Genomic DNA, 121,896 nt, shown 5'->3' with positions numbered 1-121,896 from the left:
CATTTGGTTTGTAATCAGGCAACAGTAAATAATGCGCAGCTGCCGGTTGCAACAACAAGAACAACAAGCAAAGCAACAAAAACATGAATTTGCAATACGCATAGCAATGTCAAATAAATTCCAGCAGTAAGCAATTTCGACTGTGGGGCAGGCGCAGGATATTAACTGACTACCACACTGACAGGCCCAGGCTGTTGAAATGCTAGAAAATCACACGTAAAATGAAAATAGCAGTAAACTGCCGCAGAAACTGCGAGAGGCGTGGTAAATTTGTGATACGAGCTTAAAGCAACGTGCGCCATCATCTAATTGGCGTTTCATGTCAACTGCGTTATACTAGAGACTAGAGCAGCGCAGCTCATTTTCACCGAGGGCTGTGTGGAAATGTGTAAGAGTCATGGGCGACTCGGTACTACTGTATATGAGGCATGGGAATTTTAAACTCGACAAAGGCGTCAACATTTACGCCAGACTGCCATTTGGTTTGTGTGTGCCTCTTCTCGTTGTCAGGCGACTCAACAGCACCCAAGAGTCAAAAGTCATACTGCCAGTAGGCCACTGATTGCACATTTTGCTTGAAGCTCCCCATCGCACCACACTGCGCAGCATACGCCGCTAGCTCGTTAAGAAATGATTTCAGCATTTTTTCTTCACTTCCTTCAAGTTGTAGGCAAGCTCACATTTTCCTTAATTTTAAGTCTAAGCCAGCAGTAAATAAAATACTGTTATTACTCACTGAAGAAAAAAACTTTATTATGGCTACTATATAAATGCTAAGCTTGTTAGGAACTGCAAGCAAAGTGCTCAGACCTTATGGAAATAACTGGACATAACTTTAAGCCTTTAAAGGTCACAAGCATACATGCCTACACCTACATATGTTTATGCCTGTGTGTGTGTGTGTGTTATGTCAGCAACAATTAAGGCAACTTTTACACTTCAGCTTTCATTAGACTCGTTGACTGTTTGCTCAACTTGCTTTAAAGCCAATTGGCTTTTACCGCCAGCGTTTTTCTATGCAAGTCTTAACAGATATGCGAAACTAGAAACCAGCAGCGTTGGCTGCCATTCAATTTTGACTGCAGCAGTGCGCGCAGTGAACTGCAGCTCATCGTTAGCTCATCGTAATTAGACAGCTGTGATTTTGTTTTTGGCTTGATTGAAGTGTGGCATTGGCCACTGGCCATTAACGATTTCGCTCCCTCTCTGAATGTTTCCAGCTCAATGCAATAGTTCATCGATTACGGACGCCAAACGCAAACTTTGGCAAACTGCATAGATTTGCATTTTTGCGACGTAAATCTAAATGCATATGAATGAAATATGCATGATGCGCCTAATCTTGATTAAAAATATTTAAATAATATATATATGTTTGTAATTTAGTGTGTATGCTGTAGTCTCTGTTGGGAGCTTTGGTTTACCTATTGTTACCTGTGTTGATGCTGCAACATAATGTTGCATGGTCTATGGTGTTATAGTCGCCAGGGCTAAATGCTAAATGTAAATGCTGCTGGGTCAGCATTGCAGTTGTTTACGGAACACTGAATTGACGGAGAGAGGCAGCCGTAACACTTGGCATTTGCCTAATGCAAATTTCATGTCGCAGTGACAACTTTTTTCTGTAGCCTGCTTAAAATTCAATACACATTGCCTATGAGGGGTATAAAAAATAGAGTTAAGCTTTTTAATTGTATATATGTATTTCATGGCATTCGAGATTAATTCAACTATTTTAGTTTTTCACCTCCCACGACTTTGATTGATGCCCAACTGGTCAACGCTTGCGTAGTGCTGCTAATTTGATCATGATTGATTGACGAGCAAATGTATTTTCTTTTTCGATTGATTCCGAGCAGATTTAAGTGTATACAACTAAAAATAAAACACACTTTGGTATTCAATTAACTTAATAAACTTTTAGCTTAATTGCAAAGTGCATAATGAATGCGATTTAATTAAACTGCAATCATTTAAGCTACTCAATATTTTATTCAGTTTTATCAATTATGTCAAGTTTGAGTCGTTAGAAGGAAAAGTGTTTGTTTTTGTCCTAGTGTTGTCCAAAAGTTCACAATGAGTGATATAATTAAATAATTAAACAGATTGAGCGACGGGCGAGCTTCAGCTATTTTTGGAACTGTAACAAAGATAATTCTTTAATGTTAATCATTAATGCGTGAATCAATAACGACTGAGTAAAATAAAAAAAAGAACGTTCATAGCTGGTGAAATTACTGCTTACTAGGCAACCACCTCTACTTACTTTATTATCATATCGATTTTTGTATGAAATGTCCAGAAATAGGGTCAAACGCCACCACATGCTTAATATTGAAATGAAACCCCATCTTAGGACTTTTTCAACGGGTGCGTAACACGAACTAGTAAAATACAGAGGTCCCCATGCAACGGCTACGTACATATCCATACTTGGGGTTGTGATATGAGTACACAAAATTAAACTCAGTGACTAATAATTGTAATTGTGACACACGATTTGTTAGTGTTATCTTTAATATGTTTTTTTTTTTATTTTTATTATTATTCATATTAATTAGTTTCTTCGAAAATTTGAAATCGTTGTCGACCCAAAAATTGAATTAATTAGGAACTATGAATGCCAGCTCTAACGCTTGAATTCGTGTGTGAGTGTGACAAGTGTGAATAATTGCACCTACGGAATTTGTCAAAGGTCGTGGCACAGGTTAGAGAAGCTTTTGCTAGCGGAAGCCACAAAAGCCCCACGCATCATTAATAATTCAAGCCAACGACTTCCAGCGATTGCCACGTTGCTCACATTACTCTTAACGGTAATTATCAAATGACGTCATACTTCCGCTCTGCATGCGTGGTGGCGCTTTGATAACATCTGGCTTGATCTGAATAGGTTTAACTGAAAACAAGTGGACGCATTAAGGTGGGGGGCAACCAACTTTTATATACACTTTGACTAGGGCACAGCAACACATACACACAAAGCAGCTAAAGCGTCACAGCTCGATTTCGTAGCGTCAGCAGCGATGATGACAACTGGGGTCTGCCACGCCTCCTTTTCCCTGTTACATACATTTGCAAAAGTTCATTATACCCTTTTTGCATTCTTTACAAAAATGTCAAAGTGTATAAAAATGCTACCACGTGCAAGCTTCCAAGCCGAGTAATAAAGAGTTCGTTCATTTTATGCAAATGTCTACCAAATGCTGTCAAATTTAAATGTCGGCAAAATAAATACAAAGATAAAATGTTAAAAGGCAAACATGCGTGAGCGAAATTTTCCAACATTTCTTAGCTTTGAACTCAACTCGTGTTTAATAAATAATAAATTTGCTGCTGCTGCAATTGCAATCTTAACAACATGCTCACTGTGTGGATGCAAGTCAAGCGGCAATGCTGCACTTTAAGTCTCCCACCCTCGGGCTTGGCTATTGCTGCGTTGATGACTTTGTCAGTGGCAAGCATATGTTGCAGATGCAAAGCTGCTATCATCACTCAGAGACGCACACACCAACACTTCGATGCGAAATGCGCAACAAGGCAAATAGTCAAGGCAAACAAATTATGAAAAATATATAAGCGCATTACCGGCCATGCCACGACTGTCATATACCCTATAATTTATGCCATAGCTAGCGCCATAGCAACTTTATGCCCTTGGCAATAGGCTCAAGGCTAGGGTATAAAAAGCAACTAAGAAATGAGAGCAGCAAAAGTGCAGATGTCGACGTTAATGTGGCAACAGCTTTACTGCCGAAAAGCTCGCACCAACAAAAAGAGAGCACGAAAATAAAAACTCACACACAGAAGCAAACATTCAAATTTATACACACAGACACATACGTATTATGCGCTCGCTTGCATATGTATGTGTGCAACAATTTTTAAGGCCTTTTTATGTGCCGCAATTGCAGTGAAGGTCATGCAATGAAAATGACGTCACAAGCCCAGGCACTGGCAATTGGAAACATGCACTTGATGTTGGCCAACACCATTGCTGCTGTTGCTCCTGCTTCTGCTGCTGCTGCTGCTGCTGCTGCTGGCGTTGTGGCACTTCCTTGCTGGCTTGCTGCTTGCTGGCCGTAAGCGTTAATGGAATTTACAATAAATCCTACTGCCACGAGCCCTGCGCTGTGTGGTGGTCCACATAAGAGCATTGTTAATTACAGGATAATTTCTTATGCTGTGCCTAACAAATGGCACCACTTGAGCGGCGTTTTAAGCCACTGCTTATGCGTTAAAATAGAGAAAGCAAGCAAATAAAAAGCAATCGATAGCCAACGAAGGTCTTGTAATTGTTGCATGACAAATTGCACAATGTTTGATTGTTAAAGGATGTGCAAAGATTGCAAAACAGGTTGAGTTATAAGTCATATAAATGGTCAGCGGGTTAAAATAGTCTCAAATACTATTCAGATTACTGAGTATTTAAGAGACTATATTGAAAATCTTATCTAATTACTAGCAATAGCATAACATATATATATATATATATATATATATATATATATAGCAGAACATATTCTGGAAGAAAAAAATAACCAAGCTGACACGATCAGAGCAATTTGAATTTAAAATATAACTTATGCTATTATTGTTAAGGAAATTAAATTTTCCATGTTAGCTGGGCTTTGCTACGTGGCTTTTTGCAAGTATTGCATTTTTGTACATTTGTTCTGTTTTGTTTTGTATTTTTTTTCGTAATATTTTGTTTTATATTGTGCGCTGGCAACGAGCCAAGTAATGTTTATGATGCAGCACGAACCAGTGTCCAATTAAAGTTGCGCTGTTGCTTTCACTTACGTACGTCCTCGTCGCATGGACTTGCCGCGGCATTTTCATTATAGCCATTATTGTTTGTGGTCGTTGTGTCGTTGCAGTTGAGTTTACAGCTTCTTCTGTAGTTGTTGTGGAAATTAGCAAAGCTGCTGCTGCCTTTGCTCTTAAACAGTCGCTGCTTATTTAGTGGCCAAAAACGTAATAACGCGCATACGCCTCGTTGCCTGCGGTGCACTACACTACACATAACTCGCTTCTTGGAATTAAGTTATTATGTCGAATAGAAAAATCTACTAAAAAAACAGCACACACACACACACACATACACAGCTTAAGGCGATGGCCAAGTCGTAAGCCCGACCACATGCGCTTCGAAAACAGTGCATGCTGTTGTTGTTGCTTTTTATCAAGTCTCTGGGACTGTGGCAGTGCACTTGGGGCGATACGCTTTTAATGCACTTCCTGTACACGCGCGCCGTTGTTGATGACCTGCCCAAGCATGCAAGGTAATGCGAGGTTAGGGGCAAGCCGCAAATGCCACGCAAAAGCAAACAGCTGAGCTACTCTCCCAAGCTGTGCCACTAAGCAAAAAGAAAAAATTAAAAAGAGTGCAGCAAGTGTGTGTATGTCTGTGTGTATCACAGTCGTGTAGGTAAGCGAGCTCATTTCGTGTCACAGATTCATGTTTATTTAGCGCTTGAAGAGTGCTCTTTCTTTCAGCAGCAGACCCGAATGCCGCTCGAGGCGATTTCCTGTAAAATTTGCAGCACGTTGAATATGAATATGCAGCAAAGGCATCATCAACATAAGCGTAACGACATAAGCATTCATATGTTACTTTAATCGTGTACGCCGCATGGCAAATTCAAATTCCGACAAGCATTTACCATAAAGTTCTAGATAAATTCGTCTTTAACTGGCAGTCTCAACTCTACTATGCATCTCTCTCTCTCCTTCTCTCACTCTGTGTGTGAGTGTGTGTGTGTGTGTGTGTGTGTGTGTATGTATGTCAATTGGTAAGCTGCAACGGCATGCACTTTGATGTCAAAAGCCAATGCAATCTGGCAGAGATAAATCGTTGCCATTAGGCAACCAAATGTAACTATAATGCTGCGATAAGTTACACTTGAAATCATTGGCAAGTATATAAAGTTATAGCTTAGTTCATGCTCGAAACGTATTTGTGAATACAAATTTGTGCAGCCCAACTTTGGGCGCATACATTGTTAACATCAAATCGTACACGTAAACGGAATGCGTGATTCATAATTAGCCGCTTATTAAATTTGCAGAAAGCGAAAACTTTGCAACGCGCCTGGCCCGATTGCTAAGCGTGCTGGCAGTTGTCAAAAAGTTTTTATGGTTGATCAAAGTTGACTTTAGGCGTTAGCAAAGAGGCATCAACGCTGCCGCAAATAAACATTCAAAGAACTGACCAATAAGCACAACATAAAACAACTTTAGTGCACTACATTAAATAAAACTGAGAGCTGGGTTGCAGTCTTTCTTTGGCAAACTAATTAATATTCTTGTTAAAGCCAAAGTTTGCAAACGCAGCAGCTTTAGAAAAACACAAAGATTCAACTAGCCTATTGCATAATAAATATGCCAAGGCCGCCTTCAAAATTAAACCAAAAATTTATTAAATAAACTACGCTAAGTAAATCGATAGTACACAACTGAGCTGACATGTTGAACTGCACTGAAACCGCACCTAAAACTAAACAAAATATTTTTATTGAAAAGGAGTGCCAGCAACAAATTTTGACTAACAAAAGGAGCTGTGCGTTTTTATAAATGTTAAAGTGTTTACCAAAGGCAGCGAGTCGAGGGTGTAGCCTGTGCTTGTCATCGTCGACGTTTTAGTGTGTAAAGCTGGAACCTAGTATCAAAACCTTGAGAGGCACCACGCTGCATTTGTGTGTGTGCGTGTTCATTCAGGCGAAGGACATTTAACAAGGTGCGAATATTGACTGTCAATGACGTAAGCTCAGCATGATGCTGTCGTGTATATCGTATTTGTATTATTTTGTTACTCAACTTGGCCAGCTAAAGAGCATGTAAACACATGTAGTTGAGACCACATTGCGCACACACATACATTTATACATATTGTGTGTGTGTTTTAAAAGCGAACAACGCACAAATATTTAATGAAGTTGACACCTAAACATTTGCACTTACAGTTGAGTGTAAATGTGTGTTCCTGGCGTTGGCGTCTCAGTTGCAGGCTTAGTTACACTGACAGCATAAAATATTATGCCGCGCATGCCACAGGCCACATGCCACATGCCACATGCCACAAGTTGTCAATTACTTGGCATAAATAATTAAAGCTTTACCACACAAAAATTATTGCCATCAATTAGTGTTATAACTTATGATGACAGCATAGAATATATTTGCAGACTTTAAATTCAGTTGATTATTATTTCTTTTCATGCCATGCAACATTTATGAGAAATGAAATTAAAGCACGTGTGAGGTAAATAAGAAAACAAAGGCGTTAAACAATGCGTTAAATTTTCATTTATATGCCAGCACTTACAGTTATTCGGCTGATACATATAAAAAAAACAAAGCTCTTTTGTGTGCCGACACGTTGTCGATACTAATTCAATAAACAATAAAAACACATCCTGGCAAACCCACACACACACTCGCATAGACAATTCCAGGCTCTCTGTCTGCTGCTGACTTTAGTTGTATTGGCTTTAACGCTTGTTAAAAATTGACTTGCAAATTGAGGGCAGACTCAAGGGGAATCAGCGGCGACAAGCAAACGATTGTATATATTACAAATTGACTTTGTTTATAAAATGTAAAATTTAAAACTTTAATTAAATTTCATAAATAAATAAAATATAAATAGTTTCTACAAAAAAATGAAATGAATTTAAAACGTAAAACAAAATGAAATCGAAATAAATACAAAATTAAAGCTGATTACATTAACGACAATTAAATAAAAAAATGTATAAAATTAAAGTTTTGTTAGTGTATCTCTGAATTCGTTATCACGATGTGCTTGTGCTTTTCAAATTTGCATTTACTGCTTGCTTGCGCATATTGAAATTGCCATAAATCGTGTCGACTTCTTATTTTTTTGTGCGAAGACAAATGCAAAAGTAAGCCACAGTTTATTGACAAGCTTATTATGCTACAAGCATTGGCCAATGCCAATTTTACATACATGCATATGTATGTAAGTGGGCGGGTGGGCGGTCCACCCAGTTGTAGTTGTGTTTGCTTTCATTGTTATTGGTATTGTTAATGGTGGACAAACGTTATCAGTTACAAGCACCGTTGACTTTTGTTGCCGGAAGACGCAGAGAAACAAGCAAAAACATAGTACATTTATTCAATTATTTTAGAACAAAAGAAAAAGTTGCAAATCGGTTGAAATATGTTGCTAGCCTAACACTTTAACTCAAGGCTTAAAATAACTAAGCCAAACCACAGCAAAGTTACAAGTGCAGATTGGCCAACTATTTCTTGGCCATTAGCTATAATATGCATCTTTTTTTGCTAAATATTTGCACAAGCAAAAATGTGAGCCCCAAGAATTTGGCGTTGGGCCAAGCATTGTCCTGTTTACCTGTCGTCCAGTTTGACTTGTGTGCGCCCAGCGGCAATTTGAAGCCTAATATTAGCAAATAATTTGCGCCGGGTTAGTTGAAATCCAACCAGCGTAAGCTGCTGCTGCTGCAGCGCGCATAGTCACAATAATTAAACCTTCCGAGCAATAATTCAGGTTAAAGTTACATTGCATCTGAATCCCGACATTACAAACAATTACCTCTTGACAGCACAGCAAACAAGACTCTGCAGCTAATTAGGGACAGTTAAAGCTGCAATTAACTAATTTTCGCGTAACAAGCAGTAGCGCCGTTTAATTATTTAAGGGTATATTTTATAGCATGCAATGCTGGCTGCATTACGAAAAGTCAAAGGCAAATTGCTTGCATTGAATTTCAGTTGAAAAAAAGTGAACGAATTGTATTGAAAATTTTAATAATTCCTAAGTAATTTTTCCGATCGTGAAATTTCCGGCATAGGTCTTAAACATTACCAAGCGATTTTGCGATTTATTTCACATTTTAAATGTTTTTTAATTGCCTAATATGTTTTTTTTTTGCGATTTGCGAGGGAGGGAGGAGGAAATAAGAAAATAAAATAAAAGGGACCGACTGATAGCATGAAACCCTTTGTATTTATACAAAATTAGATAACGCCCAAGCCAGTCAAGTGTAAATGTTTAATTTATATACAGCCTCTAACACACAAATTAAAAATGAATCCAACGTTAGTTGCTACTGCTCGCCAGCGAGAGTCTTTTATACATGTTTCGTACAGGGTCTGAAAACCAAAAGCTGCCGGCTGAGAATTTGTAGCATTTTTCAACTCAATATACATACATGCGAGTTGCTCTGAGTGCGTATGCAGCCACGCCCACGCCCACGCCCACGCATACTACTACGTTGCACATATTCATGTTAAGCAATGTTAAAAGTTCTCTGCACCACTTAGCCGTAAATTTGCTTGAAGAAAGAAACTCAGAGCTTTCGTTGGCCAATTTCGTAATTAAAGTATAATTTATTTATTCGTGCGTGGTACAGAAGAGTTGCAAGCAGCTGAGAATTGTTTAATTTGAATTAAGTTCAATTGAAGAAAAAGCAAAACTATTAAGCCTCTGATTCATTAGAGACTTTCATTGCTAATGGAGAGTCTAATACAACAAAAACTATTTAAACAAGTTGATTTGAAAAATTTCGTTAAAGCATTGTTACGTTCCTTTTTATATTGTAGTTTATGGTTTTAAAATATACACATTAAGCCGAATATAAAACAAAATTATATAGAAAGCCCGTGCATGAATTTAGCCTGTGGTCCCTAAACAAACAGAGTAGAGCACAAGCATTTTATTTATTTACGTGCAACATTTTACACATATCAAATAGAAATACACGTGGTGCTCTTGTATTATGCACCATGAGAAATACATACATATCTTCCTTGGCTAATACGGCTAAAATAAAAGTAATAAATGGCCTGAACGTGACTTGGCATTTGTGTGCCTGTCATTTGAGCCCAACTTTCTCTATCTCTCTCTCTCTCTCTTAATGCTTGTATCATGGGAGCTATTTTAAGTTTTAAAATCTGCCTGACATTTAATAGCGTAGAGCAAGAGTCTGAGTGAGCATTTGATTGCTCTTACTCAAGTGGTCTGCTTTGAGCCACGATTGCATTTTATTATGATGGTTAACACAAGACTTGTCTCAAGTTCCACGCTGAGTTCCAGGAATATACATATGCTCTAATTCTAAGTATTGTATTTTTGTTAGAAACTCAACAATATTGTAGATGGTCTTAAACCAGTTTAAGCAACCTAAACGTCATGTCACAACTTTACCACATGCAAAATAATTCACTATGATTATATTAATTAATCATTATTTCCCTGCACATCGCTCTAATTCGAAAACTAATAATAACATTCCAATTCGTTGCGATTAACTTTCCCCGCAACACTGACAAATTGCTAAACTTTGGCCAACTAAGTATGTACATAGAAGCTGAGCAAGTTTGCCAAGTTTACTGTATGCCGCTTAGCAGCTTAATGAATGCCATCGATTGATTTCAGCCCCAAATGAGCTGAAATAAACAAACTATTAACCGCTTGCACATTGGGGTAGTACCAAGATCTAACGTTATTTCAGATTACGCAATTCCACATCGTTTATCTTTTAGCAGTGGAACTTTTTATCTACCCAATAGCAATGACCTTTGGAGTATATTGAGGATATGAATATATTTCACAATTTCATGCAACTTTTAATACATTTCGACAAGTAATAGGTACAAGTATTAAAAACACAATCTGAAGCTGTCGATTAATTTTATATCTTATCGAAATAAAGGAAACTCTTGTGAAATTTCATTTATGTAGCTACATCGTTACTCTTCATATGAGAGTGAGTACAATTTGCATGATATCTTATCTTTTGCAATTCTAACCGGATAACAGGTTTTAAAATTGCTTATCAATATCAATAGAACAAAATAAATATTTTCTAATTGCTATCAACGTCATTCTCCAAGCACATATAAATATTTAAATAGTTATCTAAGTTGACTAACACACTCAGTCAGATAATCTGTCAATAAGTCAACAAAATTCACTACTACCATAGCATAGCATAGTTATTCCCAATCGAATTTACTTTATATACATACCTATTAATTATTTTTTCCAATTTATTATATTGAATGATAATATTTACTAAATGTCTTCTAAGCTTTATAGTCTGACGTAACGCAACTGTTTTTAGCTGAGGTATTTCGTTTGCCTAGCTTTACAAGCATGTGTTTGCTTAAATATATTTATGTTTTTTTTTGACGGCAAGCATGAGTAGTATTATTATTAGACAGCTTGCAAAAACTGGCTTGTTTGCTATCAGCAGTATAGGGCAATCAACTGAGTACCTTATAAATTCAATAAACAGAGAGAGCTTTCAAGCTCTATGCTCTTTTGAACACCTAAGCATGACTGTCAAAATTGCATCAACAGCTCACTAGCTCAGCTGATCATAGCCGACAGCAGGTAAAGAGCGCAAACGAGCAGATAATGAGCTTTCATTCAAAATAAATCTCTGCTTTTGCTTCCAGGGTGGATTGCAATATAGAGCGCTGTGCAATGGGTACTGAAGGTCATCATGAGTAGATTCTGTTTAGGTTTGCAGTTCATGTCAATCACACTTAACACTAATTTTATAATTGGGGACTGCTATCTCTGAAAGCTTTGCTATAAAAGCTAGCTGTATTTGGTATAAATACAAGTTTTTGGCGGTCTACCCTTTAGTTTGAATTTATACTTAGAGCTTAGCTAGGTGAATATGGCAACAAGTGAGGAATGCTGTAATGCGGATGAGTTGGAAGCACCAGCGTGGATAAACACTGAATTTTTTCAAAATGTGCTGGCTCAGCATCTAAATGAACCCGATATAGAGGTTAAAAAGCTGACAATATCTCCAGCGAGTGTGAAGGGCGATCATTATGCCAGCGTCATGTTCCGGACAACGTTGGAGTACACTACACGGCTGGGGTCTTTCTCGAAGTCGCTTATTATAAAGACATTACCTGAACAGGAGGGTCATAAAAAGGAACTGCTGGGCGATTCGCATATATTTGCCACCGAAATCGCCATGTATACAAAAATACTGCCAATGTTTGAACAGATATTACGTCAAGCCGGCGATGAGACAACACTCTGTACATCCTGCATATACTACAGCCTAGAGCCGCGCAATGTGATGATCTTTGAAGATCTGGTTTCCCAGGGATTTTCCGTTGTACGTGGTAGACCTGCGAACTTGGCTGAGCTAAAGGCAGCTCTGGGAAAACTCGCCAAGTGGCATGCAGTTAGTTTCAAGCTGCTTAAGGAACAGCCTGAATTGTTTGATGAACTCAAATATGATGTGTCGACGTTACCTAACTTCATGGAGCAAGAGGTTATGACTAAGTCGTTGCCAAATTTCATCCAAATGCTGGGTGAGGTTGATGGCTTAGAGCAGTATCAAAAATATTTTGAGCCGCTCCGCGACAATTTAAACCAACGCTGGCTGAACGTATTACGTGAATATCGTGAAAGCCGTAAGCCAGATGGTTACTACGTGCTCTGCCATGGTGACTTTCATTTGCGAAATATGATGTTTAAGGATCTGGAATGCATGCTACTCGACTTTCAAATGTCCTATGTCTCCTCAATGGCAAATGATGTTATCTACGCCATATATATGTTATTCAGTTTTGAACAGCGCCGCGATAATTGCGATGAACTTATTAACTACTACTTTGAAACCTTGTTGAAAACATTGACAAAAATTGGATATGAAGGACATGCACCATGTCTGGCAACGTTTCGTAAGCAGCTTTTCGAAAAGAGGCACAACAGTAAGTTTAGATTTATTAAAAAAAGTTGTAGAGCTTTAAGTTAATTGAGCCTTGTTCTTTAGGTATATTCTTACTCGTTACATTCCTACCTTTTATTACGTACATGCGCAATGGTGGCGATGTAGCAGATCTGGTGGAGGACACAGAAAAATCCAAGGACCTATTATATGAAAAGGAGTACAGGAGAGAGCTTGAATATCAATTGCCTCGCATGGTAGCGCTGGGGTTCTTTGAGGAAGCATAGCATATTGTTATGGAAAAACGTTTGGTTGTGAATGATAATAATTTGTTTTTAATGAAGTCTAAAATACACTCTTATAATTGCTAATAATTATTAAATAACTATTATCTACTAAATATATTTCCTTTTTTTTTTAATGCAACACACGTATTCAATTTGATATAATTATAATTTATCATAGCTTACATGTATAACAGATTATAATTTAGACTGAAATACTGGCAAAGAGCAAAGGTATAAAGTACGTGCTAAGATAAAAAACTTGTATTGTTTCTGACTTCTAAAACAGCGATTGTTACTTAATGAGAACGACGTAACACCCTACGCCTTGCATAATAATTTGTTTTTTTTAATTATAATTGCTAATGATAGCCTACAACAGCTTTATATATACATTTGTACATATAACTATGAATTTTCCGTATGTCAGAACTTATCTCTTAATAAGGCACCCTTCTCTCTCGTTCTCTATTGCTCTATTTCTCTCTCTCTCGCTCTCGCTCTCGCTCTCTCTCTCTCTCTCTCTCTCTCATTCTCTCTCTCTCTCTCTCTCTCTCTCTCTCTCTATCTTTCTTTCTCGCATTTTACTTTAATAATACAAACACAAACAAATATAACAATTCTGTTGATTAGAATTGTGTTTCTGCTAATAAGAGCTTAAAATAGTCAAATATCAAGGCTGACACACTTATCTTGTTCAAATAGTATGAATGCTACTAGCGCAGACAAGTCACATTGAACAAAATGACTGACATTGTAATTGACTTTTTCATGATCAGATTTTATAATTATTACAAATTATTGTTAAGCTTACATACGACAATTATAAAACAAATTCCACTATTCAAAAATGTATTGATCTAAAATTTAAATGGTTTCATGTTTTTATCTAAATTGAATTTTATAAACTTATTTCAAGTAACCTAATTTTTCAAATCGTGGCAATATAATCTTTGCTTCTTCTATAAAGTCTTTTGAAAAGTACAACTTTTGGCGCACTTCCTCATTCGTAATGGCAGCCGTTAACGCTGATGCATTTGTTCTCATGGCGCAAATTAAGGGGAAAAATGTTGAAAATAAAAATAAATCTGCAAAGATCAAAATTAAATGCGATTCAAAAATGTTTACCAACTAGAAGCTCACCATATTCTTTATGTCGTCCCATTTGTGCCCAAAGCTCGTCCAATTTTGGAAGCTCACCCTTGTAGTCAATTTTTTGAAGAGTTTTGACAAATACGCTGAAGTAAAAATTAATCAATTCCTTGTAATTATTATGACGGTCGTTCGGACCCATTAACATATAAATGGAGTAGATCAAGTCCATGGTTATAGGACACATGTTGCTTATTTGAAAGTCCACCAGCATGCAATCTTCCAGGTTACCATTGCGGTGCTTAAAAAGCATATTGCGAGCATGGTAGTCGCCATGACTCAGCACATAATAACAATTAGCTTGACGGTTCTCCCTATACTCCTCCAATGTTTTCCTTGTCTGCTCCAGGTACGTGCTTTCAATGCTTTTAAAGTATGGTATATATTTTGTTAGCTCAGGCACTGATTCCAAAAATTTTAAAAATTGTCGCATGCCATCTTTAACAAAGGGATCATCTATAATATTTGGCATGCTAAACATACCATGCTTAAATTCTTTTAAAGAATCTGGTTGCTAAAAGTATTGAGAGCAAGATTAAATATGAAGCAAATTGATAAAATACTCATGCCTACCTCTTGTTGCACATATAAACTAACTGCATGCCATTTAGCAAGCTTCGAATATGCCGCTTTGAGTTCATCCATAGATACATCACGATCTCTGATGACACTGTATCCCTGCGGCACTAAATCCTCAAAGATCAGCAGCTTCTGCGGCTCTAGGCTGTAGTACAAGCACGGCACACAAAGTGTAGTCTCGTCGCCTGCCTTACGCAGTATCTCCTCGAATTTGGGCAGAATTTTACTATACATACCAATCTCAGTTTCAAATACATAAGAATTTCCCAACATCTCTTTCTTGTGACCTTCTTGCTCTGGCATTGTTTTGCATATCAATGCTTTGGAGAACGTCCCCTTCTGGGTCGTGTAATCAATGATGCCTCGAAACATAACACTCGCATAATGATCCCCCTTTGCACTTGCCGGAGAAATTTTGATGTCATTGACCTTCAGCTCTGGCGCTTTTTCATAGCTGGAGAGAACTTCCGTAAATAATTGCGCATTTAGCCACGTTGGTGGCTCCAATTCATCATCATTGTATTCAATATTAGCCTTAGACTCCATTTTGCTTACACTTGTCAATTAGCGATCTGTCCGTACCCGCCCGTAGATAGAAGTTAACTAAAATACTTGGACTGAACGCCACTATTTAAATGCTTATTTTACGAGCTTTCAAAGCTCACACTTGTGAAATCAAAACAAAAGCGTAAACAGAAAGCTTATTGCAAGTACTTGAAAACTAAAAGCTGATCAGTAAAAAACAAACAAGATTATTGAATAGTTATTTACTTTATCTTTGATTATTTTTAAAGAGCTAGTCACAAAATGTCTACTACTTTTCATTTAAGTAGCCCAGCTTTTCATATCGAGGCAGCAGCACCTTAGCATAGTTAATAAATTCATCCGTGAAGTACAGGCTTTGGCGTATATCTTCGTTTTGCAGTATATCAGCCGGGTCAACAGTATTTGTTCTCACGCCACATAGCATTGGCAAAAATGTTGTAAGCAGAAAGTATTCTAAAAAATAAAACAAATATACATACATGTTTATGAAAAAATGATTAAATTTTAACATGTTTTACAATTTACCATAATACTTATGCTGCGCAACTTGTTCCCAAATTGTATCCAAGCTTGGAAGAACACGCCTAAAACCAATTTTTTTCAAAGTCTCAATTAATTCTGAGTAGTAAAACTTAAACAATTCCTTGTAACTGTTACGGCACTCATTGGGACCCATTAGCAGATACACAGAGTAGATCAAATCGATTGTTATGGGACACAGGTTGCATATTTGAAAATCTACCAACATGCAATCTTCCAATTGTTGATTGGTTTTGTTGTGTTTAAACAACATGTTCCTTAGGTGAAAGTCGCCATGACTAAGAACATAGTACCCACCAGCTTGACGATTTACTCGATATTCCTCCAATACTTTACTAAAGCGATCGATGTAAATAGTCTCAATACTTTCAAAGTATGATTTATATTTTGCCAGCTCTGGCGTTTTATCCAAAAAATGTATAAATAAACGCATGCCGCTCTTCATAAATTGATCCTCTAGAAGATTTGGCATTGCCATGAGTCCATAACTATACTCTTTTAGAAAATCTGGATTCTGGAGACAAATAACCTTTTTATATTTACTTTACAAAAAGAGACAATTTAAGAGAGCATTCACCTCATCTTGAAGTTTGAAACTAGCTGCATGCCATTTGGCAAGCTTCGAATATGCCGCTTTGAGCTCATCTATGGTCGCAGAACGATCTCTAATGACTGTATAACCATCTGGTAATAAATCTTCAAAGATCAACACTTTTCGTGGCTCCAAACTGTGGTAGAGGCAAGCCACAGAGAGCCTAGTCTCGTCGCCTACCTTCCTCAAGATCTCTTCAAACATCGGCAATACCTTAGTATACATACCGACTTCGGTCTCAAAAATTTTGCAATTTCCAAGCATACCCTTTTTGTGACCCTCTTCTTCAGGCATTGTTTTGATTATCAACGATTTGGTGAATGTGCCATTCTGTGTTGTATAATCTATTTTAGCACGAAACATAACGCTTGCATAGTGATCCCCTTTGGCAGTTGCTGGAGACATCTTTACATCGATGACCTTCAGCTCTGGGTCTTTTTCATATTTGGCTAGAACCTCCGCAAAGAACTGTGCATTCAGCCATTTAGGTGCATAAAGCTCATCAGCATTAAAGCTTTCAATATTTGTTGTTATCTCCATTTTAAGTGTAATTATTTAATTAACTATCGCAACAAGTCAGCTGCACATCAAACACTGAGGTGTCTCTTTTCATTTCACAATTATTTTAACAGTTGGAAAGCTTGAAAAGCTCGTGATGTACATTGATATATTTTTCTCTCTTGCGAAATACATTTATTTCATTGAGGCTAAATCTCAATCAATTCTCGCAAATATAGAATTCAGATGTTGAGGAATTAGTATTTCGCTGACAAAAAGAATTTATTTATTTATTAATTGTGTAAGGCTAAATTCAAACCCATATTTCGCTCATTTTTTAATGTAAATACTCGTATCTAATCAAAAACCACTATACTTCAAGTGCATATACTATTTCCTATATTTACTTTTTACTTACCTAATAAATATACACCCATTTCAGAAATTAGTTAACATAACTTAATTATGAGTATTATTTGTATGTACGTTAAATTTAAATTTGTACACCTCAGTCCGTATTAATATCATATATATAATTATAAATATAATTATAAATATACATTTCCATCGACCTGCACAACTATTATTAGAGCCTAATAAGGTTTGAAATTTTAACTTAAATATTGGACAGCATGAGTTTTTTTTGTCATAACGTGGTCAAAGACCACCCGATTTAAGATTCTAGAGAAGAGTTTGTTTTTCTCGTATTGAATCTACAAAGAAAGTTGTATCATATCATTTTGGATTTCACAACAGTAATTTATTGTCGGTCGTTAGTCAAATTTATTTGGCTTATATACAACCTTTTAAACTACAAAAGCTGTTAGTATACATATTTAAATAAAAGTCTTAATAACAGCACTGTTCTGTTTTAAAGACATATAATTTTATTTGTTAACAATAAGTAAATATGTGTGTGTTATACACTTGTGTTTTCCAAATTTCTAAAGCTGCTAACAACATAAAGCAACCATAATAAAGCTTTTAAAAGCAAGTTGGCAGTTCCCAATAGCACAGCTGTTTTTTTTAAAGAGTAACAAAAAATACGTAAACAAAACATTTTGCGAAATAAATGGATGCAAGTGTGACGTTGGAAAGGAAGCTGCAGGGATTTCAGTTAGTAGCCCAGGAAAAGGTGAGTTAAGGCAGCTTAACTAAGCTATGAATTACAAATATTATATTCCTCTACAGTTGCAGGCCATACTATGCTCAATACCGGGTAAAAAGGAGCTCATTTTGGAGCCAGAGCTAATTAAGCCGCTGGAACATGTTTGCACCGCTTCATGGCTAAAGTAGTTGCTAAAGATATGTATGCACAATATTAATGGTAAATATTCTAGGCTCAAAGGCATACAACGCATTTACAAGTATGATGTCAAACAGCGATTGCCACGATCCGCGGATCAGGTGCACATTTATATGATACGCAGTCAGCTGAGCACTTACCAATCGCTGCTGCGTCAAATGCAGCCACTGGCTATGGAAACACCTCATGAGTCGACCGACATGGCCCTGCAATTGTTTCACATTATCTGTGTACCCAGCTGCTACGCCTACTTTCATATGCTGCTCGAACAAGCTGGTCTCTGGGGACTGGTGCAGCTGCATCACTACAATTGGGACTTTATATACCTTGATCGTGGTGTGCTTAGCCTGGAGCTGCCCAATGTAAGAGTACAGTAAAGTAACAGGAATGGTTTTAAGCTCATATATTTGTACTTCCAGCTGTATGAGTGTCTTTATCTGCAAAACAACACCTCAGGGCTGCCAGCTGTGGCACAGAGTCTGCGGCTGTTGCAAATGCTCTGCGGCAAGCCCACAGTAATGCTGAGTTTTGGCAGCTACTCGACGCAATTGGTGCAACTCTTGCAGGCTTTGGGATCTGTGCCGGAACCCAGCACTGCCGCTGACTTTGGCGCTTGGATTATTATAGATAGAGATAGGGACTACGCCTCTTCCCTGTTGACACCTGCTATTTATGCTGGGTTGCTTTTGGAAGTATTCCAGCTTCGCGCCGGCGAAATATTGATTGACAATGCCCAAAACAAAATAGAAAGCCAAAAACTGAAACTCCTGCAGGGGAAGATCCCAGGTGTAACGCCCAAAGGCAAAACAAGCGTCATAAGACTCAATTCAGCATGCGACGAGATATATGGAGACATCCGTTATAAGCACTTTGCACAGGCAAGCAGCTTAGTGCATGCCCAAGTCAAGGCGCTGGGACTTGAACTTCAGAAACTCAACGACTTGCAGCTGGAAGAAATGCACGATTATGTGGCACGTAAATTACCTAAACTAACTGAGCTGAAGGCCAAGGTTTTGCTGCATCTAAGTGCCTCGGAGATTGTTATACAGATGCTAGGCAACTATCGCCGCTTACAAGCGCTGGAAGAGGACATACTCAATAATGTCTCTCGCAAGCGCCTATTGACTGAAATCGATGAGCTACTGACCACCGATGGACAACGCTATAATACGCTGCGTCTGTTTTGCTTGATGCACTTGTGTGTGGGCGTTGTGCCCGAGGAACTACAAAGTTTTGCACGCAATTACTGCAACTTGTTTGGGCACCGGAATTTAGGCGTCTTTCAGCAGCTGGCCCAGGCGGGCTTGTTACCCATGTTGTTGTCCGACCGCAAAACTAGCACAAAGTTGCTCGCCAATTTGCCGCTTCCCAAATTTCAACAAACCGAATTTCAGGCAAATGCCAATCGACTCAAGCTACTCACATCCAGTGAGGATGCGGCTGAAGCGAATGCAGCATCAAATCCTCAGTTGGTACTAAGCAAATCTTGTCCTAGCTTTGTATTCAATGGCATGTATATACCGTTGGCGGCACAGTTATGCTCCATAATGCTCAACACAAACAACGCCGAGCAATTAGCCAACAAATTGGCTATGATTGAGGGCTTGCAGTTGTCTGTAGCTGGACAAGCGTATACTCCCAAGTCGTATGCGTCGCAGTTCAAAGCTGCAACAACCATCGTGCCCAGCGATGTTTTTCCATTGCGCCAACGTAATTTGTTTGTGTTTGTGATTGGCGGTGCCAACTACGCAGAGATAGCTGCCTGTGATTTTGTGGCCAAGCTTTCTGGCGCCCAAATAACTGTTGCCTCCGATTCAATCTTAGCAGGCAGTGATCTAATCGCTGCCGCCTTCAACAACTGAATCTTGTTATTTTGTAACAAACTTTGTATGTTTATATATTTGAAATACACTATAAAGATAGACGTTAAAGCACTCATCGCTCGTTACCCGTCATGCCAGGCACACGATACAAAAACTCGCCATCATCATCATAGTATGCATCCTCTACGCGATATGTTGCGCCAGCTTTATACAGCTTCCGTGGTATTACGATGCGTTCCTTTACTCGACTCATTTCATACTTGCGCTGATCTTCAGCGCTGACCACAATTTCGCTGCGCTCAAATTTTTGGACATAACTAGGCAACGGGCCAGTGCCATTGGGATTGGGCAGCGGCTGCTCAAGATGCTCTTGGACCAGATGTGAGTCCTTTAACTCCTGCAGACGCATCTTTCGCTTGTCCTTTACTTTTGACAGTAAAAATGTTTCATTTTCAGCAGGTGCAAGGGATAGGCTGTCCTGTTGTTTTGGCTCCAAAGCAATCTGTTTATTAGCTGGATTTCCCAGCAAAGCTCGAAACTCGTTTGCTCGCGGCACTGGCAACTCTGGCCTTATTGCCCATTTTTCTGGCATTAGCTGTTCCAGATCTTGTCGTTCTCGTTGCGCAAACTTTTGTAGATGCTGCCACAACTCTGGCGGCACTTCGGCACAGTCCCCAGCTCGTAGTTGCGCCCAATTATGCATGACATTGGCATCATGGGCAAGTATGCGTTTAGTGCTGCGTGGTCGCCACTTGGCACGCAGCACCTTCTGTACAATATCGGGTGTAGCTGGAAAACTCTCCGCAAGTCGCTCTAAGCTCCACTCTTCAGCATCGCGTTCGTGCAGCAGACGCATTTGCTCCTTTTCAGCATAGAGCAACAAATTGGGTAATTTCGCATCCCTAAAGTATTTATGTTTTATCATGAACTGGCGTACACGATCTTTTTGGTTTTGGCGCTCTGCTTCGTATTGTTGGTCTGTTTGATGAGTGGACATAAAATCTGCTTCATTGTCAGCATAATCTTCGCTTACGTCGAGTCTTTGCTGCTGTAGATGCTCCAGTTGATAGCCGAGGCCTGGATTGGAACGTCTCGGTACGCGCGCTAGCAGACCCCATTGTGTTGTATAAAAGCTACGAAATATTAAACGTGCACTCATTATTGCATTATTTAACAATTGTTATTTCTTTTGACTGCGAGCAGCTGTTACGCTTTGGGTAGACACGCGAGTATCGAAATCGGTTATCGATTGTTTTCTCTATAAACAACAACCCTATTTACTAAATAGTACGACTTGTTTACGACTGAAAAAATAAATAATAAAAAAAAACATTAATTAATAAAAGTAATAAATCATGTCTACACCTAGCAATGAGGCCGGAGGAGGTAATTTAATGGATGAATTCGAGGAAGCCTTTCAAGCGTGTTTGCTGTCGCTTACCAAGCAAGAGCCGAATTCCGGCACCAACAAAGAAGAAATTGAGTTGGAGGTGCAAAAGACAACAAACCGCTTCATTGATGTAGCACGTCAAATGGAAGCATTCTTTTTGCAAAAACGATTTCTCGTCTCCACGCTTAAGCCCTATATGCTCATCAAGGATGAGAATCAAGATTTGAGCATTGAAATACAGCGCAAGGAGGCGTTGTTGCAAAAGCACTACAATCGTCTGGAAGAGTGGAAGGCGGGTCTGGCGGATAATCAGCAAGGCATGGGCGTACACAACCGTCCAGCTCCGCCCAATATGCAGCCCATGCCTGGTCCTGGGCCAAGACCCGGCATGATGGGTGGTATGCCACCGGGCGGCATGCCGCCAGGACAACAGCATCTAATGCAGGCGCAGCAAATGCAGCAACTTCGAATGATGGGAAAACTGCCGCACAAGTAATAAACTTTATATATATATTAAACTCTAGAAATAAGCTGCTTTCAATAAAATATTTTATCATATTCTGTGCCATTTATTGTTATTTTGCTGGATGTGTACTTCGATTTTTATTATTTATTTTTTTTGTAGATCTTTGCAAAAGATCGCGTATAGTAGCTAATAAATCTAGACATACATACATATATAACTCATTATATGTTTCTGTAAATCGTTAATGGTATCTAGTGTTATTTCTAAAAGTATTAGGAAAGTGTAAAACATATTTCGGCTTAAGACCTTTTTATAAACTTATGGTTGGGCTATATTTATGTGTTTTTATTTTTTAGCTGAAGACGAAACCAAGGGGTTGACTTCAATGTTAATAAGACATCAATTAACTATAAATAATTCCAAATGATAAAAAGACATTAATCGATATGCGCGCAGTAGCTCTAGGCAAGGCGCGTCTATAAATTGTAATCCTTTCAATTTTCCTGTCAGTCACTGTGTGCGCACTGTTCATCAAACATACGTCATATATCTCCCCGGTATACATTTAAATATGTCAGATCTAATCAATTTCATATACCTTGTCCGCCTCGAATCCCTGCGCACTCACACTAGGTACAGCCGCGCCCGCAGCAGCCGTCTGTCCAGTTGAAGCTTGATTATAGCCGGCTGCCGATGGATTTTGGTTGGCATACAGCAAAGGATTCATGTACATGCCGCTGGGATGCACAATGTGCGTATGCAGCTGTAGCAGATCCTTATACATGGTGGGATCACCATTGTTCATCTCATTGTACAACTGCTGCAAATAGCTGGGCACCAGCTGTATGACCTGGTTTTGAGTGAGCTCTGGATGATCTTTGGAGATTTTCATGTTAAGCAACTGCAGGAGTATGTCCGAACGGAAGCCAAAGATCTTATTCGAAGTTACACTGCCAGAGGCATTGCCAAATTGACTGGCAACCTGCGTGCCAAAAGCATTGCGGTCATAGCTCATATACTGCGAGGCCTGCACAGCGCGCGTTTTTTCTGCCTCGTACTCGGCCCAAGCGGACTTGCGTTCCTCCTCAGTTAGATTCTCATGCTCCTCTTGCTCCAGCAATGAATCATGCTCATGATATTTAAATATAAGCTTCTCATGCTCGGTAAGCAGCTCGGCAAAAAGGCGATCTTTGGGCAGCAGCGGCATCTCGCGCTCAACGCTTGGCTTCAGCTCATATGTATACAATTCCATCAAATCTGTTTGATTATAATGCCTAGAGATCTGTTGCTCATCGATGACGCGCTTGGCAGTCGCCTGCTTTGCCACCTGACGCTCATAAACCTTTTGTTCCATGGTGCCCATGGCAATGAGTCGATATATGTAGCAAGGCTTCACCTGGCCAAAGCGATATACTCTAAAGATGCTCTGTGTATCATGCGAAGGATTCCAAGAGACATCAAATATAACCACACGATTGGCTGCCACCAGATTAATGCCCAAACCGCCAGCGCGTGTCGAGATGAGAAAGAGACGCGCACGTAAGTTGGTGGCATTGTTGAACTTCTTGCACATCGCCTCGCGCTGCTCGACACTGCAAGAGCCATCCAAGCGAAAGTAGTCCTCACCAGGACTCCAACACCCTTTAAAGTTGCCCACGTCGCCTGAGAAAATAAAAGACAAAAATGTAGTGCCAAGTTGTTGGTTTGATTTAATAGCTTACCCTCAAACTCGTAGCCCTTGGTGTTGCTATCGACAAGCGAGAGAAAATGCTCTATGACGTCCAGAGATTGCAGCGACTGCGAGAAGACCAACAGCTTATCGCCAATGGCCTCACACTGTTGCAACAGCCGCAAGAGCATAAGCAACTTGGGGGAATGATTAACATTGTTGAGCTCTCTTTCCTCTACAAACGGCTTCCACCATTCAGATGGATCATCTTTCTGCACAGCTGCAGCACCGGCCAAGTACTCCACATCGGAATCGCTGTCTACTAAGCCAGAGCGCACGCCATTGCGTGTCTTGCGACTCTTTGCTTTGCTGCCGCCTGCGGCATTTGTGTTTACCAACGTAAGGCTAGCATCGGACTTGAACGATTCGCCGCTTTCGGATGAATTGGACATTGCCTCTTCCTCGTCAGATTCATCGCATATAAAACCCTCTATATCTGAGTCATCATTGCTTAACAAACGCTTGGCAATTACGTTGTCGCTATTCACGCGCAAGTTCATTGGATGCGTCCAGATGCGTCGCAAGTCCTGAAAGTCCTGAAACAACCGTGCACCCTTGCCGCATATATCCGAGCTACCTTGATCACGATGCGTAGTCATGTAATAACCATAAAGCTGCTGCTGCAACTCCGACAACGTAGTGTACACCACATACTCATGCTTTGGTGGCAAATAGGGAGCCAACACGGAATAGTCACGACGCTGTATGCAACCTTCAAGCAACTTGTGCAATATGTGCGAGCGATGCTTCATCAGACGCAAGTCACGCTCTGTGGAGTCTGTATACTGACCATTGCTAATCGGATTTACAAAGCGATTCATATACTCCTTGTATGTGCCCAGCAGATTTGGCTTAACAAACTGTATCATGCAATAGTCTGGAAAAATAAAATAAAATGTTGTTTAGAAATATTTTAAATACAAATTAAACTCTCGTTAACCCGTGGCGTGGTTTATGATAAACTCACATTCTTTGAGATTATTCTGCAGTGGCGTGCCCGTGAGCACAATGCGTCGCTTGGTGCGCATACGAGTGACCGCCTTGCTAATGGAGGTCTTCTCGTTTTTCAACAAATGTCCTTCATCGCAGACAACCATATCCGGTCCGGGATCCACTAGCGCCTGTTGCAATTGTTCTCGCTGCTTTTTACGCAAACCCTTGGCCTTTTCATTGGCCAAAATACGATACATATCATAGCCAAGTATGCAGACGCCACCCTCCTCATACCATTCGTTTAGCTTGAAGATACGCGTTGGTTTGTCCTTGTAACGTGAAATGTCATATATTTCAATATCCTTGCGATGTGCAAAGCCCATCCAATGCACAAACTCTCGTGCCCAATTGTTAACAGTGCTGAGCGGTGAAATAACCAGGACACGCTCCACGCCAGTGCGTCGTGAATTGGTCAACAGCGTGTGGGAGAGTGTTACAACCTGTAGGGTCTTGCCCAGACCCATGCAATGAGCCAATATGCAGCCGGAGCCTGGACTTTTTTCGCTCTCCTTGAGAGTTTCAAAGCAAGCCTCCCACATGAACCGGACACCCGCCACCTGATGGGGCTTTAGCTTCTTAAGCAAGCCCTTGTCCACCTGCAGCAGCGCCTTTTTTGATTTCTCATCAAAGTCCAATATGAGCTCGCTTATCTCCACACTCTCCGATTTGACAAAGATGCGATTGTAAAGCTTTTGTCGCTCCTCAATACGTTTACGTCGATCATCCTCCTCTTTGGCCGCTTCCTTGGTGCTCAGATCCAAATCCTTAGTCTTGATAATTTTCCGTATATGCTTGCGCTTATTTTTGTTCTTCTCATCATCGCCATCATCGCTATCGCCACTGGAATCCTTTTTAATACGTCGTCGCTTCTTTTTCTTTTTATCATCTGGCTCAAAATCGGAAGAATCGTTCCCAGAGACAGAGTCTTTCTTGCCGGCAAAGCTGCGACGCTTGCGCTGCGGCATTATCTCACTGTCACTGCTCTGGCCAGCTGCTTCCTCGTCGGATTGCTTCTGTCCTTCATCTTCATCTTCCGCTTCCTGCTCTTCGGCTTGTTCTGCCTTGTAATCAGAATCGTCGCTATTGCTGTCACTTTCGCTTGCATTTTGCTGTCGCCGCCGCTTCGAGGTGCTTGCTTGCTCTGTATCTGAATCACTGCTCATGATGCGCTTTGTGTTAACGGTTTTTCTCGATTTATCAGTAGGAGCTGGTGCTGCTGTTGCTGCTACTTTAGGCAACTTAACACGCTTCACGCGAACCACACAGTGCCTAAGCTTTGGCGTTGATCTCTTTTGCTGTCCCTCTTCCTTGTCACTGTCTTGCAGCAGCTGGTGGAGTTGACTTTGTTTGGTACGATGTGCTCTCTTGGCGTTTCCTTCACTTGTCGCTTTGCTTGAGAGAGACGACGAAGTTGAGACAGTACGCGTTACACGTAAACGTAAACGTCGCGCTGCGGGATTTACAAGAACCACTTCATCCGCAGATTCGTACTCGCTTTCGCTTAGCTCGATAATGGAAACGTTTTTGTTGCGAGTGCTGCGCGCTGGCAGAACAGAGACGCTAGGTCTTCTTGATTTCTCGCTGTTGTTGTTGATGCTGCTGTTGTTATTGTGGATGCTTGCGTTTTTTGCCAATATTGATGTATTGATACTTGGCTGCGCCAGCAATTTTTCCAGCGGCACAATGCTTATCTTAAATTCTGGCTTGATTGTAACGGTAGTTTGCTCTTCGCAGCTGCTGCCGGCGTCGTTTAGCGTATTAGCTACTACTGCTTTATTTCCGTTAATACCATTGCTTTGGTTGCTTGTGCTGTTGCTGCTCGCTTCATTTGTTTTTGTTGAGTTGTTCTCTTTGACATCGTCGCTCGTTTCGTTTGTCTCTGCTTGCTTGGTTTGTCTTGTTGTTGTGCTTTTTGGGTTCTCGTCGTTGCTGTTGCTGTTGTCGCTGCCGACGCTGGGGTCGCAGTCGACGTCGACGTCCGCTTGATTGATCAAAGAAGTTGCAGCTAATGTCTCCCGAGATTCCGACTTTTCCTCTCCCATAGGTAACAGAGTATTGTTGCTCCTCTTCGTTGCGTTGCAATTTCAAACAAAACTAAAACCAAAAAAGAACTAAATTATTCTCTGCTTTTTGTTGCCATTTTCTCTTTGCAAAGAAAAAATTCTTCTTCACGTTCACCCCGCTCGCGCTTTCGGCTTTTTGTTGCACTCTGATTTTTCTCAATTTACTACATTAAAATCGATATTGTTTATGCCATGCGTTCAATCTAACACTGCATTACACATTTTTCTTTGATAACTTTATATTCTTTTATTTTAAATTAGTTATTTTCTCAACATTCCACCGCCGCGCTTTTTGGCACAGACGCGCACACACAAACACACACACACACAAACACCTGAGTACATACACATGCGAATCGCAACTCACCTATTGCAAATTTGTATTGTATGCATTTTAACAGCCGTTCGGATCTACCTTATAGATGAATTATAAATAATTAATGCTTAAATCAATCACAATCAATAGCACTTGAGAAAAAAGAGTATTTGCAGCGCGCATCACACACACATACATATATGCAAATCGCGACTCTCCTATAGCGAGAGCGGTGACCCTCAAACTGCTGTACAATGACTCTCAAACTGGCGCAGTGTGTCTAAAACCGAGGAGTGGATTCACCAGTGCTGCTGGGCATTTTTTATGAAAACAGGCTAGATTGGCTAACATTAAAAAAATAAGTTTAAACTTATGTTAAAACAAAGTAATGAGATGAGCAATATCTTTAACTCATACATGATCGATTTACTACTACACAAAATTTTGATAACACTTTCCTTACTAAATTAATGAAACAAATTATTGCTGATTAGCTTATAAATATGATGAGATGAGAAATTATGATATTGTTGCACACCAAAGAACGGAAAGGATACACCAACACATCAAATGTTGGTTAAATTCTCATGTTTCTGCATAATAATGCTGATAATGATTGTATAAGTATTGATAAAGTTTATACAAAAGCAACCCGTTACAATGCCCTATGTTTTGCAATTATTTGTAATCTGTCTTGAAATTAAATTATTAATTATTATTAAGCGTATTTATTTTTAGTTTATTTTAATCAACTGAAATATCTGAGGAGATACGAATATGTAAATGCATATAAGCTAAAAACACGTAATGATCGATTATAAACTCACAAAGTAGTTTTGCTATACTTATATCAGTTGAATTTGATCGATTTTCCTCCTTCAATATCAATAACTTGCTTGTGTACAGTTAGAAAATCCGCTAACATTAATATCTGACAACAATATACTGTAAGGCTTTTCAAAAAGGCTAAATATAATTGATAAATTTAGCTGGCAACGCTGCGAATGGGAAAAATCACGTAATCGTTCACACTACAGTTACTCGAATCGAATGGGCTAAATTGTTGCTCGATAAGTCGATACAAACATGCTGTCTGCGAGCCGAAGAAGAAAAGCAATAAAAAAGAGGAAAACAAGCAGCAAATATGTTATATGAAAATTATAAATTAGTGTAGAGAAAAAATTTACCTAGTGTAAGAAGAGAAGTGACGCTGCATGCGCTAATTGAGTGAAAACTTAAAAAAAACTCAAGTAGCAATGAACAACAACAATAACAACAGGCTATATGCGGACTCCGAGGAGGACGAGCTCGAGTTAAGCGAATCTTATAACATCAACGAGAATGCCAATGGTCGGCTGAGCTGCAGTAGCAGTGCCAGTGACGGCAGCAGCAGCAAATCAGGCAGCAGCTCTAGCAGTCAATCAAGCGACGAGGACGATGACGAAGATGCATCAGATCAGGATATGAACACGGATTCAAATTCCGATGATGCCATTACAACACAATCCGATGAGCTGGAGCTGGCTCAGCTTAATGCATGTCACACCTTCCGATTGCCGCGTGGTCTCTGCGAAAGTGCAAGCATCTTCCACGAATTCTTCTCGGTGGAAACCTGGCAAATGTTGCCGCAGAATCTGCAGGCACTACTGCAGCCACTTCTTCCCAATTATGCTCCAATGCTGACACCCACGCAGGCTGTAGCAGAGCAGCAGCGTACATTACTACAGTTATTTAATGGAGGCTTGCAGAGGTTTGGCGAATCACCGCTGCTACGGTTACAGCGGCAGCTGGAAGAGGGCAGCCTGCGTCCAGATGTGTTGCAGCTACGCCTTAGCATAGAGCGCTCCCAGCGACGCGAGCGTCGCTTCCAACAAGCGGAGCGTCTCAGTCGACTAGCCAAAGAACTGTTTCTCTCACGCGAGCAAATGTTGCAGCAGGCTTACAACACGTCGCCGCCTTCAGAAAGCGAAAATGATGCCGTCAAGGCGCTGCCTGTCTGTCGGAAGCGCAAGTTGCCCACACTACAACGTGAAAATAAATTCTGTATGGAACGTGCGCGTAAACGCTATTGCCGCGAGCTTGCTGCACTATGTTGCGAGTTGCAACTGCAACCAGGTGACATAAGCGCAGACGAGGAAGACGAGGCAGTGTCTCTTATGCCAGGAGAGTGGCAGCTTAAAACAGATGCAGCTTTTTCCATGCGCGGGTCCAACGCAGCGGATAAAAAATGCATTTATAGCACGTTCTTCAAGCGACGCCAGGACCTGGATGATGAGCAAGTGTTGCGTGGCATGCAAATGGATAAGTTGCAAACACTTAACGACAAGAATTTCAAAAAATATTTACGAGACTACAAGCGACGGAAACTGCAATACGCCGTAAGCAAAATACCTATACCATGCCTGCCTAAACAATTAACGTATATTATATTTTTAGGAATTGCCAGATTTTGATACAGTGGACATACGCTTGCGAGATATTTGCACTCGTGCGCAGTTTGTGGGCAGCTTTAAGCCTGGACGTAAGCCCAAGGCGCTTACGGCGCGTCTCAATCACAGCGCCAATGAGCCACCGGCGTTGGTGCCAATTGGTGGCCCAGCTACAGTAAAACTGGAGACCAAGAGCGAGTTGTTAACGGATGAGCCACAGCAATTGTATGGCCGCGATGGACTTGCGATAGAAGGCGAAGAGGAGGAACAAGTGGAAGTTGAAATGCCTGCAAGCAGACCAATAACAATTCTTACGCAGCTGCCCAAACTGGAGCCCATTGCAGCGCGTGCTTCGCCGAAAGCTTTCATTAAGGCCACAACTGGCGCACACATCACAGGTAGTCCCACACGCGAGCTATTGGTGGGCGTGGCAGCTGCCACACGTGCACATGCCTGTTTTTTCTCGCTGTTGCGCGACTTGTTTGTCTCCACGCCGCAGCATCGTTTGACTTATGCTGAGTTGCAAGCACAGCTAATCAAGTGGCGCACCGAGCAAAGCCTAACGCCGGATTGGATACGTCAATTACCAGCAGATTGTACGCAATTACTGCAGTCCGCTGTCGGTTTTTTGTCAGGTGACTTTACAAAACTGCCGCAGGAATATGTGCCTTACATAGAGCATAAAACGCAGCTGGGCATTTATCAATGGATTGGCGCTGGACGGGACTCAGATGCGCGTCTGCAAGCGCTCTGCCAGTTCTGGCTGCAGCGCCGCAAGGAAGATATAGTGTTGCTGCAGCCCATGCAACAGCAACAGCCCGTTGTAGACGTTACGCCCACGCCGCCGCCACGTTGCCCCACCAGCTGGACAGTGCGAGTGGCCACACAGTCGGAAATGCTGGAGTTTCAGCGTCAGGAGCGTCTGCGTTTTGAGCAGCCCCAACGTCCCTTTACGTACCGCATGCATGGCTACGAGAGCGTTGTGGGTCCGGTCAAGGGTATCTATAGTCAGAGTATGCCGCTCAACAAAGCACGCGGACATGCTGTCATGGTAGATGAACGTCCGCCGTTTGTAACCATCTTGACGCTGGTCCGTGATGCCACTGCCCGTCTGCCCAATGGCGAGGGCACGCGGGCTGAGATTTCGGAGCTGTTGAAATGCTCGCAATACATCAATCGTCTAGCAGCGGAAAACGTGCTGCAGACCATTGTGAGCGGTGCCTTGGATCGCATGCATGGCGGCGTTGATCCTTGCGTGCGTTACGATGCGCGTCGCAAAATTTGGATCTATTTGCATCGCAATCGCAGTGAGTCTGACTTTGAGCGCATGCATCGCCAGAATCAGACGCTTGTGAAGCAGAAGCAGCAGCAGCGTAAGCAGAACAAGCCAAAGAAGGATGACAGCGTTGAGGTTATATCGGATCAACTGTTAACGCCGTCGCCGCCGGCTTTAGTGGCCGCCAGTGCTGGCGCTCCGCCAGTGCTGAAGCAGCAGACGCTTCAGCTCAAATGCCCGCCTGTACCGCCGCTTAAATATAATATACCGCCTGCCACACCAGTTGCTGCCCCACAACCGCAATTGCTTGCTGCCACACAAAAGTCGCTGCTGAAATCAACGCAGCGCAGTGGTATTGTTACCATAGCATCAACAGGAGCATCGCCTAAGCTGCAACAGCAGCAACAACAACAACAGCAATTAACGCATACCACGCCCATTTTGGTGTCCACACCCACGGGACTGCAAACGGTGCATGTGGCAGCAACGCCTAACAAAAAGGTGACTATTAAAAAGCCCATGCTCTTCAACTGCGCAACGCCTGAGCAACCGCAACAACAACCGTTAGAGCAGAAGGTATCGCCAGTGCGTCAGCAAATGCCCAAAAATATTATAAGATTGCTACCAGCAGGAGCAGCGCACAGTGTTGCAACTGCAGCAGCAACAAATGTTATTACTACAGCAGCTGTTACGATGGCCAACAAGCCGGCAGTTTTGCAAGTGCCACATAAAACTGCTACAGGAGCTGTGCAAATTTTAGGACCACGCATGCTAGCCCAGACAACTGTGCGTCCATTGCAGCAAAAAATCGGTGCGGTGTCCATAGTTAGCCAGAGGCCGGCGACTAGCATTGCCACTAGTACAGGCACGGGCACCATTGTTAAAATGTCGCCACAAGCATTTGCCACCCTGCAGCAGCAGCAGCTCAAGCAGAAGCAGGCAGCTAATTCCACACAGCAGACAGCGCAGCAACCACAGCAGCAACAACGCATTCTTGTGGGAAACACTGCCATTTCGTCGAACAAAAATATAGTATTTCAGGCGCTGCCCAAGGCAGCAACAAAAATACTCAATGCCAGCAACAGCAGCCAAGTCAAGCCGCTGGCCACTGCGAATCTCTCGCCGCAGCAGCAACAACGGATTGTACTGCAGAGCTTCAAGCAGCCGTTGGTGAGCTCCAGCGCCGCTGCACAAACCCAAACGACAACGCGTATTATACGTACCACACCCGCAACAACTGTCACGGCCACGCCTACAGCAAACAATCAGATCATAACCCTGGATTGTTTGTTGCAAAAGTCAACGCCTGGAAAACTATTAACCACAACCGCTGGAAATAATATTATTCAGCTGGGAAATGCCAGTGGCACCGGAAATATTATTACATTGGCATCAAGTGGGCAGCAGCAGAAACCGCTGCCAGCAGGAGCAACACGCATTGTGACCGCCGGTAGTCAAGTCAGCATGGTGCCCAAGATTATAGGAAAGACTACTGTGGTGCCCGGTAAACCGTTAATGCTGCAAGCCAAGACACTCAAGTTGAGCACTAACAACACTGTAGCGCAGAACACAGCAACCACAGCAACCGTAGCAGCAAAGAGCACCGGCCAGAATATTGTCATCGGCGGGCAAACGGTCAAACTGCAGGGCGCGGTAAGTTATGGAACTTTAACAAAGTTTATATATTTATTTATTCTACTTTTGCTTACAGTTTGCTGCCCATAAAGCCGGTGGGGGCACCATGCAAACTGTTATTATGGGCAATCAATTGCTGCGCTTAGCTACCAGCACCAGCAACACAACAGCCAGCAACAGCAGCAATACGACCAACAGCATTGTAAGCGCGCCGAAGACATTGCTCATTGGGGGCAGCACACAAGCCTTGCGTCTGGGAAAAAATATATTGCTAGCTACCAGCGGCACCAGCAGCAGCAGCAACAACAACAATGCTACAACAACAACCACGGCGAGCGCAACAACGCCTGGCAATAATCTTGTATTTGCCGTGCAAGGCAATGGAGGCCAGTTGTTTTTCTCACCTGGACTCCAAGGTGTGAACTTAAAACCATTGTCCAATATGAAAGTAATACCCATGTCTGCGGCCACAACTATAACCACTGCCAGTGGCGCGAAGCTTTCAAATGTTACGGATACCGTCACGGTGGCTGGCAAGGCATTGAACGCCAAGCTGTTGCCCACAGCTGTGATTAAGACAGCGAGCGGTGGGCATGGCAATTAAGCGAAGCAAGCAACAGAGGCTTGTTAATTACTTTGTTTAACGCAACAATTGTTTGGATTTAATATTAACAACATAATGCTAACATTTATAGTTTTAGTTAAGGTTTAACAGTTTTCTTAAGCAAAAAGTGAGTACCCATAATTTTTTGCGAATTGTACAATTAAAATAAATAGACAAAAAATATCATTGTAAAAAAACAAACACAGAAATATATACACAACTGTTAATTCGCGAATCGGCTGTATTCGAAATCGAAATAAAAGTTTATTGAATTCATAATTCAGTAGTTTAAGCCTTATTATCAGCGAGACAAAACTAAACTATAGTTGAGTAAAACATAGAAAACTTAACTTTAAAAAAAAATGGTGAGAAAACCTTGTTTACTTTATTAGAATGGCGCCTTGGTGTGAAGCTTTATATGGCGATTGAGTTTGATTTTTAAATTAAAGGATTTACCGCAAATATGACACTTGTACATTGTCTTGGAGTCAGTAGGATGCCCTGGGCTGTTGGAATGTAAACAATCTGCCTCAGTCAATGGGCAAACTGTTGGCTCATTAATCTGCAATGATAAGTTTTCTGCTTGGTATAACTGTTCAAGCAAATTCTCAAGTTTTTCGTCGCTGAGTGTGGAATGTGGACTATCTACCTCAGGGACCGTCAACGGGCTAACTACTAGCTTGTTAATAGACATTGGTGTGTTCTCTGATTGGTATGACTGTTGACCCGGTTCAAACTGTGGCGCTGCTAACTCCATTTGCTTTGGCATTTTATGTGTGGCTAGTACATGTGCTTCTAATTTGTCCGAATTGTCAAATATACTATCGCAAAAGGCACACTCTAATTGTATTATTTCTGGCGAGGGCGTTTGCGGTATTTCCACTGGCTGCAGAGTTACCAATGTACGTGCCAGCTCCTCCTCGTTTTCTGCAATATAAGCATATACATAAAGATATTTTATTTGCTTTTAAAGACTTTTTTAAACCTACCACGTATATGTCGGTTGAAATGCGCTTGCAGTTGCTTATTCAATATTTCTGTTGAGGTTTACAATTATATCAGTTTAAATTTATATATTTTTTAGCACACACTTACGCTTGCCACAAAAATCACATTTTGTGCGTGAATGCACGGCCAACTTGTGCTCATTGAGTGTGTCCCTGGAATTGCAAAAGAATCCACAAATTGGGCACTTGAGATGATTTTGTAGTCTATGCCACTTTATGTGATATCTGATGCGCGACTCAGGCACGTTTGTGAACTTTTTGCCGCAGATATGGCACTCACAATTCTTTAGCAGATGTATGTTGTTCATATGTTCGGTGTGCTGCTCCAGTGTTTTTGAGCCCTGCCCACATAATTTGCAGTATATACTGGTATCCACTTTAGGCGCGGGCAGGGACGGGCTGTCGTTAATTTCTACGTCATCTTCATAAGTAAACTTATAAATTTTCTTGTTCGCCTTTTCTTGTATTATTGGTTGCAGTTTGTCTACATTTTGTACCAAAAAGGCTGCCTCTGGCCGATTAATTAGCAACGCCGGTGATGGATGGCTTGGCATATCGAGCGGAACGCGCGCGGTATGCTCTTCTTTAATAGGCACATGTGGTATATCAAAAGGAGCCCAAACATTCTGGCTACCGTCATCTTCACCGCTTTCTTCGTCACTGTCCAAATAAACGAAACCGCAGAAACTCTGCTCCTTGGGCATATCTATTTCCTTTTTTATAAATGTTGCTTGATCATAATGCACCTGGGCCTCCAAACAGCACCGCTTAAATTTGAGCAACCTTTTAAATTCTGATGTACAAGCCGAGCAGATTTGCTGGGATCGTCCGTCGTCTGGATTTACCTATCATAGAGTAAATGTCAAAAAGAAAAGCCAAGCATAATTGTAAAAGTAGTATACCCCAAGGTTCCATTCATTCATCTGTTGTACTACTTCTGACATCTCACAACCATTTATTCCATCGACGGCTCCTAATTCAGAAGCTTGAAATATTGGCGTCATGTGTGTTGTATTGTACATGTAGTAAATGCCGCAAGTACGACAGACTTCCATGTTTTGTTCGGCATCCTCTATGAGCTCGAGATTTTGAAAATTCATTGTAGAGCGATACAATACCAATCCGGTCAAATACTGGCTTGAAAATTTTGCATTTAATAGCAAGTGTTTTGTTTTTTTTTTGCTGTTAAAATAATTTTAAGACGGTTATGGATGACAGTGTGTTTTCTCAGTAAATAAAGCTTGAGCTGATTAAATTACAGAGATTGTTTTTGGTCAGAACGTTAAAAATTTGAATTGTAAATCAATTAGGCGCTTAAAAAGTTTAATAAATCAGAAAGACTGGTTAACATAATAAACATTATTCTCCCTGGATTTATATACATTTACCAACACTATTTTCTTACAGATATTTTATACCCGTGACAAGTAGCAGCTTATTCACAATAACTAAATTGTAACAAAAACAACAAACTCACAAAAAAAAAACAGCAAGAAAATAAATACAAATCATTGCGCAGTTTAAGCTTAAGATTCTTATCATAGCCGCTGATAAACTTGGACTTGGACTTGACGTGAAGTGAAACGTCTTAATTATGAATTTAACGGAGCAAAATCCGTACGGCAATGGCTTGCTCTATGTTGGATTTAACCAGGACCAAGGTATGCGATAATGCACACATGCATTTATGTGTTCATACATATGTATATACAAATGTAGTACATTTAGTTAACTTGCATGTGTATTAAGGAATATATGTATAATTGTGTGTCAGTTTACTTTGTTGTTTACGTATTTATAAGCACGAATCTTTATCGTGCCCAAATAATACTATATTTACTTTATGATTCATTTCTAATTTAACATTTACATTGCAGGATGTTTTGCTTGCGCCACCGACACTGGTTTTCGGGTATACAACTGTGATCCACTGAAGGAAAAGGAGCGGCAATATTTTCCCGAAGGTGAGTAGTGTTAATTTATTTCCCATGCCCTTAAAAAATAATTTCATTTTACATTGTGATATGCGGTTTCAGGTGGTCTCAGCCATGTAGAAATGCTGTTTCGCTGCAATTACCTGGCGCTGGTTGGCGGTGGTATAAGGCCTCTTTATCCGCCCAATAAAGTAATTGTATGGGATGATTTAAAAAAATCGCCAGCCATATCACTGGACTTCAATCAGCCAGTGCGAGCAGTACGTCTAAGACGTGATCGTATTGTCGTTGTACTGGAGGGTGTTATCAAGGTGTACACATTCACACAACAGCCGCAGCAACTGCATGTATTTGAGACCAGCGCCAATCCTAATGGCTTGTGTGTATTGTGTCCGCACAGCAATAAAAGTCTACTCGCATTCCCTGGTCGACGCACTGGCCATGTACAAATCGTTGATCTTGCCAATACAGAGCGTGCGCCGTTGGAGGTGATTGCTCACGAGGCGGCAGTCAGTTGCATTGCACTTAATTTGCAGGGCACACGCTTGGCAACTGCTGGCGAGAAGGGCACTCTTATACGCATTTTCGATACGGATAATGGCAAGAAAGTGTCGGAGCTAAGGCGCGGTAGCAATCATGCAAACATATTTTGCATCAATTTTAATCATCAGTCGACAATGATTGTTGTTGCCTCGGACCATGGAACAATACATGTCTTCAATTTAGAAGACAACAAGCCGCGAGAGTCATCGCTGCCGATAATACCCAAGTATTTCTCAAGTCAATGGAGTTTTGTGAAATTCTCCATACCGCAGGGACCTCGTTGCATTTGTGCCTTTGGTGCCGACTCCAATTCGGTTGTGGGTGAGTGCAGCAATATGAATACAAAAACTATCGCATTAAAACAAAAATCTTGCATCGGTTTTAGCTGTGTGCGCGGATGGACACTACTATAAATTCCTATTTAATAACAAAGGCGAATGCAGTCGCGACGTGTGCACCCAGTTTTTAGAGCTGCAGGATGATGAAACTTAGATGATTTACAAACGCAATTGGGGCGCTTGTTATGCATCTAAAATTAATAATTATTAATTAATAATTATTTACATTAACATACATACATATATATATATACATGTGTTATACAACATTATAGCTAAGCATGCTTTAAACGTACGTTACGTTGGACTTGGGTTAAACTCTACATAACATTACACATTACAACAAGAACGAATTAAAGTTGGGCGCATCCAACTTCTTAATACATTTTGACTAGGGCCTCTCACATATATACACACTTAAAAGCTTATGCGTCAGTGCACATATTGTCAGCAGCAAAGTTTAACTGCTACGTCGGCAGCGAGATTTGGATTACGCGCGAGCAAGGGCGTGAAGTTTTCTATCCGATCGCTCTGTTAGACATCGGTCGGTCATGCTCTCGACTAGTGTGTGCTGAGTTTAAAAGAAATCCGTTAAGTGTTGTATTGTGTTCGTGAATTGGTTATATTCAATTCAACCGGTTGTTCTTCGATTTCACCGGGGGCAGTGGAGAAGAAATTAATATTTCCAAAAGAAAAGCAAAAAGTGTACCTACCTATATATACATTCATACCTAATTTGGTACCTTTAGCTCTTATAGTCTCTAAGTTCGACATTGCTTGTCGAGCTGATCAAGAATATGTATACTTAATAGGGTGCCACGCCTCTTTCTATCTATTGCACATATTTGCACGACAGTCTGCTGTTAGAGTGTATATCAAAGTCTGTCACACTTGTTTCACATAAAACTAGTTAAGATTTTACTTTATTTCTTGTAATTAATACTAATGTTTTTAGCTGTTGGAGGGACTAATATTGTTGGCTATGCTGCGCCACGCCTAAAGGTGTGTGGTATTGTTACTCTCCTCAAAGGCCGGATTTGTGTGGCCTGGCGCAAAGTCGCTCTGCTGCAAATGAATAATCTTAGCCTGTTGCTGTGTGCTAATCGGCACATGCAAATTTTGTAGATTATCCAGTTGTATAGCATTTTGATTTTGTGGTTTTTCAAGTGACGCCGCTGGGGGTTGCTTGCTAAAGAGATTTACACTGGATTTCTTGGAGAAGTGCGCTTCAATTTCCTGTAAAAAATAAACCATTCAGTAAGCTTAGACTGTAGTCTAAAACTGTTTTCTACTTACTGCAAGAGTGCGTCCCTCAGTTTCAGGCAGCGTAAAATACAGCACAATGCAACCAACAATGGCCACTGTGCCATAGAAAGCAAAGGTGCCCGGCAAGGTCAAGGCGCTTAGCATGACCAGAAATAGTTTATTGGCCAGAAAGCCAAATACATAACCAATGCCGCCTGAAAATCCTGAAGCGCTGTTGCGTATATCAGCTGGAAAGACTTCACCGATCAGCACCCAGGGTATCATTCGTATGCCCAAATGGGAAAAGAAGGCCGACAGCAGCAAAAGAATAAGCGGCACCCAAACCAAATAATTGCGCTCCTGCTTGGGCACCGTTAGCAGCAGCTCCTCCACAATAGGTGGCTTAGGTGTAGCCGGACTTAGTATCGCTGACGCCAAAGTTGACTGTTTTGTGCTTACAACTGACAATATCGTTGTGGATTCCAGGCCTAGTTCATCAGGCGGCAATGTGCTCTCTAGCTCCCGCTTCTCGCGTGTTCCTGCGTTTATTGTTGTATCCAAAAAGCTCATGCTGGTGGTGGTGTCCATCTCCAGTTCTGGCAGCAGCGTGGTTAAAATCTGCTCCTGCTGTTGCTGCTGCTGCTCATCTGCAAATATTTTCGATATATTTGCCTGGGAAATGATGCTCTCCTTGGGTACAATAGCTGAGGCATTCACCACCACATTGTTGACTGCAAAGCCGGGCACATCGTTCAGAAAATGTGCATAGGTGGCAGTACCAAAGAAGCAAAGACCCGTGCCCACAGTTGAGACAAGCACCAATGGACGCTTGCCCGTGAAATGTATAAGAATAACGCCCATTATGGTTGCCAGCATCTCTGCCACTCCGAGCAGTATGGTGGCGTGGTATTTGTTCATCGGCGCTTTTAGCGTATGGAATATCTGCACAGCGTATGTTTGCAGCGGCGTCTTGCCGGAAAAGTGACCTGTGAAGAAGGTGAAGGCCACAAGCAAGAATGGCGCAATAAAAGTGCGCTTGCGCCACATATGCAGGCGCATTTTCAAGGTGCGACGCTGACCTGGTATCACACCATCCGCCGCATCTGAGATAGCCTTTTGTGTGATTAGCTCGTCGTAGAGTTGATTGAACTCCGTCTCGATCATGTGCTCTGGCACCCAGCCACGGAGCCATTGCAGCGCCTTAACTGCCTCACGAAAACGTTGCTCACGAATCAACCAGACCGGACTCTCGGGCACAAAGCACAGTAGAACTATGCTTATCACTGGAAAGGCGGCACTTACGGCTGCCACAGTACGCCAATCCATTAGAGAGCCGAGTATGAATTGTATAAACACGCCGGTTATAACACAGGTGGTGCCCAGTGCTGACAGTATACCACGATACTTGGGTTGCGTAATCTCGGCCACATATGTGAGCACCTGCAATAAAAAGTTGAAGTTCATTAGCGGCCGCATCACTTGACATTTATGTACTTATATATGTATATGTTTGGATTTGCACTCTACTAACGTCTACTTGCCACATTAAATGACATTTGAAGGCGAGATTCAAGTGCTTTTGTGTTTACCACTTGCGCATGATCGTATCTTATGTGAGCTTATCCATAATTAAATCAAATACATAGTAATATGTATTAGTTAAAATCTCCATCGATTTTTATTCAAACCTATTCATAAAGGACTTTTGGTTTTATTTCTAATTGATTTTAAAATAATTAAAAAGTTTTTCAAAAAAACAAATTTGGCATTTTTTCAAGATGTATCTAGAATTCTCGCAACTTCAGCAAAGTACAAATAAAACAGATTTTTGCCTAACCAGCAAAGAGAAACACATTAGTGCCGCTTAAGATTTTAAATAGGCATTAACTATCCGTTTCAATATTTACGAGTAGGTTTGCATACATAATAAGTAGTTGAGGCACACGATTTGCCAATGGAAGTAATATTTTGGGTATCTTTGCTTTATATGACAGGCACTTATAATGTAAGAGGATATCTATATAAGACAAAATGGCAGAATTATAAAACACGCTCGCCACTGATTACGCCAAATGCATTGCCAGATTACTGCGATGCTGCACTTTGTCCTAAAGGTGTGCGTCACGTTGCCTGCAACAATCCGTTCGTAAGTTGTTTCCTTAAATCCAGAACATTTACCCAAATCAAACACCGCATTACTTTAAGTGGGGTCAAAAGTGCAAAAAACCACGTGAAGGTATCAATATGGAAAAATATAAGAGTATCATTATTGACGGGCATAATAAGTTCCGACGCGCAATTCAAGACGGTAAACACGAGATAAAAAGAGCCGCTTCCCTGCCAGCACTTACTTGGGACGACGAACTTGCCACACTGGCAATGCGAGCTGTTAACTTTTGTGAAGAACCAAAAATTGCTGACTGTGCAAATACAGCGCGTTTTCCCCATGTGGGTCGATACCAATATAGCACGATATTGAGACCAGTAAGAACAAGAGGTATTTTGAGGCGTTGGAAATATTCGTTGCCTATGCAGATTGTTCACTTCCGAAATGAGAGTTTGCGAAGCTTTCCACCAAATCCGAATCAAGTCGAATCAAATATGGGGAGTCTTATTTTTCATAAGACGACCCTGTTTGGATGCGGCATGATAACTTTGTTAAAATATGGTATCACCTATTTACAGTGCTTATATAATGAGCAGCCCAAGGCTGGTGATACAATTTATAATATTGCCCCGGATAAACCTTAAAAATTTCAACAACGATTTGTTATAAATTCCAAAAAACAGAGAATAAATAATAAAAACTAGCTAATGATGCATTATTTGCTGTAAAATCAACTATTCCAAGCTATAAAGACAAGCTATGAAATTATCAACAAACTTTTGTGTTCAATTAACAGAAGGCAATAAACCAAAGAAGCAATTGTCTATGAGTACAAGGTTAAAAGCTTAAACAATTAGAGAATTGCTCAGTTGGTTAGCTCGCAACGCGATCACTTACAGGTGCCTCCATCAAGCCGCCGCCGAGGCCAGCCAAGCATAAAGCCGCATAAAGATGCTCCGTGCGCGTTGAGAAGTGAAACAGTAGCCAAGCAGCCAGTATGGGTAAATTGACAAACTAAAAGTGTCATCGGATACAAAACAAATACAAACATTAGAACAAAAGATCACGTGTTATGCATAAACAATGATCCTCAAATTTGCAATTTAAAGTTCAGTGTGTTAATGTGCCAATGCTTTGCGGTTGACAGAGATCGCATCTGATTATAAGCAGTTGGCTTACCTGCATAGCTCGTCGTTTGCCCATCGGTTGGGTCAGCATTCCTGAGAAGATGCAGCCCAGTGGCACACATATCAAGTTAATGGAACCTGTTGTAAGTCAAATTTAATTCAGGCATACATACATTGTAGTTACTTTACTTACTAAACCAGGATACTTCATTTTTGCTAAGCACTATGTCGCTGCCGTTCCCCCCGCTGCGTCCCTCTCCGCCCTGTATGGCGGGTATCACAATTGTTGGAAAGCCCAAGGTCATGCCATAGCCTAAGCATGAAAAATGTAATATATACATTAGGAATACAAATTTAAATTCACTTGGGAAATTTTGTGGAAATTTTAACAATGATAAGCAATAAATTAGCGTTGCACACGTTGATAAAATCAATTTCTCAAGCAAGTTGCAAGTTTTAAATTTTCCACATTATCAAATGTAAGGCATGAATGAATTATTTACCGAATAACAAGGTGTTCTTAATACTAACAGCTAGAAACTGTGGCAGCGCACTACGAAAATTACTAATTTCCAAATCTTTAATGGCCGAAATGCGTCGATTGTTGTTATTGTTGCCATTTTGCATAAATAAGGGACGATCATTCACAGCGCTAAAAGTAAATACAAACAAACATAAATTGTGTTATTCTCTACATGCATATGTATGTGTAAATTTATTATTAAGCTCTGCATAAAAAAAGGATTCGGAATTTGCATAAGTTAGTCCGCTATGTCACTCTGTCTGCTTATGTAAATTATCCTTCTACATGGATAATATTCAGTTTGGAATTTCGAGCTTTCTCTCTCCTCCTTCAGTTGCTCCCCACAGTTTAAAATATAGTATATTGTTTCAAATTAAGTATATGTAAGAGAGATCTATGTAATTTCATTTCCGTTTTTGGAATATGGTGTGCGGGTTGTGAATGAAACTGACTCTTCATATAGGTCTAGTCACCAACAATGTTGTTCCATTTGCATTACCAACTACTCCTTGCAATAACAACTCCGAGTACTCAGTACGGATTACAACAGACTTTATTGTTTATTTAACTGAAAGGCCTCGACTTTGAATCTCAAGCGGTGTATTTGTTATATTTTTTAAAAATTAATAACTAACATTAAACCAGAATTGATTAGGTTTTGCCTTTTTCCCAATCCTTGCAATAAATGGGTTTGTTTACATTCCTAATAAATTAATGCCAATTTTTTTTAATTTTTAAGAAAGTATTTAATTTAATAAATGTTAAATACGTGTATATTCTCATTCATTTGGCGTCGACTGTCAATTATCCCTATTTATAGAGTCTTACACTGTCATCGGCACTACCCCTTCTTTAAGAACAATAAAGCCTTCTTAACTTTTGCTAATTTGTTCCAATTCTTATCTACTTATTTTATGTTCAAAATGTTTTGTGTATTTTACCCATTTTTCTCGGCGCTAACAGCTGATTTGGCATTGAACACCATAACGTATAATTAACGCCGTTTTTATATTTATTTTATGTATTGTTCTTGTTTATACTGCTGAAGAGCGTAACATTTGCTTGCAGAGCAGTATAAATTTAAAAAAGTATATCAAGAAATGATTATTATCAGTTATTCAGCATTCGTAGCTTTCTTTATTGCCACAGCTTTTTTTTATATTTTGGTTATTTATTTCACTTTTTGGGTTTGCTTATTATTCGTCTTTTGTTGTCACAAATTGTAACTACGTGTTAATATGCGCGAATTGTTAATAATTTCTTTTTGCCAGTTTTGTAAACGAAGCTCACGTGGGAGCCAACAAATTGTTTATAGCAATTAGCCAACAATATTAATTAGAAAGATCGAAAAAAGTTCAATGTGTGCCTTAAAATTTTATTTATAAATGGAGACCATAGGCGCAAACATTTGTATATATATAGTGCACATATATGAAAGCTGTAAAAATAAACAGGTAAATATATTTTACGCATAAACCAGTTAACTTTACGAAATGTTTAACTCACACACTTAACATCTCAGGGCTTTCACCTACACACCCAAGATGTTTTTGCATTTTTATTATCTTTTAAATAGCCGCAGGCTATAAGCTTAATTTATGGCCGAATATATTTGTATATACAAATATTTGTTTTGTTTTTCGTTTGCTTTCATAGGTATCTTTGGTGCTATGAGCTAGCTGACACACACTTTAGTCTAATATTTCCACCGATCGAAAAATCGAATCGGAGTTCCTTTTTTAAAAAAAAAAAAAACTTGTTTTATTACGTATACAACCAGTAGGAAGCTTACTAGTCACAACTATTCCAATTATTTAAAACAAATTCTAAATGCCAATTGTTAATGCAAATGTGAGAAACCGTAACCGGAATCACCAAGAGTTGGTTATTAACGTAAATCTTAAATGCGGCGCGCTGCAGCCTTATTTCTAGGACTCTAGAAGTTAAATATAGGTAGCACTGGCACTGGTACTGGCACGACACGACGGCGACAAATTTAAAATCTTTATATTGCACTTGAACTTTTAATAGGCCTTAAATGTTGCGCGTTGTACAGTTAAAACCAAACTGAACATATGTGCCTGTATGCGCGCGACTGTGTATTTGCTCTAAGCGCAGCTTACAAAACAATGCCCTAGCAGCAACGGCAACAACAACGGCAACAGCAAAGCTTCTCTCAAAAAAGCACTCTCACTCACCCATACAATAACGCTACCCCTCTCTGCTTATTATTGACAGCGCTGCTGCTGCTGCTGTTGCTGCTATTGGAATTGGTTGGTCAAAAATATTTACTAACACGAGTAGTTCGCGTAGTACCTGTTGTATAAATTTCCATAACCAAAGCCAAACTATATGTAGTATACATTACATTTTGGTTTTAACAGATGCATAAGAAGAACAATAATATGAACATGAGCATTGGATTCATTTTTGAAAAGAAGAAGCACCTTCAGATATTTAAATTTGGAAAAAGTAAAGAGATGCCTGCTTTGATTTAAAACAATGTGCACAAAATTTTCTCCGTGCTCCCCTTTTTATGCCCCCTTGAATGTCAGAGCTTAATAGAATAGTTAAATACACGCATATACCTATGTACGTATGCATAGTGCAATGCACACAAAGTACAACAATAATAACAACAAAATGCCAACATTCTTATTTTTACATTATGTACCGCTGTAAACAGACTGAAACCGGCTTCTATAGTTATCCTATATATAGATACTTACAATTAGATTTAAAGCATACATAAATAAAATCAATTGTGTCATAATACACGCACACAGACACACTCGTGTGTGTACATTTTGTACTTGCTGTTTTTTGTTATTGTTGCCTAACAAAGCTGCACAGCTTGTTTGACGAAATCATATACAAAGCTGCTTTATAGAATAGAACGACAATTTTAAAGAATAAAACTGCAATAATAGTAACTGACAAAAGAAATTGAAACCGGTTTCAAAATAAATTACCAATTTACTATAGCAACAAGTAACTTTCGCTTAGGTAATGCATAGGCTCTGCATGCTCTGTATATTTTTCTCACACTATTTTAAATATTATAATTTGTTTATTGTTAAGGTTAAGGTTAGTTTGCAAAATAAATGGATACTATTGAGAGGTGCTAGAAATTATATGACACAGGTGTCATTATTTACATATCAACAGCAAATATCAGACACGAATAATGCACGTAAGCTTTAATAGCTTCTCCATAGCTTATCATCACAAGAGACAATGCTATCGTTCCACTTTATTGTAATTTGGATTTGCGTTTTGTTTTGAGTAAGAAAAGTGTTTGAAACTGGTTTGCTAGTAGCTTCAGCTTAAAATTTTTTTTTTCTGTTTTTACTGTTTATTTATACATACGCACACATATTTCCGTTACAACGTTTGAAGTTATTACTTTCCGAGCTCTACGTATATCGAAGGTCATGGGACGCGGCAACACAATGTGCATGAACAATTTCAATTAAACGGTTTTTGGCGGCTGCGCCAACACACGTGATCGTTGCAGGTGATTTATGTTTGTATTTTTACAAACACACATAAACATATAAACGCCAGAATATATAATTGCTGTAGTATGCTGTCAGCCACTTTGAGAGTAATACATGTTTCCCACTGTACAATTAACGGAAATACGAAATTTTAATAATTTAAGGCATTATCCGATTACATAAGCAAACACACGGAGCTTAATTTTTTACCGCACAAAACTGTAACTTAACAATTTTAGCATGAATTTCATTTTCTTTTTATTGATAGTATCAATTTGATACTATAGTAAATATGTACTTGAATTTGAAACATACATTGAGGGTATTTGCCGACTTATGTTTCTGCGCAAGCGTGCCTCTGCCATTCTGTTGTAGTTCCCGTTACTTTTAAATATTAATAACCATGTGCTCCTTTTCAACTGTACGGGGCAACTAAAAGACTGTCCAAAGTTTATTTCGTACCTTTGTGAATTTTGAATACAGACCGAAATCGCACTAAGCGAAGCAATAAATATTTTGTTTAACAAATTAGCGATATACTGTTGATTGGAAACTAATACAAACGCACATTAGTACGCCCATAAAATTGGTGACCGGGCTTTGCATGTGTGGAAATCTTTAGGTGATGTGAGTAACAATTCAAAATTTTCAAATTAAAGCATTTGTTACTAAAACTAAACTTAGATTTACAGTTTAAATTTAACCACCTTTTTATTAAAAAAAAACTGCCTTCTTGACATTGCCTCAAAAGCGACGCATTTTTTGCAGTCACACAATAAGTATACGTATTGACTTTAAAATACCACAGCTTTTTGTGCTCACAGATACATGGTCACACGTACGCATAGGACTCTAAATTTGAATTTGCACACTTTTGGCAAAAAGCACTAAAAAATACCAAATATATACACATTTACGTATGCATGTTAATGACTGAGCGTGTAATTTCAGTCTTCGTCAACAGCTGTTAGAGTTTTTGATTTAATGCTCCCGCGTGTTTTGCACACAATTCGGAAACAGCTTTATATATTTAATCCTACAAGATATATAGTAAAAATGAGCGCAGAGGAAGCAACACCCCCAAAACGCAGTATGCCAGCGGTTATTGGGACGCACTCAGGAACCTTTCACTGTGATGAGGTTGTAGCTTGTTTTATGCTCAAACAATTGCCCGAATATGAAAATGCTGAAATATTCCGTAGCCGAGACGATAAAGCACTACGAGAAAAATGCGACATAATTGTGGATGTAGGCGGAGAGTTTGATCATGCCAAGAAATGGTACGATCATCATCAATTGTCGTTTACAGATACATTCAACAGTGTGCGACCGGAGTTCAAAGAGGAATTCAGTATTAGGTAAGAGTTGAACATGTCGATGAAACTCCATATGGCTATTGAATTGTATATTTTGCAGACTAAGCAGCGCGGGCCTAATATACTGTTTCTACGGCGAGCGTGTAATCCAAAGTATTTTGCAGCGGGAACGTAAGATCCAATTGTCGCCTGAAAACCTAAGGATGGCATTTGTACAAATCTATCGCAATTTCATAAGTGAATTGGATGCCATTGACAATGGAGTGCCTATGTTCGAGGGTGGCGAGCCACGCTATAAGATATCGACTCATTTATCAGCACGCATTGGCAAACTAAACCCATCTTGGCAGGAAAAAAATGTTGATGTTGATGAGCGCTTTCATCAAGCCATGTCCTTGGCGGGTAATGAGTTTGTCGAAAACGTATTGGAGGTTGTGTGCTCCTGGATAGCAGCGCGCGATCATGTTCGCCATGCATTAGAGCAGGCTAAAACTGTACATGCTAGTGGAGAAATTCTGTTGCTAGAACAGTTTTGTCCGTGGAAAGCACATTTAGCGGATTTGGAAAAGGAGCTAAAGCTGGAGGGTGTACCCAAGTTGGTCATATTCAATGATGGCACCAGTTGGCGTGTGGCTGGGGTGCCTATAACGCCAAGCAGTTTCTTGGGACGCAAGTTTCTGCCCACGCCCTGGCGTGGATTGCGAGATGAGGAACTAAGTCAAAAGGCAAACATAAAAGACTTGGTTTTTGTTCACCACACTGGCTTCATAGGTGGTGCCAAAACAAAAGAGGCTGCTATGGCCATGGCGCAAAAAAGCATGGAATATGCTGATGAATAAGCGTAGTCCTTACACATTCAATAAATTCCAGCTATACTGATCCTAACAAATTTTATTTGTGTTTCTTTACCATTTTAAAGTGTTTTTTTTACAAAATTATGCTTAATCCATACGCGTTTTGAGCGAGCGTTCCGTAATCTTGTCCTTTTCGATAATGTAGACCGTTGCACCCCAACCACTCATAGCATCGCGATCAAATGCATTCACCATTGACTGAGCAATGACCTCAAAAAGCTGATCCGGCTCCAGGTCTGGGCGCCATAATGTTTCGCACATTCCGTACAGCTGCTCAGCACAAGTGCCAGCCACTACGAAGTCATCAGGCTCATTAGGACATCCTATGAGATCCATGTTGCAAATAAATGGTTTCATTGTCTTTGGATCCAAGCCAGCCACCACCGGCTCAATAAAGTACGGTCCGAAGCGGTGCTCGTAAAGAAAACTTGACAACATTGCAGAGAAAGGTTTGGGTGCCATCTCTCTATTCTCTTTTGTTTCATAGACATTTTTCCGGAACATCAGACGGTCCCGCACGGTTAGTATATCAGTCTGCAAGCCAGTCAAACCCAGGAACATGCGAGGGGCAATGTGGAACACCTTCTTGAAATCTGTAGAAATTGTTTGTGCCTGCACACCAAAGCGATGATCCGTAGCAATGGCCACGCAGTCCTTGCCGCGCATAGCGACGACGCAACCTCCATTGTAAGCTAAAATGGACATTATGACTATGCTTTAATATTTGTTTGAGTTCGACAAATAAAACTTGTAAAATGCAAACGCCGCTTCGAAGATGACTTTTTGTTTCTGCGTGTAGACGGCGTTGCCAGACTGCCAACGAGAAAAAGTGCTTAATTTGACAAGTAATTTTAAATTGAAAAGCTATCGAGACAAAGTGATCGGTGTAGAGTTCCAAACAGTTTTAAGAGAGTTTAGTAAAAGTCCACCGAATTAATTATGATGAGTTTCATTTAATAGCTATTTCTTATGTATAGTTTCATATTTGTACAGCTTAACTCCATTTAAAATTATTTACTTTTACCGTATTCATGGTAGCTCTGGTTTAGTATTAAGTACTACATTTATTGTAAACTACCAATAAAAATACAATTTGGTATGTTTATTATATTAATTGTATTAATCTGATTATTTCATTAAAGCAATACACCTCAATTCATCTAAAAGTCGCTATTTTTGTATGGCAGATGAGTCAGTTGACACTAATTAGCGAGTATTAAATGTATCTGGTCAATTGGCGCAGCACACTGTCATCCACACGAGAATTAAGTCAAATAAAAAAAGGCCTACCGAAATGTGCGTGATATCAAAGGTGTACAAAATTTAACATTAAAAACAACAACACTAAATGTTTCACTGGCTACTGAGCACCAAATTGTTCCACTGCACGCGTCCTTGTTTTGAGGAATCAATAAATTAACAAGCAAAGCAACAACGACAATTGAAACTTGTGGCAAATAGGTAAGCCGACCGCAGCTTGCACAACAAATATAAGGTGAAAATTACAAATTCATAAATACCAAGAACTAGACGAAACTAGAATGGCAGAAGCAATGGTTGTAGAGGAGCGGACGGCGACGCCGAAGCGTTTCTTTTGTCACATGTGCAATGTGGAAATTAACATTCCGAACACCGACTACACTTGTCCGCTGTGCTCAAACGGATTCGTTGAAGAACTGCCAGCCAATGCGCCTGAATTGTCAGCTTCCACCTCTAATAGCGCCTCCATAAGTGATGCCGGTAACATAGGTACCAGTTTTAGTCCCGGCGGTAGTGGTATCCTCAATGTTGAGTCTTTAAGGAACGACATTGTGTCACTGCTTAGCATGCGAAATGTGCCCAATCTGGAAATAACTATTGAGCCCAATCGCCGGCATGTCTTGGGTTTGGGTAGCGGTGGTGGTGCGGCAACTCCTGGCAGCAACATTGGCGGTGGACGCGTGCGACCTGCAAATCTGGATCGTTTGGATAATGTCTTGTATGATTTTCTGCAGAGTTTGCCATTGTCAGGTGCTACTGCCGAAATTGTAGCCGGGCCTGGAGGCAGTGTTGGTACTGGAAATTCGCATATGTTTTTTATGGGCAATCCAGGTGATTATGCTTGGGGAAGGGAGGGTCTAGATACAATTGTTACTCAGATGCTTAATCAAATGGAGACATCTGGCCCGCCGCCGCTATCCACGCAGCGCATCAACGAAATACCAAATGTAAAAATCAGTGCCGAAGAAGTAGAACGCAAAATGCAGTGCTCTGTTTGCTGGGATGATTTTAAGTTGGATGAATCCGTACGCAAGCTACCCTGCTCGCATCTTTATCACGAGAATTGTATTGTGCCATGGCTGAATCTACACAGCACCTGTCCCATCTGCCGCAAATCGCTGGCCAATGACGATGATACCGAAGGCACCGACGAGGACTATGTCTGGTTGAACAATATGGTGGAGACCGCCAATAGGTCCAGAGCTCAATCAGCACAGAGCAATACATCTAGTCAAACAACAACAACAACAACAGCCGCCGCAGCAGCACCAGCAGCAGCATCGCAGTCGGCAACAGCTGCAGCTCCCAATCAGCTCAACAACGTGTTCACTTTTGATGAAGACAATATGAATTTGGACTAATTCCATCTGTGGAAGAGTCGCTTGTAGGCTACGATTGAACGAGCATACGAAACCTGATATTCAAAATTCAACCTAGCACACAAAATCCAAAACCGTTTCTTATATTCATAAAATTTTTCCTAAAAAATATTATAAATACGTACATACATTATTTATTTTGCTGTTGTCTAATGCGTCAAGGTTGGTAAAATACATTACAAAAAAAGTATAATTTAAAATCTTTGCCTCATGTAAAATGTTGGAATGTACCAAACGAATAAATATGCTTGCAGACTATACCCACATATAAATACATATATGAATACAATTTACAATGCTAAGTAATACGAATGTTTAGTTACAATATTAACTTGCGCTTTATTTATTACAATTGCAGATATTACTTATATACATGTATAATTCAATAAATAAACTAGTTACTAGTTTTAAAACTCAATTTGTAATGCTAATAATGCAGCTTGTGAAATTTAAGAATCACAAACATTTAATAAAACAAATAAAACAAGCTTTATTTGTCATTATGCTACATTTAGTTTGAAGATTGCAAAGTGCTGGCGCCTTAAGACAAATTTTTGGGCATAAATCAGCTGTTTCGGTTAGCCAATTGGCACTACGTGGCAACGCCATGTAAAAAGTTTATTGATGCAGCGACAATTGTTGTTGTTAAAAGTAGGCGCTAATTTAAAGCAAAGTAATTGTTAATAACTGAAATTTGAATGCTGCGGTTGCAGAGCGCATACAAAAATGGCAACTATAAGCAAGAATTTTGAAATATTGCAGCTGACAGAAGTGGTAAATTGACATAATCTTTAAAAATGTAAGTTATGGTAAAAACATATGAAAATGCAGGTGCGTGAGCATTATATGCGCTACTTGGAGCGCCAACTGCAGGAAAATGTATGTGCCTGGGCGGCCTCGTCCCGAAATCATCATAAGCCCACAGCTTGGGCATGCATTACGCTCAGCGTAAAAACTTTGGAATCGCGTGCACTTAAAGCATGTCAAGCGGCATTATTATATCAGCGCGCCATGATCAAGATGGTAATATTAATACTCCATAAATGTTAGATTTAGCTACAATTGTTTGTTTATTCAGATAGCTGCTGTGCGGCGTAATACTCAGGAATGTCGATTAGCTGACTCACTTTTTAAAAACATGCAGCAGGAGCAGTCTCTTGGACAGGATGAAGAGACATTGCAGAAGCTTGACAACAGTCGCAGCACAAAACAGTTTGTCGATAAAGCAACACAAACACTGCAAGACATAACAAATAACGATAGTTATGCAAGCTACACGCTGGGTGAGAAAATGGATTTGTTCCAAAGAAAATTCCTAACGCATGAGAGTCAAAAAGAAGAACCGCCGATTGAAGTTAACGGTGAGGCAAGAACGCCAATATTAAGCACAGAGGATACAGTGGCACAAGAGCTGGCAAAACTCTTTGATGACGAACCAACCGATCTGAATGCCATATTTGGCATTGAAGTGCAGGCAACAGCAACAGGGGCAACCCAACTGCCTTACTCAGAGCCAAGGCCCGCCGACGTCAAGGCAGCGCAAGCATCACCCACAACGCCGCAACCAGCTTCACATAGAAAAACTCATATAGATCTAAGAAGTAGTCGGTGGCCCTGCGAGCTCTATGCCCAACGTCGCCTGCTGAGTGCATGTTTGGTGCGTCTGCTAGATGCCGACTGGCGTTGCGAGCACTCCCTGCGTTATAAATTCAATTTGCTTTTTGGCGAAGACAGCGATGATGAATTTTCCACACAGATAAGTAGTCCTAGCATTGATTTGGTTGATGAGGTGCTGCTGGCTAGCTGCATTCTACGCATACGCCCGTGGATAGTGCGGCATCTGATGCCGCCACTACAAGAGGGTCTCATTGGCAATCGCTTTTTGTTTAAGAAACTGGCCAAAACGTTAGCCCACAATATTGTCCTAATCAATCCATATGCTTCCGAACAGCATGTCAAGCTGGCTATAGAACATATGTTCTGCATGCTACCCAGAGGAGTACAAAGCGCGTTGGATTTGGATATGATGCCAGGGTTAGTCGTTGATAGGTTTGAGTGTTAGGGAAGCTTTATGCTTGGTTACTAAAATCGCAATTCTAAAGCAATAAAACGTCATATATACACTTTCCGTAGTTGTTAAACCCGAAGGGTTTTCTAGTCTAGCAGTTTGATAAAACGTACTCGCACGCACCAAATTTGTATTCGTAAAAAATACAAACCAAATTGTTTTAGAACATAAAAATACGTGGAAATATTTAAATTTTGTTGTTTGTTTAAATTATAATTAATTCAATGATTACAATAATTATTTCTGCACATCTCGGTTCAGTTTTTTTTTTATAATTATATAAATTTTAATATATTTAATAAACGATACATATAATATAGTTTTTGACGAAATTGCTGCTGCGGCTGCTGCTGCGAGTGCAACAACAGTTACGCCTGTGGCTACTTTTGTTGCTGTTGTTACTCTTACGGCTGTGTTTGTTATTATTGCTGTTGCTATAATGGTGGATGACGTGGTCTTGTTGTGATTGGTGTTGTATTCCAGCTGCTGTTGTAATTGTTGGCGTGTTGCTGTTGTTGTTGCTACTGTTGTGGCGTCTGCAGCAGCTACAATGTGTTGTCGCTCTTATGGTGAGACAACTGAGACACTACCTAGTATCGGGTATCTGATTTGTGTTTGACGCCGCATTTGCATTTTGTTTATATTTTTGCTGTTGCTGCTGTTGTTGGGAGCCCGTGGCAGTCTCTGCTGGCTGTGATCGTCCACGTCTATCGATGCCACCTCGATCAGCTGGCGTTGGCCTGACGCCAGCACCAGCTGCACTTGCTGCTGCCGGCACGACTCCACCGCCACCCAATGTATTCATGCCGCCTGCTGCAGCTGTGCCACTCGTTTGTGTTGTTGCTGTTGTATTGTTGGCCTTTTTGTTCTTGTAGCGATACTCATCGCATACAAAATCCTCTGGCGAGGTTTGTTGCATTTGATTAACCTGTCGTGCCATACGCTCCTGTTGCGGCTGCTGCTCTTGTTGTTGCTCCTGCGCATTGTTGTTGAGCAATGTATCCTGTTCCTGTTGCTGTTGGTTGCTATTGCTGCTGCTGCTACTATTGTTGCTGCCGCCGTCATTTTGATCTTTATTTACATTATCACTCTTGGCCAAACTATCGCCATCATCATTGGCTGCATTCAAGTCCAGTTGCTCTGTACATAACAATGACAACCATACCGACTGCACGAACATCGAACTGTAAGCAGTTAAAACTATAATTAATTGACTTTTCCCATGAGCTTTCCTAAAAAAGATTGCTCACCGATCGGCGCGTTTACGCTCAACTTCCGCCCATTCGGCATCCGTTAGAATAGGCTGCATAAATTTAGCGAGCAAGTACTGTGACTGCGAGGCATCACCACCAGAGGATGATGCGCCGCCGCCAGCTTGGCCAGCGTTGACGCCTGTGCTGCTACCATTGCCATTGGATGTGCCCGAGCCAACACTAATGCCCAGCGCATTACTAGCACCAACCACGCTGCCACTAAGGCAACTGCTACCGACCACCTGGCAGGATAGAAAACAAGTGGGATTTAGTGTGCGGTCCATGGGTGTATTAAATAATTTGAAATTTTACTTCTCTGGCGTTGAGTGTATTGGCGGCCAGACTGCTCGACTGTGCTTGCTGATGATTGCTGCCCGATGAGAAAGTCGCGCCCACGGGCCAATCGGTGGTGCGCAGATTGGGTGGCGGTGCATTTACACTGCTGCCAACAGCAGCGCTGCCACTACCGCCTGCGCCGCTAATCACTTCGGCCATGGTTGCATTCGAATTCGATGTTGAGACTATAGGATGCGCGCGTCTTGGCAGTCGATCAATTTGGCGCGATGCCTAAAAATAAATAAATGAAGATTGCCACAAAATGCAATGCACACATGCACACATGCACACACGCACACACAGACAAATAATTACATAGTTAAATATATGCATTTAGACAATAAACAAGCAAAGATTGCTGGCATTCACTCACCGTCGCCTGTTGCCTATCCATTTGCATTTGCATCTGCAATTGTTGCAATTGCGATGTTGGTGGTCCGCCACGTCTAACGCCGGACAGCTGTGAGAGCAGCTCTGCAATTGGATCTACAGACTCGCGACCCGATGGCGATAATGCCGACAGTCCACTCGATGAGCTAAAGTGCATATTGGAGCGACGGGTGCGGGGGCCGCCCAAGGTGCGTCCTGGTATGCGGCGCACACCACCGCCATGTCTTATGGCCGACGGCTCGTCGTATTGTCTAAAGGTTAAGGCAACCAAAATAAATTATATGCAACATTTTTTATGCTGTTTAAAAATAAATAAAAATCCAACTCTTATGGTATTGTTATTGTTTTGATAAGGATATTAAAAAGGATATTAACTCGCGTGGTCCTTGCCGATGCTCCAATGTGAGATGACCAGCAAAATCATCTGTGACTAGATTCGGCTCACCGCCCGGTAAACCAGCGCAAACAGGACATACCACCTCCAGACTGGTTTCTGCATGCACAGCCGAAACGTGCTCCAATAATGTGGCATCACTGAAGCCCATTTTTTTACAATAAGGACACGTAAATGATTGTGGCTGCTCCGTGGTTAGCATTTCACCGCCAAAATATAATTCAATATCCGAGCGGGTAAGTATGCATTGCATTGGATGCTCAACCAGATGCCGTGTGGAGGTGACGCCATCCTCATAGCAATCGGCGCACAGATCATAATCGTAACAGATTAAGCACTTGTAGCGACGCCCATTAAAATTACTCTTTAGACATGAATCGCAGCTGACACCTGAATAATAAGCGTTAGTTATACATATGTATGTAAAAAGTTAATGTACGTTTTGTTATGCGTTGTTACCTTCATGGCGACTCATTATTTAGCAGCAGCACCCAGCAGCGGCGTCGACGTCTTCACGTCCACTTGATAGGCGCCTTTCCTATTTACAATTAGGAGCACTCTATCGTTGTCGTAGTAAAGGTGTGATTTTTATAAACTTGCGTTCAAGCTTTAAGCACCTTTTTATTCTTCTTAATTTATTATGTTTACACTATACTTCGTATATCCATAAGCAAAGCTGCAAAAAGTTGTTAAAAGAGGTTTAGACATCAAATGTAAACAAGGAGACATTTGGGAGTTTTAAACGCACACACACACACATACACACACACACACACATAAGCGCACTCAATCACACACACACACTGCACACTGACACAATGGCGCAGCGCTTTTCTTTTGGGTTTGATTGCCTTCCTTCTTTCTGTTTGGCGCACAGCGCTAGCAAGCATACGATTACGGTTCTTTCGCTTTAGCTTTACCTTTAGCGTTTGTCGTTCGAAAATTAAATAAATAGAAGCAAGCAATAGGTATAAAAATCACACACTTTTCTCCTTGCTTCCCGCTTGCTTTCGGACTTTCATACACACACACACACCTCTTACACTGACAGCTCACATACACTTACACAAGCTTTGGAGAGCACTGAAATTATTCAATAATTTTGCGAAATTGCAGTGTGTGTATGTGAAAAAATTAATAATAATTAATAATTAATAAAATTAAATATTTTCGTACTACACAATGCGTATTTTAACCATGCACAGTAAACATTTATTTTTATCTTTTTCGTTGTGCGAAAATTTTCAACTGATTCGTTGTGTGCTGCTCTGCTCTCGCGCCTCACCCTCTATTCCACCCGTGAGCCCCTTACTCAACATACACGCTGTGTTGAGAGTGCTGCCACATTTGCTAAAAACCTGGTGCAATAACCAAGTGCTAGCAAAAATGACTCACATCAGTTGCTCATTGCGTTGCGCATAAATAAAATGTTTGTAAACAAATTAGCATTAGTTATATTATTTCTGTCTTCATGTTAGCTGAAGTTCATTTACTTTTTAAGACAGCGTTGCCACAGTTTTAGCACTATCAGTGTGGCAACATCGCGAAGAATGCAAGAGCTTTTGCACCAAATTTGTCATACAAATATAATGCTCAACATTAGAATAGAAACAGTAGCACGTCATGCTGATAATTGCCAGTTAAGGCACATCGTGATCTTACATGAATGACTTGCAATGTTTACTGCTTGAACACACGCATATACATACATATCAGGTATGTATGTCTATTACATTTATGGCAGCGGGGTTTCGTAGGTGTTGGGGCGGAGAGCATATAGAAAATTTAGTTATCCAGATGTCAAGTAGGAATTGTTATACATTTTTCCTTGTGCATGTTGAATAACCATGGCATTTACACACTCACACGAACTCATATGCCAAGAAAGCTTTACGTTTTTTGTTATGGGAAAATCATTTTTAATTAGACTTGACACTATTTTGTAGCTTTTGCGTTTCCATAATATTATGAAGCGGCGCGCAATTATAAGATATTTTATTTAGTCTAGGTATACACATGTATTTTTGTACATGCTCGTCTGAACATGTATAGGTAAGAAAATACACAAGCTACGCAATTAAAATGATTTCAGCTGAAATCTTTGTTCGCAGCAATTTTCATTGTGCTCAAATATAAATAAGTTGCTCAGTCGCTGCAGCTGTTGTTGTTGGTTCTGCACTTTGTGGCAAATTCGCATTACACACACAGACAGTACAATACAACACACACACTCATACACATATCTTTTTACACGTTCCCTTTTTCAAATTGGATTTTTAGCATAAATTTTCAAGTACACGTACATGTTGACAGTTATAGATTAGCATTGACTACTTATGTTGTATTATTTTCTACTTGAATAAACACCCGCACACAAAATTAACATATAATTGAACCGAAAATAATTTATATCAAGTTAAAAGCTTTCCCCCGACTGCAGCGGCAGTGTAACCAGACTTTAAAGAGAAGCGAAATCACAAACATTACCATGAGTTTAGCGTGAAAAGGCTAAAAGTGATGTTCACCGCTGACACAAATCGCTATATTAGCATCACTTTCCCTAATGAATGAAACAAACCAATTCAATTTTCCTTTTATTTTCTTTTTGCAGTTATTTTTTAATCATCAAGTTTCTCTGGTGGCGGTCCACAAGGTTGCAGCATGCGTTCCATGAGATTGAACTTAACCCGCGCCTTCGACTCATTCTCGGATATAGCAAAATAATTTAGCATATCATAATGTCCCATATAGCTGGCCAGAGAATCGCGGTGTTGATTAGTAAGCCACTCGAATTTCGAGGTGTCCGCATGTCCTGTGCCAATGTACTTGCTCTGCAGATGCTCCAGCTGGCTATGAATATTGTAGCGTTCGCCCATTTTAAAAGTAACAAATCTTTTCAAGAGCCGACACGAAGATATCGTTTGTTGTTGCTTGCAATTAATTCACTTCTGAACTAGTTCACTAAAACTATGATTGAACATAGCGCTAGTTCATTTTTCAGAAACTATGTGCGGCCGAACTTATTTAAATTATTGATTTTAATTTTTAATTTTTATTTATTTTATTTTGTTGCTTGCTGCAACATTAAATTCACTTCTGAAACTAGTTCATAAAACTAATGATAGAACATAGCGCTAGTTCTTTTTCGAAACTATGTGGCGGGCCGAACTTTTATTTTATAAAATGATTTAATTAATTTTATATAGAACACTGCCATCCGGATCAAGTGCTGTGGCTTGTCAGTATCCAAAAAACGAAATCAAAAACGTTGACAGAAACGAGGAAATATTGGAATATGCAAAGTCAGAATGGCGCGCAGAATTCAATTTGAATCGTAGTTATCAGGCCTCCTATAATATATATCACCCACCGACATAACACCTGAAATGTAAGTGCAAACATATTTGTATTATTAATGGTGTTGAGGAACGCACGACGTATAGAATAGTAAAAAATTTATTTTTAAGTTTGAATTTAACTACCGTTTGCAGAAATTTTGAATATCAACGATCGTTTTATATAAGTTTGAAATGTAACGATATTTCTATGTTAAGCTGCCTTGAATTCGCCGTGAAACCGGTATGAAGAAGTGTTGCCGAAAATTTTACGCAAAATAAGCAAAAACCCCAAAGAATAATAATTAATGTAGCCGCTGACCCTTTTTTTTTTACTCATGAAATGTGTTAGTTGAACTTTCACAGGTCTGCCAGCTTTTTTTTCCTCATCAAATGAAATAATGCAAGTGTTTGGAATTACTTAAAAAACCCTGAAAATTTTAAAATAAAGCTAAATTAGCTGCTTCCCCCTAGATTAAAAATTTTCACCCCAGAGCAATTGAAAAATCCCAAATCTGGGGTATAAAACCCCAAAACAGCAACACTGGTCCGTGGTAGAATAATACAAGGTAACTGCGCTCTTAAGTTACTTAGCTTCTTCTTCCTTTTTGCTGCTTTCTCGCTGTCGCTCTTTTCGTTTTATATACGGTGTGAGCGGGAGCGAATGAAGCTAAGTACCCAAACACTCAAAATATAGAGTGCAGTCCGCTACCTTGTATTATTGTATCATGCACTGGTCTAGACTTAAGTTGCCAGTTGCAAAATTCGGGGCAAATGAAACAAGACGTGCTAGTGGCAGTGAAAATTAGTGAATAAAAAAATTACTTGTTTTAATAATAGCGGTGGGCTATTATTATCACACATAAATTTAGTCCTTCGCAGGGATTACAAATAATAGTTGAGTTTAAAAAAATTGAAGTTCAAGAAAGCTGCGGAGGCGGCAGCTATGTACATATGTATGTAAATATGTTCGATTCTAATATTTCAAGGGCTACAAGTATTTACATACATATGCATGTATGTATGTATGTATGTATGTTCGATAAACTATCCGATCGTTATTGGCATAGTGCAGGTTAGGGTTAGGGCAATCTTTGCAAGCATATTTTTGTATTTTTGAACTCCTTCTCAATAAGCGGGTGGTACTTTGGCTCATCGGCTTCCTGAAGGGAATGTATTTTAAATCTCTCGAGATGCTCGACAAAATTGTCTTCTTGCCAAAGTTGCCACAGATACACCGCTTCCAGATGAAGGTCTTTTGTTCTGTACCATATTTTCTTCAAATGGGTGAAGCAATATAAACTCACTATCGAACGTTTCATTTCTTGCGCCACCTTATCTATTCCTGCTAAATTTACTGCATTACCATCGGTGATAATTACAATAAAATCTTTTTCCTTGCCTTCTCTGACGATTCCATTTATGCATAACTGTAATACAGAAGCGATGTGGTAATTGCTGGGTGAGTCACTTGCGTGAATCAGAGAATATATGGGAGAAGCGAATCTCCCATCGACTGTCATGACGACAGCCATGAGAATGCCTATGGTCTTGCCTTGTTCATGGCTGGGTAAAAATAACTCATCTAACAGAAGATAAAAACTGCCCTTTGGAAAGGAGCTCAAATTATTGCGAGTGTCTACCAGTCCCGCCTCCCGGCCCTCCTCGTGAACCTCAAACCTTTGAGATATCCTATAATATTGTAATTTTGTTGACAAAAAATTACAGTTGAAATTAGTTAGTGAACAGAGCACTGCACTCTTTTTTATTTTTGTGCCTTCCAACTTAAGTTTAGTTGCAAATTTTGCGCCACATTCGTTTCTTAAAATAAAAATACGTTAATAAAAACAAATTTAAAAATTAGTCTACAGTATGCCGAACGCCTCCAGCTAAAAGAAAGGAAAAATTAATATTGAAAAACATTTGTTTTTTATTTTGTATCTCACCTCAGCATCCGTTGGCCGCTCCGACTGCGGGATGTCTGCCACTGGCCGGCTGTGCCCACTTTTGCAGAAATTTTTATTTTTGTGCGCTCTGAATCATTAAAGGTGCGAGTGGCGACAACTTGCGCCACACTGGCGATCTGAACAATCAAAAACAAGATTAATAAAAACAAAGTTAACAATTAAATTAAATACTCACAATGGGAACAACTGCGAGCACATTCGCAATAGTGCGCAAATTCGCTATTCTCAGCATTTATACAGGAAATATTTAAAATTTATGTTGCCACAATTGGCCGCAACAGAAATTGCGTGCCAGACGTTGTGGCTTATTTTCGGGTTGGCACATCCTCCACATTTCTCCGGGCACATGCTCACCGGTCTCTCTAGCTGCGTGAAGGTTGCTTTTCCTATAAATGGTTCGCGCAAAAAAAAAACTCCTGGGCCGACTAGGCGGGGGATGGCCTTATTTTTTTGTATACTTACTTCTGTTCTCAGTGATGTTTGTTTAGTTCTTCCTCCCTCCCGTGGTTTCCCTCCCTCGGGCGCCTGTCTGCCACCTGCCCAACATTGCCTCGGGCAAAGGCTGTGCCAAAGTTGCATGGGTCCTAGCAGCTACCCATGAGAAGCCATCTAAACAACTACCAAAACTCAGAAATCATAGAGGCCAAGTAGGAAAATTTTCCTCCAGAACAACTGAGAACCACAAGCATATCTGATCCGAAGTTCTATATATTTAGGAAATTAAAATCCCCCCAATTGCCGCAGCGCACAAAAACAACATTGCGAGCCCATTAGTTCTTCTTATGTTTGTTTTCCGAAAGCCGGGAATATGGGCTCAGGGCCTCGCTCAAGTACCTGCGGCGTTGTTCAACTGCAAGGACTGCGACGCTTCATGCCGGTGGTTTGCACTGAATATAATAACCAACTCTTGCCACGGAAGAATAAATAGTTTCAATAATAAAATTTTTAAAAATTATTTCAGTATTCAATATGTTAAATATAATGAAGGACTAGCACCTGTGGGAGATGTTGCAATGCTGCACCGGGCGCATACCAACGTTGCCGACCGCAGCGCCGCCGTTCCGGCGCTCCCTGATCGGCTACCGAGCAGAAAGAACGAGCTGGGGACGCGTTAGCTGTTTGTGTGAAGTGCAGCTGTCGTTCTTCGGTACTGCCACACTGGTGCATCGCGCAAATGGCGCAGTCCCTCCTGGGCGGCGGGTTGCTCCCTCTCGCATAATGGCCCACCTAAGTCAAAGTGAATCTCCGTCTATGTTTAAATGTGGTGTCGCAGCTCCCACCGTGTAATCATCGCTCGTCCACTGGTAGATCCCGCTCCAGCTCCAGGATCCTGCGCTGCAGCAAACTATTGGTTTTCATTAGTTCTTTGCTGTAATTAATAAATTAATTAGTAACAAAAATATAAAAAGTGAGAGAAAAACTATCACAAGCACGACATTTTTTGACAGTTTGAAAAATTTTCCACCATATTATCGATAATTTAAAATTTGAAAAAAAGCGTTTTTTTTTTTATCGATGTTACTGTTTTGATTCTTTTTTTACATTTTACTATTTTTGTAAAAAATGGAAAAAAGGGGATACGTTCACAAATAATAAAAATTTCTGTTGCAGAAAATGGAAAAGGGTATTATTGTAGTTGCACAATGCTGTGAACTGCTGTCGGATGTGCCTGGAAGGCCGCAATTCAAATCCGCGTCGACTAAACAGCTTGTGGGTTGAGAAGGAGGCATATCCATAGCCCATTGCCAAGACCAAATTAAAAAATTGTCAGATTGTTTCTATTTTATATTTACCAAGGCCCCGACTGCTGTGATCTTTATTGATTTGGAACCAGCCAGCAACAACAAATCAATATTTGAGGTTAAAAGACTGTGCAACGCAATTGTCAGCATTGAGCCGCCAAAGAAGTTTGATGATCTAATACAATGCCACAGGTGTCAAGAGTATGGTCACACTCAAAGATACTTGCCACAAGCCATACCGTTGCGTTAAATATGGTAACAACCACAAAACCTTCTGACTGCACCAAACCACGGGACGATCCTGCTAAATGTGTGCACTGCGGAGATAACCATACTGCCTCTTGTAGAAGGCTTGTCAGAATCTACAAAGCTGCAGTACAAACGCGGGAACAGGGAAAAACAAGACAACCTGTACGAAACTTTCATGCTCGGCCTACTCCAACAGGCACGCCATAACACAAATTCATCCCCACACATCTTCACACAAACCAATAATGAAAAGGTCAGCTATGCACATATAGCAGCAGGGCATACAAACCAACCAATATCTAGTCAGCCAGACCAATCAGTAGTTGCCCAGATTCAATCAATGATGCAACTCATGCAAGCACAATTTGCGCAGATGACGCAAATGATGAACACGATCATAGCCTTCATTTATGCAAATAGGCCTCAATATGAATACTATGGAATGCTAACGGCCTGTGTAAAAGCAGGCCCGAAGTTGAAATGTACATAAAAACGGAACAACATTGACATAATGCTAGTCTCAGAAACTCACTTCACTGATAGATCCTACTTTAAAATCAACGGTTACAACCTAATTCACGCCAACCATCCTAGTGGCAACGCAAGAGGTGGTGCAGCAGTGCTAATAAAATCAAACATAAAATACTCAGAGCGTGCCCCTATCCTTGAGCCTTGGTTACAAGCAGCCGTAATAACGATCGACACTTCAACTGGAATCCTGGTACTGGCCAGCAGCTTACGCTCCACCAAGGCATAATGTAACAACAGATATGTTCACCCAAATTTTCAGACTAATGGGACCCAGATTCATAATTGGAGGGGATTTTAACGCAAAAAACACATGGTGGGGATCTAGACTATGTAATCCGAAAGGCAATGCGCTACTATCCTGCATCCATTTGATGCATCTCACCACTCTTTCGTCTGGAAATCCCACTTACTGGCCATCGGATCCAAACAAGGTGCCTGATGTTATAGATTTTGCAGTGACTTGCGGGATAAACACGAATCTTATACACATTGAGAATGATATGGACCTGTTATCCGATCACTGCGCTATATTATTGAAAATTAACCTACCCATACTCAATAAGATACGAAGGTCCAGGCTGCTGAGGAAAAGCTCGAACTTTGAACTATTCAAAGCAACACTAGAGGAGATGCTGAATCCCAATATTATGCTGAACTCTGGCGAAGACATCGAAGAAGCCGTGGAAGCACTTACACGCAGTATACACGACGCAGCAAGCCTCTGCACTGCTCCGCTCTACTCCAACTCAGAGTATCAACAGAGGCCGAGAAGAGACAGATTCTTACACACTGAAGAAATCACGGAACAGCTAAGAATAAAACGTCGCCTCCGCAGAGTTTGGCAGATCAGTCGAAATCCACGTGACAAGGCTGCACTTAACCGAGCAAGCAAAGATCTGAAAACTCTTATTCACGAACTGCGCAACGAAGCCCTAGCCGAATATCTGCGACATGCTGAGCCTAACGGGGTAGAGCATAACCTCTGGAACAATACCAAATATCTCAAAAGACCCACCAAAAGAATCCCACCCCTTAAAAACTCAGCCGGTACTTGGTGTCGTTCCAACGAAGAAAAAGCTGAGACTTTTGCTCTACACCTGCGGGAAACATTCACGTCCTTTAACCTTTGTTCAGCAACGGATGTCTTCAACACGCAATTCTTCATAGAGTCGCCCTGCCCAATGGATCCGCCGATACGTACAATTCATGAAGATGAAGTTAAAGCCGCAGTGGACAGCTTAAAAACAACCAAAAGTCCCGGCTACGATAGTATTGACGCAACAACTATAAAAAGTTTACCTCCACGTGCAATCGCCTTTCTTACTGTTATATACAATGGTATTATTAGGCTCCATCACTTTCCCTCACAGTGGAAGTGTGCGGAGATCATAATGATACCCAAGCCTGGGAAACCTGATCAGGACCCCGCCTCCTACCGTCCCATCAGCTTGCTGGCTATACTGTCGAAGATATTTGAAAGAATATTTTTGGACAGGTTATTGCCAGAGGTAGAAGACGGCCAACTAATCCCAGAACATCAATTTGGTTCTAGAAGTCAACATGGAACACCAGAACAATGCCACAGATTATCACAGAAGATATTGTGTTCATTTGAAGACAAGAAGTACTGTTCTGCAGCTTTTCTGGACATCAAACAGGCGTTCGATCGCGTCAGGCATCTAGGCTTGCTCTATAAGCTTAAGTCCATGCTGCCAGCACCATTTTTCTTGCTGCTAAAATCCTATCTACACAGGCGTCTATTCTATGTAAGATGCGAATGGGCTGAGTCCGAGATCTATGAAGTCAACGCTGGAGTCCCACAGGGAAGTGTGTTAGGCCCCATATTATATACACTCTTTACTGCAGACATGCCTGTGCTAGAAAGAGATGATCTCGTTACTGCAACTTACGCCGACGACACTGCATTTTTAGCCACTTCAACTGATTACGCAGAAGCATCAGCAATTCTGCAGCTACAACTAACTAAATTGGAGCCATGGCTACAAAGATGAAACATCGTCATTAACGAAGGCAAGTCAGCTCACATGACTTTCGCAACTCGGCCAAAGTTTTGCCCGGAGGTTCGACTGAATGGCACTACACTGCCTACTGTCGATAAAGTTAAATATCTCGGCTTAACACTCGACAGAAGACTAACATGGGCAGAACACATTAAGACAAAAAGAAAACAGCTTAGTCTAAAATTTCGCCAGATGAGATGGCTGCTGGGCTATAGATCACAGCTGAGCCTCACAAATAAAGTCCTATTATACAAAGCCATACTCAAGCCCATATGGACGTATGGCATCCAGTTGTGGGGTACAGCCTCAACATCGAACATTGACATCCTGCAACGATTTCAAAACATAACCCTGCGCAAACTTGTCAAGGCACCCTACTATGTCAAAAACAAAGTGATCCACAATGACCTTGGAATTTGCACTGTAACCGAAGAGGTTAAAAGGCATAGCCTGAAATACCAGGAGAGACTGGATCGACAGACTAATTCACTGGCAGTCAACCTCCTTGACAACAGCCAGCATCGTAGGCGTCTGAAAAGACTTCACCCCTTAGACCTTCCCTTTAGACCACCCAAGGAGTGGTAGTCAGAATGTAAAAACCCTGTAAAAGTATAGCCATATAACTTAATTATTATCTTTAATTAGATAGATTGTAAGTAATTTACTAAATAAAAAAAAAAATATTACAAAATAAAATTAAAATTATAAAAATAAAATTAAGTTAAAGTTATTAATAAAAAGCGTATCCAAATAAAACTAAGTTTGTGGATACTAAGTTTGCAGTTTCATGCTACCAAACTCTTCAAACTAAAAGAAGGGAAAAGTTTATTAAAAAACTCTTTTTTTTTATTTTGTAGCTTACCTCAACATCTGTTGGCAACTCAGACTGTGCAAGATCTACCACGGGCCAGCTGTGTGCTTTCCTGCATTCTTTTTTATTTTTGTGCTTTCCAACAAAAGTTTGGTTGCAAACTTTGCGCCACATTCCTTTCTTAAAATAAAAATACGTTAATAAAGACAAATTTAAAAATTAAATTATACTTACATAATTGGTAGGAATTTCCGCATGCACTTTGTGTAGTGCGTCTCATTTGCCTTCTTCGATTTCAAAAGCCATGGCCCATTACCATTACCCATGACCAAATTATAAAACTATTAGATTTTTTCAATTTTACAAAATTAAAACTATGTATTTAAAAAATAAAAACAATAATAAATAAAAAAATTTAGTCAGAGTATGCCGAACGCCTCCAGCTGAAAGAAAAAAACAATTATTATTGAAAAACATTTTTATTTTGTAGCTTACCTCAGCATCCGTTGGCCGCTCAGACTGCGGGATGTCCGCCACTGGCCGGCTGTGCCCACTTTTGCAGAAATTTTTATTTTTGTGCGCTTGCAATCTTAGGGCAGTTGCGAACTTTGCGCCACACTCGCATCTGAAAATAAAAACAAGTTAATAAAAACAAATTTAAAAATTAAACAAGTGGACAGGTTAAAGTTGGGCGCCACCAACATTTAAATACACTTTGACTAGGGTATCGCAGCAAACACACGCATGCACTCACAAACACATACACACAAAACAGCTAACGCGTCACAGCTCGTTTTCGCTGTAGCGTCAGCCAGCGACGGCGCGCTGCGTCGGCAGCGACGTTTGTATGACGCGTCAGCAAGCGCCACCCCGCTGTCTATATTGAAAATTAGAATGTGAATAGCGTGCTAAATGCTTAAGCATATTTTTTGAAACTTGCACAATCGCTTAGTATTTGTTGTTGATTGTGAGCAAACTTTGAATTGCTTAATATTGTGCGTGTAACTTTAGTTTTTTTCATTTGCGGGGGAGGGGGGAGGAAAATAAAAATAAAATTAAAATAAAAGCGTTCGGGTTTGGATATAGGAGCACCTATATACCAAATTTGGTGGCTCTAGCTCATATAGTTGCTGAGAAACAATTTTGCTCAAACATTCAGATCGGACAGACGGACAGACGGACATGGCTATAATCGAATCAGTTTGTCTTGCCTGATCAAGAATAAATATACTTTATGGGGTCTGCCACGGCTTCCTTCTCCCTGTTACATACATTTGAGCAACTTCATAATACCCTTTTTCCACTTTTTTACAAAAATGTCAAAGTGTATAATTAATTACTTACACAATGGGCAAAAACTTGGCGATGCACTTCGCATAGTGCGCCTCATTCGCTTTCCTCGATTTAAGAAAAAAGTTGCCACAATTGGCGCAACAGAAATTGCGTGCCAGACGTTGTGGCTTATTTTCGGGTTGGCACATCCTCCACATTTCTCCGGCACATCCACCGCCAGCAGCGGGGGCGGAAGCTCTGGGCTTGGCGATGGCTGTTTTACCTGCAGAGTTGGCTGTGGCTCTGGCTGTGCCACCTGCAACATTGCCTCGGGCAAAGGCTGTGCCAGTTGCTGGGCCAGCACTCCCATTTGGAGAGCCTCTACAACTCCAACTGCTGGCCCAACAACTGGCACAGCTTCTGTCCGAGGCAATGCCGCAGGCAACACAGCAGCTTTTTTGGCACCAGCCTCGTCGTCCTCCGGGGCTGCGGCTGCGCGCTTCAGCGTGCCTGTATAACCATCTGCAAAATAAGTTAATATAAATTTAAAATTTCAGATTTTAAATTAATGCTTACCTGCAGACATTCCGGGCTCCCGTGCCGAGAGGCACCGCTCGTACTCCACCTGCCTAATGGCGACCTCCTTCGCGGCCCTCTCCATGGCCAGATCCCGCTCCAGCTCCAGGATCCTGCGCTGCAGCAAACTATTGGTTTTCATTAGTTCTTTGCTGTAATTAATAAATTAATTAGTAACAAAAATATAAAAAGTGAGAGAAAAACTCTATCACAAGCACTACATTTTTTGAGTTTGAAAAATTTTCCACCATATTATCGATAATTTAAAATTTGAAAAAAAAGCGTTTTTTTTTTATCGATGTTATTGTTTTGATTCTTTTTTTACATTTTACTATTTTTGTAAAAAATGGAAAAGGGTATTATTGTAGTTGCACAATGCTGCGAACTGCTGTTCAACTGCTGTCGGATGTGCTGAAGGCCGCATTCGTCGGACAAACAGCTTGTGGGTTGAGAAGGAGGCATATCCATAGCCCATTGCCAAGACCAAATTAAACAAGTGGACAGGTTAAAGTTGGGCGCCACCAACATTTAAATACACTTTACTAGGGTATGGCAGCAAACACACGCATGCAACGCGGTCAACAGCTCGTTTTCGCTGTTAGCGTCAGCAGCGACGCCGCCGCTGCGTCGGCAGCGACGTTTGTATGGCGCTTCAGCACGCACCCCGCTGGCTATATTGAAAATTGAAATGTAAATAATTCCAAGTTATTTATCCGATCGTTAGAAATTTGCACAATCAGTCGAAAACATTGACTAAGCAATATTTGTGATTTATTTCAAGATTTTTAGAGATTTTTGACTGCCTTATATATTCGGTTTTTTTCGATTTGCGGGGGAGGGGGAGGAAAAAAAAAAATAAAATTAAAGCGTAGCTGTCCTGGATATAGGAGCACCTACATTACCAAATTTGGTTGCTCTAGCTCTTGTAGTTGCTGAGGAACACGACAAAGATCACGACAGACGGACGGACAGACCGTCAGACGCCGCCGCCGCGTTGTTGTTGCTAATATCGACTCAGTCGTCCGAGCTGATCCAAAGAATATATATACTTTATGGGGTCTGCCATGCCTCCTTCTCCCTGTTACATACATTTTGAGCAACTTCATAATACCCTTTTTCCATTTTTTACAAAAATGTCAAAGTGTATAAAAATTGTCAGATTGTTTCTATTTTATATTTACAAAATAAAAATAAAATTATAAAAATATAAATTAAGTAAATTTATTAATAAAAGCGTATCAAATAAACTAAGTTTGTGGATACTAAGTTTGCAGTTTCATGCTACCAAACTCTTCAAACTAAAAGAAGGGAAAAGTTTATTAAAAAACTTTTTTTTTATTTTGTAGCTTACCTCAACATCTGTTGGCAACTCAGACTGTGCAAGATCTACCACGGGCCAGCTGTGTGCTTTCCTGCATTCTTTTTTATTTTTGTGCTTTCCAACATAAGTTTGGTTGCAAACTTTGCGCCACATTCCCTTCTTAAAATAAAAATACGTTAATAGAGACAAATTTAAAAATTAAATTATACTTACATAATTGGTAGGAATTTCCGCATGCACTTTGTGTAGTGCGTCTCATTTGCCTTCTTCGATTTCAAAAGCCATGGCCCATTACCATTAAACATGACCAAATTATAAAAGTAATAAAAACAATAAAAACAATATACAAATTACGACAGTAAATTTATGCCGAACGCCTCCACCTGAAAGAAAAAAACAATTATTATTGAAAAACATTTTTATTTTGTAGCTTACCTCAGTATCCGTTGGCCGCTCAGACTGCGGGATGTCCGCCACTGGCCGGCTGTGCCCACTTTTGCACTGTTTTTTTTGTTTTGTGCGCTTGCAGTCTTAGCGCTGTTTCAAATTTTGCGCCACACTCGCATCTGAAAATAAAAACAAGTTAAAACAAATTTAAAAATTAAATTAATTACTTACACAATTGGTAAAAACTTACGGACGCACTTTGAATAGTGCGCCTCATTCGCCTTCTTCGATTTTAAATAGAAGTTGCCACAATTAGCGCAACAGAAATTGCGCGAGAGCCGTACTGCTTGTGGCTTCTTCCCGGGTGGAAGAATGCCGATAATGCGCCCCCTTGAGGAAGCAACAAAAATAATACGGTTATCCCAATATCTTGAAAACAAAATTGCTTAACGTTGATGACATCACGCAAGAACTTCTTGTTATTAGAAATTGATAAGCGTATGGGTTCAATAGAGTAGGTATGCTTCAAATGTCATCATTAATTTATTACTTTAAATATTTTCTTTTAAATGTATTGTTTCAGGTCTCAATTCTGGCAATGGCTACTGTACTTGACCCACGATTTAAGAAACTGTATTTTAAATACCCTCAGGCATGTTCAAACTCTATTATAAAAATCAACTCTATGGAGAAACCGATGGGAAACGACAACAATAGTAATGATAACCTGACAAGCACAACAACGAAATCCAATTATTTTTGGGACCACCATCACCAGCTGGCACAGTGTCATGTGCCTAATGGGGATATTGATGTGGAGATGATAGCATACTTGCGAATGCCGTTAGCGTCATTTGAAAGCAACCCTCTACAAATATAGGAAGGTATGAAAAAACACATCCCAATTTACATAAAATAGCCTTCAATTTTTACCGGTAGAAGGTTTGTTGGTTCCTTCTAAACGGGTTTTTTCAGCGGCATCACATATTTTAAGCCAGAAAATAAACTGGTTAATACCAGACCGACTAAGCCGCACTTTATTTTTGCAAATTATCGACGAAAAGTACTTTTTTTGAAAAAACGTAATTGTAATAATTAAGATTGTCTTAAAAGTACATATAACAAAAAGACATTTATTGTTATATTATTATTAAGTCTCAATTTAATAAAAAAGATTAAATCAAATTATTATTTAATAATTAACTCACTGACCACAAGACCATGAAAAAATCACGAGTTTATAAAGCTTAACCACACAATAAAGAAATCAAAAAGGGCGCAACCAACTTTTATATACACTTTGATTAGAGCATCGCAGCAAGCACACGCATGCACTCACAAATACGTACACACACAACAGCTAACGCGTCACTTACCAAGTTTCCATTTTTTACAAAAATGTCAAAGTGTAATAAACTAAGAAGGCATTTATTCTTGTAGTCTTAATTAGTTTTTATTTAATTTATCCATATATCTTAATAACAAAATTGAAAGGCTTCTAAAAATTGAATTAACGGAATATAATGGAATTGGTTGAAAACATCGATGCATCGAAGTTTCTAGCCGATGTTTCGCACAACATCGATTTATCATTTTGTAAGCATAGATGAACATCGACATCGAAGTTTCGATCTAAATTTACATCACTATTACACACACTCACTCTCAGAGGGTGAGCATTACTGCCAGATAGCTGAAATGACTTTGAAAAATAGCCAGAAGTAGCCCTTTTCACATTGGACGTTTTTAGCATAAATTTTCAAGTACACGTATATTTTGACAGTTATACATTAGCATTGACTACTTATATTGCATTATTTTCTACTTAAATAAACTAGCAAATTAACATATAATTGAGCCGAAAAATAAGTGTGACCCGACTTTAAAGAGAAGCGAAATCACAAACATTACCATGAGTGTAGCGTGAAAAGGCTAAAACTGATGTTCAACGCTGACACAAATCGCTAAATTAGCAGCACTTTCCCCAAGGAATGAAACAAAGCAATTCAATTAATTTACCTAAATTTATTTTCTATTTATTTTTTAATCATCAAGCTTCTCTGGTGGCGGTCCACAAGGTTGCAGCATGCGTTCCATGAGATTGAACTTAACCCGCGCCTTCGACTCATTCTCGGATATAGCAAAATAATTTAGCATATCATAATGTCCCATATAGCTGGCCAGAGAATCGCGGTGTTGATTAGTAAGCCACTCGAATTTCGAGGTGTCCGCATGTCCTGTGCCAATGTACTTGCTCTGCAGATGCTCCAGCTGGCTATGAATATTGTAGCGTTCGCCCATTTTAATAATAACAAATCTTTTCAATAGCCGACACGAAGATATCGTTTGTAGTTGCTTAGATTAATTTACTTCTGAACTAGTTCACAAAAACTATGATTGAACATAGTGCTAGCTCATTTTCCAGAAACTATGTGCGGCCGAACTTGCTTGTAAGTTATTTTTGATTTTTATTCATATAAAATTATTTAAGACAGTTTTTAATAGAACACTGGATCCGGATCAAGTGCTGTGCGCTTGTCAGTATCCAAAAAACGAAATCAAAACCGATGACAGAAACGAGGAGACAATGGAATATGCAAAGCCAGAATGGCGCGCAGAATTCAATTTGGGTCGTAGTTATCAGGCCTCCTACAATATAGCACCCACCGACATAACACCTGTAATGTAAGTGCAAACATATTTGTATTATCAATGGAACTTGTGCTTATAGAAATTAATTTATGTTTGAGCAGTGTGTCATCGGCGCACTTCACAGATGGGGAAGATCAAAAGGTCGGGCGCGTTGTGGTTCCCATGATGTGGGGTATGATACCAGCTTGGCATAAAGGGGACTATCGTAAGCATGGACTCACTACCAATAACTGTCGTCTGGAGAATTTGATGGAGTCAAAGCTCTATCGCGGCCCCTTTAAGCGTGGTCAGCGGTGTGTGGTTATCTGCGAGGGCTTCTATGAGTGGCAGACAAGCAAGCCTGCCAAGCCATCAGAGCGTGCGGCATTCTTGGTCTATGTGCCACAACAAGAGGATGTCAAAATACACGATAAAAACACATGGACGCCAGACAATATAAAGCTGCTGCGAATGGCCGGATTGTTTGACATTTGGGAGGATGAGAGTGGCGATAAAATGTACAGCTATAGCATCATTACCTTTGAATCCAGTAAAATAATGTCTTGGATGCACTATCGCATGCCCGGTATACTGGAAACTGAACAACAAATGAATGTATGTGTGCAATTTATTATTAGTAAAATCCTTTTTTTCATATTTTAACATAATTAGGATTGGCTGGACTTTGGGCGCGTAAGCGATGTACAAGCTTTAGCTGCACTCCGTCCAGCAACAGCTCTCCAATGGCATCGTGTGTCTAAGTTGGTAAACAATTCACGTAATAAAAGCGTTGAATGCAATAAGCCCATGGAGCTGGCTGCAAAGCCGGAGAAGCCAAAAGGCATGTTGGCCTGGCTAACAGGACGTAAGCCCAACAAAGAGACACAGCTGCCTGGCACTGTGGGTACCCACAAGCGACAACGTTCACATGATGAAGAGAGCAACGATAAGAAAATCAAGTTGGAGCCTAAAGAATGTCAAGAACCCAACACTTAAAGAATTTACTCATTGAATTAGAATATGTATAAAGTTTATTTTTTTAGTCATAACCAAACGTTTTTTGTTCGCATTACCCAATTACCCAAAATAAGTATGAAAAGTAGCGTTTAATTTGATTAATTACAAAGGCTTAATATATAGTACACAATTAATTGATTTAAATTTGTTCCATTTAGTTATTTTTTTTCTTTATTTCATAAAATGTAAAGAGTGCAGTTTGTACGCTGTATGACCTAATTAACTAGTTATTAAGCATAAGAATGTTTTGTGAAAATATTTGAATGTATGCGTTTATTAGCTGCCAATGTTATAACAGCAACTACCGTAAAGCAGCGCATTAAAGCTGAGCTTGTAGTTTCATTTTACTTTAATGGAAAACAAAATTGAGCAATAACTTACTTTTGTTATTGGACTTGAACTACTTTAGCAGCAAACCAAAATGCAAAGAGTAGCAAAAGCACAAAATAAAATAAATTGGTGTCAATGTTGCAGTGTGACGAAGAGAGCAAATATGCAGTCGGTAAATAGAGCCCGAGAGCGCTCAGGGATTTGCATTTCTGTATATATTCATATACATACGTATATGAATGTATGTGGGTGTTTGTGCAATTGCTTATAATTAAAATGCATGTGAATTATTCTAGGAATTACAAATTTAAGTATTTAATTATGTATGTAATACATATAGGTGTATACTATATATATATATGTATATATAAAATTTTGTGGTGTCTTTCCGGTTAAATGAACTTTGAAATTTTAGTTGAAAAGAAATATTGTAAGTTTTTTATAGTTTTTGCACATGTATGTGTGTGTGTTTGTGTATGCAATATTGATATCCATATCGTAAACGTTCACAAGTTGTATACGTGACTACCGTTATGTACTTAAAATGTCTATTTACGGAGAGTACTATACAACACACACATAAACAATTCTTCAATATGCATGCTAAAATATTTCAGTAATTTTAGATAAAAAATGTTTTGTTGATTGCACTTAGTAAATTATTTAACTGAGCGGTATAAAATGATACTGAGCATAGAGATGGACGAAAAGCGTGTCACGAGATATTCCAATACTTAGATAAACAGAAATTCTTCTATTAAGCATAGAAAACAATTTGGACACAAAACACGCTCTCCTTTTCAATAATATAATTGAGATTTAGTGTCTGTATGGGTGGAGGAAGATTAGCATTACTCAAAGGGCGTATTAAACATGTTAATATTAAGATCCTCAAATGTAGCTGTGCCATTGTGATCCAACATTTGTAGCATTTCCGAAAACTCCTGACCCTGCGGCTGTTGAGCACTGCCTGCTGCCACTACTGCGGCGCCGGGATGGGCATGCGCATGCGGATGAGCATGGTGTGCATGGGGATGCGTATGGGGATGTGCATGTGGATGCGCCTGCTGCCAATCCCAGGCTGTAGGAGCTGGCGCCGCTTGATATGCGCTTGCCTGTTGTTGCTGCTGTCGCTGTTGTTGTTGCTGCTGCTGCTGCTGTTGTTGTTGGCCATTGCCAGCGCTTAGCTGCGTGTAAGTAGGCCCGCTGGGGGAGCGTGTTGGACTGCTCTGTTGATAGGCAGGATAGGCCTCGGCAGCAGTGGGTTGCGCCTGTTGCTGTGGCGTCGGGCGAAGGGCACCCCAAGCGTTAGGTGTGGGTGAGCCGCCCGATTTGGGTATTTTGGCTAGCGGCGAGGGACCACCGCCGGATGCTGCAGCGCCATAGGGCGAATGCGTGGTGTCATAGCTATAGCCAACGGGCGTGTTTTGCGCAGAGGCGGGACGTGGCGGTGCCTGCATGTGCAGCTGATAGATGGCATCGCCACCAGTGGGCGTAATCTCGCGTCGAGGCGGCTGCAGTGTATAGTCCACACCCGGTGCTTGCACATAAACATGTTGTTGTTGTTGCTGCTGCTGCTGCGGATCCGTTGGTTGTTGTTGTTCAGGCGTAGCGCCATGCAAAGTTTTGCCGGAGCTATTGGTGCACACAATATACTCTACCTCATCTGTATAGGGATTGAGGAAGGCATAGGCCTGCGTGCGCAACCAGACAAATTCGTTGCTTTTGGCGCGCGCACGATAAAGTAGTGAGAACATTTGCCCCTTTTGTTTCAGCACCTGATCGAAGCTCTCCTTCATGTGACTCTGATCCTCGGGATGGAAGAAGTCATAGCATATTTTTCCCAACAACTCGGTGGGCGTGTAGCCGAGCACTTGCAACACGCGCTGATCCACAAACGTAAATTTGCCATCAAGTGCATGGCGCGTGATGAATTCGCTCTGATTGTTATTGCCCGTCATGTCGTTAGCGGCCGTTGAAGTTACTTGCAGACGCCCTATGGCAACCAGGCAGCAATGCGAGGCCATGTCGTCCACATCGCGTTCCATGTGCATGTTGGGAAACATATCAGTGGGCGGCCAGTTCTTGATGTAACCAGTGCAGTGGACCACTGCATAGTTGGAGCCATCTCTGGACGGTCCCAGCGAATTTCGCTGCTTGAGGCGATTTAAATGTCCAGAAACCATGGCGTCTGGATTAACATTGCCAACACGCATGCGGCATATAAATCCACGTCGTGCGCCCATGCTAAGACGCATTGACGACTGATGACCTTCCTTTTTGACTGTGCCCGATTTTAAATCCAAAATGCGACCAGCGTTCTGGGACTCTTGGGTGGAGAGCTGCTCGCGTATCTTCTCCCTATCGTCGGGATGTATGTGTTCATACAGACTGGTGCCATACCAATCACTTTGCGTGTAATTTAGCACCGGTGTCACTGAGTCGGACACGTAGATGACACGACCCGAGTCACAGGAGACAACAAACAGAAAACCATCGGCTGCCTCGAGTATTAAATGTTTTAACTCTTGGTCTGTTAGGAATGAGGGCTTGTAGGTGCCATCGCTGCTAGTGTTACCAGTGCCACGCAGCGCCTTCATGTGTGCCACGGCCATGCGTAAGATGGTCAGCTTGTCGGGCTTGCGCGCCAATGCGCTGCAAGTGGGCACCATGTCTGATAGTTCCGTTATATAGGCAGTCATTTTATTGCGTCGCCGTCGTTCAATTTCACAATGGTTCTCGCGACTGGCGAAGCGTTCCTTGTCCTGTATGTTGGCCTCGTCCATGTTCAGAATACTTAATTAGGGCTCTCTCCACACTTGTTTGATTATCTATGTGTTGATCAGTATGTGCTTGTTTGAGTATGTGTGTAGTTCTTTCTTTATCTCTGCTTTGTTTTGTTGTTCGCTTTCTTTATTTGGGTCGCTTGCCGCGACGGCCAACACTGCTCTGGAAAAATATTTGTAAGTGAGGGAGGGTTTAGTATTTTGTCTACGTTGTTTGTTGGTGTGTGTATATGTGTGTGTGTTGTGTATGCAGTACAACCTGTGTGCAAGTGTATATGTGCAACACTTTTTTAATATACACAATCAATTGACATGCACACACGCGTATATTATTTATTTGCGCACGTTAACTATATTTTGTTGAATATATTTGCATTAGTTAAGAAATAATTTACCAATTTTTCTTCCACAAAATTTCACGCACACTATAAAAATATTAGTGATGTAAATTTTAAAAGAAACACAGATATCGATGTTCGTTCATGATTTTAAAATAAAACATCGATATGTTGACAATTTAATTTCACTATCGATATATCGCGCACACAGTTGGAGTAGGAAAATTAGGTTTGAGAGTCACAACGGTGAGGAAGAATTAAGTTTGAGAGTAACAAAGCGAAGGAACAACTAGGTTTGAAAAGCATTACGGGGAGGAAGAACGTGTGACTGCTAAATTACCGATCAGCTGTGGTTTGTTTACGTTCACGTAAAAGTTTACGTATATGGGAAACAAGAGCACATCTGAAGATGACATTGGAGAACTCGATGAGACAATAAAATAATTATAAAAAAATTCAAATATATTTAAATTAAAACATGTTTTTTTTTTAACAAAAAAACTTTTTGTTGACGAAAGTTTATAGAGCACCGACAAATATACATATACATAAGTTATATATGTATGTACATATGTTTGGCAGATTAGCCTGTGTCTGACAGTCATACTATCAGAAACTTTGGATGGTGTAACTTTCTATGGTCTCCATCCTCTAAAACTTAACTTTTATGCTCGCCTTGCCATATTTCTCAAGATAACGCGGTTTTCATTTAAATTTAATATTCGGAAACTTCTGAATTTTCAAAAGTAAAAATAGCAAGTGAAAATGCCAGTTTTTGTTTAATGTTCGTCTTTAGTGTTTAATGGTATTACAGCATTGCATTGTCTTACAAATACATATCATATATAATTTCATAAATACATATTCTTTATTCCACAACTAGGCATTCATTTAAAAAATTAAAAATATTTATTTGTAGTGACAATAACATGTATATGTGTCTGGTACTTAAAACATTTTATTTTCCATTTCTTACAACAAAATTAAAAGGCTTGCGTTTCCATAAGAATAATCATGCTTTTTGTCATCAGTATGCTAGTGTTTTTTTTTTATTTTAATACAATCTTAGGTAAAGTTCATATTTGTTCTTTTCTTGTTTTTATTGATTCGTTAAATATTATTGGCAATTTTCTAACTGCATGTTCTTAACATTTGTTTCAAGCAAAGTCTTTTGTTCTATAAATATATAAATTTCATAGTTGTCTTTTTAAAAACTGTGCACTACCTAATTGTAGATATTTTAAAATGCTTCTCATAAAAAATTGCATAGCGTGCATTTCCTTCTACTGACGTTGGAGGAAAGCCTTAAACTTAAACTTCAGCATAATTCGTTGACTAGAAATTAACTTAAGTACTTACAATTATAAACTTAGCTAGAACAGTTTTTTTTTATATGTTTTGGTGCAAAATAATTAGCTGAACAAATTCTATGCATGTGTTTTTTTTTTTTTTGTTATTTTGTGTTTTTTTGGTCTTAAGTCAAGCTGTTTTTTCCATATAATGTCAAGGTTTTGGTTCATCTATATAACTATTCAGTAAGCTATGTGTAGAAATAAACATATTGCTCCTTTGATTAATTCTTTGTGCATTTTACATAGTGTAGTTGCTGCAATCTTCAACAAAATATTTATATATATTTCTATCGTAACAATTTTATTTAACAATCCAAAACATTTAGCACCAAATTGATTTAAACAGGCCAAATTATAAACTTTTCGATTTTTTTTTGCACATTTAACTGAAGAAAAAACTAAGCAGCTTTGCAACTCAAATTTTGCAATTTATAATATAAAAAAATGACTTTCTATGCGAATACTTTGGTTTACAACTAAGCTATTGAATGTTTTTTCAAAAAATAAACTAAATTTTGAACAGAAATTTTAGATTACGCCGCAGCATCTTAGCAATAAAATCACAAAAAATTAAATATTTAGCTTAGACATTACAATATGTTTAGTGCTTAAATTTAGCCATAAATAAAGTGCGTACATATATTTTAATTTATAGTAGGTCTTGCAAAAATATCTCTTTTGTCTTAGTATTGTTTTTCTTTCTTTTTTAGTATGTTTTCTCTCAGGCTCGATTTGCTAACAAAACGAACTGCTAATACTTAGTAAAGTAAAGTGATGAGTTTGATATTTGTTCTGTTTTTGTTTTGCGCGTTTTTTTCTTTTTATTACTTAAAACGATTGCGAGTTGCAAAGTTAGGAAACGGTTGCGTCTTTTGGGGCGTAACGTAACCAGGCAGCTTTACGTAGTATAGGTGCGTATGACATCACGTATGACGGCACGACAAAGCGGACACTGGCCGCCGCCGGCGCCACGCCATTGCTCAATGGCGCAATCATAGCACATGCACATATGTCCGCACATATAGAGCACGGAATCAATTTGATTCTCATAGCAGATGGTGCACTCAGCGCTGGAGTCGTTGCTCTGGTGATCGCTCAAGCTGTCCTTCCATTTGCTGCCATTCAAGGTGCTGCTGCTTTGCGCGACGGGCTATAAGCAATGAGAGTGTAGAGTTAGTTAACTTGCTCAACTTTCGAAATGGTCTGGGAGACTTACCTCAATGTATTGCTGACTGCTGCTGGTGGTGCTGATAATGGTGCCGCTGGAGCAGGCGCCTGCGAGAATGCCGCTGCTGCTAACCGTTGTGGCATTGCTGCTGGCAACATTCGGCAACTGTCGCGCCGTTAACTGTCCATTGAGATCATGTGAGCTATTGGCGGGCGGCAGATTCACGACCAGGACAGTGCCACCGCCATTGGGCTGTATCTGCAGTATATCACCGTTGGAGGGCATGCTGATCATGCGGCTGCCATTGCCGTTGGTAGCTGAGGCGAGCGTGCTGTTCGACTGTGCCACATTTAGCTGCATCTTGGGCGCAGCAGCGAGCAGCTGCGCAGCATTCAAGCTATTCAACGACTCGGCGGCCATGGGCAGCATGCGTGAGGTGCAGGCAGTTGGAGGAGCAGCTCCAGTGGCGCCGGCGCTTGCTGCGCTTATCTGTGGCTGCGAGGGATAGGCCACCATATTGGGCAGCTGCTGACGGAACATGCGCAGGGATTGCGTCGAGCCATAGACGTCCAGGAATGCCCAGAGCTGCAGCGACTGATCCACATGCATGACGACCACAGCGGGTCCGTTGTTCTTGCTGATGCTCACCTCGCCATTGGGCGCCACAAAGAAGGCGATCTCATCGCCACGCTGCGGCGCCGCAGCAATGTCCTTGCTCACCACCCAATATTCGGGGCGATCCAGCAGAAAGTCCGAATCGTTGGGCAGATCGTTCGGCTGCAGCACAGCCGGATTGCACGAGGTCAGTCCCAGCGCCAAGGCGCCCACATACATCTGCTCTGTCTTCAGCACCTGCACAATGAGTTTCTCTCCAATGCGAATGGGTCGCGCCGTGAACACATAGCCCTGGCAAAAGTCAGACTCGGTGCGCGTGGCCACAAAGCGGTCGTGTGAGAGTCGCACATTGCGTCCCTTTGTGATGTGGAAGGGCACGGGAATGAGACGTCCGTTGGCATTGTAGCGCAAAGGCGGCAGTCCATTGGCCAGGTCGTGCTCCATGACGCCCCCAGGTGCGGCATTCGCGCCAGCCAAGTGCAGCGACTGTAGCGAGGGCATCACATGACGCTCCAGTTCATGCTCCACCAAGCCACCGGGCAGCGAGCGGCGCGACTGCTGCAGCGGATGATGCGCTGACAAGGCTTGCTGCTGCTGCTGCTGCTGCTGCTGGGGCAGCTGTTGCGGCAACGCTTGCGGCAGCTGCTGCTGCTGTTGCTGATACATGTAAATGCGCGAATCCAGAAACTCGATGCCCGTGCAGTTGCCGTAAATGTCTATCACCGTCCAGAGTAGACTGCGTGTATCGATGCCGGACAGTATGACGCCCTTCTCCTCGTTGTTAATGCCGTAGATCACATCGCCGGCATTGTTCACATAGTAATACAAAATGTTATCCTTTTCGCAGTATTGCTCGTGCAGCGCCTTGGCCCAGAAGCCCGGACGATTTGTGAGGTCCGGACAGGCGTACTTGGGCAGCGAGCCCTCCAGCGAGGCCGGATCATTGGATGTGAAACCAAAGCGTATGCCGCCATTCCAGTTGTTCGAGATTTCCGCAAACTTAACGCAAATGCGCTCATTGATGCGCACCGGACGCGCCGAGAACGTAATTGCACGGCAAAAGCTCTCAAAGCGACGAGCTAGTGTCCCATCCCTTGAGATGCGTATGTTGTCGCCATGCACGGTGTGGAACTGGAGGGGCGGCAAGTTGTTTGGACCCGGACATGAGGAAGGCGAACGGCGTACTGCAAATGAAAATAATAGTGAGAAAATAAGTAAAGACAAAAAAATATAGAAGCCTTAAATTAACTTTGTATTAATTAATTCATGAAATTTAAAAGTTTCTAGCACAGGCCTAGTATCTTTTCGGTTCAAAATCTATACTAAAGAGCTTTTCAAGTATTCTGCTAAAATATTTTCTCTGCGCCGTCCATTAATTTGTCGAACTTGACCTTTGATTTAAATTCTTGTCACATATTGATTTTCTGTGGAACACTTTGCACTTGAAATCTTCTAGGAATAATTCTTACAACAGCTGCTGCTGCGATTGATATATACATATGTATATATTTTTTTCATATACTAAAGAGTTCAATAATCTATAGATCAGAGTCACGTGCTGGGCTTGAAGCAACTGTAAGAGCGAATTAGAGTGCCAAAGGGTTTATTGTCTGTGCTGATGGCTTCAGTAATTTGAGAACTAGCACATGGTCTGTTGCGCTTGCTACCTGCTCCAAAAATAAAGAAAAAGTACCATGGTTTTGTATTTTTTTTTTTCAACTATGCGACATTTAATACTTTTGATAGCTTAAATTGTTACTGTTGCTTTTATTTAGTGGTCGGCTGCATAAGTTAGGCAATGCAATTATTATAATAATTATTGCACCTTGTGCCTTTGGTGCATTAAAGGCAGCTGCTTGATAAAGCAGCTCGCATCGAAGTAATTACAATGAGGTTTGGCTGCTTTCGGTTGGGGCTTGGCGACAGGTTTTTGCGGCGGCAAGTTTTTGCGGCGGCAAGCCAACAGTTGCGAATATATGTGTGCCACAGACGCTGCAGGGTCAAACAGAAAACAGCAAACTGCGACAGCAGGACAACAAGCATAAGGACAGGCAGACTCCTGGCTGATTACCATGTTGATATGCGGCGCGTGGCAGCGTCTCGGGTGAATTCGGCACACACAACAGGCGGTCGAATGTCTGCAAGATCCTTGGCTACAGACGTTTTTTTGTTGCTGATTGTTTTGTTTGCTCAGACGACGGCATGTGGCAGCTGCTCGTCCCGTGCCCCTTCGCCCAAGGCGTTGCCTTTCGAGGCAGCTGCGCAAAGCCTTCAGAACTTCGGAGAGCGCTCGCGCGAGAGCAAAACAGGTAAAAGAAACGCAATGCAAAGAAATCAACCCTAAAAGCCAGTGCAGTGCCAAGGGTAGGCAACGATCGGATCAATAGGGGTTGCTAGCACAAAATATATCAGTGGAAGGGGGCAAAATATAAGCGTAACAAAAAGCGGCAGATGTTCAAATTTCCAAAAAGTGCTTAAAAGAAAATCGAACACTTCGCACAGAGACAGACAGAGAGAGAGAGAGAGAGAGAGAGGGAGAGAGATAGAGCCCAGTATATTTCGAGGGTTGAAATTCAATGCGTTCGTTGCCCCAAGCAGCAGTTAGAGGGCTAAAGTAAAAGCAAGAGACAAGGGCAGTGTGTTGCATACACGAAATCTGTGGTTGCAAGCAACCAACCAAGAACTAAAGTAGCTCGACTCGACTCATATGCTAAATGCGCTTCCGGCCAAGGCCAATGCAGGAAGTCTGGGGCCAAAGGAAGCGCAGCAAGAGGCTCTGCTCAGCTTCCGGTAGTTGGAGAGCGAGAGAGAGAGCGCGCGCGCGCTCGCTCTCTAATCCAGTCTAAGCTAGTTGGTCAAGCGCATATTTTAAACTTGGCCCGCAGTAGAATGTGCAAGCGAACGCATCAATATTTATGAAATGCTTGCTATGAGGAAGTCGGAAATCACGTTTTTTCTGCTTTTGTTGTACGTGTACTGGACTGGGCTTATTAGCTGCAGGATGTCGCCTGGCGGCGGCTAACAGCGCCGCCTACTTTTTGTCCCAGTCGCAGTCACTGACGCCGCCGCCGCCGCCGCCAATAACAACAACAGAAGCAAACGCAATGCGTGTTGATTTCTCGTGCTCAATCACCATCGATCGATCGATCGATGGATCGACATGAATGAAATACTCTTCAGACGTAATATAATGCAAGCGTGTGTTTGCTTTTAAATCAAACGGTTTACGCGCTACGCGACACTCATTACAATTAACTAAGAGAGCGACAGAGAGAGAGAGAGAGAGAGAGCGCGACATGCAACATGGTCAATTAATTAGCCGCATAGTCATTGCTGCCATGATCTTGCTAACAAGCTGCAATGAGGCTACAATTGAATTGAATTAACGTTATCATTTAGATGCTTAAATTTGCTGCCTAGCTGCTGATTACCAAAGCCATTACATACAATTATAATTTTTCAAGACAAGTTCACGCTTTTTGGCGCAATATCTATGTCCATGCGTGCGAGCGAGATGGACTAACTAACCAACGATCGTAACGTTTTCGCAGGCAAATTTTCGTAAAGTAATTTTTTGGATATAGAGTTTTTGCTCAAAGGAAAAAACCTGATTTACCGTTGCGCTGGCAAAAGAGACGCGTCTCAAACATTTCCCACGCTGGCCGTGAGCGAAAAACCAAAATCAAATGCAACAACAACAATTTCCCACGACTCCAAATTTGTATATATAGATATAGTAAGTAGTCGATGCTGCCAAATTGTATTTCGTGTTTTTGTTTTTTTTTTTTTTTTGGCAACAAAACTTGTAACTGGCAACAATAATTGCAATTGCAGGCAGCAACAACAACCACAACAACAACAACAACAACAACAAAGATGAGTAGCAAAGCAATAGTAAAATCGATGTTAAAATCATGCAGGTGCCATAAAAACAAACAACTAGCGTAGTTAACAGCACGCAAATTGCGCATTTGGTGCCACTGTGCGGGCGGCAGCAAAAAACAATTTGAGAGCGATTGTGTTTCAAAATATGCGTAGAAACTAGAGTTAATAGCGCAATCAATTAATAAAAATAAATTAGTGCTGCTTTCACAGGCAATTCAACATGTGTGTTTAGCATGTTTAGCGCACACGTCATGGTGCAACATTTTACGAGTCTGAGAATTGACAATTAACAGCTGGGGCTGGGGCTGGGGCTGGGCAGCTTGCGCCCACAAGCAAAACAAAAAGAATTGAGTTATGTGCTGCCCACGCATTGCGTGTTGTTGGCCACTAATTTTCACTGACTAAATATTAAGCGTATAAATAAAAACAAGTGTGTAGGCCCCAAACATATGTGGGCTTAGTCAAAGCTTAAATGCAGCACGCGTGAGTGAGTGAGCGAGAGGGGGGAGCACCTACACTTGCCTACTTTTGTCAATTGACCTGTGATCGATACGTGGGCTCTGCTCAATTGATACACTTTGTAATCGATTCAGCTTTACTAATGCGCCTTCACTCGCCCACGTCCACTTCAATTGGCTTTGTCAAGCATTTCCGGTGGCAATTAAGTGGCCTTTTTGCCGTTAATTGTTGCCACACGTTCCACGCGTGCACGTGGGTCGACAATAGCAAAAGTAAAGCACTGCCGACACGTGACCTATAACCTCAGCAGCAGCAGCAGTAACAACCTCAACCTTCCAATTTCATACTGCTTGCAACTTGTTGCTGGCTTTTAAGTAAAATTTTTTATGGTCTACCAGCCGCTTCCGCTCAGCGTTAAGCCACAGAAAGAAAAAAAGCGCATACGCACTCCCGCTCATTCTCTCAACCGCCCGCCCTCCCGCTTTCTCTCTCTCTCTCACTCTCGCTCTCGCATTCAGTCTAACTCGTTGCTTTTAGTGTAACTTTAGCTGCGCAATAAAAGAAATTGCAATAGAGAGCCACAGCACAGCAAATAATAATAAATAATTGCACAACAAAGCAGCAGCAGACACAAACGACTGTCCGAGGGCCGGCGAGAGGTCAAAACTACAATGCACTTTTTATATGTCTGTGTGTGTGTGTGTTATGCGATTAAGCGAAATCTGATGACAGCGCCATGGATGGGATGCATTGCAAGTTGTGCAGCCAATGGAAATAAAAGCAAGCTGATATGCTCAAAAGCAACGACTAACGAAAAAACAGTCAGAGCAACTCGCTGGTCTGTTAACTTAGCAGCCCTTTAAGTGCATAACTAAGTCTATTGATCGATCAGTTGGGAGTTCAATGACATCACACATACATACATACATATGTATCTATATTATCTATATTTGTAGTCCACACATAATTAGCCAAGGCAAGGCGAGGGTGGCCAAAAACAAATTTACATGGTTATTTTTACAAGTGCCGCTCTTTATGACTGCAGCGCGCACTCTCTCGCTCTAACTAACTGTATATATATATATGTGTGTGTATGTGTGTGTGTGCTTATGTTTATTTGGGGAACTTGGAGCTCTGTTTAGCAGACAACGGCCTTTTTACACGTAGGCACTGAAGCATGCGACCCCAGCCAAGAAGCCGCGCATGTTCATGTTTTAAAATAGCAAATTTATAAATACATAAGCGCAATTCAAATGAAGAAAAATATCTGAACATAAACAAAGATAAGATGGCCGGCTAGTCTATACTTTCTTCCGCTTTGTTTTTATTATACAAGTTGTAGGCTGTTTATCGAAGCGTTGCAATTGTTGTTTTATTTTAAAAGGCTCTATAGTGCAGTATCACACACACAGAAACACACACACACACACATATATATATATATATATTGCATTTCCTACACGCACAGCAGAACGAGCGAGAGCGCGAGCGCACTTGACTGCACACAGCGCCGCTCATTCCCCCCGCCTACCACTTATGTTGCTTCTTCTTTTCGGCTTTTGTGTAATTAAATCACTCGAGCGTTGAGCGTCAGCGGCTCGCTTGAGTTGAATTTATGCTACATAAGTATAATAGACAAAAGTCTTCTTCAATGGCTGAAGAGCTTACACATCATTATAACATTATTACAATACGTTGAAGATAATTTTGAGAGCCAGCCAGGCAGCCACTGTTGCTTGTTTATTGTTTTCCAACACTCTGGGCGCTTAATGTTTGCCTGATTGGCATATTACAAAATTTGTTCAGATAATAGTTATATTATGGAAATTTTTAGCAATATGCATATTTAATTAGGCACAGCTGCAAAAACTTTGTTACCAACATAGCTGGAATTCTAAGCTCCAAAGCAACATTGACAGTCACAAATAGAACATGAAATCGAAACGACATCAAACATTTTATCGTAGGTAGACACACAACAGAAACGTATGCGTTGATTTATCAGCTCTCCGTCCAGTCCAAAGCCCAACTCTCCGGGCGTGTATAATTGAGGTCTCTGGCTGAGCCGAGCCGAGCTGAGCTGAGCGGCGCTCTGGGCACCTAGTGCGTTAGTTAATTGCCAAACCAGGCAGCTGCTGCCCGCATAGTTGCGCTCTTGGTCTTACCTGTTGCATTTTACCTGCAAGGGAAGGGAAGGGAAGGGAGCAGCTTTTGTCTTACAGCTGTTGCAACACTTACAGACGATTTTTTTTGTTTTTATTTTATCTGCTATCTGCTGCTCTTTGCTGCATCTATGAGGCGGACAAAACTGTGCGCGCAGCTGTCAACCTGGTGCCTTAACTGATAAATAGAGAAAAATGTTTTGTACATACTCTGGTAGTATACTATGTGGGTCAGCATGATAAAAAGAGTTTCGCTTTTTCAAAAATAACTAATAGAGATTTTTCACAAAACATTATTTTCTAAGCAATTTTTTAGCAAATACTATTCGCATTATAGACCACTTGAGCGAAATGTAGCTTATGCTGTCTTATCAGAAGAAAAAAGTACCCAAGTAGGCCATATCGCTGGCGACAATATTTATATATATTTGTATGTATTGCACTGGTTTGAAAGCTTCAAGAATATGACGCATTACTATATGAGCTCATAGGCAATAAAAGCAAACTGAAAAGCACACATGCCCACATCAACAATTAAAAGCGGCGAATTTATTGTTTAAAACACACACACACACATTTGCATATGGAGAAGGGTTTGTTGTTTACGTTCTGCAACAAATATTTGAGCGAGCGAGAGAGACAGCGCATGCAATTGCAGCGCCAGCAGCTCAAACAAAAAGTAAACCGTGAGAAGCGCTGAGTAAAAGCAGCTAAAAACTTTTTAGCCAAAGCCAATAGAGCTAGGCGATCGTTGCGCATTGGCATGCCAACAACAACAACAACAACAACAACAACAACAACAAACCCAAAGGCAGAAGAGACGTGTCATAGAAACACACAAATAAAGAAAAAAGCACACAATAGCGAGTAAGCAACAAGCAGACATAATAATAAAAAATTAAACAAAAAAGCAGCTGATGCCAAGTCGACAACAACAACAACAAAGCAAAACACAAAGTAATTTCATTGATTACTGATACGCAGCGCAATGCTCAAAACGAAATGAAATCAAATGCAGTAGAAGAGGTAAAACAAACGTCGGCTTAGCCATAAAGTCAATCCAAAAAGAAAAGAGAGAGACAACAAAAATTGCTGTGCTCAAGCTCAAGCAACTTCACTTCACTTCACTTCAGTTCGGTTCAGTTGTTTCCAAGCTTGTCTTCTGCCTGTTTTATTTTCTTGCTGTCTTCCTTTTGCTTTTGCCTTTGCCTCTGCTTTTTGCCGACAGCGGCAACGGCGCTTCGCGTACAATTCCCCAACAACAACAACACCAACAATGAAGACTACAAACAACTGCTGAATGGGGCATTTTGGGCAGTCTTTATGGAGGGGGCAGTGCGCCGAGCGGGGGCGTGGCGGAGGTCTGAGCTTAAAGAGTAATGTATGCGTCATTGGCTTCTTTGGGCTTGGTTTGCTTGGTTCCATTCCAGTCTTTATGCTCTTATGGCTTAGCTTCTCTTTTAGCTTTTCCAGTTGCATGGGATGGCAATCAAAACAAAAAGCGACTAAGCGACTTCAAACAAAATTGAGCAGCGTAATCGTTATGATAAACATAATCACTCTTTCCGTGGCTGTGGTTTTGTACTGCAAGCCAGAACTTGCATGGAATGCCCACACACATACATATGCAAACACAATTATTACCTGTGTTTGTGTGTGAATTTACAAAATTGTTAGCAAGATCAAGTGCTTTAAGCCACAACATCCGCTTGTTGCTTCAAATATTGAAATTCAAAAAGTAACGTACAAGCCTTTCTAAGAATTTTTGCGTTTCACAGAAAAATTATTTGAATACTGCTATCCTGCTCTCTAATAGTAACTTCTGTTGAAAATCATTCAGAATTTGCCAAGTTTTTACTCATTAGCCACACGCTAGTGCTTTTATTGTTTAAACAAACTCAAGTATGCTTTCTGATCTTTTCATTTAACTTTTAATGTATTCAAAAAGTCACAACTGTTGTTGTTGTTGTGTGCTTTTAATGTATTTATTTATCTTTGCCGCATTCATTAACAGCCAGCAAATGAATGGAGGAATGGGAGAAACACAAGCGTACGTATTTTACGTTAATTTTATGTGGGAAATGCTGAATTAATTCAAAATGAATTATTTAGCGGTTTGAATTTTTCGCACGCTTTTACAGTTACAAAAGCGAATTAGTCTACTGATGTGAATGTTGTACTAACCAAGTCCAAAGCGTTTTTTGATCTTCTTGAGCAAATGCATTTTCTTTTTGCTCGACATTTTGTCCTTGGGACTCATCATCAGCTCGCTGCTTTCCATGGCCAAAACATGAGCTGCCGCTGCAGCTGCTGCTGCTGCTGTCGAATTATGATGATGATGGTGGTGATGATGATGTTGAAGCTGAAGCGTAGCATGACTGCCCTGTTGCATATAGTTGGCTGGTATATCCGATAAACCCATTTTGAAGAATTCCAACAACCGTTGAATACAAACTAACGAACACAAACAGCAACGCGAAACGCAAAACTTTTTTTTAAACCGCGCGATGAATTTACAATACAATGTTTGTTACACAAACAACAAATTAAATTGTTGTTAATACATTTTGGTACAATTAACTTTTTAAATGTTTGTCTCAAACACAACTCGCGCACACAGAGAACAAACCCCACGTAGAAGACGAACAAACGAACGAGCAGCGAACGAACGAGTCGTGCGAGCAACCAACCAAACACTTTGACGTTCTAAAAACAACTGTCAAGAGTTTCTGCTGTTTGGCCAAAGTAAACCGTTCAGCAGCTGAGCGGCAATGCGAGCGTGACACGAACAGGCACCACCAGTCGTGAGAGAGCTCTTACTGCAGTGGACTATGGCCAAAGATTCTGAATTTTTGGTATTAAGCCAAGTTCAATAGAAAATTCACACCTGTGAAAAAGCTTAGTGAATAATTTTCAATTTTATTCCAAAAAATATTAGAAAAATATTCGCTTAGGTAATCTCGCATTATTTTTAAATTATTTACAATCGAAATGATTAGTAATAAAAATATTATATTATCATGCGATTATTTTACAAAAATAATTTGAATAATAGCATTAGATTGATTGAATGAAATTTGTATGCCAAAAATTGGTTATTTTTGACCATAGTGCAGCGCTTGTTAGCTACCTTAATCGTGAGCTGTTGCTTTTGTCTCATCTCTAACTGAGAGCAGCATTGCAGCTGTTTCTTATTTACTATGGTTTCGCTTTTGCGCCTGCTCTTCGCGTGTATTGAGCCTCCCTTATAATTTCACATTGCTGCTGCTCTTGTTGCTGCTGCCCAGAGCACCTTGTGCACCTTGATCGCTGATTCTGCTTGTTGTTGCTATTCTAGGCCTGCATTTTGACAAAAAACTATGCTGTGTGCTCTTTGCTCTATGTGGGGGCTACTCTGCTAACTGTTTTGCGGCACTTTTGGAGCTCAGTTCAGCAAAGTTCAAGACAGTTGCTATTCGGTTTCTTTTTCATTTTTAGTTTAACTGCTAGCTGTTTAAAGTTGAGTGCTAAGAGCTGAAAATTAATGAAAACTATGCAAATTGGTTTTATAATGCTCATGCACTATGAACTCTAGAGAAAAGACGAGCTCTTTAAACATTTTAAAAGAAAGAATGAACACTTTTCAGAAAAATACATAAAAACTCTAGGTTTGTTTGAATTTCAAATGAAATATAATACAATTTAAGAAAAACCTTTCGATTTCAATTCCAATATAAAAACTCTTATCAAATAATACAAAAATTAAAGCATATTTTATATTTACTTTTATCACAAAAAGCAGTAAGGCAAAAATTACGATGAATACGATGGACTCTAGGGAAAAAGCAGAACTCTTTAAACAATTATAAGACTTTGAGATAATACAAGTCCCATGACAAATAAATAGCAAATATTTTATTGAAAACATATTTAAAATTTAAATTTCTAACTATTGGATTTATTTAAATTTCAAACTTAATAAACATTTAAACAACCCTATAAGTTTAATGTACAAGTCCGTATATAAAATATAAATGACAGCATATTTTCTTTCTAATAAAGTAATTTAATTTTGTTTCAGATTATCAAACTTGTAAGAAAATGTTCGTTTGGCATTTTCATTAAATGCTTGCTTGAGAACAATTCTTGATTCTTCACAGTTATTGATTTAAATAGTTATGGTGTGTATAGTACGGTTAGACGAGCAAGCCGATCTGCCTGCTAGATGAGAACTCTGTGTGACATTTGCAGACAATAGAGCCTTGAACCCAAAAGGCCAGACAACAATTGTCAAGGCAGAGACAAATGGCAATAGACGCAGCATAAGAAACCAAAAGGAACCTTAGCCTGACTGCAGATGTTCCGGCAAAGTCCGTGGGAGAGGGACTAACAAACAAACTGCACATGTGTGCAAAAATAAAAATATATAAATGCTAAATATAAACCAAAAACTACTTTATAATGCAAAACCAAACAGCAGCAGTTAAGAAATTATCTCCCCCAGGCAGAAGACAACAGCTGCCTTTTGGGGGCGCCTGGCATAATTCGAATAAGCATACATAAATATAGACATACATATGTATGTATGTATGGTTTATGTAGATATAAGATATATAGTATTTACTTATGTACAGTTGTATTATCAGCGACGCTGAGGCAACTGGCGCACGTTTGCCACGTGCGTTTGTGTCTATAAGATCACAATAGCTATGCTCTATGGCAATTTTGGTTTGTATCCCTTTTACTTTGCATAGACAGGCGAGAAGTTACACCTGGAATTGGCAAAAATGCAAACAAACAAAACATAAAACGCTGAAACCCTTTCCGTGCCTAAAATGCAGCCACAGATGCTAACGCGAACAAGCTCTTGGGGGTAGGTTTTTATTTTTGCACTCTTTACAGGACTCTCTCTCGCTCTGTCTTTCTTTTTGCAGCGCTGCGGTTCCTGTTTCGCCAATGTCCTTATTTTACTTTTTTCTTTTTAGCGACAGCAGCTGTATTTCCTCACAATTTAGACGGACGCACGCCTGCTGCCAGGATGCTGAATATGCATTTCCACTTTAATATCAAAATTTAAACGCCTTTTTTTTTGCTTGTCTGCCTGATCCCTTCCGATCAAGTCAGGCAATTGCATCTGCTGCAAAAGCAGCGCTCAGACCTGCGTCTGGTCAAAGCAATTATTATCCTTCGTCAAAGTTTGTTGTTGTGATAGCATCCTAGAGGCCGTTTGAGGAACAACGACAGTTGTCCACTCGAAAGAAATTCATGTCCATAGCTTCAACTGAGCAAAATTTTAACTTATTATAAATTATTTATTTATAGCTAGATTGTAATTAAAACTTATAATTTCATAATCAACGATAAGTTTATATTTGAAGTTAAATTAAAAATTGTTATCATTGAAAAAGAAAATTCCATTTTAATTGAATTTTGTTTGAAGTGTTTTTCTTTTTTAGATAATATGTAATAGATATGCTGACTGCTTTTCAACCGCAGCAATTATGTGAACTTAAATGATAAACAAAATGTAATCAAAGGTTCAACGTATTCGACAATATCAATCAATATAGAAGGTTAATTTAAATATAAGGCATGTGCAGCCTGCTAGCGATTATGCAGAGCAGCTGTAACTGGCTTATCTGTATTTACAAAATGTTGATCAATAACTATAGAAAAGATAGAGAAACTGTAACAGAAATGTTTGTTTAATTAGAAAACGACATATGCAAACTGAAAGCGAAGTTTAAGGTCTCGTTTCACATATGACGCAGGGTATTAGAAATGGAAACAGAGTTTCTTTTAAACAGTTGTCGATTGTGTACAAATATAACAAACTAATCCTGCAAGACAAACGCCGGAGGAGACGTTGCGCAAGCACTTGAGAAACACAACAGCAGCAGGCATATGTATGTATATACTTTGTATATAGGCGCTAGGCATATACTAAATCTATATATAGGAAATGGCTTGGGTGTTCGTTTACCTGCGCTCTGACTGTGGCGCAGTTGTTTGCAGGCGCTCAAGGCGAGGGTGCAATGATAGAAATCTAGCGTTTTTCAGATGCACGCAACTTCCTCTTTTTTCTCAATCGCGCATCCGCATGTTAAGGAAACATACGCTAATCAAATATCAGGCGCGTCCTGAAATACCCGCCAAAAATCAACATATGTATGTGTATGCCTGCAAGAAAAGTATTTGCAGCTGATTCCGTTAGATGTTGTTCGGGAAATTTTCATATTATTTAGTTATTTTTTCTGTTTTTTCCCCGTGGAAAAACTAACAAACTCTCCTGGCGCATGGAGTTTTCGTTTCGCAGCATTTAGCAAGTCATATAGCGCGCCAGGCGGAATCCTAGCGAGTCCTGCTCTACGCCCTTTTTGTTCTGACTATTGTTACACTCATGGTCAGCATGTAGTTTTTACCTGTAGTTCTATTAATGTGTTGAGCATAGCATTTTCACTTATTGGGTTTTCCATTGTCCTTCGTTGTCCTTTGCTGCATTCTGCTTTTCCTAATGTTTTTGTAAAAAATCATTGCCATAAACTCAATAATTTATTATCACACAGCTGCGTAGATCTCAGAAAAAGCCTATACAGCTGATTTGTAGTTAGGGAATTATAACAGGTAAAATAATCAGAGCTATTGCACCTGTAACCTGCGTACCGTCAATCCTTTGCGCCATTTATTACCTAAATCACTGAGATAACTTGTTTTCATAGCCTCGTGAGAGTTTCACTCTTTCAATATAAAATACTATTCACATATTGACTTCTTCGAGGTCTAAGCAGATTATAGGTTAGATGTCCTTATCAACATTGCAGCAGGATGTGTTCTAGTTTCTATGCTCAGATAGATATTTAATTCATAATTTATGGAGGTGAAATAGTCGAGTAAGAGTTTGTTTGACTATATTAAACGAGTAAGCATTGAGAATTTTTAAATTCTCAATTCAAGCTCTAATATATCTAATAATTCCACTTTACTCAACTTTAAGTTATAACGTACAATTTGGCACCGACTAAAAGTGTCATCACTAAGGTAAACAGCTGTTTCGGTGCGCGAGTTTTTGGGAAGGTCACAAACCTTATTGGAATGCGGACAACTATTGCCAAATGTGCAGCAGTATTCTCGCATTGGACAAAGGACTCATCGATTAACTTTCGTGGACATTCAAACATTGAACGATTCAATAAAGTTGCATATGAATTATAAATATGTAAATATGCTGAACTTACCTATTTTGCTTGCCGACTGACCCATGACCAGTGTTGCGAATTTAGCTGTTTTGCAGCCAGATCCGTAGATTTTTAACTGTCCAATGAATGTCGAAATATGATCTGTTGGTCGGTACTGCACATGTATTTCATTTATTGTTTGAAGGACATTTTATAATTCTTAGTTTTATATGTAACGGTTGTGCTGTTCAACTTGATCCCTTTAATCTTAAAAGTTATTGTACAAAAACTTCGTTTTTGAATAGTGATCTAAATTCTTTTCGCGGCGACTATAACTATGACATTGTATTATTTATAGGTTATCCGTTAATTTGAGTTATTTCTATCTGTTTTTGAACTTTGCTTTTGTCGCTAAAAAGTTGACAGCACTGGCCATGACTGCTATTCGCACGCTATTGAGGCATTAGATTAATTTCTTATTCGACTCTTTGGCATACTTATTTTTTCACGGTATTAGCACTCGCACGTGTTCACACTGTAGAATTGAATAGTTTGCACATATCTAATTGACTATTTGTAAAGGTACAAAACATTTTATGACTCATTGTATTAATCTTAAGGCATTTTTGTTTTATTTATTGCTCACAATGCTGCCGGTACATTTGTGCGATATTTACTGCAGCTGGTATCGGATATAGGTATTTTAAGGTGACAATTTGAGTATCGATAACTATAAGGTTGCCACACTTCGGAAGGTATCGAGCGTTTAAGTTTGACAGCTGCTTGTAAGAAGAAGAGGCAAACATAATTCGCGATGTGAGAAATTGAAAATTTTGTAATGAAAAGCTGATATTAAGTTGTGCTTTCTAGTTACTAAGGACAAGAAGTTACTGAAAATATTGTTATATTAATTTAGAGTGTGCAGGCGAGCAGTACTTCTCAGGGATTAAAACTCGTGGGCCGTAATCCAATCACAGCACAAAAATGGCGGATCCACTGAGTCTTTTGCGGCAGTACAACATAAACAAAAAGGAGATAATTGAGCGTGATAATCAAATAATATTCGGCGAATTCTCCTGGCCCAAGAGTGTTAAAACAAACTATCTCAAATATGGGTAAGTTGGCGCTAGCGCAGTGCATGTAATTACACTAGAAGAATATTTGCCAACGTCAATGCGTATTTTGCAACATTTTCAGCTCTGGCAAGAAGGGCGCTCCACGTGAATATTACACGCTGGAGTGTCTATTGTATTTGCTCAAAAATGTTTTGCTGCAGCATTCGGTGTATGTGCGTCAGTGTGCTGCGGAGGATATACCAGCTGTGAATCGTCCGGATCGTAAGGAACTGCTTGCTTATCTCAATGGCGAGTCCACAACCTGCGCCAGTATTGATAAGAGTGCACCGTTGGAGATACCCACACAGGTGAAACGCGCTGCCGAAGGCGAAGCTGTCAGCGGTGAAACAGCTGCCAAGAAAGCGCGCTTTGAAGAGACACAAGTGCAAAAGGTGCGCGAACAATTGGCAGCGCGCTGGGATGTTAACCAAAAGGAGACTGCTGTCAATATGGACAATATCAAGTCGCTGTCGGAGACCATGTCTGTGGAAAAGATTGCTGCTATTAAAGCAAAGCGCTTGGCCAATAAGCGAACCACCATTAAACGCACGGACAATGAGGACGCAATGGGCACAGATTTACGCGCCATACTTGACTATGATGTGGATTCTACCAAGGACATTATAAGTCGCGAGCGGCAATGGCGTACACGTACTTCCATACTACAAAGCACTGGCAAACTATTTGCAAAAAACATATTTGCCATGCTGCAAGGAATTAAGGCGCGCGAGGAGGGACGCAATCGTCCGCAGCAGCCGAATCCCATAAAAATGCCTGAGCCGACGCGCATTGCCAAGCCGCAGCCACAGCTCTCACAGTACAATCGTTACGATCAGGAACGTTTCAATCGCCAGAAAGAGGAGACTGAAGGTTTCAAAATTGATACGCTGGGTACGTATCATGGCATGTCGTTGAAGTCGGTGACGGAGGGCTCATTGGCGCAGCGCAAGGCACAGGCAAATATGCCGCTGGGCGCCGCAACCGCTGGACGCGTAGCAGCCACCAAGGAGCTGTTGCCCACGGCACAGGCACGTCAACTGCCACCAAACGGACCACAAAAGCGACCTTCACGTACACCTATTATTATTATACCGTCTGCCAATACAAGCCTTATAACTATGCTGAATGTCAAGGATATACTGCAGGAGCTACGCTTTATGAGCACCGCAGATAAAAAGCTACAAGGCTGCCAGCGTGAATCGGAAGTCTTACTGCAGGTAAATTGACAATCTACTTGCAATAGAAAAATAATTTATAAATTTTCATTTTACTTGCAGCGCAAGCGCAACAATCAAACGGTTTCTTATCGCGTTATAGACAACCCTATAAAGTTATCTCAACAGGACTGGCAGCGTGTTGTGGCAGTTTTTGTTATGGGCCCACAATGGCAATTCAAAGGGTGGCCCTGGGATGGCAATCCCGTTGAAATATTCTCAAAAAGTTAGTTTGGCAAAGCAAAATTCAAATATAATTATATTAATTGCTTAATATCTTTGGCAGTTTGCGCATTTCATTTGTGCTTTAGTGAGCTAAAACTGGATGCGAATGTGGAGCGCTGGTCGGTAACGTTATTGCGCCTTTCCCAAAACAAAAGACATTTGGATCGTGCAGTACTCAGCAAATTTTGGGAAACTCTGGACAAGTGAGTCGAATTGAATTAAGTGCATTTGAAGCACCACTAACTTTTCCTATTCTCTTACAGATATATGCTAAAGTATAAGCCTGATTTAAGATTTTAACATCTACATGCGCAGCACTTTTAAGAGAGAGCTTTGTTATTTTGGCCCGTACGCTGTAGCTTGGCTATTCAAGCAAATAGTTTGTTTCAATTTGTACAATGTAAACTGAGCTACTTTAATAAGTATATATATAATTTGTAGAATTAGTTGTAATAAAAAGTTATAAGACACAAGTTATGTTGTGTGTGGCTTCACAATTAACGTTAGCGGAATGTTTATCACATGTAGAGAATTCATTTTATATTTTTACAAAATAGCGCACAAAAACAAGCAAAACAAAGAAATAGAAAGTTAGAACAAATATATGTAATAATGCTTGTGACAATTGTGGTCTAAACAGCGCCCATTTGTAGTATGGGCGTAAATAGCTTGTAGGCCTGCTCGATATACTGCACGGCGCTTAGCATTTCAGCGAAAAGTGTATTAACGCGAGTCTTGCAGTCCTCTTGTTCGGTTGCATCCTCTGCTGCAGTCTTACCGCTTAAAATATTTGCGTACCGTTGGGTTAAGCCTTGCAAGTGTCCATTGAATTGCTTGCAAAGCTGCACAATGCTGTCCACTTCATTGGCGGTGCTGTGATGTGGCTTTACCAGCAGCAGCTCGGCAATTTTATGCAATTTGCACATTTCTAAAGCGCATGCTTCACTTAAAGCATTTATACTCCTTGCATAAGCTTCCTCCAGATCTGCAGTACTCGCCTCCTCCGAGCTGAGCCAGCTATGCGACTTCGTCCAGTGACTAAAATTAATAATGATTGGCATCACAAGGAGGCATATATAGTATTCAAGCTTACTTTGTCACATCATCGAACTTAATCTCCACCTCTGCATCAACAATGGTTTCCAGTAGACGCTCGTTGAGCTCAGCAGCTTCATAATCTCCTTCGCTTTCACATTCCAAGTTCTCCATATCAAGAAGCTCCTTGACCTCGCTTATAGTTTCCTGTAAGTTAAGTGTACATTGTTCCGTCAGTTCTTAAACGTTTCACTTATAAAAAGTGATCCCACCTGCAGTTCACTTAGTGCTTGCCCACTCACTGCTTCAAGCAGTGTATCGAGCTTGAGACGCGACTCCTTAGACAAGATTTCTAGCGCTTCATAATGCACCAAGCCGCAGTAGTTCTCAAAAAGTACATCGAAACGCAGTTGTGCCTTTTTCTTTTCCAGCTGCAGTTGCTGCATTGATTGTTCCATTTGGTCTGCATCCTTCTTAGCTTCTAACAGCACTGCACTTAGGTTTGGCTTATTCGCATCAAGTCCCAAGAGCTTGCGCTTATTCATTAATTTGGGATCATTCTCTTGTAGTATGTTCATGGTCTTTTTGCCAATGCCCTCAAGTGTATCCAGACCTGTGTTCAGCACCTTGCTCCCCAGAGTTGTTACTATGCCCAGATTAAAGGCAGCTCCACTGGCTGATTCAGGTTCCTGCTCTTGCTCAGTTTCCTCCACTTCTGTCTTTTCGGTACTTATTTCCTTGGCGGCAGCCTCGGCAGCATTCATGCGCGCCAGTTCTTCAGGATCGGGCACGCCAATTATTTGATTGAGCCCCTGGTTGACCTGCGTAGTTATGTTGCCCAATCCTTCAGTCGCTGTGCTCAGCACAGAGCTTAGCTTACTACCCCATAATCCCCAGCCAGACCCAGCTGACGACGCACTGGGAGATGTCACTGGCGTTGTTGTTACTGCGACTGGTGTAGCAACTTGTGGCACTGAAGGCTCCGCTGCTGCTCCTTTTGCGTTGCCAATTTTGTTATTTTTGATCATTGTTTTCTCCACCACTTCCGACTGGGGCTGCTGTGGCTCCACATGCACAAATTTGTCGTCGTCACCATCGCCCCAGTCATCCCAATCATCATCACTTTGATTCCAGCCATTATCTTCTTTTGACATTTTTGTTTAAGTCGTACACGTCGTATATTTTATATTCTTTCTTTCCCTTTTTCCACCCTGTTTCAATAGGCTCGATTATATTTCTGCTCGATAAGTAGCTATCGTTATCTACGAAAACAGTGTTAGATAACTTGGAAATTTGAATTTACAAATTAACGGCTTAACATTATTAGCCTAATGAAAATGCAAAAATTATATATAGCGGCATAAATTTAATAAATTAAAAAAAAAAAAAAATAGTTACTTTACATACATGCTATGCTAAGAAATGAAATTGAGCTAAAGCAATTGACCTATATAGGATTAAATTTCTTGAGTCTCCTTCCTTCAAGACAACAATTGACTGTTGCTCTTATTAGAAATACATAAATTATGGGAGAAGCTCATGTCACCAGTGCGTTTGGAATGCCCAACATGGCTTCCGCTTCGATGCCTTGGTATTTACACACACATTTAAACGTATATACATACATACATACATACATACTTGTACACAAGCACACAATTTGATGTTCAATGCATACAAATTGAATTGATATTAGTTCGTAAAATATTTAGGCATTATAACAACATACATATGTATGTATGTAAAATGTACGTGTATATGTAGGTGTTGGACATGCTTTGCTGTTGTATTGTAGTGTGTGCAAATATTTTCTATGCAAATTATAAGTTATAGTTGAAAGTATTTTTATATAAATATAGTTTATTGAAGTTATGAATATTTTTAATGTATATTATTTTATTTATGTATGTTCAAATTACTAATTGTATGGTAGAAAAGCTATAAATTTAATGAGCACAATCAATAATTTCCATTAGCCATTTTAAATACGCTTTTAAATGTTCGTCTAAGCTTAATTTATAGACTCAACAAAAACATTTAAAAATTAAAACCATAGAATATTTTTCGTTGTGCATAAAGCCAAATCAAATGCCAGCTGGCAAATGAGCATACTCACTCTCACACCTACACATGAGTAAACACACACAGACACACACACACACGCACAATTTGTGTACGAATCAGAAGCTCTAACCGTTTCTTCGTATTGTGCCTCAGCTAACAGTGCTCATAAATTAGAAACGAACACTAACAAAATTCGGTCGTCAAGCAAAAGTTTTGCTCGATGCTAACCAGCATATAAATTTGACAGCAACGCAAAATTAACAAACCAACACAATTTACCTAGAACTCACACATACCTATGTACATACATACATGCATACAGCTGCACACCTTGGCAAAAACAAAGAATTTTCATAAACTTCTTGCTGCGTACCTCCAGACATTCGCACACACAGACAGTTTCTCTCCTTTTATCTCTCGCACAGAACCACACGCATATTTCGTCAAGGAAGCTGCCATAAAATGCGTATAGCCAGAATTTATCTTCAAGCAAAGCGTGGGTATAACCACAGCCACACTAAAAAAAGAAAGTTAGAATGTAGTAGAACAGTTGAGAGCGGTAGAAGGAGAGTGGTAGCATAGCCAGTGCAGTCATATGATTAATTTTTTAATTAAAAATTGCTAGAATAGCATGCGTGCAAACATAACATTTTCTCAGCAATTACCTTAACCGCTAATATGTTGCTGCAGCGGCAAATGGAAAAAGCGGCAACTGCTGTTAATTAAGTATACGCCGCGTTTGACACAGACAAACTTGTGCTAGTTCATTTTTCATTCTTACTTACCTAAGTAGCATTTGTAATTTGCTTGCTATGCCAATAGCAGCAACAGACCTTTGATTTAGATGCAAATTTACTCGTAAATAGCACCAGACAGGTGCAATAGAGACAGATACAGTTATACAGACAGAGACTGGGACAGAAACTCAAATGCCGCACTCTGGGCAAAATAATTGCATGTTCAGTAACTTTGCTAGCTCTTGTTGCCCCAAAATTAAATGTAATATTGTCTAATGCACAAAGCCTGCACAGCTACATTGATAGCTGTAGTTTTAAATTAAATATGGTTGTTACACTCTGTCGAGTGTAATTAAATCTTTAGATGTTTGAGGCTAGGTGAGAGAACTAATGCAATAAAATATGTACCGAATATAATCATAAGCATGTTCTAAAAATGGCTGTGCTATGATTATTTTTACACCCATTTGAATATGCACACACTTAAGTAGGCACTGATGAAACATAATTGAGACTAAAAGCATAAGCTTATCACCGCTTAAGCAACACAAAGCAGCAGCTTTAAGAACACACAAACACACACTTAATATGGAAAGGTCTTCAAGTGAATGTTTGTGTCTTGCTGTGAAAGCTGAAAGCTTTGTCGTTTTTAGCCCACAAGCAAGGCTTACTTGTTATTGTTGTTGTTCTTGTTGGTATTGATACCTCAACTTCTGCTCAGGCAATAACACACACACAAAAACTAGACAAGGGAACCCTTTTGGCAAATCCCTCAACACTAACGTGTATCTTGTATATATACATATATGTGTATATTGTATGCTATTTTTGTTCCTGCTTGGGAGCTACTAGCTGATGACAATAAAGCAAACTCCAGCTGTTTATTAACATGTCTCTTTGTCAATATATCAGTGTGTGTGTGTGTGCTTATGTTTATATAGATACTATTTATACGCAGTTGTAGCCGTTGTTGTTGTTGTTGTTGTTGCCGATAGGCGAGCGGGGTCTGCTGCTGTCTCTTTACCAGCTTCGTCTTACAAGTGAAAAATTTCTTTAGGCCAAAGTGTGCATTAAGAAGATTGTTTTACTATTGTTGTAATACGCACACAGACCCACACAGACATGGATACCGAAAATACCTTAACTACATGACAGCCTACTATATAGAGAACTTGCCTGCAGCTTGTCTACCCACTTGACGCTGGGGCTCTTTTCACAGCTGTATTCAACAAAAGGATTCAAATTTCATTAAATCTCATACAAAAGTATCAAAATGCCATTGTTGTCGTGCCACACACACAATCACCCATTGCACTTATACAAACTGCTTGCTTGCCTGCTCCTCCGGCCTGCCCCCTCCTCCCACAATTCTGTCTGATGTTTGAGCAGCACCGACACCAATGGAGTGCCATCTACACACGTTCTGGCTGCTTGTTACATATCGGTAACTGCTTTTACATTTGGGCCTTTTATTCGATTTACGTTTCTGAGTTGCTCAAATTTGTTTAATGCTTGTGAGCATGTGTGTGTGTGTGAGCTTAGTGCACATCATTGATCGCTATCAGCTATAATGGCAAACTTAATAGAGTAGATAACACTGGGTTGCAGCAAAAAAGCAAAAAACAAAAGTGAAATCAGAAAATTTCTGCAAGTGTTTGTCGATTATCGCACACCAACAGACAAAACATTCAACTTAAGCTTAAGCTGTCGTATAAAGTAAGCTAATAAATAAGCTTTGAAATTTAGAGAGTAAGCTAGGGAGCAAACGACAATCTTTGACCTTATAGATGGAGCATAAATGGTTAAGCAGGAACCCTTGCATTCTTATTGTAGAGGTTCCAAAAATAAAAGTACATTTTTAGCTAAGTAATTTAATATAGTTTTACAAGTCACTCTACTTAACTTTCTTTCTGAGGTAATTTCGGCTAATTTGAATGGTTATGGCAAGGTTAAGTTGGCAATTTGTTAAATAACTTTAAACTTCTATTTATATATCCAACGGTAGCAATTAACTAGCTGTCGCTCGCTCTTATTTCCTTGAGCTGTCAGCAACTTGTGCGTCGCTTTTAATTTATATACACTAATTTACACACTTTGGCAAATTTGAAAGTCTACTTAGCGGCTGACATCGCGTTACGCATACGCACCGTTGCAATTATTTCAATCAAGTGTGTCGCAAGTGTCGTAAACAGCCTCAAAAATGTGCGGGTGTGTGCCTAATCAGCCACCCGCTTGGCAGCAAACAATTTCAGCCATGTCTCTATCGTTATAACTTTTGCCAAAAGCAAACTTTTCAAATTGCTTTCGCATTAAAAATCACTAAAATACATTTTGCTCAACGCAAAATGGCGACACTGACGACGCACGTGTGTGTGTGTGTGTGTATTTGTTTACGTTAAGTGTCATTAAGCTTTTGCCAACTCATCTGCCTGCTGCCTGGATTATTGCTAAAAGTTAAGGCATTCACTAGTGTAAGCCTTAAAATTTAAAGTTCACTTCAGTGCAGTCTACTCTTGTGTGGCACAAACAATCTGCTCACAATTATCAAGTCATGTGCTCAAATTGCCAAACAAACTTGACCACATCACAATTGTTGCAAACAATATCTGTGCTTGAGAGCCATAAGCTCATAAGGTTGCTAATTCAATTGGCAAAACGAAACCGCAAATCATTGGCTCAATTTATTGATGAAAATATGCAAATATTCATAACTGCATATAGAACTTAAGTCGTGCCGAATAAACAATTAAATATTATTTAAAACCAAGGCGTGTATTGCAGCTGCCATTTATGTGCAACCGAAAGTAACTTGCAACATGTGGCTGCTCATATCAATAGCCCACAGTCGGTAAAAATGCAATTTTAATTAGCCGAACGTGCGACAAACGCACGTAGCATGCATAACCGCAAGATGGCGCTGCAATTAGGCAACTCGTCGCCCCACACTCTGTTGGCATCCAGTCAGCTCCAGCATAAGCATCAGCGTCAGTCGCATGCAGTCACTTAGTCACTGCAACGTGCTGCTTGCGCCAAACAAAATTATGTGGCCAACGTTATACTGCGGGCTGGAGCATGTCCTTGTCCATATCCTCGCACTACGCTCAACAGCAGCCGCAGCAGCAGCAGCTGTTTGCCAGTCGTTTGTTTTGCAATGCCCAAATTACTTTATCGATTTGTACGTTTGTACAATTTGGCGTTGTGCATATATTACGGCTTGGGGTTTTGTGGCCAGGGTGCTCCAACTGGTCACTGTGCGCTATAGAGCGACCACGCTAACGAGCCTCATTAGTGGCATGCGTGGCATTGACGTTGGACTGACGACGACATTGGCGTGCTCGCCACGTTGACATGTGAGCACTACGAACGTGATTTCTTATTGCAATCAACAAATGATGATTGCACTTGCGCTGCCAGCAGCACCCCATCTACCCTTTCATCAATTAATAATCTTTTAGAATATACTGACAATAAAATAATAATAATAAAAACTCATTTAAGTTAAACAGTAGTTTAAAATTAAAAAAATTAGAAAATAGATATTGATGTTGATTTGGGCTTCAGTTCAACTCACTTAGCTTTCTTTATTTGAAGTATACAATCTTTTAAATTTGTATATGTCGGAGACTGATTAGTAGTTTCACCTAGTTGGTATCGTTACTTTTGTAGCTGGCCATATTTAATGAACTTGTTTTTTACATATAGATATATAGAGCGAAACGAACCTCCGCGGCAAGTCTTACTCGACCAACATCGCAAAGGAAAAGACGCAAGTTTTACCGTGTCACTCTCTGGAGCCAACTTTACGTTGCTCAGCTGTCATTTTTGTCATTAGGAGACCATTCCTCCTTTTCCATCACTGACAGCTCTAGTTCCAATATAACTAACAGTACGCGCGTATTTCAAATGCAAGACAATTCGCATTCTCCGACATATACAAGAGATCAGCTAAGTTTTTTTGTCATTTACTTTTTTGGTCGAGATGCAAGGTTTCTATTCGAAAGAGGCAAATTGAACAATTGTTGTGTATCAAAAATAACCCTAGAGTCTCCTATCAGAAGATCCAAAAATTCAGCATTCCACAGCCAGTACAGTCGTAATTGTCTAATGTATGTATTTCGGGACCTAGGAAAAGATTCCGACAATACGCTGTTTGTCTCTTTATTTAGATACTTAGCTCTGTCCTTCACGCTTATTACTATGCTATACTAAATTAATATCTATCTATTTATCTATTAATATCTATATCTTAAGGTTCTGTATTATAATCTCATAATTTGTACACCGTGGACAGTCTTTATTATAATATTCCAAAATTTTCATAGTATAATGTCATAAAAATAATGGATAATAATTATGAAATCTGTTCAATTTGTTGTTGCATAAAAATGCATAAAAATCAACACAGACTTAATTGCCTTTTTAAATTGATAGCTGCATCGAAATTCAATTTTCTTCAACATACTTAATTTTTTATTAACCCACCATCAACATATGTATTTAATATGCGAAGCTCAGCTGCCAGCAATTAGTATTCTGACCCTCAGTAGTGGGGCACGGCAGGCGGGGCAATGAATACAGCAATGAAATTAATATGGCAATGCAGCTGCCTGCAACTGTAAGTACAACTGCAACCCAACTGCCTGCTGTCTGTCAATTGTGCGGCATTAATTTGACAGGCGGATTCTTAACACTATGAATTACACGACCAATAACTCAATATTATGACAATTTGCAACAGCCGAGCCGTCATGGCAACAAGGTGTGCACGACTATGACTATTGTATCGACAACTAATGTACAACACAATGGGCTTCAATCAATTAATTAGGCAGCGAAAGCCCAAGGCTTTACGGCTAAATGGCGGCCTAATTGATTTGCTCCAGAGCTGATGGCTTAAGCCAATGGAGTGTGGATTACTAAACCGCCAACATTGTTTTGGGGATGTGCAGTAGAAAATGCGCCTAAATATCTTTACTATCCCGTACTTAGCATAAGCATGACATATTAAGGAGTGCCACAGAATTATCTCAAACCAAAAAGTAGTATTAATTAAAAATATCCTTAACCTTAAGACAATTTCAGTTCTGTGGCAGTTAGCATTGATGTAAATAGGTGTCTTATATACAAAGTCTTTATATTTAAAACTGTTTCACCAACTGTTACAAAAATAAAACGCTATGCACAGTCTAAAGATAATTATCGCTGTCGTAAAAGCTTTCCTCGTCACTCTCCAGCTTGATGGTGCTGATGATGGTCTCTGGACACTTGGGCTTGCTAACAGGCATTACCTTCTCATCTTCAGATTGATCTACAATACGCTGGGATTGGAATAGACCTCGCTTGCCTCGCTTCAGAAAGCGTTCCTTGACGCTGATGCTGGCACTAGCACTGGACGTTGGCTTAATCTTGGGCTTGGTTTCTTTTTCATATATTTGCAGTGGCTTGTACTTGGGCATGGGCTTGAAACGTTCCGCGGACGGACATTGACCCTCCTCGCCATGATTAGCTGCATAGGCCTGCTCAGGTGGCTCCTCCTCGCGATAGTAATAGCGTTCGGGTATATCTATAAAGGCGTCGCTGTTGTATTCCGAATCTACTGTAGAGCAGCTGCCATCTTCATCTGTGGGCTCTGATGCAGTCTTCGGCTGCGACTTCGGCAAAGTATTTGTTGCCTTTCTGGGCTTAACAGCTAATTTTCTTTGCTCTGTGGCTGGCTTCTTGCTGATAACCGTATTTGCTGTGGGCTTAACTGCGCTTGCCAACTGTTGACACACCTGCACTCTGGGCTTGAGTGTTATGCGCTTTTGAGCTGCGGGACGCGATATTAGTTTGCTTGCTTTCTTTTCCAACTTCAAGGCCACAGCTTGTGTTCTCTTCTTGGGCAACTTGCTGTCCGCCTTTGCAGTCGACTGCTGCTGCTGCTGGCGCAGTAACTGCAAAAGCACTGGCAAGTCCAGCTGCTTTTGGCCGACTTGCAGCTTAAGCTGCTGCCTCAACTTCTCGCGCGGCTGCACACTGATCGCGCTGCCCGTTTCCATAGCGAAGGTCTCTAGCGTGTGCTTAAAGCCATACCACTCAAAGTAGTCCACAATCAGCTCGTTCAGCTGTCGCAGCAGCCCACGCTGCTCCACATTGCCACCACAAAGTGTTGCATCCTTGTCGAGCTTCAGCTGACCGCGCAGCAGCTGCAACACCTTTACATGCAGCGCGCTGCGCAGCTCGGCGTAGGTGCCATTTTGCTCAAACTCTTTTTTGAGACTCTTTTCCATAAACTGCGCGTACGTATTGTCCTCCATTTTTGCTGGACAAATTTAATTTTTATTCATAGAAATTTGATTTACACTGAGAATAAATTTGAAATGAACGCCACACAAATTTGAGTTCAAATTGATTGTGAGGCTTCGAGCTTCTCTGCTTGTTGGTGGGAAAAGCCTACTTAGCTAGATATAGAATTCTATGCTGTCTAAGAAGTTTCTCTTTTGTATTAAAGGTCGTTAATCATGCGGCTAACGCATACATTAAACAACTTTTCCGTCTACTTAAGACAACGCAGTCCAACTAACAGTTGGCAGGAGTTGAGCAGCAGCCTTGAGATGCGCAAGGAGAGGTTGCAAATTTAAATTGAAAATTGTTTAGCGCAGCGTAAATTTGGTGTAAAAAATAATTGTTCTTCAGTTGGAAATAATCAAGTTAGCTCGTGCCTTTGTTTCTTCTACTTTGCAATAGAAACTCTGCCTAATTAAATTTTAGCTAAAAGTCTGCTTTAAGTTGACGATAAAGGCCGCCAGAGTGCGCTGGTTACTGCCAGCTGCACTTGCTTTTTACCGTTGTCGTTGTCGCCGTTGCTTTTGCCTGTATCAGTTGCAAAATTTATTGCACTTAATGGAATTTAAAAGTTTGTTTACTTGAGCAACTTGGGCGCCCAGGTAAAGTCACCATTTTGCCAACCTACGGCATGTTAGTATATACATAGTATATATATAGTATGCGTGTGTGTGTGTGCTTGTGAGTGTGCGTCTGTTAACGATAATGCCATTTAAATGAATTTATGTTTAAGCGATAATCATGCAAATTAATAGTTTCGCAAACACTTAAAAAGAAACTTGCATTTGACATGCCAAGCAGCGAGCTGAAAAATATATACAAAACTTTTTGGCATAAAAACTACATTTTCAAATAGACAGAAAACTTTTGCTGCATGGCGCTGAACTTAGCAATTGAGCTTAAGAAATATTTAATAATTATTTTATTGTGTTTTTTCTTGTTCACGAACTTTTCGTTGCTTTTAATACTATAATGGAATTGTTAAAGTGCGCTAGAGCAGCTGCCTGATTTATAGCCTGTAAAAAGTTTTTTGTATGCAAAATTAAACAAAAAAAAAACCAAAAAATAGCAGCCACAGCTTTAAGTTAAATGCATTTGCTGTTTAAATATTTGTGCTACTAATTAGCAAAAGTGTTGCCAAAAATACAAAAGCAAAGCGAACGTTTTAGCAAAATGCTGCGCCATTTCCGGTTTATCTCTAGCGTTCTTTTATTTTATTTCAGTCTTTTTTTTTTTTTTTTGGAAACAAAGCCAATTAGACAAAATGGCTGCGACACATTTCCGCTGGTTGGACTCTTAACTTGAGCCTCATGCGTTTGCTATAAATGTTTACTTTGTGTAGGGTAATTGCAACTAGAAGAGAAAGTTGCTGAAATTTTTTAGTTAAAGTTGAACCAAAAAAATATTGTATATATTAATTTTGGTAATAGAGAATAATTATTTCGTAGCGCTTATATGAAAGGTGCACTCACCTTTTAAATGAAATATATATAAAGATTTGTTTAAAATAATATCGAACTGTATTTTATAGTATATCTGGGCTTCGCTATGTTTTGGTTCCATTTATTTTTGTTGCTGCTGCGTATTGAGTCTTGTGCCTTGTTGTTATTACCGACACACTTTCAGCATTTTGCTAATCGCATTAATTATGCGTCGCTCTCAGTTGCTGCTGGGCCTTTTGTGCTGCAGGCAAATGGCCAACAAAATTGAACAAAGGCAAACTGCAGGCAGTTCAAAGTGAGACAGAGACACAGGGAAAGAAAGAGAGAGAGAGAGAGACCAAGTGGCATGTAAATAGCTATAGCACTGGCATAATTGCCACACTGGGGAATTAAATGGAGCTCAAAGGCAACGTAGACATGGAAATATTAACAGAAGATGGCATTTGATTTAATTAATTATCAATTAGTTTTTGGAAAATTATTATGGCAGCAACTTTATAAAGTTTTGCTTCAATGAAAACATTTGCAGCAGCAAGCAGCGAGCAGCAAATAAATATTGATAAATTTCTATTAAATTAATTAGCAAGCATGCAGATTAATTGCTTTTGCACAAGATATTTGTTTATTTAAAGCTGTTTATGTGCTTTCTTATGGTCTTAATCATCCCGTCCGCCTGCGTATTCGAGGATTCACGCAGCAGGCCTATGACCTCAGAGACGCCACCACCAGGACGTCCACGCTGTGATTTAGTGGCCAGTGCATAGAGCACGCCCGCACAAGCACCACGTTTGCCCTCCCAGTTCTCCGGACTTGGATCGAGTCTATGTCGAGTGTATAACATTTAATGAAAAGCGCATAGCTCACATTTCATATGCTACTTACTTCTCAAGCATATCAAATGCTTTGGCTGCTACCCAAAACTCCTCGCACTTGTAGCACTCGTTGGCAATCAGCTGCAATAGGATAAACGCCTCCGCATTGGTATCCCTGGTAATGAATACATTCCAGGCCAGTTCTGGATGTCCACAGTGTATGTGACACTTGGCCAGGATCATGCAGTATGTATGCTGATTCTTGATGTCCATATCATTGATTTGCAGCAACAGCTCCTCGGCCTCTTTGTAGTAGCCCGTGGCGCACTTGGCTTGGGCAAAGTTATAGTTGAATACATCATCGCTCACAAAGTAGCTGCGTATGGAGTTCATATAGACCAGCACCTCCTCGAACTGCTCGTAGAGAAAGAAAGCCGAAGCCATGCTCTGGCGACCTGGTATGGTGTCGCATTCCGTGGCCGAGCTGCCCACCAGATGCAGATTCTGCTGGGCCGTCTTTATGTGCTCCTTCTGTAAAACAGAGCAACACGCCTAAGTTAAAGGACTTAAGCCGAAGCTGTGCTTATACTAACCGAGCCCAGCTGCTGTCCCAGCGCTGCATGCACCACACCCTTGAGTATATACTCGTGTGGCGAGGTGGGCTGCAGTTCCTTCATCAGCGCATGCGCCTCTTGCACCTCACCCTGCTTCACATAGTATATGACCAGATTTAGACGCGCCTCGGGAACTATATTAAGCAGCGCAGGCAGCACACGCAGCGCACCTTCGCCATTGCGAAATACCACGAGATTGTGGCGTATAAGATCCGCACCAAAAGTGCCATTATCTGCTATGTTCTTAATCTCCTGCTCGGCCACGCGCCCGTTGAACAGGCGAAAGCGATTGCAGGCCTTCAAATTGATGGCAATGGTGCTATCGCCATGCTGATTAATATACACGTCCAGCACCTCTTGCGACATGTCGTAGTAGTCCAGTTTGTAGAAGCACAAGGCCAAATACACATTGATGGCCATGTAGTCCTTGTTGTCCACCAGCACGCGCTTGTAGACATCAATGGCCTCCTGATAATGTGCGCGCATATAATGCATCGAGGCCAGGCTGAGCTGCTGCTCGACGCTTTTTGTGTCTAGCAGCGTTTCCAGCAGCTCGGCCCACTGCTGATCGTTGGCCAGCTTGTGTGCCAAATGGAAAAGCAAGCGTTGCTTGAGCGGCGACGTGCTGGCTATGCTCGCCATTAGCTGCTGTGCCTCCTCGTACAGTCCCAAATAAAACATGCACACGGCTATGTTCAAATCGAAGTGCTCTGGCTCTGGCTCTGGCTCTGGCGCTGTTTGTCGTTGTTTGATGGCCTGATATTGATTGAGCGCCTGCTGATAGTCGCCCAAATGAAAATTGCAATAGGCCATCCATTGTTCAATTTGCAATTGTTGTTGCAACTTCTCTGCTGTGCCACTTGCTGCTGCTGCTGCTGCTGCCTCCTCCTCCTCCTGTTCATCATTGGCGTACTGCGTGGAGATAGAGCTTTGGCTTAGGTCAGAGACTTGCCAGTGCAACTGCAACTTACCTCTAGATAGGCTCTGGCACCTGTGTAGTCACGACGCATGATAAAATCCTCCAGCGTGGCGGGTGCTGCTGCTTTCCGCTGCTGTTGCATGCCACCGCCACTGGCCAAATGCCTAGAGCTCGCCGAGTCCGTTTTGCCACGTGAAAGTATCTGTGCAACAACAGCCAAGTCAGCTACAAATATTTTTGCTATTTTCTTTAGCTTACCATTATTCTTTCTTTCTTTAACAAAAAAAAAAAAGAAAAAGCGTCTTTTTCTTGCCGCTTTAGAGTCTGTTGTGTTTGTTGAGTTTGCCTGCCGGTGCTTGGTTACCGTTACGTTTTGCGTTTACGTTTTACGGTTGCTTGGCAACCTACATGGCGTCAATAAAGCACTTGCCACACATGACTGCACCCAGAGCCAACTGTTGCACGCACAAATGCAAATGTCATGCTCAATCCTTGGGCTATATTTTCTGTTTCTGTTTCTGTTTCTGCTTCCCTTTTCTGCTTGGGGTTTCTTCAAGCTGCAAATGCGTTATGTTTACACCCTTTTGCAGCTTAATGCGTCTTTCGTTGTCATGCGGGCTGCTTTCTTTCAAATTTTATTTTTACTAAAAAAAATAAAAAAAAACACCTTATTCTAATTTCGTATTTGAAAGCTTCAACAAATAAAAGTTTTGTTTCTTATTGAATACAAATTAGGTACAAGACTTTAATTTCTAAATAAAATTTAAAAATAAAAGTTAATCTCAATCTCTTTTGTTCCAGGAAGCGTATTATTAAATATTATTGACATATGTTTCTGTATATCCAAGGACTGCTTTCCGTTAAACTTTTAATGTTATTAGTGATTATAGAATTTTGTTTTTTTAAGTCAGGAAAGTTGACAACAAGTATTTGTTCTATAGTGGGTGCCTTGCCTGATTTTAATGCAAGAAATTTTTTTATATTTTAGAACAGAATAAGACATGCCAGCAACTTAACTTAAATAAAATAATATACTATAATTACTTAACCATATTCAATACACAATAAATAAATATTTGTAGTAACAAAACCCTACATATATTGTATAGAATGCTAGAGTATTGGTAAACTTACCAAGACTTTTCCCTCGTGCTTTCGTCTTAAGCTTAAAGCAGCAATGTGACTGGAATGCATTGCTGACACAGTTGACATGCATATGTATGTGTGCTTTGGCATGTATTTATAAGGCACAGAAAACTTCATAAATATGCTTACAGCCTCAAGAAATAAATGCGTACATCACTCAAAGCGCCTTTCCGTAAGCAATGCAATCTTGTTTTTATTTTTTGCATAGTTGCGTGCCTTATCTGTTGACACTGCAGAAATATGTTGCTTAACACGTATGCAAGATATTTCCTTTAAAGCATAGTTATGCAGTAATTCGAAGTAGATAAGGTCTATATTTGAAAAGTCTGTAATAAATATAATGTTATGTTTTCTTGTCAAGTGTGAGTAGGATATTCGAGTTAAAGATAATGCTTATCGGAAATCGAATCGTCGCGTGAAAAAAAAGGAAACTTTTGAGGATCGCTCAGACGCGATAGTGAGAGATGGAAATAGAACGCGTAGCTCTCGTTGAGCAGGAGTGTACTACCAATTTTATATTTTTTAATGCCTTACAGAATAAAAGTGTGCAAATTAAAATTCATTGTGACTGGCAAGAAAAAGTTTTGCATTAAAAGCGTCCTTTTTGAGCGATCATTCCTTAAATTTAAATTGCAACACTGCGCCAAATTTCGATAGGTCCATAGCCTATAACCGCCATAAAACTAATATGTTGAAAAAGTATAAATTAATCAGAAGTAAATTACAGCTTTGATTTTGGCAAAATAAGGAAAGCTACGTGTAAATAAAATGATTATAAATTTTATTTATTTACTAATACTTGGATGCAAGCATGTGTTTTCCTTGTTGACTTGCGCCACAATCTGACAACAAGAATTGAATATAAAAAGCTAAATAAAGCTCAACAAAATTTGTTTGCTGCCTAAAAAAAAGCGACGCAAGACAATATAACGTAGATCCTACAAAAAAATATCCTAGTATACATGCCGAGCGTATAGCGCACACAAATTGTGGATATTGTGGAAACAAATTTATTTTCAAGTGCTTGTGCAACGGTAACAAGTATTTGAATCATTTCTAGTTGTTTCTGTGTGTGTCTGTCTGTCTGTCTGTCTGTCTGTGTGTGTGCTGCTGTTGCTGCTGCTGCTGAGTTGTATATTCAGCGCGCGCCTTTGTTTATGCTACACTTTATTGCGCTTTTGCAATTTCGCGTTTCCGTTTCCTGTCAAATCAGCCATAAAAAGCAAGTTGCGAAGACCCGTGACACCGCGCGCCTATTACATTTCGCAGTCGAATAAACAATGCCAACATCATTTGCACCTCCTTCATTATGTGCCCTCGTTATTTGTCAAACAAATAAACAGCCGGGGTTTTGTTCGGGATGGGATGGATGCATAGTATGGGCTGGAGTGGCATTGGGCATAGGGCTACTACGTGCGTTTGTCTTGCTACAGCCATGATTTTCCATCATTATCATTGCGCTCGTGTTTACATTCCTTCTTATTTTTCTGTTGTTTTTGTATTGCTACAGTTTCAAGTCAGGACTAGCAAGTGACAATTTATTGTCAGCTTCTTTGCTGCTACGTCTTCTCACGCTTGTTTTGCTTTTTTCCCTCTGTTTTCTTTTATTTTTTTGTGTGTGCTTTGTTTTTACACTTGAGTATTTGCATTGCCTCTTACTGTATTCATCTGCTGCTTGGGCAAACTTGTTTTGCTTTTGCCTCTTTAGTTTCGGTTTTCGTATTTCTTTTCTTAACGTATTGGAAGTAAAAAAAATCACATGAAAATTGCAAACTTGCGAAATGAAGTGCAAAATTCAAACGGAAATTGAAATGGCAATGACAGAGTTGAGCTCTCTCGTTCCCTCTCACACACTCTGACGCTCTTGCTGCATTTTGCTCTTACTTAGTGCCTTTCCTGCCCTAGCTCAACACCATAGCCTGGGCACACGTTTCATATACAATACTAGAGTAGTTTTCGTAGACTTTCTTTTTACTTATTTCGTTGGCTCTACGAAAATAAACTTGAGCAAAATGGCGATTTTCTCAAGCGAAAACTAAACAGTTGAAATGCGAAAATAAATAAAAATGGACATTTTGCCGATTTATTGCTCAGCATGCTGAATATTTTTGTTGTTCGAGGCGAACTAAAGCTCAAGTGTTGAATGCCACTGAAGCATGCATAATAAGTGGACAATGTACTAAAGTTATGTTTATTGATAAATAAAGCTTAAACCAAAGCAATTGCATATGCGTTGATGTTGTTAAAATATTTTTCATACTTTTGGAGCACTGAAGTGTAGTGTTTACTTGAAGATTTATGGACTTAAATAATTGTACGATTTTATTTGTTTTTGACTGGCTGCACTCAACTATAATATGCACTTTGCTCGACATATTCCTTGAATATTCAAACTGCTAGCACAGATGTAAAGCAGTTGACTACAGTTGGACATACACCTCTCGAGATTGTGCACTTCGCTTATACATTGGCCTAAAGCTGTTGCTTCCTTTATGGAGCAAACTTGTTGAAATATCCATTAGATAATATCCGATTTGCTGTAACTAAGTGTTCATAGCTGACTGTAGTTAGAGCTCTTATAAGGCTGGCCAAGAGTGCTAAATTTCCAAACTGGCAACTGTTGTTTGCAATTAGACGCAAATAATCAAAATTGTTTTTGCGGCTATGGGCTAATGTGCGCCATTTTCAAATTTGTTTAACATGCCCCAAATCACACACACACACACAGAGTGAGTGTACCACAGGCGGTAGTTCGAGTGAGCGCTGAGGTCCATGTGGCAATTGCATTATTGGTAAAATGTTGTTGGTAATTGTGTGAAATATTTTGGCTTGGCTTTTACAGCCCCCGCCTCATTAATTTGTGTATGTTGCACGATTTGCTACATTTACATATTTTAATTAAAACATAAATTTTGCGTTTAAACCCTAGATAAAATTTGTTGCCAACGCATCAAAATCACGCACAACATATTTTGGTGTCGGTAAAATTTATTGCTCTATAGCTGATATTTTCACTTTTTGATTTTTGATTGGGAAAAACACATGCAAAGAGGGTTAAAGAGCGCAGCTAACTCGGCTTGTTTATATTTATAAACATGGCAAAAATGTTGATTACTAAAAAATTGAACCAGCACGAGGAATTGCAAACCTTTTTTATAGAAGATGCTTGCTTGGCCTTCGGTTATTTTAATAAATATTTCAGCAGCAACGTACACATACACTAACAACCCAACAGACATAGTTTACTATCTACTAAATATTTAAATGCAGCATCAGATCGTAAAAGCAGAATGTATGTAAAGTGCATGTCGAGCAGCAATCGAGGCAGGTTGTAAAAATACAGCACTGTAAGAGTCGGAAAGAAGCCCAAATACTCTGTAGAAAATCGGAGAGAAGAACAAAACGTTGTACCAAGTAAAACACTTAAATTTTTAAAATATTTTATTATTATAATTTATTTTACAAAGTATACGACTTGCTTGAAAATCAGAGCAATCGCAGCAAGGCAGACTATGAAGCTTAGGCTAAGAACTTTGTAACAATATTGAATAAAGTTAGTACCTGTCGGTATGTTGTTGTGCTTCTTCGTCGTATGCTGCCTGTTATATGCAACATAGTATTCTGTTTTCTATTACTTTTTTTTACTTACATTTCACTGCGCGTATTTGCCAAGGCCGGCGGTGTAAAGCAGTCAACGGGATTCACACCCCAAAGCATGCATAGCAATATGCATGATATATGCATGTAGTCAGCAGGTGTATGTGTGTGTGTGTAAAGACTTCTAATATAAAGGCAAATATGCAAATATTGTGCTGCGTGCATTACGCCATGCCTTTTCATGGGCAAATAACAGTAACTAAAAATGGCTGACAAACTATATACATGCATATAGTATGCAAGACTTATACGATGATATTCCAGCACAGTTGCTTGGAAGAGCATATAAAGCAAAAGTATGCTACGTGTTTGGCTTTTAACATTTTTGAGTTGACTTATGAAATTATTTAACAAAGACATTGTTCTCAACCGCTTTCTATTATTGATGTACATATATAAAGGTAAAACTTTACTCAAGTCAAACGATTGTTATTTCAACTTAATTTATGGATATTTTTTGTTGCTATGCGTTCGCAGTTTGCCCGTTTTAAATAAAAAATAATCAGGCGAAGATTGAAATTGTCCCGTAAGCTTTATTAAGCTGCTTAACAAATTGTCAGCGATTGGTAATGACAGAGACTTGGTTGCACAGCCAACTTATCGAATGCACATTCTCATGTCGATACATAATGCAGAATCAACACAGCGCTGTACAATGTGCCACTTAAAATTGCTTAATTTCATGCATATACCCCAATGGTGCTGCTATAAATATATTCCCGCCTGCCCAAAACTCAGAGACCCTCAATGCATATACGTGGTCGGCAAGCGAAAACAAATAAAAGCAAATGCGCCAAAGCTGCAATGTGTTTGTGCATATGTATCTGTGTGTGTGCATATTGGGTAGCATGCCTTGCCACGCCCACACAATCAAGCGCCCATTTATGCACTAATTAAAATTTTATCGTTAAATCTTGTTTGCATGCATTGCAACAAGCAGCGTGTTGCACCCAACGACACTATGGACATTGAGTACTGTTCTCGAAAGCAGCAGCAGCAGCAGCAGCAACACAGCAATAGCAACAGCAACAGCAACAGCAGCCATATGTAGTCGTCTCTAGACCATGGCCCATACTACATGTCTTGCCAACTGAAATGTATGCAATGTATGCGCACATTTTTCGTCGAAAATGTTTGGCAACAGTTATTTGCACTTGCAACGCTTGCCCCACCGCCTCACATCACATGCAAACGCGTGCTGGCGCACTTTGCTAGCATTTTCATGCATTTAACGCCTCGCACAAGCATTTCCATATTTTATTTGCATTCGGCCAGTCAAATACTGAACGTACATACATACATATATATTCGACTGATAAGTGCCGCATAGCACAAATCTTGCAGCTGACCCAAAGCTCAGTTATTAAATATGAATAACGTTTGTTGCATTTCAACAAAGTTAGCAGCGCTTTTGTCATTGCTGTTGCGTTTTGAAGTTGTTTCAAATTGCATTTAACACAGTTTGTGTGCCTGACCACGCACACATCAACACACACACACACACACACAGACACGCTTGGATATGCAATTTCCTAAAAAACTAAGTTGATAAATTTATAAAACTAACTGACCGTGCCCAGTGCACAGTCAACTTATTTAATTTAATATTATGCACATTGCGTATACGTAATTTTTGTGGCTTTAAAAGTGTCAGCTGAGTGTGGCTGAAAATTTGATTAAAATGTTGCACAGACACAAAATGTGACCAATTCTAATATCAAATTGCATTGCTAAATGAATAATTGAATACATGCGTTTGAAAAAGTTAAGCGCCAGTGTTGGCTAACAACAAAAAATTTAAATGTTTGCATGAATTTGACAATGCTATTTGACATTAAATCTTGGCTTATTATATACAATGCATTTAATGAAATGAGCTTATTGCTTTGTATTGCATTACGTTTTAAAACTAAAAATTCTCATGTGTCTATCCATTGCACTATAGAACTAATTCAGCTAAACATTTATAATGTTCGCTAGCAGCTTTATTTTCTATTGTGTATCTGTCAAAGTGTTATTAGTGGATTTTCACAGCTAATATAATAGTGTTCCTTTTGACCAGCGCGTTTTAGTTTAAAGATTGCTGATTCAGATTTCTGTAACACCGCCTCATTCGCAATGTACAAGTTGCTGAGATATATATGGAGGTATAAGCTAGAAAATAAATGTATATTACCAAAATTAATTAATTAATTATTTAATAAATTCATTTTTATATTTTACACTAGCTGCTAGAAGAAGTGTTGAACGCGCCAATAAAAATATAAAAACAAAAAATCAAAATTCTTTACAAATTTTATTCATATATCCAAAATATGACGACTCTAGCTCTTAAAGTGGATTTTGTATAAAAGCAATGTTGGAAGAGGGTGGAAGACGTGGCCTAAATAAAAATTATGAACAATTTATTAAATTTATTAAGGATCTCACTTTTTCTATTTCGGAACTCTACGGCCATTTCAAATGGCTTGTGAGAATGTCTTATTGTAAAACTTAAACAGAATTTCTGCTCTCTGAGAGTGACAAAAATTTAAGCAGCATTTTTGCGTCGACATTTAAAATTTTTCACTTCAAGCCTACAATTTTCTGCAGCTTGCCTGCGGGTCATCAACTCTCCCTCACACACACACACACACACTCACACACACACACACACAGGCACACACATACAGCTCCTTAGGGGCTGCCTTAAAAAAAACTTATTTATTACCTTTGTTTAGACTTTATATGACACTCCAGTTGATGGCACTTGAGCGAATGGCATTAGCATTGTCTGCCCTGCTTGCTCTTGCTGGCTTTGTTATAATATTGCTTGTTGTTGTTGCTGCTGCTGTTGTCAGCTTGTAAGCGAACTCTCTTATCAGTATGTAGACGAGGCTAAGGCAACACTTGGCGAGTGTTGCGCCTGATTTGTGCCTTGTGTGCAAAGTTTGTTTATGCACCTTAGAGTCCGCAATGGAAATTACATGTGTGTCTTAAGCAGTTTCCACTATGCAGCAAGGCAACTTTTTTTCAATTTGGGAATATGTTTAGTTTAAAAAATATGTAAATCCTAAAGCACAACCCAAATCCAAGTACTTAGAAGGGTTCATGCAATGCATAAGGGTTTATTAAGTTATTCAAATTATTAACTTATTTATAGATAAATATAATTTATTATTTCTAGATTAATTTATTTAGTGAGTGCAAAACTAGCTCACAGCTAACACACTTTTTATAAATCTCTATAAAAACTCAGTAATCTCTAAGTTTAAATTGTATATTATAAAACTTTAATTTTTTAAATTATTTAAATATACGTTGCTTAAGTAGCCATGTGCCAAGTGCCCGATAATTTTGTAACTTCTGATTTGGTAAATCATTTACATTGCGGCAAGCCCAAATACCAAGTGGTAAGTCAACAGCAATCAAGGTTGAGTTAATTGATTAAATAAACAAACTGCTGGCAGCCACCAAATTTAGGCGATCAAAAGTCGTGGGGTCGGGCACGTTTCATGGTCGTCTTTGAGCATGGCGATCTTAACACAGCAGCGCATTGTCTAGCCCAGGATATGCACGAGCCCTTCAGTCAGTTTCCCATTGCCTGCGTGGCTGTGGAAGAGTCGATACGTGATGATTTCATAGAGCGCTTGAGGCATCGCTTCTTTCAAGTCAAGCCACATGTGGCAACGCATCCGAAATTCGAGCGTAGCCTAAACGAATTGAAATATGGTGGAATCGACTATCTTGTGGCGCCTATAGAGAATGCACCTCCCAATGCAAGCCCCATACTCGTAACTGATAATATTACGCAGCTTTTCTTTGGCAGCAGTCCCTCCGGTGTGGTCACCTTGCATACGTTCGAGACCATTAAGGACATATCCGATGCCATTACCAATGAGACGCCGCCATTCGATGCCATTTATTTATTCGATGAGAGCGTCACTTCAGTTTACTCGCTAGGCGCTCGCGTTAGTGTCAATCAGTTTTTTGTCAACTGCACTGGAGCATGTCTAATGCCCATATTGCCCTTTTATGGACTCCACAAGACACACGCTATGCTGCACAATGGCATGCACTACGAGACGATAGTACTTGGTGGCCAAATGAAAATCATTGTCTTTCCATATGCCTCATCAATTCTAAGACGTTGCTGCTGCAAGCATGGCTCCTGTGTCTGTAACCCCAATGAAATGCTCTGCTGCGAATAAATAACGAGACAAATAGCTGAGCAACTGTTGGCATTCCAAATTAAACACTAACCAAGCAGAGGCAGCTTGACTTTCTCCTCTCTGCTTCCGAGACGAGACTGCTTTATTGCCAGACATGACATGACATCTTGAGCTCAAGAGCACACATGTGGCTCATAACTTTTAGTAACGGCTGCCCTTGCAGTAAGTTTAGTTTTTCTCTAATCTTTGTAGATGTAAAATTGTCAATGTACTGTGTGTAGAATAAAACAATTTGGTAAGACAAAAATGTACAAAATGTAATTTGAACGAGTTTCATAACTAACTTTATTTTTAAATAAATTGTATTTATCGTTTAAGCAATGTTATACATACATATATACAAGATAATGCTCACATTTGCACTCTTTAACAATCGTCCTAATGTTCTATATCTATGTAAACTATTGCTATTGCTATAAACGAAAATCATTAGAAGTAATATTCTAGTATTGGCTTCTAATATTTTATTTTTACTTTTATTTATGTTCACATATAAAAACTTTTTCTGAAAAACTCCTTTTTTGTTAGTGCTTGAGATGTTTAACAAAGTTATGAACATTTTCAATATTGTATGTCCTGTACATAAAATATATTTTAGGCTTCTCTGTACCTTGGCATTGCAACTGCAATTTGTCTGCACTTATCAGCACTCATGCTGTCTGTTGCAACAGACCTCGGCATTTGTTGGCTTTTAATAAAACTTCACACGAGCCGCGAAAAGTAACGAATTGAGTTTCTTGCAAGGCAACGCAAGGCAAAACTATCTCAACTGGCAGGCAGCCATTAGTTGCGGCTGTTGCACACACTACAAGCGACAGCTTGTCGCCAGTCATTGAGTTTTATTTTTTGGAGCCTTCATGTGCCAACTTGTTAATGAGTTTGCCGGCAAAAAGGCAAATAGTGAAATAGTCAAGGCACAGGCCTACCAAAGCAAAAGCAGCGACTGTTGTTGCCCTCATGCATGACAGCTTTTGGCATTGAAATGGCCAAATGTTGTTGCCGGAGCTCTGACAACCAACTGTCTGGCTGTCTGTCTTTGACTACTTATTTGTCAGTCTGCTTTGCTGATTTGAGTCTGCTGCAGTTTTATAGTTTTTGATTTTATTGCACTAGAAACAAAAACCAAAACCAAAATAAATGAAAGCAAACAATCATAATGCGAGTGTTCCGCGCTTGCAAACAGCCAAGTTTCGACGCTGATTCTAGTGAAACGTGTGGAAATCGCAGCGATACAGTTTTTCAAACTGTGCACTTTTGAATATTTTATAGCTTGACTGCGAAAAAGCTTAACGGAGCTGTTTATTTGTTTGCCTGGTCGTCTGGCATTTGCCATAAATTGTTATTTATGCATGTTTGTCTGCTTGTCGCATGGCCTGCCACGCCCAGCGCAATTCAATTGCCAAAACATGTTGACCGCCCGCGGCTGCTTTTCCATTAAGCCGTCAGGCTTTAAATTTTTCCACAGTCAATGCGATGGATTTCTGATGCTTTGCGGTGCACACTTGTCAAATGCTGCATGGCCTGTTGTTGAAGTTGCAGCTACTACAGTAATTTATTTAAAAGATTTTTAACATGTAGTACAATTTTCGTAGCTGTTTTTCGCAACCACTGTGCATGTGCGGCAGACACTGCTTCAGGAACCCAGGTGACCACAGCAATTTGGTCAAACATTACCCATACGCCAGGTGTGACAACCAAAACATAGCTATAAGCAGCAGCAAGCAAAAATGTAGTTGAAAAACAAGTGAGCAGCAACTACTGCAATTTGGTAGACTTAACAATGATGCGCTCTCTCTTTCTCTTTTTCTCTCTCTCTCTCTCTCTCTCTCTGTGCTTTCAACACCTGCTGGTCAAACAAATCGTGTTCATTTCGGCACAAACACTAATTTCAACAAGGTGCAAACAAGCTGACAGTTCAGGCACAGCAATATGAATGTGAATGTGCAACACACACACACGCTCACACACACACAGATAGCATTACAATGGTTAAACACACTCATACAAACGCATGTCACGTGCCTTTTGGTCTGGACGGTGTCTGCGCGCGCTCTCAGGCCTGTCGTCGACAGATAAAATGCTTTTTTGGGCAAAAATGTAAAATTGCATTTGTAACCGCATTTCATTAGAGCAAGAAAGTCAAGCGTCAGGTACTTCGCAGCAGCTGCAGCAGTAGCAGACAACGTGGCAATGGCACGTAGTTGAAATGTTCGCTCGGGGGCAACACAAGCAGCAACAGCAAGGCTTACAAGCGCGACAGCGAAGCGAGTTTCACGGTCAGCCTTAGAGTGACAACAGCAACAAATGATTGTCATAGATACTTTAACTGATGCAGGCAATAAACATTAACAAGACTTTATTTGACATTATGTTATGTACACTAAAATTCGCTAAACACGCTCCAGGAGCTCCCGGAACTGATTAGACAGCTTGCTGCATTCTGTAGCTTACACATAATTAATTCGTATAAACATTGCAGGTCTAGCAAGTGGCTTATGCTACGCGCTATTAACAATAGTATGAGGACTATTAGCACAGGTATTGTTATTGTTATAACAGTGCGAGCCACAAGCATAATTAGATAGCAGAATATAACAAAAGTCAGACTTATAGCTAGCAGTTGTGCCATATCATCGGCACTTACGTTGAACTCCGCAGTCCAGTCTTGCAAGCTCTTAAGCCAGTATTTTGCATCCATTTTGAATTTCAATTAACAACAAATCAAAGTTAAAATTTTAAAATATTTTTTTTTTCTTTTGGGTTTTTTAATGTTTGTTTTAAATTCTTCACAAAGCCTGCTCAGCTTCAGTTGACAACTTGACAAATGCTCACTGTGTGTGTGTGTGTGTGTGTGTGTGTGTGCAGCCTGCCAGGACTGCCTGATGGCAGTGACGTAGCGGCAAACCGCAATACACAAAAGGCAAATGGTCTGCAACATGAAAAGTACCGATTACCGATACGGTTAAAGGCTCTCTATAGCCTATAGCCTATGGCTGTTGTTGCTATTGCTGATGTCTGTGCATAAATTCCATCATATGATATCAATTAGTGATAGTGCGGTGCGACTGAAATGTCATTTGCAAAAATGCGCATATTTTAAACGTGACAGGCGACAGAGCCAGGCAACAAAACCAGACAGGAGACAAAACCAGCCAACAGGCCATGATAGCTCAGCAGCGTAGCGCACGTTTTTTATGGCTATAACCCAAAAGGGTAGACAGTTAAGAGCAAGTTTATAGAAATGCGGCCATCTTTGGTAAAGTCGGCTTGTATGGTCACATTGTTATCGATAGTTCAGTGTTATCGTTGGCTGAGTGTTATTACTTTAAGTAACGCTGGTCACACTGTAAGACGAATTTTTTTAAGGAACGAATAGTGGGTAGGGCATTTAATAGTCTACTAATTCTCCAGGCCAATCTATTACTTCGATTGCTTTTTTGCTCATACGCTGCCCGAACCCATAAAAACCAAACACAGCAAATGGCCAAACGACCCGACCTGACATGGTCAGCCGCATAAAATCAGCTTTCCCCATATCAACTACAACAATGGTGCACGCGTTGCATTCAGCGTATGGCGTATGAATATGCAACGACGCCACACCGTTGATGACTAGCGACGAGATGCTGCACATGCATACTTGCATAGCTTTGCATCTGTTTGCGCACACAGGTGGAATCTGCAGCAGACTTGCTGCATATTCGCTGGCTTGTCAACGTGGCCCAAGGCTTGCGGCAAGGCCAGAGCTCAGGTCAGGCCAATAAAGTTGCAGCCAACTTACAGCTGGGAAT

At 40.2% G+C, this 121,896-nt stretch overlaps 27 protein-coding genes and 1 long non-coding RNA gene across 38 annotated transcripts; 11 read left to right on the top strand and 17 right to left on the bottom strand.

The window, feature by feature from the left end:
* The first annotated feature begins 11,638 nt into the window (after window positions 1–11,638).
* Window positions 11,639–13,069, top strand: LOC108604138 (maker223). The gene is made up of 2 exons (XM_017993447.1): window positions 11,639–12,729; window positions 12,792–13,069. Exons 1-2 carry the CDS (start codon window positions 11,673–11,675, stop codon window positions 12,971–12,973), a joined length of 1,239 nt encoding a protein of 412 aa, XP_017848936.1. The 5' UTR covers window positions 11,639–11,672; the 3' UTR covers window positions 12,974–13,069.
* A 772-nt stretch (window positions 13,070–13,841) lies between these two features.
* On the bottom strand, window positions 13,842–15,294 carry LOC117134622. Its single transcript, XM_033294091.1, has 3 exons — window positions 14,696–15,294; window positions 14,114–14,636; window positions 13,842–14,058 (listed from the first exon to the last, which is right to left on the bottom strand). Exons 1-3 carry the CDS (start codon window positions 15,245–15,247, stop codon window positions 13,880–13,882), a joined length of 1,254 nt encoding a protein of 417 aa, XP_033149982.1. The 5' UTR covers window positions 15,248–15,294; the 3' UTR covers window positions 13,842–13,879.
* A 168-nt stretch (window positions 15,295–15,462) lies between these two features.
* LOC108601499 (CG31300) lies at window positions 15,463–16,979 on the bottom strand. Its single transcript, XM_033294012.1, has 3 exons — window positions 16,365–16,979; window positions 15,773–16,301; window positions 15,463–15,700 (listed from the first exon to the last, which is right to left on the bottom strand). The coding sequence occupies exons 1-3, from the start codon at window positions 16,917–16,919 to the stop codon at window positions 15,516–15,518; spliced, it is 1,269 nt and encodes a 422-aa protein (XP_033149903.1). The 5' UTR covers window positions 16,920–16,979; the 3' UTR covers window positions 15,463–15,515.
* Window positions 16,980–17,863: 884 nt separating this feature from the next.
* On the top strand, window positions 17,864–20,111 carry LOC108604674 (vacuolar protein sorting-associated protein 33B). Of its 2 annotated transcripts, XM_017994225.1 has the most exons (4): window positions 17,864–18,012; window positions 18,069–18,169; window positions 18,218–18,545; window positions 18,603–20,111. In XM_017994225.1, exons 1-4 carry the CDS (start codon window positions 17,950–17,952, stop codon window positions 20,043–20,045), a joined length of 1,935 nt encoding a protein of 644 aa, XP_017849714.1. In that variant the 5' UTR covers window positions 17,864–17,949; the 3' UTR covers window positions 20,046–20,111. The 2 variants fall into 2 exon arrangements, with proteins under 2 accessions (XP_017849714.1, XP_017849715.1); XM_017994226.1 differs by lacking the exons at window positions 17,864–18,012; window positions 18,069–18,169 and adding an exon at window positions 18,187–18,204 and having other exon boundaries at window positions 18,261–18,545.
* Window positions 20,061–21,241, bottom strand: LOC108604675 (neugrin). 2 transcript variants are annotated; one of them, XM_017994228.1, is made up of 2 exons: window positions 21,040–21,218; window positions 20,061–20,984 (listed from the first exon to the last, which is right to left on the bottom strand). In XM_017994228.1, the coding sequence occupies exons 1-2, from the start codon at window positions 21,122–21,124 to the stop codon at window positions 20,119–20,121; spliced, it is 951 nt and encodes a 316-aa protein (XP_017849717.1). In that variant the 5' UTR covers window positions 21,125–21,218; the 3' UTR covers window positions 20,061–20,118. The 2 variants fall into 2 exon arrangements, with proteins under 2 accessions (XP_017849717.1, XP_017849716.1); XM_017994227.1 differs by having other exon boundaries at window positions 20,061–21,241.
* Window positions 21,242–21,311: 70 nt separating this feature from the next.
* Window positions 21,312–21,929, top strand: LOC108604082 (mediator of RNA polymerase II transcription subunit 28). Its single transcript, XM_017993356.2, has one exon. It carries the CDS (start codon window positions 21,362–21,364, stop codon window positions 21,890–21,892), a length of 531 nt encoding a protein of 176 aa, XP_017848845.1. The 5' UTR covers window positions 21,312–21,361; the 3' UTR covers window positions 21,893–21,929.
* A 33-nt stretch (window positions 21,930–21,962) lies between these two features.
* LOC108604081 (transcriptional regulator ATRX homolog) lies at window positions 21,963–27,139 on the bottom strand. The gene is made up of 4 exons (XM_017993355.1): window positions 27,015–27,139; window positions 24,559–26,678; window positions 23,584–24,468; window positions 21,963–23,524 (listed from the first exon to the last, which is right to left on the bottom strand). Exons 2-4 carry the CDS (start codon window positions 26,624–26,626, stop codon window positions 22,443–22,445), a joined length of 4,035 nt encoding a protein of 1,344 aa, XP_017848844.1. The 5' UTR covers window positions 26,627–26,678; window positions 27,015–27,139; the 3' UTR covers window positions 21,963–22,442.
* A 1,023-nt stretch (window positions 27,140–28,162) lies between these two features.
* On the top strand, window positions 28,163–32,929 carry LOC108604108 (nuclear factor related to kappa-B-binding protein). The gene is made up of 3 exons (XM_017993390.1): window positions 28,163–29,341; window positions 29,400–32,321; window positions 32,380–32,929. The coding sequence occupies exons 1-3, from the start codon at window positions 28,220–28,222 to the stop codon at window positions 32,905–32,907; spliced, it is 4,572 nt and encodes a 1,523-aa protein (XP_017848879.1). The 5' UTR covers window positions 28,163–28,219; the 3' UTR covers window positions 32,908–32,929.
* A 308-nt stretch (window positions 32,930–33,237) lies between these two features.
* Window positions 33,238–35,087, bottom strand: LOC108604109 (zinc finger protein 675). Of its 2 annotated transcripts, XM_017993392.1 has the most exons (5): window positions 34,817–35,087; window positions 34,003–34,759; window positions 33,897–33,944; window positions 33,557–33,834; window positions 33,238–33,469 (listed from the first exon to the last, which is right to left on the bottom strand). In XM_017993392.1, exons 1-5 carry the CDS (start codon window positions 35,012–35,014, stop codon window positions 33,296–33,298), a joined length of 1,455 nt encoding a protein of 484 aa, XP_017848881.1. In that variant the 5' UTR covers window positions 35,015–35,087; the 3' UTR covers window positions 33,238–33,295. The 2 variants fall into 2 exon arrangements, with proteins under 2 accessions (XP_017848881.1, XP_017848880.1); XM_017993391.1 differs by having other exon boundaries at window positions 33,238–33,834.
* A 275-nt stretch (window positions 35,088–35,362) lies between these two features.
* Window positions 35,363–36,978, top strand: LOC108603857 (WD repeat domain phosphoinositide-interacting protein 3). The gene is made up of 4 exons (XM_017993014.1): window positions 35,363–35,575; window positions 35,792–35,878; window positions 35,951–36,712; window positions 36,777–36,978. The coding sequence occupies exons 1-4, from the start codon at window positions 35,509–35,511 to the stop codon at window positions 36,881–36,883; spliced, it is 1,023 nt and encodes a 340-aa protein (XP_017848503.1). The 5' UTR covers window positions 35,363–35,508; the 3' UTR covers window positions 36,884–36,978.
* A 650-nt stretch (window positions 36,979–37,628) lies between these two features.
* LOC108603856 (facilitated trehalose transporter Tret1) lies at window positions 37,629–45,616 on the bottom strand. 3 transcript variants are annotated; one of them, XM_017993010.2, is made up of 7 exons: window positions 45,547–45,616; window positions 41,712–41,860; window positions 41,402–41,521; window positions 41,261–41,346; window positions 40,979–41,095; window positions 38,026–39,414; window positions 37,629–37,965 (listed from the first exon to the last, which is right to left on the bottom strand). In XM_017993010.2, the coding sequence occupies exons 1-7, from the start codon at window positions 45,594–45,596 to the stop codon at window positions 37,726–37,728; spliced, it is 2,151 nt and encodes a 716-aa protein (XP_017848499.1). In that variant the 5' UTR covers window positions 45,597–45,616; the 3' UTR covers window positions 37,629–37,725. The 3 variants fall into 3 exon arrangements, with proteins under 3 accessions (XP_017848499.1, XP_017848501.1, XP_017848502.1); XM_017993012.2 differs by lacking the exon at window positions 45,547–45,616 and adding an exon at window positions 42,673–43,146 and having other exon boundaries at window positions 37,630–37,965; XM_017993013.2 differs by lacking the exon at window positions 45,547–45,616 and having other exon boundaries at window positions 37,631–37,965; window positions 41,740–41,802.
* A 566-nt stretch (window positions 45,617–46,182) lies between these two features.
* On the top strand, window positions 46,183–47,431 carry LOC108601731 (UPF0160 protein C27H6.8). Its single transcript, XM_017989652.1, has 2 exons — window positions 46,183–46,589; window positions 46,648–47,431. Exons 1-2 carry the CDS (start codon window positions 46,216–46,218, stop codon window positions 47,384–47,386), a joined length of 1,113 nt encoding a protein of 370 aa, XP_017845141.1. The 5' UTR covers window positions 46,183–46,215; the 3' UTR covers window positions 47,387–47,431.
* Window positions 47,421–48,226, bottom strand: LOC108601732 (proteasome subunit beta type-3). The gene has a single exon (XM_017989653.1). It carries the CDS (start codon window positions 48,104–48,106, stop codon window positions 47,489–47,491), a length of 618 nt encoding a protein of 205 aa, XP_017845142.1. The 5' UTR covers window positions 48,107–48,226; the 3' UTR covers window positions 47,421–47,488.
* A 439-nt stretch (window positions 48,227–48,665) lies between these two features.
* Window positions 48,666–50,154, top strand: LOC108601964 (E3 ubiquitin-protein ligase Iruka). Of its 2 annotated transcripts, none has more exons than XM_017989951.1 (2): window positions 48,666–48,862; window positions 48,932–50,154. In XM_017989951.1, exon 2 carries the CDS (start codon window positions 48,943–48,945, stop codon window positions 50,020–50,022), a length of 1,080 nt encoding a protein of 359 aa, XP_017845440.1. In that variant the 5' UTR covers window positions 48,666–48,862; window positions 48,932–48,942; the 3' UTR covers window positions 50,023–50,154. The 2 variants fall into 2 exon arrangements, with proteins under 2 accessions (XP_017845440.1, XP_017845439.1); XM_017989950.1 differs by having other exon boundaries at window positions 48,667–48,862; window positions 48,926–50,154.
* Window positions 50,155–50,583: 429 nt separating this feature from the next.
* LOC108602414 lies at window positions 50,584–52,283 on the top strand. Its single transcript, XM_017990527.1, has 3 exons — window positions 50,584–50,814; window positions 50,872–51,063; window positions 51,119–52,283. The coding sequence occupies exons 1-3, from the start codon at window positions 50,767–50,769 to the stop codon at window positions 52,100–52,102; spliced, it is 1,224 nt and encodes a 407-aa protein (XP_017846016.1). The 5' UTR covers window positions 50,584–50,766; the 3' UTR covers window positions 52,103–52,283.
* Window positions 52,284–52,510: 227 nt separating this feature from the next.
* LOC108604001 (E3 ubiquitin-protein ligase Kcmf1) lies at window positions 52,511–56,900 on the bottom strand. The gene is made up of 7 exons (XM_017993241.2): window positions 56,785–56,900; window positions 54,941–55,157; window positions 54,447–54,871; window positions 54,071–54,331; window positions 53,674–53,928; window positions 53,359–53,603; window positions 52,511–53,292 (listed from the first exon to the last, which is right to left on the bottom strand). The coding sequence occupies exons 2-7, from the start codon at window positions 54,954–54,956 to the stop codon at window positions 52,695–52,697; spliced, it is 1,800 nt and encodes a 599-aa protein (XP_017848730.1). The 5' UTR covers window positions 54,957–55,157; window positions 56,785–56,900; the 3' UTR covers window positions 52,511–52,694.
* A 162-nt stretch (window positions 56,901–57,062) lies between these two features.
* Window positions 57,063–57,437, bottom strand: LOC108604005 (splicing factor 3B subunit 5). Its single transcript, XM_033293890.1, has one exon. It carries the CDS (start codon window positions 57,355–57,357, stop codon window positions 57,100–57,102), a length of 258 nt encoding a protein of 85 aa, XP_033149781.1. The 5' UTR covers window positions 57,358–57,437; the 3' UTR covers window positions 57,063–57,099.
* Window positions 57,438–65,677: 8,240 nt separating this feature from the next.
* LOC117134832 lies at window positions 65,678–67,180 on the bottom strand. Its single transcript, XM_033293889.1, has 3 exons — window positions 66,986–67,180; window positions 66,482–66,931; window positions 65,678–65,762 (listed from the first exon to the last, which is right to left on the bottom strand). The coding sequence occupies exons 1-3, from the start codon at window positions 67,125–67,127 to the stop codon at window positions 65,728–65,730; spliced, it is 627 nt and encodes a 208-aa protein (XP_033149780.1). The 5' UTR covers window positions 67,128–67,180; the 3' UTR covers window positions 65,678–65,727.
* A 3,523-nt stretch (window positions 67,181–70,703) lies between these two features.
* LOC108604004 (splicing factor 3B subunit 5) lies at window positions 70,704–71,073 on the bottom strand. Its single transcript, XM_017993243.2, has one exon. The coding sequence runs from the start codon at window positions 70,992–70,994 to the stop codon at window positions 70,737–70,739; it is 258 nt and encodes an 85-aa protein (XP_017848732.1). The 5' UTR covers window positions 70,995–71,073; the 3' UTR covers window positions 70,704–70,736.
* Window positions 71,058–72,957, top strand: LOC108604002 (abasic site processing protein HMCES). Its single transcript, XM_017993242.1, has 4 exons — window positions 71,058–71,143; window positions 71,199–71,378; window positions 71,447–71,939; window positions 71,997–72,957. Exons 1-4 carry the CDS (start codon window positions 71,124–71,126, stop codon window positions 72,318–72,320), a joined length of 1,017 nt encoding a protein of 338 aa, XP_017848731.1. The 5' UTR covers window positions 71,058–71,123; the 3' UTR covers window positions 72,321–72,957.
* Window positions 72,958–73,053: 96 nt separating this feature from the next.
* LOC108603353 (aryl hydrocarbon receptor nuclear translocator homolog) lies at window positions 73,054–75,936 on the bottom strand. The gene is made up of 2 exons (XM_017992090.1): window positions 75,853–75,936; window positions 73,054–75,620 (listed from the first exon to the last, which is right to left on the bottom strand). The coding sequence occupies exon 2, from the start codon at window positions 75,455–75,457 to the stop codon at window positions 73,523–73,525; it is 1,935 nt and encodes a 644-aa protein (XP_017847579.1). The 5' UTR covers window positions 75,458–75,620; window positions 75,853–75,936; the 3' UTR covers window positions 73,054–73,522.
* A 754-nt stretch (window positions 75,937–76,690) lies between these two features.
* LOC108603352 (protein neuralized) lies at window positions 76,691–93,157 on the bottom strand. Of its 2 annotated transcripts, none has more exons than XM_017992087.1 (3): window positions 87,621–88,131; window positions 78,364–80,114; window positions 76,691–78,297 (listed from the first exon to the last, which is right to left on the bottom strand). In XM_017992087.1, the coding sequence occupies exons 1-3, from the start codon at window positions 87,856–87,858 to the stop codon at window positions 78,046–78,048; spliced, it is 2,241 nt and encodes a 746-aa protein (XP_017847576.1). In that variant the 5' UTR covers window positions 87,859–88,131; the 3' UTR covers window positions 76,691–78,045. The 2 variants fall into 2 exon arrangements, with proteins under 2 accessions (XP_017847576.1, XP_017847577.1); XM_017992088.1 differs by lacking the exon at window positions 87,621–88,131 and adding an exon at window positions 92,651–93,157 and having other exon boundaries at window positions 76,692–78,297.
* Window positions 93,158–93,303: 146 nt separating this feature from the next.
* LOC108603354 (parafibromin) lies at window positions 93,304–95,600 on the top strand. Of its 4 annotated transcripts, none has more exons than XM_017992092.1 (6): window positions 93,304–93,406; window positions 93,461–93,705; window positions 93,788–94,922; window positions 94,983–95,145; window positions 95,206–95,347; window positions 95,408–95,599. In XM_017992092.1, exons 2-6 carry the CDS (start codon window positions 93,575–93,577, stop codon window positions 95,442–95,444), a joined length of 1,608 nt encoding a protein of 535 aa, XP_017847581.1. In that variant the 5' UTR covers window positions 93,304–93,406; window positions 93,461–93,574; the 3' UTR covers window positions 95,445–95,599. The 4 variants fall into 4 exon arrangements, with proteins under 4 accessions (XP_017847581.1, XP_017847582.1, XP_017847580.1 ...); XM_017992093.2 differs by having other exon boundaries at window positions 93,323–93,406; window positions 93,507–93,705; window positions 95,408–95,600; XM_017992094.1 differs by lacking the exon at window positions 93,304–93,406 and adding an exon at window positions 93,430–93,446 and having other exon boundaries at window positions 93,507–93,705; window positions 95,408–95,600.
* Window positions 95,601–95,672: 72 nt separating this feature from the next.
* On the bottom strand, window positions 95,673–97,386 carry LOC108603355 (protein NOXP20). The gene is made up of 3 exons (XM_017992095.2): window positions 96,452–97,386; window positions 96,238–96,386; window positions 95,673–96,182 (listed from the first exon to the last, which is right to left on the bottom strand). Exons 1-3 carry the CDS (start codon window positions 97,331–97,333, stop codon window positions 95,777–95,779), a joined length of 1,437 nt encoding a protein of 478 aa, XP_017847584.1. The 5' UTR covers window positions 97,334–97,386; the 3' UTR covers window positions 95,673–95,776.
* Window positions 97,387–104,095: 6,709 nt separating this feature from the next.
* Window positions 104,096–105,361, bottom strand: LOC108601952. Its single transcript, XM_017989937.1, has one exon. It carries the CDS (start codon window positions 105,274–105,276, stop codon window positions 104,167–104,169), a length of 1,110 nt encoding a protein of 369 aa, XP_017845426.1. The 5' UTR covers window positions 105,277–105,361; the 3' UTR covers window positions 104,096–104,166.
* A 2,007-nt stretch (window positions 105,362–107,368) lies between these two features.
* On the bottom strand, window positions 107,369–109,366 carry LOC108601951 (intraflagellar transport protein 56). The gene is made up of 5 exons (XM_017989936.1): window positions 109,350–109,366; window positions 109,144–109,293; window positions 108,152–109,084; window positions 107,629–108,089; window positions 107,369–107,567 (listed from the first exon to the last, which is right to left on the bottom strand). Exons 1-5 carry the CDS (start codon window positions 109,350–109,352, stop codon window positions 107,369–107,371), a joined length of 1,746 nt encoding a protein of 581 aa, XP_017845425.1. The 5' UTR covers window positions 109,353–109,366.
* Window positions 109,367–117,127: 7,761 nt separating this feature from the next.
* On the top strand, window positions 117,128–118,368 carry LOC108602400. Its single transcript, XM_017990511.1, has 2 exons — window positions 117,128–117,286; window positions 117,344–118,368. Exons 1-2 carry the CDS (start codon window positions 117,209–117,211, stop codon window positions 118,082–118,084), a joined length of 819 nt encoding a protein of 272 aa, XP_017846000.1. The 5' UTR covers window positions 117,128–117,208; the 3' UTR covers window positions 118,085–118,368.
* A 2,076-nt stretch (window positions 118,369–120,444) lies between these two features.
* LOC108602666 lies at window positions 120,445–120,855 on the bottom strand. The gene is made up of 2 exons (XR_001915252.1): window positions 120,750–120,855; window positions 120,445–120,631 (listed from the first exon to the last, which is right to left on the bottom strand). It is a non-coding gene; the product is annotated as an uncharacterized LOC108602666 (long non-coding RNA).
* Between the last annotated feature and the right edge of the window lie 1,041 nt (window positions 120,856–121,896).

This window comes from Drosophila busckii, chromosome 3R (assembly GCF_011750605.1).
Source record: "Drosophila busckii strain San Diego stock center, stock number 13000-0081.31 chromosome 3R, ASM1175060v1, whole genome shotgun sequence".
NCBI classification, from domain to species: Eukaryota; Metazoa; Arthropoda; class Insecta; order Diptera; family Drosophilidae; genus Drosophila; species Drosophila busckii.
Note: the sequence above shows the minus strand (reverse complement) of the source record. Positions and strands in the feature narration are given on the sequence as shown.

Excerpts from the sequence above, each read along its gene's own strand:
- LOC108604138 (XM_017993447.1), top strand. The coding sequence starts at position 11,673 with ATGGCAACAAGTGAGGAATGCTGTAATGCGGATGAGTTGGAAGCACCA. Across the intron at positions 12,730-12,791 it reads TTTCGAAAAGAGGCACAACA|GTATATTCTTACTCGTTACA; the intron begins GTAAGTTTAGAT and ends CTTGTTCTTTAG.
- LOC117134622 (XM_033294091.1), bottom strand. The coding sequence starts at position 15,247 with ATGGAGTCTAAGGCTAATATTGAATACAATGATGATGAATTGGAGCCA. Across the intron at positions 14,637-14,695 it reads GTTTATATGTGCAACAAGAG|CAACCAGATTCTTTAAAAGA; the intron begins GTAGGCATGAGT and ends CAATACTTTTAG. Across the intron at positions 14,059-14,113 it reads GGGACGACATAAAGAATATG|ATTTATTTTTATTTTCAACA; the intron begins GTGAGCTTCTAG and ends TGATCTTTGCAG.
- LOC108601499 (XM_033294012.1), bottom strand. The coding sequence starts at position 16,919 with ATGGAGATAACAACAAATATTGAAAGCTTTAATGCTGATGAGCTTTAT. Across the intron at positions 16,302-16,364 it reads GTTTCAAACTTCAAGATGAG|AATCCAGATTTTCTAAAAGA; the intron begins GTGAATGCTCTC and ends ATTTGTCTCCAG. Across the intron at positions 15,701-15,772 it reads TGCGCAGCATAAGTATTATG|AATACTTTCTGCTTACAACA; the intron begins GTAAATTGTAAA and ends TTTATTTTTTAG.
- LOC108604674 (XM_017994225.1), top strand. The coding sequence starts at position 17,950 with ATGGATGCAAGTGTGACGTTGGAAAGGAAGCTGCAGGGATTTCAGTTA. Across the intron at positions 18,170-18,217 it reads TGCACCGCTTCATGGCTAAA|GCTCAAAGGCATACAACGCA; the intron begins GTAGTTGCTAAA and ends TAAATATTCTAG. Across the intron at positions 18,546-18,602 it reads TTAGCCTGGAGCTGCCCAAT|CTGTATGAGTGTCTTTATCT; the intron begins GTAAGAGTACAG and ends TTGTACTTCCAG.
- LOC108604675 (XM_017994227.1), bottom strand. The coding sequence starts at position 21,165 with ATGAGTGCACGTTTAATATTTCGTAGCTTTTATACAACACAATGGGGT.
- LOC108604082 (XM_017993356.2), top strand. The coding sequence starts at position 21,362 with ATGTCTACACCTAGCAATGAGGCCGGAGGAGGTAATTTAATGGATGAA.
- LOC108604081 (XM_017993355.1), bottom strand. The coding sequence starts at position 26,626 with ATGGGAGAGGAAAAGTCGGAATCTCGGGAGACATTAGCTGCAACTTCT. Across the intron at positions 24,469-24,558 it reads GCAGAATAATCTCAAAGAAT|ACTATTGCATGATACAGTTT; the intron begins GTGAGTTTATCA and ends TTATTTTTCCAG. Across the intron at positions 23,525-23,583 it reads CAAGGGCTACGAGTTTGAGG|GCGACGTGGGCAACTTTAAA; the intron begins GTAAGCTATTAA and ends TTATTTTCTCAG.
- LOC108604108 (XM_017993390.1), top strand. The coding sequence starts at position 28,220 with ATGAACAACAACAATAACAACAGGCTATATGCGGACTCCGAGGAGGAC. Across the intron at positions 29,342-29,399 it reads GACGGAAACTGCAATACGCC|GAATTGCCAGATTTTGATAC; the intron begins GTAAGCAAAATA and ends TTATATTTTTAG. Across the intron at positions 32,322-32,379 it reads CGGTCAAACTGCAGGGCGCG|TTTGCTGCCCATAAAGCCGG; the intron begins GTAAGTTATGGA and ends TTTTGCTTACAG.
- LOC108604109 (XM_017993391.1), bottom strand. The coding sequence starts at position 35,014 with ATGAATTTTCAAAATCTCGAGCTCATAGAGGATGCCGAACAAAACATG. Across the intron at positions 34,760-34,816 it reads TGAATGAATGGAACCTTGGG|GTAAATCCAGACGACGGACG; the intron begins GTATACTACTTT and ends ACTCTATGATAG. Across the intron at positions 33,835-33,896 it reads TTTCAACCGACATATACGTG|AAAACGAGGAGGAGCTGGCA; the intron begins GTAGGTTTAAAA and ends CTTATATTGCAG.
- LOC108603857 (XM_017993014.1), top strand. The coding sequence starts at position 35,509 with ATGAATTTAACGGAGCAAAATCCGTACGGCAATGGCTTGCTCTATGTT. Across the intron at positions 35,576-35,791 it reads TGGATTTAACCAGGACCAAG|GATGTTTTGCTTGCGCCACC; the intron begins GTATGCGATAAT and ends TTTACATTGCAG. Across the intron at positions 35,879-35,950 it reads GCGGCAATATTTTCCCGAAG|GTGGTCTCAGCCATGTAGAA; the intron begins GTGAGTAGTGTT and ends ATGCGGTTTCAG.
- LOC108603856 (XM_017993010.2), bottom strand. The coding sequence starts at position 45,596 with ATGGCAGAGGCACGCTTGCGCAGAAACATAAGTCGGCAAATACCCTCA. Across the intron at positions 41,861-45,546 it reads AGTCGGCAAATACCCTCAAT|CGCTGTGAATGATCGTCCCT; the intron begins GTATGTTTCAAA and ends ATTTACTTTTAG. Across the intron at positions 37,966-38,025 it reads CTGAGGGACGCACTCTTGCA|GAAATTGAAGCGCACTTCTC; the intron begins GTAAGTAGAAAA and ends TATTTTTTACAG.
- LOC108601731 (XM_017989652.1), top strand. The coding sequence starts at position 46,216 with ATGCTCCCGCGTGTTTTGCACACAATTCGGAAACAGCTTTATATATTT. Across the intron at positions 46,590-46,647 it reads AAAGAGGAATTCAGTATTAG|ACTAAGCAGCGCGGGCCTAA; the intron begins GTAAGAGTTGAA and ends TATATTTTGCAG.
- LOC108601732 (XM_017989653.1), bottom strand. The coding sequence starts at position 48,106 with ATGTCCATTTTAGCTTACAATGGAGGTTGCGTCGTCGCTATGCGCGGC.
- LOC108601964 (XM_017989951.1), top strand. The coding sequence starts at position 48,943 with ATGGCAGAAGCAATGGTTGTAGAGGAGCGGACGGCGACGCCGAAGCGT.
- LOC108602414 (XM_017990527.1), top strand. The coding sequence starts at position 50,767 with ATGGCAACTATAAGCAAGAATTTTGAAATATTGCAGCTGACAGAAGTG. Across the intron at positions 50,815-50,871 it reads TATTGCAGCTGACAGAAGTG|GTGCGTGAGCATTATATGCG; the intron begins GTAAATTGACAT and ends ATGAAAATGCAG. Across the intron at positions 51,064-51,118 it reads AGCGCGCCATGATCAAGATG|ATAGCTGCTGTGCGGCGTAA; the intron begins GTAATATTAATA and ends TTGTTTATTCAG.
- LOC108604001 (XM_017993241.2), bottom strand. Across the intron at positions 53,929-54,070 it reads TGGATAGGCAACAGGCGACG|GCATCGCGCCAAATTGATCG; the intron begins GTGAGTGAATGC and ends ATTTATTTTTAG. Across the intron at positions 53,604-53,673 it reads ATACACTCAACGCCAGAGAA|GTGGTCGGTAGCAGTTGCCT; the intron begins GTAAAATTTCAA and ends CTATCCTGCCAG.
- LOC108604005 (XM_033293890.1), bottom strand. The coding sequence starts at position 57,357 with ATGGGCGAACGCTACAATATTCATAGCCAGCTGGAGCATCTGCAGAGC.
- LOC117134832 (XM_033293889.1), bottom strand. The coding sequence starts at position 67,127 with ATGAAAACCAATAGTTTGCTGCAGCGCAGGATCCTGGAGCTGGAGCGG. Across the intron at positions 66,932-66,985 it reads GGAGCCCGGAATGTCTGCAG|ATGGTTATACAGGCACGCTG; the intron begins GTAAGCATTAAT and ends CTTATTTTGCAG. Across the intron at positions 65,763-66,481 it reads GCCAAGTTTTTGCCCATTGT|ATGCGAGTGTGGCGCAAAGT; the intron begins GTAAGTAATTAA and ends TTTTATTTTCAG.
- LOC108604004 (XM_017993243.2), bottom strand. The coding sequence starts at position 70,994 with ATGGGCGAACGCTACAATATTCATAGCCAGCTGGAGCATCTGCAGAGC.
- LOC108604002 (XM_017993242.1), top strand. The coding sequence starts at position 71,124 with ATGTGCGGCCGAACTTGCTT. Across the intron at positions 71,144-71,198 it reads ATGTGCGGCCGAACTTGCTT|AACACTGGATCCGGATCAAG; the intron begins GTAAGTTATTTT and ends AGTTTTTAATAG. Across the intron at positions 71,940-71,996 it reads AAACTGAACAACAAATGAAT|GATTGGCTGGACTTTGGGCG; the intron begins GTATGTGTGCAA and ends TAACATAATTAG.
- LOC108603353 (XM_017992090.1), bottom strand. The coding sequence starts at position 75,457 with ATGGACGAGGCCAACATACAGGACAAGGAACGCTTCGCCAGTCGCGAG.
- LOC108603352 (XM_017992087.1), bottom strand. The coding sequence starts at position 87,858 with ATGGGTTTATCGGATATACCAGCCAACTATATGCAACAGGGCAGTCAT. Across the intron at positions 80,115-87,620 it reads CAAAAAACGCTTTGGACTTG|TACGCCGTTCGCCTTCCTCA; the intron begins GTTAGTACAACA and ends TTTCATTTGCAG. Across the intron at positions 78,298-78,363 it reads GCAGTCAGCAATACATTGAG|CCCGTCGCGCAAAGCAGCAG; the intron begins GTAAGTCTCCCA and ends CATTGCTTATAG.
- LOC108603354 (XM_017992093.2), top strand. The coding sequence starts at position 93,575 with ATGGCGGATCCACTGAGTCTTTTGCGGCAGTACAACATAAACAAAAAG. Across the intron at positions 94,923-94,982 it reads AATCGGAAGTCTTACTGCAG|CGCAAGCGCAACAATCAAAC; the intron begins GTAAATTGACAA and ends TTTTACTTGCAG. Across the intron at positions 95,348-95,407 it reads TTTTGGGAAACTCTGGACAA|ATATATGCTAAAGTATAAGC; the intron begins GTGAGTCGAATT and ends ATTCTCTTACAG.
- LOC108603355 (XM_017992095.2), bottom strand. The coding sequence starts at position 97,333 with ATGTCAAAAGAAGATAATGGCTGGAATCAAAGTGATGATGATTGGGAT. Across the intron at positions 96,387-96,451 it reads AAGCACTAAGTGAACTGCAG|GAAACTATAAGCGAGGTCAA; the intron begins GTGGGATCACTT and ends CTTAACTTACAG. Across the intron at positions 96,183-96,237 it reads AAGTTCGATGATGTGACAAA|TCACTGGACGAAGTCGCATA; the intron begins GTAAGCTTGAAT and ends TATTAATTTTAG.
- LOC108601952 (XM_017989937.1), bottom strand. The coding sequence starts at position 105,276 with ATGGAGGACAATACGTACGCGCAGTTTATGGAAAAGAGTCTCAAAAAA.
- LOC108601951 (XM_017989936.1), bottom strand. Across the intron at positions 109,085-109,143 it reads GTGCCAGAGCCTATCTAGAG|TACGCCAATGATGAACAGGA; the intron begins GTAAGTTGCAGT and ends ATCTCCACGCAG. Across the intron at positions 108,090-108,151 it reads TGGGACAGCAGCTGGGCTCG|AAGGAGCACATAAAGACGGC; the intron begins GTTAGTATAAGC and ends TCTGTTTTACAG.
- LOC108602400 (XM_017990511.1), top strand. The coding sequence starts at position 117,209 with ATGTGCCAAGTGCCCGATAATTTTGTAACTTCTGATTTGGTAAATCAT. Across the intron at positions 117,287-117,343 it reads GCAAGCCCAAATACCAAGTG|CCACCAAATTTAGGCGATCA; the intron begins GTAAGTCAACAG and ends AACTGCTGGCAG.